The sequence below is a fragment of the Bos grunniens genome, chromosome 18 (genome assembly GCF_055505025.1).
Source record: "Bos grunniens cultivar Pamir isolate PY7600 chromosome 18, Bosgru_T2T1.0, whole genome shotgun sequence".
Taxonomy (NCBI): domain Eukaryota; kingdom Metazoa; phylum Chordata; class Mammalia; order Artiodactyla; family Bovidae; genus Bos; species Bos grunniens.
The window spans coordinates 63,103,419-63,217,849 of NC_141182.1; the positions used below are offsets into that span (position 1 = coordinate 63,103,419).

The window sequence follows — 114,431 nt, forward strand, 5'->3', positions numbered from 1 at the left end:
TGTTGAGGTATGTTCCTTCTATTCCTGCTTTCTGGAGAGTTTTTATCATAAATGGATGTTGAATTTTGTCAAAGGCTTTCTCTGCATCTATTGAGATAATCATATGGTTTTTATTTTTCAATTTGTTAATGTGGTGTATTACATTGATTGATTTGTGGATATTGAAGAATCCTTGCATCCCTGGGATAAAGCCCACTTGATCATGGTGTATGATCTTTTTAATGTGTTGTTGGATTCTGATTGCTAGAATTTTGTTAAGGATTTTTGCATCTATGTTCATCAGTGATATTGGCCTGTAGTTTTCTTTTTTTGTGGGATCTTTGTCAGGTTTTGGTATTAGGGTGATAAATGGCTTTATTTTATTTTAAACTGAATAATTTGAAGACTCAACTTGCAAATTGTTATGCTTTACTGGAATTTTTGAAAAAGTAGGATGATCATGGTAACCTACCCAGTAAGTGCAATTGATTAGAATAACTTCCCCCAAAAGGTTAGATAGTTAAAATAGAGTGTTAGAATAGCCAGGGATTACTAAGAGCTGGTGGGATTTTTGAGGATGATCCTATAATTCTTGGACTCCACTCTTAACTTCAGAGCTGCGGGGCTACTTTGGAGGAGGAGAAGGAGTGCCCATGGAGGAACCCCTTTAAAAAGAGGTCTAGCTCTTCAATTTATAACACTCTGTGTGCTCAAAGGATGGGGCCAGATCAGGGTCAGCATGATCTGGTTTACATCAAATTCCTCATAGATACTGGTCTCGGCGGAGAGGTGCATGGGGCTCAGGGGAGTGGGAGTGAGCAGTCTCTCAGAGAGGGTCCTGTGGTTCAAGTGGGCGAATATCATACCCTCTGCTGATGGGTCCTGAGAGGAAGGAGATGTGAATGATGAAGTGAAATGTGATCTTCGAAGGCTTGGGCATTGGGCATTGGAGGGGCTCAGGCTATGGCAAGGGTTTGGGCGGGAGGACTCACCTCTCCATTCACTGTTCTATCTTATTTGGGCTGTCCCTCCATGATGACAGCATGTGCAAATGGAAGAGAATCAAGGCTCTTGGGGTGGGGGCGATTCTTCTAGACCTCCATATCTTTGGTGGGGACATCAAAGCCAAAAAAATGCATGGGTGTGCCCCAGGTTGCTGAGTCTGTCTACTCCAACCTAATTAAACGAAAAAAAAAAAAAAAAAAGAAAAGCATTCCATATATAAGACCAGTCAGTGACAGACTCTGTCAGGAATCTGTGGAAACCCATGGAGCCCATCCTACATCTTCTATTATGGACCATCCTCTAATGTGAATCAGCAGATTCCCAAGATCATAAAGTGGAGAAGAACAGATGCCTGTGGTCGAAGGGAAGAACAGGGCTTGGAATGTCCCAGCTGGCCCAGGGATTAAGGGTCAACCTTCCAGTGCAGAGAATGTGGGTTCTATCCTGGGTGGGAGAACTGAGATCCCACATGCCTTGAAGCAACTATCCTCAATATTGCAACTGCTGAGCCCGTGAGCTCTGGAGCCTTGAACTGCACCGCAGCACCACAGTGAGGATCCCCCATGCTGCAGCTGAGACCTGATGCAGCTAAGAATAAATTAACACATATTTTCATAAAAAGAATAGGGTTCCATGGCTCTCTGGAAGATATTCATTCAGGGATTGCAACAATGGAAATCAGTTTTTAACCTACAGGAAGTGAAAACGCCATTCTCTGCTATGAGCCTGCCTCCCCCTGTGTCACATGATGCTGTGCTTCCCTCCTACAAACTTATGATTTTGTGTAGAACACCAGTGACAGTTTGACTAAAGCCCGAAGTGTGCCACAAGATCAGCACTGCAATGAGAAGCCCGTCCACTGCCAGGAGAGAAAGCCCCACAGTAAGGGGTACCCAGCACAGGGAAAAGTTCAGAAATAACTTTAAAAATGGAGTGTCCTCGCTCTGTGAAAAATACCGTTGGTAGCTTGATAGAGATTGCATTGAATCTATAGATTGCTTTGGGTGGTATACTCATTTTCACTATATTGATTCTTCCGACCCATGAACATGGTATATTTCTCCATCCATTAGTGTCCTTTTTGATTCCTTTCACCAGTGTTTTATAGTTTTCTATATATAAGTCTTTAGTTTCTTTAGGTAGATATATTCCTAAGTATTTTATTCTTTTCGTTGCAATGGTGAATGGAATCGTTTCCTTAATTTCTCTATTTTCTCATTGTTAGTGTATAAGAATGCAAGGGATTTCTGTGTGTTGATTTTATATCCTGTAACTTTAATATATTCAGTGATTAGCTCTAGGAATTTTCTGGTGGCATCTTTAGTGTTTTCTATGTAGAGGATCTTGTCATCTGCAAACAGTGAGAGTTTTACATCATATTTTCCAATTTGGATTCCTTTTTTTTCTTTTTCTGCTCTGATTTCTGTGGCCAAAACTTCCAAAACTATGTTGAATAGTAGTGGTGAAAGTGGGCACCCTTGTTTTGTTCCTGACTTTAGGGGAAATGCTTTCACTTTTTCACCATTGAGGATAATGTTTGCTGTGGGTTTGTCATATATAGCTTTTATTATGTTGAGGTATGTTGCTTCTATTCCTGCTTTCTGGAGAGTTTTTATCATAAATGGATGTTGAATTTTGTCAAAGGCTTCCTCTGCATCTATTGAGATAATCATATGGCTTTTATTTTTCAATTTGTTAATGTGGTGTATTACATTGATTGATTTGCAGATATTGAAGAATCCTTGCATCCCTGGGATAAAGCCCACTTGGTCATTGTGTATGATGTTTTTAATGTGTTCTTGGATTCTGATTGCTAGAATTTTGTTAAGGATTTTTGCATCTATGTTCATCAGTGATATTGGCCTGTAGTTTTCCTTTTTTTTTTTTTTTTTGTGGCATCTTTGTCAGGTTTTGGTATTAGGGTGATGGTGGCCTTATAGAATGAGTTTGGAAGTTTACGTACCTCTGCATTTTTCTGGAGGGTTTTGAGTAGGATATGTGTTAGCGCTTCTCTAAAATTTTGGTAGAATTCACCTGTGAAGCCGTCTGGACCTGGGCTTTTGTTTGCTGGAAGATTTCTGATTACAGTTTCAATTTCTGTGCTTGTGATGTGTCTGTTAAGATTTGCTATTTCTTTGTGGTTCAGTTTTGGAAAGTTGTACTTTTCTAAGAATTTGTGCATTTATTCCACGTTGTCCATTTTATTGGCATATAATTGCTGATAGTAGTCTCTTATGATCCTTTGTATTTCTGTGTTGTCTGTTGTGATGTCTCCATTTTCATTTCTAATTTTATTGATTTGATTTTTCTCCCTTGGTTTATTGATGAGTCTGGCTAATGGTTTGTCAATGTTATTTATCCTTTCAAAGAACCAGCTTTTAGCTTTGTTGATTTTTACTATGGTCTCTTTTGCATTTATTTCTGCCCTAATTTTTAAGATTTCTTTCCTTCTACTAACCCTGGGGTTCTTCATTTCTTCCTTTTCTAGTTGCTTTAGGTGTAGAGTTAGGTTACTTATTTGACTTTTTTCTTGTTTCTTGAGGTATGCCTGTATTGCTATGAACTTTCCCCTTAGCACTGCTTTTACCATGTCCCACAGGTTTTGGGTTGTTGTGTTTTCATTTTCATTCATTTCTATGCATATTTTGATTTCTGTTTTTTGATCTCTTCTGTGATTTTTTGTTATTCAGCAGCATGTTGTTCAGAATGGGAGAAAATAATAGCAAATGAAGCAACTGACAAACAACTAATCTCAAAAATATACAAGCAACTCCTACAGCTCAATGCCAGAAAAATAAACGACCCAATCAGAAAATGGGCCAAAGAACTAAATAGACATTTCTCCAAAGAAGACATACAGATGGCTAACAAACACATGAAAAGATGCTCGACATTACTCATTATCAGAGAAATGCAAATCAAAACCACAATGAGGTACCATTTCACGACAGTCAGAATGCCTGCGATCCAAAAGTCTATAATCAATAAATGCTGGAGAGGGTGTGGAGAAAAGGAAACCCTCTTACACTGTTGGTGGGAATGCAAACTAGTATAGCCACTATGGAGAACAATGTGGAGATTCCTTGAAACACTGGAAATAGAACTGCCTTATGATCCAGCAATCCCACTGCTGGGCATACACACCGAGGAAACCAGAATTGAAAGAAACATGTGTACCCCAATGTTCATCACAGCACTGTTTATAATAGCCAGGACATGGAAGCAACCTATATGTCCATCAGCAGATGAATGGGTAAGAAAGCTGTGGTACATATACACAATGGAGTATTACTCAGCCATTAAAAAGAATACATTTGAATCAGTTCTAATGAGGTGGATGAAACTGGAGGTTTTTATACAGAGTGAAGTAAGCCAGAAAGAAAAACACCAATACAGTATACCAATGCATATCTATGGAATTTAGAAAGATGGTAACGATAACCCTGTATGTGAGACAGCAAAAGAGACACAGATATATAGAACAGTCTTTTGGACTCTGTGGGAGATGGAGAGGGTGGGATGATTTGGGAGAATGGCATTGAAACATGTATAATATCATATAAGAAAAGAATCACCAGTCCAAGGTCAATGCATGATACTGGTTGCTTGGGGCTGGTGCATTGGGATGACCCAGAGGGATGGTACAGGGAGGGAGCAGGGAGGGGGGTTCATGATGGGAACACGTGTACACCTGTGGCGGATTCATGTTGATGTATGGCAAAACCAATACAATATTTTAAAGTAATTAACCTCCAACTAAATAAATAAATTTATATTAAAAAAGAAATTGCAAAAAAATTTAATAAAAATGGAATATCATTTAAAAAATAAATAATTTTTATAAAATGGATTTTATTTAATATCTTTTTTAAAAGAAAGAATATATGTATATGAATAACTGAATCACTCTGTTGTATAACAGGAATTAACAACATCTGAAATCAACTAGACTTCAACAAAGATAAATAAGATAAAATACATTTTAAAATCAACCAGATGTGCCGATCTCTTGAAATAAACGCAACCTACTAACTACTGCTGGGGACCATCAGAAAACATGGCATTGACCCAGCAGAAGAGATTATGGAATGGAAATTGCCAGACTCTCATTTAATCTTTGACCACCTCTTTCTTTTTTTTTTTTTTAACCCATTTTTAAGAAAGTTTTATTTTATTTTTAAACTTTACATAATTGTATTAGTTTTGCCAAATATCAAAATGAATCTGCCACAGGTATACATGTGTTCCCTATGCTGAACCCTCCTCCCTCCTCCCTCCCCATATCACCCCTCTGGAGGGCGTGTTTAGTGCTGCCCTGCCCACCCCCAGGGGCTAGAAGGGACTCCTTAGTGGGAGGGATGGAGGGACCACTCCCCCCTCTTTGTGCAGAAGGACGTGTTAAACCAAGAGGCTGAGCAACTTCAGGGTGTCAACATCCGTCTTGATCACCCAGGGGCCAGACTGCAAGGGCGTCTGGTACCACAGTGTGCTGCTAACACAGCAAGGGAGCTCTGACATGAAAGCAGGAAACCAACCCCTTAACCAACCATCGTTGGCTGCCTGAGCGGGGAATTTCCCGGGTCCCTGCTCTGGTACATTTTTCTCCATTGGTCGTTCTTTCACGTTCTTGCTCCTTCAGTCTGTCACCGGCTGTGTCTTCTCCTTAGCACATGGCAGGGGCTCTGTTCTCTTTTCCCTTCCGTGCTCACACCTCCTCTCTCTCTGGTTTGTTCCCTCTCCTGAGTTTGTGAGTGTCTCTGCAGCCTGTCATTCTCTCCCGGGACTGATGCTGGACTGGACACCAGACCATCTGTGACACAGAGAGCAGAAGGGACTTGTCTGGCCACACTCATCTGTGATGATGATGTCCACAGGGTCGCTGGGAGCTGACCACTCATAGGGGGACTGGCTGAGAGAGCCAGAGCATCTGTAGGTGCCCGGTCTTGCCAAAGTCATGGGGCCAATGGAGAAGTCAGCTGGGGCATGCCCACGAGTGAGCATCTCTCCAGGTCTCTGGAAATGCCCTGTGCTGCTTTCCTGGTGCAGGGTAAACTTGTCAAACAACAGCGGTGAGTGACAGCGGAGGGTCACATTCTCTCCCACCTCCATGAGGGGCCGTGGGTGGGCTGAGATGGAGGGTTTTGTGAACACACCTAGGAGCAAAGAGGTTGTGAGCTTCAGTGAGTCACCCCACCTTGGCCATTCCCCTGACATCTGAAGGTGTAAAACTCCTCCCCATTTGCCAGAGGAGCCAGTTACCCTTCCTTTGTGTTTTGTTGCATTCTCTTTAGCCTTGTTCTCGGGCTCTGGCTCATGTTTTTCCTTCTGGCTCATGTTTCTCTTTGCTCAAGATCTCCAGCCTCCTCTGTCCTCATTCTAAGCTCTTTAGCTGTTGGACCTGCTCTGGGGTTCATGCATACTTACTCAGTCACTTCAGTTGAGTCTGTGCAACTCCATGGACTGTAGTCAGCCAGGCTCCTCTGCCCATGGGATTCTCCAGTTGAGAATACTGGAGTGGGTTGCCATGCTCTCAGCTTCATCCCATCCCTAATATGTGTGGTGGGGGCTGGGGTGGGTCTATGGATGCATACCCTGGCTCCCTTCACATTCATCTAGAATGTGGGTGCTGAGTGCAGGACGTTGGGATGGAGGTGGAGAAAAGGGAACATTTCCCACCTGTTACCCCACCTCATGCCTCTGAGACATTCCTGGGACTCCTCCCTGGGGCTCCAACTCCTTCAAGTGGGATTATAGCTCCCTACTGGGTGGCAGGTGCTGGATCAGGGTCATGCCCCATCCTCCCTGCGGATAGGCAGTGGCAGCATCCTGTCTAACTCATGCCTAGGGAGGCTCCTCCTTCCTGCACTGGGGCACCCCATCCCTCTATTCAACACCCTGAGTTTAAACGCTCAGAGTGGGTTCTCTTTCCCTGGTTCAGTGGTGCCTGGGAATCCTGAGGAAGTCTTGGGCTGCACTGGGACGTGGACCTAGGGAAGGGTTGCCTGCAGGCACGGCTGTACTGGGCTGGGCTGGACCCCTCCTACCTGAGACCACAATCTGCAGGGGGTCAACTGGGTGCAGACCAGTAGGTTTCAGAACATGTGTAGGACCCGGCATGTTCTCTGGTCACCGGGCCAAGGGTGAAGTTATTGAAATGATGTCCTTGGAACTCAGGCAAACACCTTTTCCCATCTGTTTTGAACAGTCTGAATCTCTTAAGTGGGGAATGGGAGTGACACTGAAGAGTCACAGTCTGTCCTAAGGGAACCACGGGGCTTGGCCAGGCGGACAAAGACAGCTTCTCATATTTACCTAGGAGAGAAGGAGACACAGGCTTTGAGTAGAAAATGGGAACACTCAGCTCTCCCCACAGCCCTCGTGGGTGGGCTTCCCCTTTAATTCTTCGAACTCTTCTCCCCTAATGTGCATCACCCTGATGCTCAAGGACACCTGGGGCTTGGGGACAGACAGAGACACAGTCAATCCAGGAGAGACATCATGGAAACTCTCAGGACATGAATCACTTCTTGGGTTGACAAAATAATGAAAACCTATCTCTCAAAACACAAAAAAATTGGGATTTCTGGGCAGTCCAGTGGTTAGGACTTGGCACTTTCTCTGCCAAGGGCCCGACTTGAAACCCTGATCAGGGATCTAAGATCCCGCAAGCTGCACGATGAAGGCAAAATAAAACCCCACAGAAAAGTTGATCTATGGAGAAGAAGCAAAAGGACTTCCCGGTTGCATTTGTTGTAGCTCAAAATGGTAAAGAATCTTCCTGCAAGGCAGGAGACCAGGGTTCAGTCCCTGAGATGGCAAGATCCCCTGGTTAAGGAAATGGCAACCACCTCCATATTCTTGCCTGGAGAATCCCATGGACAGAGGAGCCTGGTGAGCTACAGTCCATGGAGTTGAAAGGAGTCGGACACGACCCACTAACACTACCACAACTAAGCAGTGAAAAAGCCACTTGATTAAAAAGAAGGAAGTAAACCTTGAACCTCGCTCCTTTGTTAGCTAACCTACATCAAATGTGTGACAAGGTCCAAGTGGCCCTGCCTGGTGACCAGACCCTTCCCTGGGGTCAGGTCTAGTGGGCAGTCCTGCAGATCCTGTTGTTAAGGGCCAGTTGGAGATGCCAGGAGCCAGCTTGTAGGGGAGGGTCTGTGGGCTTCAGCCTCTTGCTCCCCACTCATGATAGAAATGGCACTCAGTGGGCCTAGCTCCCAGCTCCCAGACTTCACACTGTGCCTTCAGGTCCAGAGTCTAGAGGTGGGGTAACCTCTGGGGAGAGTGAAGATGAGTATCATTGCCAATAGGAGGACCGGGGATCCACAGGGTAGATGGCTCTCGCTGTGCTGACAGGGTGTCTCACCCCGGCCCTCAGTGTAATCTGCATCAGCCCCAACTGCTTTGCTCAACAGAGAAATAAGGGATGGGGAGGACTCACCCACAGCTGCCCAGATCCTCACACAGAATCCTAGAAGGTAAAGCATGTCAGAGAAGGCTTGTCCTGATGGACCCCACACTCCTTGCACCTTCATCCAGGGATTCTGGTTAGTGGTGTGAAGACCTTCTGATTTCCACAATAACCCTCTCCTACTGTGTCTTTCTGGATTCACCGAGACTCAGGAGGCTGAGGAGTGTGGGGCACATGGCTCTGCTTCTGTGAGACAGGAGGCAGAACTGAACAAAGCTGACAGAGTCACAGGATGTGGAAGGTGGGTGGTGCTGTTGGTACAGTCAGCCTGGGTCATGTCACATGGGAAGATGGCCGGCCTCTTCTCATGCCAGGTATGGAAGTCTGACCTGAGCCACATCATGGAGCACACCTCATGACCCAATCGTCACCTTGTTTCCCTAAATATTGTAAAACTAAGAGGATTCAGACAGATCTTGCTGCCTTTAGGAAGTAGAAACGGTGATTCAGTGTATACCATGCAGGATGCTTTTCCCAAGCTCATGATAAATCTCATTAACCTTAACTCTTCAAAAAAGAGAAATCATGTGTTCCCACCTCGTTTGTCAGGCTCACTGCAGGTGGCCAATTAAAAACTCATTAATAGAGACTTTTATTCTGCATTCTTATGAGAGGACCAGACATGCATATTATGGCTTTTTGAAAATACGAAAAACTTCTATATTGTAATGTTTGTGATTAAGAAACTGTGTTAATTTTAGGTGTACAACAAAGTGAATCAATTATACAGATACATGCCTCTATTGCTTTTCAAATTATTTTCCCACTTAGGTAGTTACAGAATATTAAGTAGAATTCTCTGTTTATACAGTAGGTCCTTGTTGGTCATCCATTTTTTTTTATCTTAAAAATTGTTTTTAATTTATTTTTGGTTGTGCTGGGTCTTCATTGCTGCACTGGGTTTTTGCTACTTGCAGTGAGTGGTAGTTACTTTCCAGCTGTGGTGTGCGGGCTGCTTCTTGCAGTGGCTTCTCTTGTGGAGCACAGGCTCTAGGGTGCGTGGGCTTCAGTGGTTGCAGCAGGTGGTCAGTAGTTGAGCTCACAGGCTCCCAGAAATCCCACTGCTGGGCATACACACTGAGGAAACCAGAAGGGAAAGAGACACGTGTACCCCCGTGTTCATCGCAGCACTGTTTATAATAGCCAGGACATGGAAGCAACCTAGATGTCCATCAGCAGATGAATGGATAAGGAAGCTGTGGTACATATACACAATGGAGTATTACTCAGCCATTAAAAAGAATACAATTGAATCAGTTCTAATGAGGTGGATGAAACTGGAGCCTGTTATACAGAGTGAAGTAAGCCAGAAAGAAAAACACCAATACAGTACACTATTGCACATATATGGAATTTAGAAAGATGGTAACGATAACCCTGTATGTGAGACCGCAAAAGAGACACAGATGTGTAGAACAGTCTTTTGGACTCTGTGGGAGAGGGAGAGGGTGGGATGATTTGGGAGAATGGCATTGAAACATGTATAATATCATATAAGAAACGAATCACCAGTCCAGGCTCAATGCAGGATACAGGATGCTTGGGGCTGGTGCACTGTGATGACCCAGAGGGCTGGTACGGTAGAGAGGTGGGAGGGGGGTTCAGGATGGGGAACACGTGTACACCCATGGCAGATTCAGGTTGATGTATGGCAAAACCAACACATATTTTAAAGTAACACTTTTGAATCAGTTCTAATGAGGTGGATGAAACTGGAGCCTATTATACAGAGTGAAGTAAGCCAGAAGGAAAAACACCAATACAGTATACTAACGCATATATATGGAATTTAGAAAGATGGTAATGATAATCTTGTATACGAGACAGCAAAAGAGACACTGATGTATAGAACAGTCTTATGGACTCTGTGGGAGAGGGAGAGGGTGGGAAGATTTGGGAGAATGGCATTGAAACATGTGAAATGTCATGTATGAAACGAGATGCCAGTCCAGGTTCAATGCACGATGCTGGATGCTTGGGGCTGGTGCACTGGGATGACCCAGAGGGATGGTATGGGGAGGGAGGAGGGAGGAGGGTTCAGGATGGGGAACACATGTATACCTGTGGTGGATTCATTTTGATATTTGGCAAAACTAATACAATTATGTAAGGTTTAAAAATAAAATAAAATTAATTAAAAAAAAATAAAGTAACTGGTCATCCATTTTTAATATAGCCGTGTGTATATGTGAGTCCCAAACTTCCAATCCAATCTTCCCCTGACACAATTCCCCCTGGTAGCCGTAAGTTCATTCTCTGTGAGTCTGTTTTGTAAATAAGTTCATTTTTTTTAATGTCACAAGTAAGCGATATCATGTGATATTTGTCTTTCTCTGACTCTTCATCTGAAATTATTTCCTAACTGTGAGTGGAAACTTTGCACACAGACACTCTCTCTGTCTCTCTCTCTCCCTCCCTTTCCAATCCAAGGACCACAATGTACACAAAGATAATGTGTGTAAAGATGACTGTGGTGGTTTTTTGGGAGGGGGATTTGTTCTGCCTGAAAAGCCTTGCTTCCTAGGTACTCAGATGAACACAAAATATGTCAAGTAGGGACTTCCAAGCTCCAGAATGCTGGAGTGAGGGGCGTGTCCACAACAATCAACTCCAAACTGGGGCAAAATGGCCCAGCTGTTTCAGGACTCCAAGGGCAGACATACACCCAGTTCAGCTGTTGTTCATAGACAGGAAAGAACCTCAGTAAGGGCAGAGACTCCACACCATTTTGCTGGGGGTGGGGGTTGTTAAGATTAGTGATGCTCCCTAAGTAATAAATCTGGTCTCCTCTTGATTATTATCTATGTAATGGAGTAACAGTACAGTCACCCTTCTTAAAATTTCCTCTTATTTACTTAATATCATGTTTCAGAATTGATGTGTATTCTTGGTCCTTTCAGTTTGTGCATTTTTACTGCCATGTAATGTTCCATTGCAGATGTAGAAACCACAAATTTTTAAAAATTAAGACAAATTATTGAAGTATAGTTCATTTCTGCAGTACAGCAAATGGATTCAGCTTGACATGTATATTCTTTTCCATTATGACTTATGGCAAGATACCTAATAGAATTCCCTGTGCCATACTGTAGGACCTCATTCTTTATCCATTCTATGTATAAATAGATTTCATCTGCTAATCCCAAGCTCCCAGTCCTTCCCTCCTTGGCAACCACAAGCCTATTCTCTGTCTCTGAGTCTGTTCCTGTTTCATTGATATGTTCCTTTTAGATTTCACATATGGGTGATATCACCTGAAAATTGTCTTTCTCTTTCTGTCTTCTTCACTTAATATGTTAATCTCCAGGTCCATCCATGCTGCTGCAAAAGGCATAATTTCATTTTTAAAATGCCTGAGTAGTATTCCATTGTGTGTGTGTGTAGGCACATACAACATCTTCTTTACTCATTCATCTGTCGATGGACATTTAGGTTGTTTCCATGTCTTGGGTATTATAAGTTGTGCTGCTATGAACATAGGGGTGCATGAATCTTTTCAAGGTATAGTTTTTTTTCCAAATATATGCTCTGGATTGGAATTGTTGGATCATGTGGAAATTCTGTTTTTGGTTTTTTGAGGAACTTCCATAATGTTTTCCACAGTGGCTGCACCAGTTTCCACTCCTCCAACAGTGTAAGAGGGTTTCCCTCTTCTCCACACCCTCTCAGCATCTGTTATTCATCAACTGTCTAATGATGGCCATTCTGATTGGTATGAGGTGGTACCTCCTTGCAGTGTCGATTTGCCTTTCTCTACTAATGAGCAATGCTGAGCATCTTTTCATATGCCTATTGGCAATCTGTATATCTTCTTTAAACCACACATACCAATTGTGAGTGTGACGTCTATGGATTTTGTCTACAATGAATGACACCTCTGCCAATGTCTCATGAATGTGCTTTGAGTCCAACCTCACGTTGCTTGTCATTGGGCAGAATGATGAGGTCTTTGGGCAAGGAATAGTGACCTTATTTGGAAAGCCAGCAGACCAAAAAGATGGTGAACTCGTGCCCCAAAGAATCATCTTATCTGAGTTAGATGGGCTTTTTTTTGAAGGGGTGGGATGGTCCAACAGTGTTTACTGAATGTAAAATAACCCTATGGGGAAGAATTTTCCAAGGAGAGGAGAGAAAAATACAGGTTAAATACCCACCTGTGAACTCATACTTTCACACTTACACACACACACACACACACACACACACACACACACTAAAAGGGGAAGAGGTGTAGCTGGTTGTTGCAGTGTTCTAATTAACTAATTAATGGCTGTGCTGGGTCTTCATCACTGTGCACTGGCTTTCTCTAGTTGCAGGAAGGGGGGCAGCTCTTTGCTGTGGTGCAGAGTCTCTCATCGCTGTGGCTTCTCTTGTTGTGGAGCACCCACTATAGGCACATGGACTTGTGGCCCACGGGCTTACTTGCCCCATGGGATGTGGAATAGTCCCATTCTGGGGATTGAACCAGTGTCCCCTACTTGGGCAGGCAGATTCCCAACCACTGGACCACCAGAGAATTCCTGTCCAAGCTTCCCCCCCCTTAATTTATTTATTTTTAATTAAAGGACAATTACAATACTGGGATGACTTCTGCCATACATCAACATGGATCAGCTATAGCTATACTTACGTCCCCACCACTGTGGAAAACTTTTAATGCTGGAATCCTTTGTTTTCGAAGCTGTCCATGCACATCTGGTCGTAATATCCCTTTAAGTCCCCAACAAGACAAAAGTTTCTGTCTGTTATGTAACTTTTTATTTCTATACGAATGGGAAAGTGTTATACCTTTCAAGTTCAGAGCCTTGAAAATAGTCTTAGTCCCTCAGTCATGTCCGATTCTTTGTGACCCTAAGGATTGTAGGCCACCAGGCTCCTTGTCCATGGAATTCTCCAGGCAGGAATATTAGAGTGTGTTGCCATTTGCTTCTCCAGCCTTGAGAATGGGTTCTCCTATATTACAAGCTCTAGGCAACATTCTTTTACCAAAGAGTCAGCATGACTAAGCACAGACAGCAGAGCGCAAGGGTTAGAGCTGAAGGAACAGATGCAATGGGAAGTCAGGTCCAGAGATGTGTGGCTGTCCCTTTGAATGGATAAATGTTATCGACTCCGCAACTACTGCAATCACTTGTCCTCCCACCAGTAACATTGTGCTTGTGCTTGGTCGCTCAGTCGTGCCTGACTCTCTGTGATCCCATGGGCTGCAGCCCGCCAGGCTCCTCTGTCAATGGGGATTCTCCAGGCAAGAATGCTGGGGTGGGTTGCCATTTCCTTCCATGGGGGATCTTCCTCAACCGAGGGCTTGAGTTCAGGTCGCCCACGTTGCAGGCGGATTCTTTATCATCTGAGTCAACAGGGAAGCCCACCAGTAACATAATGAGATTCAATATTTCCTCCCACATAACATTGCTATTGTTTTCCACTTACTTTTAACGTGGGCGTGGTGGGATTTTGGCATCATGCTTTCACTATCAGTGTAGCATAACACTAATGTGGAATTTATATCTTAAATTTTAAAATTGAAGTATGAATAGCATGCTAGCTTTCTAATTAAACTAAAAATTGATATGCAACAAACAACAAAGATTTACTGCATAGCACAGGGAACTGTGGTCAATATCTTGTAATAACCAAAATGGAAAATAATCTGAAAAAAACTGTGTGTGTATATGTATAACTGAATCACCTTACTGTGCACCTGGAACATTGTAAGTCAGTTACACTTCAATAAAATGCATATATTATGAAATTTAAAGATGTAACTAGCAAAATAAATTAATTTTAAAATGAAATGAAAGAAAGTAAAGTTTTCCAGTCGTGTCTGACTCTTTGAGACCCCATGTACTCTAGCCTGGCAGGCTCCTCCATCTATGGGATTTTCCAAGCAAGAATACTGGTATGCCTTGCCATTTCCTTCTCCAAATAGTGCAAGCAAACTACAGCATACTCCCTGATGTTCTATGTGCTTACTTGTACCTTCCAACTCTGCATACAGTGTATTCACATGGGCATCTTGAAACTGCCCAATACTGGCTCAGCCCAGATGGTGGTTTGTGAAAGGTCCCTGGAAGGAAGTCAGAGGCTGAGTCCTAGGACCTCTCCACCCCTCAGTCCCCAGCTCAGCTCAGGAGCCCTTCCAGGTTTCACCAGCATCACTCTAGAATCCCAGTAACCCCACCTCACCCACCACCAAGTTTCCAGGGCTCAAGTGAGACATGGGTTCTGGGAGCCCCAGGAGGACTTACCTGCAGGGTTCGGGGTCCTCTGGCCCAGACTCAGCCTTGGAAGGGAGATTTCCCACTGGAACCTTCGGCTGATTATCTCCCAATCAGGGTCCCCAGTTCCTCCAGCTGCCCAAGCACTGAAACAGGTTGAGTGCTGAAGAACTGATGCTTTCGGACTGTGGTGCTGGAGAGGATTCTTCTTCTTCTTCTTCTTCTTTTTTAATTAGTTTATTTATTTTCAGTTCAGTTCAGTTCAATTGCTCAGTCATGTCTGACTCTTTGTGACCTCATGAATCACAGCACGCCAGGTCTCCCTGTCCATCACCAACTCCCGGAGTCTACCCAAACCCATGCCCATTGTAGTCAGTGATGCCATCTAACCATCTCATCCTCTGTTATCCCCTTCTCCTCCTGCCTTCAATCTTTCCCAGAATCAGGGTCCTTTCAAATGAGTCAGCTCTTCGCATCAGGTGGCCAAAGTATTGGAGTTTCAGCTTCAACATCAAGCCTTCCAATGAACACCGAGGGCTGATCTCCTTTAGGGTGGACTGGTTGCATCTCCTTGCAGTCCAAGGGACTCTCAAGAGTCTTCTGCAACACCACAGTTCAAAAGCATCAATTCTTTGGCGCTTAACTTTCTTTATAGTCCAGCTCTCACATCCACACATGACCACTGGAAGAACCATAGCCTTGACTAGATGGACCTTTGTTGACTAAGTAATGTCTCTGCTTTTGAATATGCTGTCTAGGCTGGTCATAAGTTTCCTTCCAAGGAGTAAGCGTCTTTTAATTTCATGGCTGCAGTCACCATCTACAGTGATTTTGGAGCCCAGAAAAATAAAGTCTGACACTGTTTCCACTATCTGCTTATCTATTTGCCATGAAGTGATGGGACCGGATGCCATGATCTTAGTTTTCTGAATGTTGAGCTTTAAGTCAATATTTTCACTCTCCTCTTTCACTTTCATCAAGAGGCTCTTTAGTTCTTCTTCAATTTTGGCCATAAGGGTAGTGTTATCTGCATATCTGAGGTTATTGATATTTCTCCCAGAAATCTTGATTCCAGCTTGTTCTTCCTCCAGCCCAGTGTTTCTCATGATGTACTCTGTATATAAGTTAAATAAGCAGGGTGACAATATACAGCCTTGACATACTCCTTTTCCTATTTGGAACCAGTCTGTTGTTCCATGTCCAGTTCTAACTGTTGCTTCTTGACCCGCACACAGGTTTCTCAAGAGGTAGGTCAGGTGGTCTCATATTCCCATCTCTTTCAGAATTTTCCACAGTTTATTGTGATCCACACAGTCAAAGGCTTTGGCGTAGTCAATAAAGCAGATGTTTTTTCCTGGAAGTCTCTTGCTTTTTCAATGATCCAGAAGATGTTGGCAGTTTGATCTCTGTTTCCTCTGCTTTTTCTAAAACCAGCTTGAACATCTGGAAATTCACAGTTCATGCATTGCTGAAGCCTGACTTGGAGAATTTTGAGCATTACTTTACTAGTGGATGAGATGAGTGCAATAGTAGTTTGAGCATTCTTTGGCATTGCCTTTCTTTGGGATTGGAATGAAAACTGAACTTTTCGAGTCCTGTGGCCACTGCTGAGTTTTCCAGATTTGCTGGCATATTGAGTGCAGCACTTTCACAGTGTCATCTTTTAGGATTTGAAATAGCTCAACTGGAATCCCATTGCCGGAGCCAGCCGGCAAAGTCGATCAGGTCCCGAGAACGTGCACGGCGTGGCTGAGAAAGAAAACTACAGCAAAAGAAATTCTACAACAAAGATGGGGTCGAGAGGTTCAGACACGTCTCCACAAAGGGAAGCAGTCTGACCACGACTTTATTCAGCATCTCATATTTATACAGGAGAGCGTGAGAAAGACAAGACAGTTAACTTTTTTCTTGGTTGACCTATACATCTTACAAAAAGTCACAAGAAATCTTGAGAGCATGGGAATGGCACCCTGTTATTATTTCTTACACCAGATAACATTTCCCTGTGCATGAGAAGTTTGCCCAGAACTCCAGGTGTCTGCAGTAGATAGTTGCCTAATCTCTGGGGTGGTGGGACAGAGAGCTATGTTTGCAAGCAAACCCTCAAGGACTGAGGCAGCTCCCAGAGCTGTGTCCTTCAGACAAAGGACCCCGTTCTCACGGGCAGCTCCCCGCATTCCATCACCTCCACTAGCTTTGTTGATAGTGATGCTTCCTAGGGCCCACTTGACTTCACATTCCAGCATGTCTGGCTCTAGGTGAGTATGAGTGATCACACCAGCATGATTTTCTGGGTCGTGAAGATCTTTTTTTTCTACAGTTCTTCTGTGTATTCTTGCCACCTCTTCTTAATATCTTCTGCTTCTGTTAGGTCCATACCATTTCTGTCCTTTTTCGAGCCCATCTTTGCATGAAATGTTCCCTTGGCCTTTCTAATTTTCTTGAAGAGATATCTAGTCTTTCCCATTCTGTTGTTTTCCTCTATTTCATTGCATTGATTGCTAAGGAAGGCTTTCTTATCTCTCCTTGCTATTCTTAGGAACTCTGCATTGGAAGCTAATTACTTTACAATATTGTGGTGGTTTTTGCAAAAAATTGACATGCATCAGCCATGGGCGCACATGTATTCCCCATCTGGAACCTTCCTCTCACCTCCCTCCCCATCCCATCCCCCAGAGTCATCCCAGTGCACCAGCCCTGAGCACCCTGTCTCATGCATCAAACCTGGACTGGTGATCCACTTCACGTATGATAATATACACGTTTCAACATTACCCTCTCAAAGCATCCCACCCTCACCCTCTCCCACAGAGTCCAAAAGACTGTTCTTTACATCTGTGTCTCTTGCTGTCTCACATATAGGGTCATCATTACTGTCTTTCTAAATTCCATGTTTGTGTGTTAGTACACTGTATTGGTGTTTTAGTTTCTGACTTACTTCACTCTGTATAATAGGCTCCAGTTTCATCCATCTCATTAGAACTGATTCAACTGCATTCTTTTTAATGGCTGAGTAATATTCCTTGGTGATGGACACGGGGGGCCTGGAGTGAGGCAATTCATGGGGTCGCAGAGTCGGACACGACTGAGCGACTGAACTGAACTGAATAATATTGTTAGTTTCTGCCATACATCAACATGGATCAGCCATAGCTATACTTACATCCCCTCCACTGGGAAATCTTTTAATCCTGGAATCCTCTGTTCTTGAAGCTGTCCATGCATGCCTGGTCATAATGTCCCTTTAAGCCCCTGACAAGACAAAAGGTTCTGTCTGTTCTGCCACTTTTTATCTCTATATGAATGGGAAAGTGTTATACCTTTCAAGTCAGAGCCTTGAGAATAGTTTAGTCCATCAGTCGTGTCTGACTCTTTGTGATGGGCTGCAACCCGCCAGGTTCCTCTGTCCATGGGGCTTCTCCAGGCAAGAATGCTGGGGTGGGTTGCCATTTCGTTCTCCAGGAGATCTTTCTGTGCTGCAGGCAGATTCTTTATCATCTGAGTCCCCAGGAAAGCCCACCAGTAACATAATTCGAGTCAATATTTCCTCCCACAATTAACATTGCCATTATTTTCCGTTTACTTTTAATGTACATAACATAAAACATTACTTTTAGTGTAGCATAACACTGATGTGGAATATACCATAAATTTAAAAATAGAAGTACAAATACAATGCTAGATTTCTAATTAAAAAAAAAAAGATATGCAACAAGCAACAAAGATTTACTGTATAGCATGGGGAACTATAGTCAATATCTTGCAATAACCTAAAATGGAAAGTAATCTGCAAAATAATGTATGCATACTTGTATAACTGAAAATCACCTTGCTGTGCACCTGAAACATTGTAAGTCAACTACACTTCAATAAAATATAAATATTATGAGATTAAAAAATGGAACCAGTAAAACAAATAAATTTTAAAATAAAATGAAAGAAAATGAAGTCACTCAGTAATGTCCAACTCTTTGCAACCGTATGGACTGTAGGCTGGCAGGCTCCAATATTCATGGGATTTTCCAGGCAAGAATACTGGAATGCATTGCCATTTCTTTCTTCAAATAGTGCAGGCCAACTGCAGTATAATCTCTGATTGTCTGCGTACTCATTCTCACATTCCATCTGTGCATATGGTGTATCACATGGGCACCCTGAACTGCCCAAGAGATTCTCAGCCCAGATGGTGAGTTTGTGGAAGGTCCCTGGAAGGGAGTCAGAGGCTGAGTCCAAGGACCTCCCCACCCCTCACTCCCCAGGTCAGCTCAGGAGCCCTTCCAGGTTTCACCAGCATCACTCTAGAATCCCAGTGCCCCCACCTCCTCCTCCACCGATTTCCTGGGACCGAAGTGAGACATGGGGACCCAGGAGCCGTGGGAAGACTCACCTGCAGGGCTTGGGGTCCTCTGGCCCAGACTCAGCCCTGAAAGTGAGAGATTTGCCACCAAAAGCTTGGGCTGATTCTCTCCCCGTCAGGATCCCTGGCTCCTCCAGTGCTCAAGCACTGAGGTTCCCATGAACTGGGGGTGGAGTGGGCATCCCGTGCCCTCATGCGGTTCCCTCCCTGCCCATCACATCTGGACGAGGAGGAGAAGCTCAGAGAGGATAAAAGTCATGTCTGCAGCTCTGGCCTCCCAGCTGCCCCCGCCCTGTGCAGATGAAGAGACCATGGGGCCTTAGAGGACAAACAGGATGTGGTCCCTGGGGGGCCACTGCGGCCCCTCAGGGTTCCCACAGCTGTGGACCTGCAGCAACAGGGCTGCCCCTCCATGGACCTGGCGCCGATGTCTCCAGGCAGGGCTCAGGAGGCATCTCAGCCCAGACCTGAGGTCTCAGCTCCTTTTCTGCCCAGTCTGACTGCCTGCTCTAGAGGGTGGGACCCAGGTTCTCGCCCTGAGTCAGTCCCGGACAGTCTGGCTCCAAATACAACTCAGAACTTTATTTTCCCAGTCCCCTCCAGAAATGGAATTTACTTCTCATCTTCAGTCAGCTCACAAATTATTGCAGAGCACCTACTCTGTACCAGGCATTGATGCTACACAACAGAAATACACCCATGACCCAGGTAAACCCATCTTCTGTAGGTGCTCGAAGAACTCAGGTTCTGCAGAATGAGGGCATCAAATGCTAATAATCAATTATTTTTAAAATAGAAGAAACAAGAAAATAACTGTGTTCCATGTCTACACTGTAAACATTTTAAAAAATGAAGCTCCTGAACTGTGGTCCAAGCACTTCATGGCAAAAAAAGAAAAAAAAAATATTAGGGAAAAAGTGGAAACAGTGACAGATTTTCTTTTCTTGGGCTCCAAAATTACTGTGGACAGTGACAGCAGCCATGAAATTAAAAGACCCTTCTCCTTTGATGAAAAGCTGTGACAAACCTAGACACTGTATTAGAAAGTGCTGTGCCAACACAGTTCCTTATAGTCAAAGCTATGGTGTGTCTAGTAGGCATATATGGATGTAAGAGTTGGACATAAAGAAGGCTGAGCACTGAGGAACACGTTTTTAGACTGTAATGCTGGGGAAGACTTTTGAGAATCTCATGAACAGCAAGGAGACCAAACCGATCAATCCTAAAGGAAATCAACCCTGAGAATATTCATTGGTAGGACTGATGCTAAAGCTGAAGCTGCAATAATTTGACCACATGATGCAAAGAACTGACTATTGGAAAAGACCCTGATGTTGGGAAAGATTGAGGGCAAGAGGAGAAGAGGGTGACAGAGGATGAGATGGTTGGATGACATCAAGACCCAATGGACTTGAGTTTGAGCAAACTGTGGGAGATAGTGAAGGACAGAGAAGCCTGGCATGCTGCAGTCCATGGGGTTGCAAAAGTCACACATGACTTAGTGACCGAACAATGACAACAACGTCTACACTACTTGAGAGAATAGCTGCTTGAGGAGCTGGAGAGCCATGGGTAGGAGCAGGTACATTCTAGACAGAAAAGAACATTCCATAGAACCCTGGGACACAGGGGCTTACTGAAGGGGACAGGGGGAATTGATGTGGTCATGTACAGTGCTGTCCACTGTTCAAGGGTGATGATTTTATTTTTAAGAAAAAATGGAAGATATAAGCAAGAAACTGTATGATAAGAAAACTTTATGAAGGTCATATTATATTAGATGCTGTAGAGAAAAGGGAAATGACAGTATAAATTTAATTTTTTTAATTAAAAATAAATAATTTTGACCTTCAATTATTCTGATATGGGTGTGTCAACCAGCATTCTAAATGATTTATGTGGATTTTTCTTATGAAAATTGCCCCTTAATAAGGCAAAAACCCATTAACAAGTGATGGAAATGATGGTGTCTACCTTTGTGTCTACTTTCGATTGGGAGTACAAAAGGAACTTGTTGAGTCTGAGTGTTCTCAGAAGAGCTGATATGAGAGAGCACACAAATGTTAAATGGCCCATTTTCCGTGTGTGTGTGTGTGGTGTAATTGTACCAGTATCGTTTGGAAGAAAAGGTGCGAGCTGAGGTTGGGGGTGGGGGTCAACTCTGGAGGACCATGAACAGGATTGAATTTAGATAGAAGAGTTTGGAGTTTGCCCTGAAGATGTGGGCACCATGGAGGGATTTGGGGGGCAGAAAGCAGATTCTGAAATGTGAGTTAGAAAGATGAAATGTGGAGGGTGAACTGGAGATGGGAGTGTGGGTCTGGAGCTCAGAACCCAGGGAGGTTGTGGCTGGAATCCAGGTGTGGCTGTGGGTGGACTCTGTAGATGGAGAAGACAGCAGGGGCCAGGGGGACCCCGGGGGCTGAATTCTTTTACTGTGTGATTGAATATGAGATGTAAGAGTGGAGGTGTTGAGTGTGACCTTCAGTGATGCCCTTAGAGAACTGGTGAACCAAGGGGTGGACAAGCGAGGAGGCCTGGAGAGTTTTGCAAAGTACACTCTGCTCCCACAAGAAAGCACAACTCTTCCTCTTGGGCCCAGAGGGCAGCCTTTATTTCTCCCAGTGACAGGCCAATGTCTGTAAAAAGCAAATTGTGTCTCTGTCCCCTTGAGGGGAAGCATGTGAGTCATTTCTGTCTCTTCAAAGCATCCTTTGATGCTGCATGTTGCTCTCCTCTTCAACCAACAAAGACTCCAGGGTCAGACAAGAATGGACCTTGTCAGAGCTCCTGATCAAGGACAGATGCATATATTAATACATATGATATACTTCCATGAAGCAAAATTTAAGAAAGACAGGAAATAGCCTGCTAAAGTCATCAACTGCCTCAGGAAGTGGTATTGCAACCACTGAAATCTATTGATCTATCTATGTGTCTGTCTACATATCATCATGGAGAATGAAATGCCAACCACTCCAGTATTCTTGCTTGGAGAATCCCATGGACAGAGGACCCTATAAGGTTTCAGTCCAAAGGGTCACAAAGAGGTGGATATGACTGAGCAACTAAGCACATGTATCGTCTATCTATCCAGTTTCACAGAGTTATAATTGACATAGAGCTGTGTGGTATCCAAGGTAATGACCTGACTTACATATATTATGAAATGAATGCACGTTCAGATATATCACACAGCAGTGTGGTATATGCTCTCTCACAGTAGCAACACAGAAGCCCCAGCATGTCTTCACTTCTAGCGATCCTGACATTTCTCTTGGTAAAACAGTTCTTGGGTGATTTAGTTCTAAGCCAGGGGAAAGATCACATGCACAACCTCAGGGAGCAACTAAGGCTCCATGGAGCTTGATTTTCACCCCATTTGCCAGCTCAGTTCATGCTGGGGTCCTCATGGTGTTATGCTCTTCAGCCCTCCTCTTCGTTGAGCCAAGCCATATTGTGCCAACAGTTGATAATTTAAAAGGCATAAGATTCTCAAATCATTTGCTTCAGTGAAAAGAAGCAAAAAAGAAAAAAATGTACAAGTATTGATAGATTAACACAACACATGCAAAGCCTCCCTGGGGCAAGTGTTGTCTCTGCAGCCTTTCAGTGATCTGGAGTGGAATGTCCAGTAAAATTCTCTGTGATGACTGGACTTTTTAAACATCTGCTCTGAACAACACCATAGCACCTGGGCACATGATGCTACTGAGCACTTGAAATGTGGTGGATGTGAGTGAGGAACTGAATGCTTTACTTCATATACATGTAGAGTCATTGTACAGCGTGGCTGGGTAACTACTTTATTGGCCACTGAGGATCCAGACTGAAGGAGATTTTGTTATCATGTTTCTACCCCTGGAACCCAGCACCCTCAGGGCACATGGCTGGGAAAGGTTGAGGGGGCTTCCCCAATGGCTCAGTGATAACGAATCTGCCTGCCAACGCAAGAGACATGAGAGACATGGGTTCAATCCCTGGGTCAAGAAGATCCCCTCGAGAAGGTAATGGCAACCCACTCCAGTATCCTTGCCTAGAGAATCCCATGGACAGAGGAGTCTAACGAGCTACACATCATCCATGGCTTTGCAAAGAGTCAGATATGACTGAATTGCCTTAGCACGTACACACACAGCCTCACATGGCTAGTGCCACCACACTGGATATCTCAAACAGAATATACTTCATCTTTTTAAAGGCCATCTAGCATTGATTTTATTATTCTTCATGGAAAGCATTTTATTTTAAATATAACACTGCACATGTCAATCTTAAACTTCCAATCTATCGCTCCCCCAACCCTTCCCGTCTGTAACTCTAAGATTGTTCTCTAAGTCTACAAGTCTGTTTCTGTCTTGTAAATATGTTCATCCTTGTAAAACATTACTGAATAGACATTTTATTTTTTGGTTTTGTTTTTTTTCCACTGAATAATTTTTTTTAATTAATTTTATTTTATTTTTAAACCTTACATAATTGTATTAGTTTTGCCAAATATCAAAATGAATCCACCACAGGTATACATGTGTTCCCCATCCTGAACCCTCCTCCCTCCTCCCTCCCCATACCATCCCTCTGGGTCGCCCCAGTGCACTAGCCCCAAGCATCCAGTATCGTGCATTGAACCTGGACTGGCATCTCGTTTCATACATGATATTTTACATGTTTCAATGCCATTCTCCCAAATCTTCCCACCCTCTCCCTCTCCCACAAAGTCCATAAGACTGTTCTATACGTCAGTGTCTCTTTTGCTGTCTCGTATACAGGGTTATCGTTACCATCTTTCTAAATTCCATATATATGCGTTAGCATACTGTATTGGTGTTTTTCCTTCTGGCTTACTTCACTCTGTATAATAGGCTCCAGTTTCATCCACCTCATTAGAACTGATTCAAATGTATTCTTTTTAATGGCTGAGTAATACTCCATTGTGTATATGTACCACAGCTTTCTTATCCATTCATCTGCTGATGGACATCTAGGTTGCTTCCAGATCCTGGCTATTATAAACAGTGCTGCGATGAACATTGGGGTACACGTGTCTCTTTCCCTTCTGGTTTCCTCAGTGTGTATGCCCAGCAGTGGGATTGCTGGATCATAAGGCAGTTCTATTTCCAGTTTTTTAAGGAATCTCCACACTGTTCTCCATAGTGGCTGTACTAGTTTGCATTCCCACCAACAGTGTAAGAGGGTTCCCTTTTCTCCACACCCTCTCCAGCATTTATTATTTGTAGACTTTTGGATCGCAGCCATTCTGACTGGTGTGGAATGGTACCTCATAGTGGTTTTGATTTGCATTTCTCTGATAATGAGTGATGTTGAGCATCTTTTCATGTGTTTGTTAGCCATCTGTATGTCTTCTTTGGAGAAATGTCTGTTTAGATCTTTGGCCCATTTTTTGATTGGGTCATTTATTTTTCTGGAGTTGAGCTGTAGGAGTTGTTTGTATATTTTTGAGATTAGTTGTTTGTCAGTTGCTTCATTTGCTATTATTTTCTCCCATTCTGAAGGCTGTCTTTTCACCTTGCTAATAGTTTCCATGTTCATGGATTGGAAGAATCAATATAGTGAAAATGAGTATACTACCCAAAGCAATTTATAGATTCAATGCAATCCCTATCAAGCTACCAACAGTATTCTTCACAGAGCTAGAACAAATAATTTCACAATTTGTATGGAAATACAAAAAACCTCGAATAGCCAAAGCGATCTTGAGAAAGAAAAATGGAACTGGAGGAATCAACCTACCTGACTTCAGGCTCTACTACAAAGCCACAGTTATCAAGACAGTATGGTACTGGCACAAAGACAGAAATATAGATCAATGGAACAAAATAGAAAGCCCAGAGATAAATCCACGCACATATGGACACCTTATCTTTGACAAAGGAGGCAAGAATATACAATGGATTAAAGACAATCTCTTTAACAAGTGGTGCTGGGAAATCTGGTCAACCACTTGTAAAAGAATGAAACTAGAACACTTTCTAACACCATATACAAAAATAAATTCAAAATGGATTAAAGATCTCAATGTAAGACCAGAAACTATAAAACTCCTAGAGGAGAACATAGGCAAAACACTCTCTGACATACATCACAGCAGGATCCTCTATGACCCACCTCCCAGAATTTTGGAAATAAAAGCAAAAATAAACAAATGGGACCTAATTAAACTTAAAAGCTTCTGCACATCAAAGGAAACTATTAGCAAGGTGAAAAGACAGCCTCCACTGAATAATTTGAAGAATCAACTGGCAATTTTTTTATGCTTTATTGGAACTTTAGAAAAAGTAGGATGATCATAGTAACCTACCAGATGTGTGATTGATTATACCTTCTCCCCAAATGGTGAGATAGATAACATGTAGTCCTAGAATAGCCAGGAGATTACTAAGAGGTTGTGGGATTTTTGAAGACGATCCTATAATTCTTGGACTGCACTGTTACCTCAAAGTTGCTGGGCTGCTTTGGAGGAGAAGGAGTGTCCACGGAGGAACCCCTTAAAAAAGAGATCTAAGTCCTCAATTTGTAACACTCTATGTGCTCACAGCCTGGGACCAGGTCAGGGCTCAGCATGGTCTTGGTTTACATTGAATTATTCATAGATAATGGGCTCAGTGAAGGGATGCATGTGGCTCAGGGGAGCGGGAGTGAACAGTCTCTTGGAGACGGTCCCGTGGTTCAGGTGGGCGTATATCACGTCTTCTGCTGCAGGATCCTGAGAGGAAGGAGGTGTGAATGATGGACTGAGACGTGATCTTCGAAGGCTGGGGCATTGGGCATTGGAAGGGCTTAGGCTATGGCAAGGGTTTGGCCTGGGAGGATTCACCTCACTGTTTACTGTTCGGTCTTCATTGGGCTCTCCTTCCATGATGGCAACATCTGCGAATGGAAGAGAGTCAAGGCTCTTTGGGGTGGAGGCAGTTATTCCAGACCTCCGTATCTTTGATGGGGATATCAAAGCCAGAAAAAGGCAGGGGTATACCCCAGGTGTAGAGACTGTCTACTACACACACACACACACACACACACACACACACACACACACATACACACAAACAACCATATACAAGCCCAGCCATTCACGGACTGTCTCATGAACCTGTGCAAACCCATGGGCCCATCCTATGTCTTCTGTTATGGACCATCCTTTTCTGTGTAACAGCAGATTCCCAAGATCATGTAGGGAATAAGAACAGATGGCTGTGGTTGAAGAGAAGAACAGGGCTTGGAATGTCCCTGGTGGCCCGGGGATTAAGACACCCACCCCCCCCCCCCCATCCAGTGCAGGGGCCACAGGCTCTATCCCTGGTGGGAGAACTATGATCCCACCTGCCTTGGAGCAACTAAGCCCCACGTGCTGCACCTGCTGAGCCCACAAGCTCTGCAGCCTTGAACTGCACCCCAGCTCCACAATGAGGATCCCCCATGCTGCAGCCAAGACCTGATGCAGCCAAGAATAAATCAACACATATTTTCATAAAAAGAACAGGGTTCCATAGGTCTCTGGAAGATGTTCCATCAGGGATCTCAACACCAGAAATCAGTTTTTAACCTACAGGAAGTGAAAATGCCATTCTTTGCTGTGAACCCACCTCCCTTTGGGTCAGATGATGCTGAGCTCACCACCTTCAGACTTACGATTTTGGGTAGAAAACCAGTGACAGACAAGAGCAGCGAGGATGATGCTGGTAGAGGTGAAGGCTATGATGAGCCCAAGGCCAATGTACCACGTGCTGGAGTGTTCTAGAGGAAGCGGTGCTTCTACCAACAAGCAAGTGGAAGAAAATCTGATTATTTGTTGAGTAGGCTGTGCCCCTACACACTGGATTTATTGTATCCTTGTGTCAAACTGTCAGCATCTGTCAACCTGATCAGTTATGGTCTCCACTTCCCAGGAGGTACCAAAACATCCAAGAGAGATGCTAGCAGTGGATAAAGTAAAGAGGCTGTGCAAGACCAGCTGAGGTCTGAATCAAGGTCTCCTGGGCATCGAAGCAATTATTGTCTGCTGCCCCGTATGACAAGGCATGGCATTTTTGCATGAATGGAGACCACGTTAATGCACAATACATTTCCCCTCCATCCACATAGACCTGGAATGGAATCCTCAAGAAGACATGACACTTATATATCTGAACTGTGGAATGTTTAGTTCATAAAACACTAACAGAGGAATAACACATATTTAAGGTGCTCCCTAAAATTCTCCCCTTGTCCTCCCACATCCATCTCCAAAGATCCTGGTGGAGGGAAGGTAAGCATCTCCCTTAAGCATGGGATCAGGTCACTCTGACCCACTTCTCCAGTTTAGAAATTTCCAGTCACAGAGCATGAGAAGCTCAATGCCCCCTGTGGGTCTCCTGCAGACCATAGTCTCAAATGCTAACTTAACAGGGACGTTGAGGAGCCCAAAGTCACAGAGCTGGGAGGTGGCAGAGCCAACACTCACACAGGAACCCTCTGTCTTCTCAGAAATTTGCTGAGATAGGAGACCGTCTTGCTTACCTTCTGTGGTATGTGGATCTGTGGTTGATTGGCAAGTACTTGTAGTGGATCCTAGGAGAAAAAAGACAGGGGTGAATAAGTAACCTTCCTCATACTGACTGAATGAGGAATATTCTTTCTGGAAGGTTGACCTCCTGGCTGTCCTTGACTCTGTCATCCCTCAGAGCACTACTGATGGGATGAGGGGAGACCTTCTGGCTCCTCCCCGTGAATGCGTTGAGTAGACCCTCCATCCTGGAGATGTGATGGTGGAAGGATGTGGGATGGATATGTCTGGTGGTGAAAGACAGCTGTAAGCTAGAGACATTCTCTCTGCTCCAGGAATGAATGTCTATGCTCCTTAATTGGGAAATCACCTGTATGTCAGAGCTGCTTCTGGGAAAAGACTAAGAGCAAGGAGCCAATGCAATCTCTGATCTTCCCAAATCAGCCCATCCTCTCCTCCTCCTGGGTCTACCCTGACCTTTTTCTTTATTGCCTGGATAGACATGATTCTGATGTGGAGCATCCATACTGGAGGTGGAAGAGGATTGAGATCCCATCTACCATCTCTCTTCCTCTCTGGTTCTCATTGCCTCCATTTCTCCAGAAGTCCTAACGTTCCCCTGACACCAGCACAGAGCCCTAGAGATAGAGCTCAGTGATAGAGTAAGATGTTATGGAAAAACCCAAATGGACTTCTTGGCCAACGCAATGTGATTTAGTGCATCGTGAAGCATGGGAATCTTCTTGGGGTTCTGGAAACAAGAACATTGGAGTGGGTTGCCATTTCCTCCTGTAGGGGACTACATGTTGTTCAAACTCTTCACTATGACCCGTCAGTCTTGGTGGCCCTGCACGACATGGCTGATAGCTTCGTTGAGTTACGCAAGCCCCTTCACCAGGACAAGGCTGTGGTACATGAAGTGGAGATAGTGAAGGACAGAGGAGTCTGTTGTGCTGCAGTCCAGGGGGTCGCTAAGAATTGGACACAGCTTAACGACAGCAAGCTGGAACAGCAACAAGAAAGCATGGGCCAGGAAGAGGTTCTTCACCTGTGACAGACAGGAACAGTGGGTCGCTGGAGTCTGACCACGAGTAGGGAGAGTGAGTGAAGGAGCCGTAGCACCTGTAGACACCGCTGTGGGCTGGGGTCCCAGGACCAAGACGGAACTCTGCCTGGAGTGCTCCATGGGGGCTCCACCCTCCAGCAAGTGGGCACCCAAGGTTCTGCCCCTCTCTGAGCAGATGGAACTGGTCAAAGGCACTTTTGGAGCTGCAGACCAAGGTCACATTCTCTTCTGACCTCACACACGGGGCCCCCCTGGGCTGAGAGAGAGGGTTTCTTGTACAGACCTGGAAGGAGGAGACCTTGATCTTAGAGCACAAAGTAACTCTAGTCCTAAGTATAGGACTAAAGCCAGAAGTGTGCAACAAGAGAAGCACTGCAGTGAGAAGGCCGCCCACTGGCAGGAGAGAAAGACCCACAGTAACAGATACCCAGTACAGGGAAAAATTCAAACATAACTTTAAATATGGGTGTCGTTTAAAATCCTTTTTAAAAAAAATAAATAATTTTTAAAATGGAGTGTCATTTAATATCCTTTTTTAATGATCTGTTTCCAGAACTGAGATTTTTTTAATTTTTTTAATATAAATTCATTTATTTTAATTGGAGGCTAATTACTTTACAATATTGTATTGGTTTTGCCATACATCAACATGAATCCGCCATAGGTGTACACGTGTTCCCCATCCTGAGCCTCCCTCGCACCTCCCTCCCCATACCATCCCTCTGGTCATCCCAGTGCACCAGCCCTGTATCCTATATCATGTATCATGAGCATCCTGTATCATGCATTGAACATGGACTGGCGATTCATTTCTTATATGATATTATACATGTTTCAATGCCATTCTCCCAAATCATCCCACCCTCGCCCTCTCCCACAGAGTCCAAAAGACTGTCTATACATCTGTGTCTCTTTTGCTGTCTCGTATACACGGTTATTGTTACCCTCTTTCTAAATTCCATAGATATGCATTAGTATACTGTATTGGTGTTTTTCTTTCTGGCTTACTTCACTCTGTATAATAGGCTCCAGTTTCGTCCACCTCATTAGAACTGATTCAATTGTATTCTTTTTAATGGCTGAGTAATACTCCATCGTGTATATGTACCACAGCTTTCTTATCCATTCATCTGCTGATGGACATCTAGGTTGCTTCCATGTCCTGGCTATTATAAACAGTGCTGTGATGAACACTGTGGCACACGTGTCTCTTTCAATTCTGGTTTCCTCGGTGTGTATGCCCAGCAGTGGGATTGCTGGGTCATAAGGCAGTTCTATTTCCAGTTTTTAAAGGAATCTCCACACTGTTCTCACTAAAGTCAGGAACAAGACAAGGGTGCCCACTTTCAACACTACTATTCAACATAGTTTTGGAAGTTTTGGCCACAGCAATCAGAGCAGAAAGAGAAATAAAAGAATGCAAATTGGAAAAGAAGAAGTAAAACTCACTGTTTGCAGATGACATGATCCTCTACATAGAAAACCCTAAAGACTCCACCAGCAAATTTCTAGAGCCAATCAAGAAATATAATAAAGTTTAAGGATATAATATCAACACCCAGAAATCCTTTCCATTCCTATACAATAATAATGAGAAAATAGAAAGAGAAGTTAAGGAAACAATTCCATTCACCATTGCAATGAAAAGAATAAAATACTTAGGAATATATCTACCTAAAGAAACAAAAGACCTATATATAGAAAACTATAAAACACTGGTGAAAGAAATCAAAGAGGACACAAATAGATGGAGAAATATACTGTGGGCATGGATTGGAAGAATCAATATAGTGAAAATGAGTATACTACCCAAAGCAATCTATATATTCAATGCAATTCTATCGAGCTATCAAGGGTATTTTTCACAGAGCTAGAACAAATAATTTCACAATTTGTATGGAAATACAAAAAACCTCGAATAGTCAAAGCAATCATGAGAAAGAAGAATGGAACTGGAGGAATCACCCTGCCTGACTTCAGAATCTACTACAAAGCCACAGTCATCAAGACAGTATGGTACTGGCACAAAGATAGAAATATAGATCAATGGAACAAAATAGAAAGCCCAGAGATAAATCCACACTCCTATGCACACCTTATCTTTTTTTTTTTTAATACAAGTATATAGTTTGCAATTAATACAAGTTACAGAACGCAAAAGTCTTATTAAATTGTAAATTTTCTATGGCTATAACAAAAGGATTTGGGACACAGGCCTGTATAAAATATGACTGACTGTAGCGAAAGAAATAGGTACTATGACGACTGGTCCTTATGAAATGTCCGGTCCAAGTTCCAAGTTCTTCTGTGCTCTGATGCTTGCAGCAAGTTTCCAAGTGGCCCATTGTTCAGGCCCACTCTGTTTACTGGGGACGATCTTAGGAGGAGGTGGGGCTAATCCATGGTCAAGCCACTCAAGAAGTCGTTTGTAATAGTAATGTTCCATCATAGTGTCAGTGACCTTCCATATCACACACAGTGTTGTTAATATCATCTGAGCAGTCAGATAACCACATACCATGGGGTCCCCAATCAACAATAGTATGATTAGCCACAAACATTGATTTTCTTGATTTGGTTTGACATTTGTCCCAAGGAATGGGAGTATAAGTAAAGTTTTTATAAGTAAACCCTTTGCATAAAGTTCTTTGTTCTTTCCCTAACTCTTTCCCTAAAGTTTCAATAGTATAAACATGGTTTACAGACAAAGAAAGGGCAGTAAATAATCCAAGCAGTGTCTGAAAGTCTTCTTTTGGAGGCAGGACGAAAGCCCAAATTTGTTGGCTGACGTTTATGCACAGTTTTGCTGGGCCCATGCACAAGGGAAGGACTTCATAGCCTAGAGAAATATTAATTAGTTTTCTTTCCTTCCCAGGGTGTGAAGGCCCTTTCATGTACTAGGGAGAAAGCATATGTATAGAGTCATTAGTTGAAATGATTGGTCCTCTCTTCGTCCATTCGACCACCTGTAATAGAGGGGGGTTGGGTGTTAGTCCGAGCTTGAGCAGGGGGAGGTACAGGCCAAAAGACTGAGCATTGCCAGGAGAATGTATTCAGGACTCGGAGGCAACCCCTGTTGAGAGACCAAATTTTCAGCTTGATTAGTAGGGCTTTTATTTGTCTCCAAGTGAGGAGATCATCGGGGTGCACACCTTATCTTTGACAAGGGAGGCAAGAATATACAGTGGAGAAAAGACAATCTCTTTAACAAGTGGTGCTGGGAAAACTGGTCAATCACTTGTAAAAGAATGAAACTAGAGCACTTTCTAACACCATACACAAAAATAAACTCAAAATGAATTAAAGATCTAAACGTAAGACCAGAAACTATAAAACTCCTAGAGGAGAACATAGGCAAAACACTCTTCGACATAAATCACAGCAGGATCCTCTATGACCCACCTTTCAGAATATTGGAAATAAAAGCAAAAATAAACAAATGGGACCTAATTAAAATTAAAAGCTTCTGCACAACAAAGGAAACTATAAGCTAGGTGAAAAGACAGCCTTCAGAATGGGAGAAAATAATAGCAAATGAAGCAACTGACAAAGAATTAATCTCAAAAACAGACAAGCAGCTCCTGCAGCTCAATTCCAGAAAAATAAAGGACCCAATCAAAAAGTGGGCCAAAGAACAAAATAGACATTTCTCCAAAGAAGACATACAGATGGCTAACAAACACATGAAAAGATGCTCAACATCACTCATTATCAGAGAAATGCAAATCAAAACCACAATGGGGAACCATTTCATACAGTCAGAATGGCTGCTGCCGGGGAGCCAGAGTGAGGAACTCCGCCCGTGGCAAAGGTCATGAGGAAGGAGGCTTGGCATAAGCAAAGGCGGGATCGAGCCTGAGGAGTCCCCCTGGAAATTCTCGAGCATCTACCCCCAAAACCAGAGTCTGCCTACTTTACTACCTTGTGCTCTCACCTACACCTCTGACTTTACGAGGGGCTGTCCCCCACCATCTCTTTTGGAGAAGGAGTTAACTTAGAGCTCCAGTTAATAATAATTCCTGGGCATGATAGGAGTGTTTCAACCTACAAACTCCTCTGAAGGTTCTCTAGCCTGCCTGACAGGCTTGTCCGGCCATATGTGATTGTTCACAGCCTCCCAACCGTGATAGGCATGAGATGCTTTAAACCTTCTAAAAACAGGTTTTTAGAGAAGTTAGAAAACTATTAGTATAAGTATAGTGGGCTGATTAGAAATTGTATCAGTGAAGGGTTTTTCATTTGTTGAGCCAATGTTTGCTGCTAAGTCTCCACATCCCCTGCCCTTATACACATTAATGAATATATAGAAGAAATAAGTATTAACCTTTGATATTAATCACGTTAGACCTTAGGCTAAGCAAATTCTTTCCTTAATTATAACCCACTACACCCTCACCCTATAGGAATGTAATTTTATCTGGTACCTTCAGAAGGTGGCGTCTGTTTTAAAAATAATCACCCCTGGAGAAATAAGTGTTCTGGTTGACTGGCCGCTGTCACAAGGAGAGGGTCACAAATCGTCAGCAGGCCCCCTGGCCAGAAGATGATGTAACACCCCTAAGACCTCTGTATACATTTGTATGAAGCACCTGACTTTAATAAAAATCAGGACAGTTTACCCCGTGTGACTTTTGTATAACATCTCAGTGTATAAAAACAGACCCTGGAAAAACAAAAAATGGGATCAGTTCCTCGAAAGACTGGTCTCCCCATGTCGTTCTTTCTCTCACCTTCTGGCTGAATCCCCATCTGGAACGTGGAGGCTCGTCAAGCCTACTAATTATGCCTGGGGTTCTAAGATCTGACCGGGGAGGTCTTAGTGTCTCCTCTCCTTCAGGAGAATGGAAGGATGCCTGCGGCCTGTGTAGGTGACATAAATTCCTTATTTTGGGATTTTATTAGCTTTCCACGTAAACCAAGTTATTCAGCCTCTTTTCTCCACTGAATTTTCTCACTGAGCTATCCCTATTTAACCACTCTTTATATCTTTAATAAACGCTTAATTGACCTATTGTTTCCTGATCTCTGAAGCCGTCTCCCCTTCGAATTTCCCTGGGTCCACCAGGGCTGGACCCCGGCAAGGCTGCTATCCCAAAGTCTACAAGCAATAAATGCTGGAGAGGGTGTGGAGAAAAGGGAAACCTCTTATACTGTTGGTGGGAATGCAAACTAGTAATATCCTTTTTTTTAAAAAAAAAATATGTATATGAATAGCTGAATCATTCTGTTGTACAACAGGAATTAACAACATCTTAAATCAACTAAACTTCAACAAAAATAAGTAAGAAAAAATAGATTTAAAAAATCAGCCAGAATGGGCTGTTCTTGAAAAACAACCTACTAACTACAGCTGGGACCATCAGAAAACATGGTATTGACCCAGAAGCAGACATTATGGAGTGGAAATTGCCAGAATCTCACAGGGTCTTTGACCACCTCATTCTTAAGGGAGTGTTCAGTGCTGTCCTGCACGATCCCAGGGGCTGGACATGACTCCTTAGTGGGAGGGTTGGGGGGACCACCCCCCCCCCCACTTTGTGCAGAAGGATGCATTAAACCACAAGGCTGAGCAACTTCAGGGTGTCAACCTCCATCTCGATCACCCAGGGGCCAGACTGCAAGGGCGTCTGGTACCACAGTGTGCTGCTGACAGAGCAAGGGAGCTCTGACATGAAAGCAGGAAACCAACCCCTTAACCAACCATCATTGGCTGCCTGAGTGGGGAATTTCCCGGGTCCCTGCTCTGGTACATTTTTCTCCGTTGGTCATTCTTTCACATTCTTGCTCCTTCACTCTCTCACCAGCTGTGTCTTCTCCTTAGCACATGGCAGGGGCTCTGTTCTCTTTACCCTTCTGCTTTCACACCTCCTCTCTCTCTGGTTTGTTCCCTCTCCCGAGTGTGAGTGTATCTGCATGCCTGTCATTCTCTCCCGGTACCGATGCTGGACTAGACACCAGTCCATCTGTGACACAGAGAGCAGAAGGGACTGGTCTGGCCACACTCACCTGTGATGATGATGTCCACAGGATCGCTGGGAGCTCACCACTTATAGGGGGAGTGTCTGAGAGAGCCGTAGCATCTGTAGGTGCCTGCACTCGCCAAAGTCATGGGGCCAATGACGAAGTCAGCTGGGGCATGCCCACAAGTGAGCATCTCTCCATGTCTCTGGAAATGTCCTGTGCTGTTTTCTTGGTGAAGGATAAATTTGTCCAACAGCTGTGAATGACAGCATAGGGTCACATTCTCTCCTGCACGCATGAGGGGGCTGATGTGGGCTGAGATGTAGGGTTTTGTGAACACACCTAGGAGCAAAGAGCTTGTGAGCTTCAGTGAGTCACCCCACCTCAGCGTTTCCCCTGACATCTGAAGGTGTGAAAAATGTCCCTGTGAACCATCAAAGTCAATTACCCTTCCTGTGTGTTTTGTTGCATTTTCTTTAGCCTTGTTCTCAGGTTCTGGCTCATGCTTTTCTGTTTCTCTTTGCTCAAGACCTCCAGCCTCTTTTATATTTATTGTAAACTGTTTAGCTGTTGAAGCTGCTCTCAGCTTCATGCATGCATACTCAGACACTTCAGTCCTGTCCAACTCTCTGCAACCCCATGAACCATAGCCTGCCAGGCTCCTCTGTCCATAGGATTCTCCAGGCGAGAATACTGGACTGGGTTGCCATGCTCTCAGCTTCATCCTGTCCCTAATATGTGTGGTGGGGAGCTGGGTGGTTCTGACGATGCATTTTCTGTCTCTGTTCACACTCATCTAGAATGTGGGTGATGACTGGCAGGAGATTGGAAAGGAGGTGGAGAAAAAAGGGAACATTTCCCCATCTGTGACCCCATCTCATGCCTCTGGAGACATTCCTGGGACTCCTCCCTGGGGCTCCAGCTCCTTTATATGGGATTACAGCTCCCTACTGGGTGGCAGGTGCTGGATCAGGGTCGTTCCCCATCCTCCCTGGTGGCAGGCAGTAGCAGCATCCTGTCTAACTAATGCCTAGGGAGACTCCTCCTTTCTTTGCTGGAGGACCCCATCTATTCAACACCCTGAGTTTAAACTCTCAGAGTGGGTTCTCTTTCCTGGTTCATTCCTGGCTGGAAATCCTGAGTAAATCTTGGACCACATAAGGAACTTGGACCTAGGATGTGATTGCCTGCATAGATGGCTGTCCCAGGCTGGGCTGGACCCCTCCTACCTGTGACCACAATCTGCAGGGGGTCACTGCTTCTGGAAAACACAGGGAGAGACCTGGACAATCCGGAACATGTGTAGGACCCTGCATGTTCTCTGGTCACCGGGCCAAGGGTGAAGGTGTTGAAATGATGTCCCTGGAGCTCGGGCAAACTTGTCCCATCTGTTTTGAACAGTCTGAATCTCTTAAGTGGAGAACGGAAGTGACACTGAAGAGTCACAGTCTGTCCTAAGGGAACCATGGGGCTTGGCCAGGCTGACAAAGAGAGGTTGTCATATTTACCTAGGAGAGAAGGAGGCACAGGTTTTGAGAGGAAAACAGGAATGGTCCCCTCTCCCCACTGGTCTTGTTAGAGTGCTTCCCCTTCAATTCTTCCAAGGCACCAACCCTAAAATGTATCACTCTGATATTCAAGGACACCTGGGGCTTGGGGACAGACAGAGACACAGTAAACCCAGGACAGACATCACGGAGATTCTAAGAGTATGTTTCTCAGCAGTGATTCTTATCAGAAGAATAACTCCTTGGGTTGACAAAATGTTTTTTGTTGTTGTTGTTTTTTTTTTTTGTTTGTTTTGTTTTGTTTTGTTGATAAAATGTTGAAAACTCACTCAGAACACAAAACACTGGGGATTCCTGGGTGGTCCGGTCATTAGGACTCAGCACTTTCTCTGCTAAGGGCCCAGGTTGAGTCCCTAATCATGGAACTGAGATCCTGCATGCTGTGCGATGCAAGCAAAAGAAAACACCACAAAAAAACTGACACACGGAAAAGAAATGAGAGTGCTTCCCTGTTGGATTTTCTGTAGCTCAAACGGTAAAGAAATTTCCTGCAAGGCAGGAGAGCAGGTTCAGTCCCCAGGTAGGGAAGATCCCCTGAAGAAGCAAATGGCAACCCCGTCCAGTATTCTTGCCTGGAGAATCCCATGGACAGAGGAGCCTGGTGAGCTACAGTCCGTGGGGTCACAAAGAGTCGGACACGACTGAGTGACTAACAGTGACACAGGTAACAAGTGATAGAGCCACTTGACTGAAAAGAAGGAAATAAAGCTTGAACGTGGCTCCTTTGTTAGCTAACCTACATCAAATGTGTGACAAGGTCCAGGTGGCCCTGCCTGATGAGCAGATCCTTCCCTGGGGTCAGGTCTAGAGGGCGGTCCTGCAGATCCTGTTGTTAAGGGCCAGTTGGAGATGCCAGGAGCCAGCTTGTAGGGGAGGGTCTGTGGGGTGGAGCCGCTTGCTCCCCTCTCATGATAGAAATGGCACCCAGTGGGCCTAGCTCCCAGCTCCCAGACTTCACAATGTGCCTTCAGGTCCAGAGTCCAGAGGTGGGCTAACCTCTGGGGAGAGTGAAGATGAGTATCAAGGCCAATAGGAAGACCTGGGATCCACAGGGCACATGGCTCTCACTGCATCGACAGGGGACTCACCCCAGCCCCCAGTGTCATCTGCATCAGCCCCAACTACTCTGCTCAATAGAGAAATAAGGGATGGGGAGGACTCACCCACAGCTGCCCAGATCCTGAGACTGACACAGAACCCTAGAAGAAAACCACATCAGAGATGGCTTGTCCCGATGGACCCCACACTCCTTGCACCTTCATGCAGGGAACCTGGTCAGTGATTCGAGGATCCCCCGATTTCCACCATAACCCTCTCCAACCGTGTCTTTCTGGATTCACTGAGACTCAGGAGGCTGAGGAGTGTGGGGCACATGGCTCGGCTTCTGTGAGACAGGAGGCAGAACTGAGCGGAAGGTGGGCGGTGTTGGTACATTTCGCCTGGCTCATGTCACATGGGAAGATGACCAGCCTCTTCTCATGCCAGGGATGGAAGTCTGACTTGAGCCGCATCACGGAGCACACCTCATGATCCAAACATCACTTTTTGTTTCCCTAAACACTGTTAACCTAAGAAGATTCAAACAGATCTTAACCGCCTTTAGGAAGTAGAAATGGTGATTCAGTGTATACCATGCAGGATGCTTTGCCCAAGCTCTTGATAAATCTCATTAACCTTAACTCTTTGCAGAAGAGAAATCACATGTTCCCTCCTCGTATGTCAGGCTCTGTGCAGGTTGCCAATTAAAAACTCATTAATAGAGACTTTTATTCTGCATTCTTATGAGAGGACCAGACTTGCAAATTACGGTTCTCTGAAAATATTTAAAAATTCTACATCGTAATATGTGTGTTTAAGAAACTAACTGTGTTAATTTCAGGTGTACAACAAAGTGACTCAGTTATACATGTACATACATCTATTGCTTTTCAAGTTCTTTTCCCACTTAGGGAGTTACAGAATATTAAGTAGAATTCTCTGTTTTATACAGTAGGTTCTTGTGGTCATGCATTTTAAATATAGCCGTGTGTATATGTAAGTCCCAAACTTCCAATCTAACCTCCTCCTGACACTATCTCCCTTGGTAACATTAAGTTCATTCTTTGTGAGTCTGTGTTGTAAATAAGTTCATGTTTTTAGATGTCACAAATAAATGATATCATGTGATATTTGTCTTTCTCTGACTCTTCTTCATCTGAAATTATTTCGTGACTGTGAGTGGAAACTTTGCACACACAACACTCTCTCTATCTCTATTTCTTCCTCCCTTTCCAATCCAAGGACCACACATGTGCACAAAGATAATGTGTGTAAAGATGACTGTGGTGTTTTTTTGGGAGGGGGATTTGTTCTGCCTTCAAAGGTGGACAACCTTGCTTACTAGATACTCATGAACACAAAATATGTCAAGTAGAGACTTCCAAGCTCCAGAATGCTTGAGTGAGGGGTGTGTCCACAGCAATCAACTCCAAACTGGGGCAAAATTGCCCAGCTGTTTCAGGACTCCAAGGGCAGACATACATCCAGTTCAGCTGTTGTTCATAGACAGGAAAGAACCTCAGTAAGGGCAGCGATTCCACACAATTTTACTGGGGGTGGGGGTTGTTAAGATTAGTGATGCTCCCTAAGTAATAAATCTGGTCTCCTCTTGATCATTATGTATGTAATGGAGTAACAGTACAGTCAACTTTCTTAAAATTTCCTCTTATTTACTTAATATCATGTTTCAGAATTGATCTGTATTCTTTGTCATTTCAGTTTGTGCATTTTTACTGCCATGTAATGTTTCATTGCAGATATAGATACCACAAATTTTAAAAAATTAAAAAAAATTATTGAAGTATAGTTCATTTCTGCTGTATAACAAATTGATTCAGCTTGACATATATATTTTTTCCATTGTGATTTATGGCAAGATACTGAATAAAATTCCCTGTGCCATACTGTAGACCTCATTCTTTATCCATTCTATGTATAAATAGATTTCATCTGCTAATCCCAAGATCACAGTTCTTCCCTCCTTGGCGACCACAAGCCTATTCTCTATGAGTTTGTTCCTGTTTCATTGATATGTTCCTTTTAGATTCCACACATGGGTGATATCACAGAAAATTGTCTTTCTCTTTCTGTCTACTTCACTTAATATTTTAATCTCCAGGTTCACCCATGCTGCTGCAAATGGTATGATTTCATTTTTTTAATGTCTGAGTGGTATTCCATTCTCTGTCTGTATAAGCATATACATCTTCTTTATCCATTCATCTGTTGATGGACAATTAGGCTGTTCCCATGTCTTGGATATTGTAAGTTTTGTTGCTATAGACATAGGAGTGTATGAATCTTTTCAAGGTATAGTTTTTTTTTTTCTTCCAGATATATGCTAGGGATTGGAATTGTTGGATCATATGGAAACTCTGTTTTTACTTTTTTTGAGGAACTTCCATACTGTTTTCTACAGTGGCTGCACCAGTTTCCACTCCTCCAACAGTGTAAGAGGGATTCCCTCTTCTCCACACTCTGTCCAGCATGTTATTCATCAACTGTCTAATGATGGCCATTCTGATCGGTGTGAGGTGGTGCCTCCTTGCAGTGTCGATTTGCCTTTCTCTGCTAATGAGCAATGCTGAGCATCTTTTCATATGCCTGTTGGCCATCTGCATATCTTCTTTTAAACCACAGATATCAATTGTGAGAGTGACGTCTATGGATTTTGTCTAAAATGAACGACGTCTCTGCTAATGTCTCATGAACGTGCTCTGAGTCCAACCTCACATTGTTTGTCAAGGGACAGAGTGATGAGGTCCTCAGGAAAAGAATAGTGACTTTATTTGGAAAGCCAGCAGACCAAGGAGATTGTGAACTTGTGCCCCAAAGAATCATCTTACCTGAGTTAGATGGGCTTTTTTGGGAGTGAGAGGGATGTTCCAACAGTGTTTACTGAATGTAAAATAACCCTAGCCCATGGGGAAGAAAATTCCAGAAAAGAGAACAATACCGATTAAACACCCATGTGTGAACTCACACTTTCACACTTATACACACACACACACACACACACACTAAAAGAGGAGGAGGTGTTGCTGGTTGTTGCAGTGTTTTAATTAACTAGTTAATGGCTGTGCTGGGTCTTTGTCACTGTGCACAGGCTTTCTCTAGTTGTGGGAAGAGGGGCTGCTCTTTGCTGTGTGCAGGGTCTCTTTTCGCTGCGGTTTCTCTTGTTGTGGAGCGCCCATTCTAGGCACATGAGCTTGAGGCCCACAGGCTTAACAGCCCTGAGGCATGTGGAATCTTCTCGGTCTTGGGATCGGGCCTGTGTCCCCCACATGGGCAGGCAGATTTCCAAGCACTGGACCACCAGGGAAGCCCTGTTGCAAGCTTTTTCCCCCCCTAATTTATTTATGTTTAATTAAGGGCAATTATAATACTGTGATGGTTTCTGCCATGCATCAACATGGATCAGCCATAGCTATACTTACGTCCCCACCACTGTGGAAAACTTTTAATGCTGGAATCCTTTGTTCTTGAAGCTGTCCATGCAGGTCTGGTCATAATGTCCCTTTAAGCCCCTAACAAGACAAAAGGTTCTGTCCGTTCTGTCACTTTTTATCTCTATACGAATGGGAAAGTGTTACACCTTTTAAGTTCAGAGCCTTGAGAATAGTCTGACTCTTTCTGATCCCATGGGCTGTGACCTGCCAGGCTCCTCTGTCCATGGGGGTTCTCCAGGCAAGAATGCTGGGGTGGGTTGCTATTTCCATTTTCAGGAGATCTTCCCAACCAAGGGATTGAGTCAGGTTTCCTGTATTGCAGGCAGATTCTTTATCATCTGTGTCACTAGGAAAGCCCACCAGTAAAATAATGGGATTCAATATTTCCTCCCACAGTTAACATTGCCATTGTTTTCCATTTACTTTTATCATGGGCATGGTGGGATTTTGGCATCATGCTTTCACTCTCAGTGTAGCATAACACTGACATGGAATATACCATAAACTTAAAAATAGAAGTATGAATACAATGCTAGATTTCTAATTTTTTAAAAACTGTATGCAACAAGCAAAAAAGATTTACTGTATAGCATGGAGAACTATAGTCAATATCTTGTAATAACCTAAAATGGAAAATAATCTGAAAAATAATGTATGGTGCTTGTATAACTGAAAATCACATTGCTGTGCAACTGAAACATTGTAAGTCAACTATACTTCAATAAAATATGTGTATGATGAGATTAAAAAATGGAACCAGTAAATAAATAAATTTTAAAACAAGATGAAAGAAAATGAAGTCACTCAGCCGTGTCTGACTCTATGCAACCCTATGGACTGTAGGCTGGCAGGCTCCAATGTTCATGGGATTTTGCATGCAAGAACACTGGAATGCATTGCCATTTCCTTCTCCAAATAATGCAGGCCAACTGCAGCATACTCCCTGATGGTCTGTGTACTCACTCTCACATTCCAACTCTGCATACAGTGTATTCACATGGGCACCCTGAGCTGCCCAAAAGAGTCTCAGCCCAGATGGTGGGTTTGTGGAAGGTCCCTGGAAGGAAATCAGAGGCTGAGTCCCAGGACTTCCCCACCCCTCACTCCGCAGCTCAGCTCATGAGCCCTTCCAGGTTTCACCAGCATCACTCTAGAATCCCAGTGCCCTGCCTTGCCCCCACCAAGTTCCTGGGAATCAAGTGAGAGGACTCACCTGCAGGGTTCGGGGTCGTCTGGCCCAGACTCAGCCCTCAAATGAAAGATTTGCCGCCAAAAGCTTGGGCTAATTGTCTCCCATCAGGATCCCTGGCCCCTCACGCTGTCTGAACCCTGAGGTTCCCATGAACTGGGGGCAGGGTGGGTGTCCCGTGCCCTCCTGTGGTGCCCTCCCTGCTCTGCACAACTGGCCGAGGAGGAAAAGCTCAGAGAAGATGGAAGACATGTCTGCAGCTCTGAGTGCCCAGCTGCCCCCCTCCCTGCTCTGTACAGATGAGGAGACCACGGGGCCCTAGAGGACAAACAGGATGTGGTCCCTGGGGGGCTGCTGCCGCCCCTCAGGACTCCCACGGCCACAGACTCACAACAGGGTGTGGCCCCTCTCTGGACCCAGTGCCGATGTCTCCAGACAGGGCTCAGGAGGCATCTCACCCAGACATGAGGTCTCAGCTCTTTGTCTTTCTGCCTGGTCTAATCCCCTGCTCCAGAGGGTGGGACCCAGTTTCTCATTCTGAATCAGCCCTGGACAGTTTGGCTCCAAATAGGACTCAGAACTTTATTTTCCCTGTCCCCTCCAGAAATGGAATTTACCTCTCATCTTGGGTCGTTTCATAAATTATTGCAGAGCACCTACTATGTACCAGGCATTGGTGCCACACAGCAGAAATACACCCAGGACCTAGGTTAACCCATCTTCTGTAGTTGGTTGAAGAACTTAGATTCTGCAGAATACAGGCATCAAATGCTAACATTCAATTATTTTTTTAAAAGAAGATATATAAGAATAACTGGGGTGCATGTCTACACTGTGAACATTCAGAAAAAGGAAGATTATGATATCTGGTCCCTGCACCTAAAGGCCAAAAACAAATAAGGATAATTAGGGGAAAAAAATGGAAACAGTGATAGTAGCAACACAGGAGCCCCAGAATGTCTTCACTTTAAGCAATCTTGACATTTCTTGGTAAAAGAGTTCTTGGGTGGTTTAGTTCTAAGCCAGGAGATACTTCACACACACAGAGCTCAATGAGCAACTAAGGCTCCGTGGAGCTTGATTTTCACCCCATTGGCCAGCTCAGTTCACACTGGGATCCTCATGGTGTTATCCTCTTCAGGCCCCCGCTTGGTTTAGCCAAGCCACATTGTGCCAACAGTTGATAACTTAAAAGGCACAAGATTCTCAAATCCTTGGCTTTGGTGAAAAGAAGCAAAAAAGACAAAACATGCAAATATTGATGGATTAACATAACATGTGCAAAGCCTCCCTGGGGCAAGTGTTCTCTCTGTAGCCCTCAGTGATCTGGAGTGGAATGTCCAGTAGAATTCTCTCTGATTATGGGAATTTTAAAACATCTGCTCTGTCCAGCACCATGGCACCTGGCCACATGATGCTCCTGAGCACTTGAAATGTGGTGGGTGTGACTAAAGAACTTAATGGTTTACTTCATATACACGTAGAGTCATTGTCTGTAACGCATGGCTGGGTAAGTACTTTATTGGCCAGTGCGGATCCAGACAGAGGGGGATCTTGTTGTCCTGCTTGTACCCCTGGAATCCCAGCACTCTCAGTGCACACAGCTGGGAAAAAGTTGAGGGGCCTTCCCCGATGGCTCAGTGGTAAAGAATCCTCCTGCCAATGCAAGAGACATGAGAGACGTAGGTTCGATCCCTGGGTCAAGAAGGTCCCCTAGAGAAGGGAATGGCAACCCACTCCAGGATTCTTACTGGGAGAATCCCATGCACAGAGGAGCCTAGCGAGCTACACAACGTCATGGGTTCGCAAAGAGTCGGACATGACTGATCGACTTAGCATGAAGACACACACAGCCTCCTGTGGCAAGTGGCACCACACTGGATATCTCAAACAGAATATACTTCATCTTTTATTTGGACAACTTGCATTGCTTTTGTTATTGTTTCATGGACAGCATTTTGTTTTAAATATAGCAGTCTGCACATGTCAATCTTAAACTTCCAGTCTATCTCTCCCCCTCATCTTTCCCCTCTGTAACTCTGTTTGTTCTGTAAGTCTACAAATCTGTTTCTGTCTTGTAAACAAGTTTATTTTTGTAAACTATTACTGAACACAGGTTTTTTTTTAATTGGCTTTTTTTAAATTTTAAACTGAATAATTTGAAGACTCAACTTCTAAATTTTTATGCTTTACTGGAATTTTCAAAAAAGTAGGATAATTATGGTAACCTACCCTGTATGTGCAATTGATTAGAATAAATTCTCCCAAAAGGTTAGATAGTTAAAATAGAGTATTAGAAAGGCCAGGAATTACTAAGAGGTGGTGGGATTTTTGAAGTCGATCCTATAATTCTTGGACTCCACTCTTAACTTCAGAGCTGCTGGGCTGCTTTGGAGGATGAGAAGGAGTGCCCTTTAAAAAGAGGGCACATCCTTTAAAAAGAGATGTAGCTCTTCAATTTATAACACTCTGTGTGCTCAAAGGATGGGGCCAGGTCAGGGTCAGCATGGTCTTGGTTTACATCGAATTCCTCATAGATACTGGTCTTGGCGAAGAGGTGCAAGAGGCCCAGGGGAGTGGGAGTGAACACTGTCTGAGAGAGGGTCCTGTGATCCAAGTGGGTGAATATCACATCCTCTGCTTATGGGTCCTGAAGGAAGGAGATGTGAATGATGGAATGAAATGTGATCTTCGAAGGCTGGGGCATTGGGCATTGGAGGGGCTCGGGCTATGGCAAGGGTTTAGTCTGGGAGGACTCACCTCACCATTCACTGTTCTGTCTTCTTTGGGCTCTCCTTCCATGATGGCAACATATGAGAATGGAAGAGAGTCAAGACTCTTGGGATGGGGGTGATTCTTGTAGACCTCTATATCTTTGTCTGGACATCAAAGCCGAAAAAAGCAGGGTTGTGCCCCAGGTTGCTGAGTCTGTCTACTCCACTAAATTAAAAAAAAAAAAGTCAACATCCCATATACAAGCCCAGCCACTGACGGACTCTGTCAGGAATCTGTGGAAATCCACGGAGCCCATCCTACATCTCCTGTTATGGACCATTCTCTAATGTGTATCAGCAGATTCCCAAGATCATAGATTGGAGAAGAACAGATTGCTGTGGTTGGAGGGAAGAACAGGCCTTAGAATGTCCCTGGTGGCCCAGGGATTAAGGGTCAACCTTCCAGTGCAGAGAGTGTGCATTCTATCCTGGGTGTGAGAACTGAGATCCCACATGCCTTGAAGCAACTATCCTCAATGCTGCAACTGCTGAGCCCACGAGCTCTGGAGCCTTGAACGGCACCCCAGCACAGCAGTGAGGATCCCTCATGCTGCAGCTGAGACCTGATGCAGCTAAGAATAAATTAACACATATTTTCATAAAAAGAACAGGGTTCCATAGTTCTCTGGAAGATATTCATTCAGGGATTACAACAATGGAAATCAGTTTTTAACCTACAGGAAGTGAAACGCCATTCTCTGCTATGAGCCCACCTCCCCCTGTGTCAGATTACGCTGTGCTTCCCTCCTCAGACTTATGATTTTGCGTAGAACACCAGTGAGAGTTTGGCTCTTCATACTTACTTTATGGGTAACCAGTGACAGACAAGAACAGTGAGGAAGATGCTGGTATAGATGAAGGCTACGGAGAGCCTAAGGAGAAGGTGCAGCTGGCTGGAGTGGCCTTAAGGAAGCTGTGATTCTGCCAACAAGCCAACGGAAGAAGGTCTGGTTATTCGTTGCATACACCCTGCCCCTACACACAGGAGTTATTGTATCCTTGTGTCAAAGTGTGTCAGCATCTCTCAACCTGATCATTATGGTCTCCACCTCCCAGGAGGTACCAGAGCATCCAGGAGAGATGTTAGCAGTGGATGAAGTAAGGAGGCCATGCAAGACCAGCAGCAGTCTGAAACCAGGTCCCCCTGGTTCCCATGCAGTTTTTCTCTGCTGCCCCATATGACAAGGCATGGTGTTTTTGCATGAATGGGGACTGCTTTAATCCTGCATATATTTCCCCCTCCATCCACATATACCTGGAATGGAATCCTCAAGAAGACACGACACTTCTATTTCTGAACTGTGGAATGTTTAGTTCATAAAATACTAACAGAGGAATAGCACATATTGAAGGTGCTCCCTAAAACTCTCCCCGTGTCCCCCCCCATCCTTCCCCAAAAATACTGGTGGAGGGAGGGTAAGCATCTCCCTTAAGCATGGGGTCAAGTCACTCTGTGTCACTCTGTTCAATTTAGAAATTCCCAGTCCCAGAGAATGAGAAACTCAATACCCCCTCTGGTTCTCATACAGACTATGATCTCAAATGCTGACATGACAGGGACGTTGCGGAGCCCAAAGCCACAGAAATGGGAGGTAGTAGAACCAACACTCACACAGGGACCCTTTTCTTCTCAGAAATTTGCTGAGCAGGAAACCGTCTTGCTTACCTTCAGTGGTGTGTGGATCCATGGTTGATGGGCATGTCCTTGTAGTGGATCCTAGGGGAAAAAAGCCAGAAGGGGTGAACAGTAACCTTCCTCGCCGCCCCTCCCCCCCCATAGGAGGCCTCTTGTTTCTGGAAGGTTGGCCTCCTGCCTGTCCTTGACTCTGTCATCTCTCAGAGCACTGATGGGGGAAAGGAGATCTGGCCCCTCCTCGTCAATGCATTGAGTAGACCTTCCATCCCAGAGAAGAGATGGTGGAAGGAGGCGTGAAGGATATGCCTGGTGATGAAAGACAGCTATAAGCAAGAGACATCCTCTCTGCACCAGGAATGAGTATCTATGCTCCTTAATTGGAAAATCACCTGTATGCCATAGGTGCTATTGGGAAACATTAAGAGCAAGGGGCCAATGCAATTTTCATCCTCCCAAATGAGCCCACCCACTCCTCCTCCTGGGTCCACCCTGAACCTTTTCTTTATTTGCCTGGATAGACAGGACTCTGATGTGGAGCATCCATACAGGAGGTGCAAGAGGGTTGAGATGCCATCTACCATCTCTCTTCCTCTCTGGTTCTCATCGCCTCCATTTCTCCAGAAGCCCTAAGGTCCCCTGATGCCAGCATGGATCCCTTGAGGTAGAGCTCAGTGATACAGTAAGATGTTGTGGGAAAAGTCAAACTGCCTTTTGGGCCACCACAATGTGATTTAGTGTATTGTAAAGCATGGGACTCTTCATGGGGTTCTGGAGGCAAGAATACTGCACAACAAAACTGACCACATTTTGTCAGAACTCTTCACTATGACCCGTCAGGCTTGGGTGGCCCTGCTCGACATGGCTCATAGCTTCATTGAGTTGCACAAGCCCCTTCACCATGACAAAGTTGCGATCCATGAGGGGGAAAAGTGAAGGACAGAGAAGTTTGTCGTGCAGGACAGAGGAGTCTGTTGTGCTGCAGTCAATGGGGTCACAAAGAGTGAGACACATCTTAGCGACTGAACAGGAACAACAAAGCATGGGCCAGGAAGAGGTTCCTCACCTGTGACAGACAGGAATAGTTGGTCGCTGAAGTCTGACCACGAGTAGGGAGAGTGAGTGAAGGAGCCATAGCACCTGTAGACCCCGCTGTGTGCTGGGGTCCCAGGACCCAGAGGGAACTCTGCCTGGAGTGCTCCATGGGAGCCCCACCCTCCAGCGAGCAGTCGCCCAAGTTCGTCCCACTCCCTGGGCAGATGAAACTGGTTAAAGGCGCTTTCAGAGCTGCAGACCAAGGTCACATTCTCCCCTGACCTCACCACCGGCCCCTCTGGGCTGAGAGAGAGGGTTTTTGGACAGACCTAGAAGAAGGAGAGGCACTTTCGTGAGACAGTCTCTTCCCGAATCCCATGTCCTTCACCCCTGAACTGAGAATTCACACGCTTGGTTCTTCTCAACTGTCTCTCTCTCTCTTGCTCTCACTCTGTAACGCTCCGCTATCTCTCTCCTACTTTCTCTCTCTAGGTCTCTGAAATTGCCTCCCTCCTAATAGTTTTCCTTCTTGTATTTTTTTTTTTAACTCTCTCTACTTCTCCTTGGATTGGTTGATTTGATCTGTCTTCTTTGATTCTGAGGTGCTCATTCTCTATCTCGTCTCTATCTTTCAGCATTATTCATCTATCTATTCTACTATCTGTTTATATCTCCATCCACCGTTCTATCTACCCATCTTATTATCTATCTATATATCCATCCATCGTTCCACCATCTATCTACCTTTCTATGTATGTATCTATCTACCTATTTTATCATCTATGTATATGTTCCTACATCATTTTACCTATCTATCTATCATCTATTTCCACTTTCATGACTTCCTCTGCTTCTCTGTCTCTCTGGGTCTCTTTTGTTATCCCTATTATCCACCCCACATCACCATCTTTCTCAATCTTTACACCCATCCACCCTTACAAGTCTCTTATTTTTAGGGCTTCTCTGTCCCATGCTTTTTTTTTAAATTTTATTTTATTTTTAATCTTTACAATATTGTATTAGTTTTGCCAAATATTGAAATGAATCCACCACAGGTATACCTGTGTTCCCCATCCTGAACCCTCCTCCCTTCTCCCTCCCCATACCCTCCCTCTGGGTCGTCCCAGTGCACCAGCCCCAAGCATCCAGTATCTTGCATCGAACCTGGACTGGCGACTCATTTCATACATGATATTATACATGTTTCACTGCTATCCTCCCAAATCTCCCCACCCTCTCCCTCTCCCACAGAGTCCATAAGACTGATCTATACATCAGTGTCTCTTTTGCTGTCTCGTACACAGGGTTATTGTTAGCATCTTTCTAAATTCCATATATATGCGTTAGTATACTGTATTGGTGTTTTTCCTTCTGGCTTACTTCACTCTGTATAATAGGTTCCAGTTTCATCCATCTCATTAGAACTGATTCAAATGTATTCTTTTTAATGGCTGAGTAATACTCCATTGTGTATATGTACCACAGCTTTCTTATCCATTCATCTGCTGATGGGTATCTAGGTTGCTTCCATTGCCTGGCTATTATAAACAGTGCTGCGATGAACATTGGGGTACACGTGTCTCTTTCCTTTCTAGTTTCCTCAGTGTGTATGCCCAGTAGTGGGATTGCTGGATCATAAGGCATTTCTATTTCTAGTTTTTTAGGGAATCTCCACACTGTTCTCCATAGTGGCTTTACTAGTTTGCATTCCCACCAACAGTGTAAGAGAGTTCCCTTTTCTCCACACCCTCTCCAGTATTTATTGCTTGTAGACTTATGGATCGCAGCCATTCTGACTGGCGTGAAATGGTACCTCATAGTGGTTTTGATTTGCATTTCTCTGATAATGAGTGATGTTGAGCATCTTTTCATGTGTTTATTAGCCATCTGTATGTCTTCTAAATTGAAAGCATTTCCTCTAAAGTCAGGAACAAGACAAGGGTGCCCACTTTCACCATTACTATTCAACATAGTTTTGGAAGTTTTGGCCACAGCAATCAGAGCAGAAAAAGAAATAAAAGGAATCCAAATTGGAAAAGAAGAAGTAAAACTCTCACTGTTTGCAGATGACATGATCCTCTACATAGAAAACCCTAAAGACTCCACCAGAAAATTACTAGAACTAATCAATGATTATAGTAAAGTTGCAGGATATCAAATCAACACACAGAAATCCCTTGCATTCCTATACACTAATAATGAGAAAACTGAAAGAGAAATTAAGGAAACAATTCCATTCACCATTGCAACGGAAAGAATAAAATACTTAGGAATATATCTACCTAAAGAAACTAAAGACCTATATATAGAAAACTGTAAAACACTGGTGAAAGAAATCAAAGAGGACACTAATAGATGGAAAAATATACCATGTTCATGGATTGGAAGAATCAATATAGTGAAAATGAGTATACTACCCAAAGCAATTTATAGATTCAATGCAATCCCTATCAAGCTACCAATGGTATTCTTCACAGAGCTAGAACAAATAATTTCACAATTTATATGGAAATACAAAAAACCTCGAATAGCCAAAGCAATCTTGAGAAAGAAGAATGGAACTGGAGGAATCAACCTACCTGACTTCAGGCTCTACTACAAAGCCACAGTTGTCAAGACAGTATGGTACTGGCACAAAGACAGAAATATTGATCAATGGAACAAAATAGAAAGCCCAGAGATAAATCCACACACATATGGACACATTATCTTTGACAAAGGAGGCAAGAATATACAATGGATTAAAGACAATCTCTTTAACAAGTGGTGCTGGGAAAACTGGTCAACCATTTGTAAAAGAATGAAACTAGAACACTTTCTAACACCATACACAAAAATAAACTCAAAATGGATTAAAGATCTCATCGTAAGACCAGAAACTATAAAACTCCTAGAGGAGAACATAGGCAAAACACTCTCCGACATACATCACAGCAGGATCCTCTATGACCCACCTCCCAGAATATTGGAAATAAAAGCAAAAATAAACAAATGGGACCTAATTAAAATTAAAAGCTGCACAACAAAGGAAACTATTAGCAAGGTGAAAAGGCAGCCTTCAGAATGGGAGAAAATAATAGCAAATGAAGCAACTGACAAACAACTAATCTCAAAAATATACAAGCAACTCCTACAGCTCAACTCCAGAAAAATAAATGACCCAATCAAAAAATGGGCCAAAGAACCATCCCTTCTTTCTCATTAATTCTCTATCCCTTTTTCTATTTACCTTTATTTTTTCATGTTTCTCCCACAGCCCCCAGTCCCTCTGGCTTATTTTCTGTGTGTGCGCACAGCAACTGTGTTTCTGCCTCTGCTTTTCATTGACTCTGTTTTCTCTCTGATTCCATCTCTCTGTGGGCTTTGACCTCCATAATCTTACAACGTTTGGTGTGACCTTGCACGTGGGCTTGAAAATACAGCATGAGAACTCATGAAACACACAACATACAGGAGCTGGCGTTTGGCTCCGTCACCAGGGACCTTGGTGTCCTGGGGCACAGTGTGGCTCAACCACCTGGAACAAAGCCACATCTGAGTGAACACAGTATCTGTGCCTCACCCGGGGCATGGGGACACAGGGCTCCTGGGGAAACAGCCTGAGACAGACCAACCTGGTAGACCAACCCATGAAGTCCTGGGTAGATACATGGTGTATCCTTGGGTTCTTTGAGTAAAGAAGAGAGTGTAGAGTTAAAATGGAAACCAGGCTCCTAAACTGTTTCTGGTCTCTGAGCAAAGTCAGGGTGGAAAGGCACCCTCTCTGCTACCTTTCTGTCTGTGTCTCTTACTTCACTCTTTATCTCCATCTCTGAGTTCCTCTCTCTCAGCCCCTGCCTCTGTCTTCTCTGTCATAACAGGTGGTCTATACTTGCTTCTCCTCTATCTTTGCCTCTCGGATGCAACTCTCACCGAGTCAGTTTCTCTCCATGAAAAGCACCCTTCTCTCATCTCCCACACCACCACCTGGGGCTTCCACGTCCTGGTACATCCAGTCTGTATGCCAGCTCTTGACATTCTCACCTGTGATCACCATGTCCAGAGGGTCACTGAGGGGCTGACCACTCAGAGTGGGAGAGATCGAAAGCACAGAAACATCTTCAGGAAAACCTCCTCGTCTCAAGGTCACCTGCTTACCAACCTTAGTTCCACATGCGGTTTCATTTCCCTTGGAATGGGACGTAGCAATCGTAGATTTGGGATTTTAGGATGCGGGCATCACGGGGCACCATCATTCTGCCCACTGTGGGACCCAATCTCCTCTGTTAAATATACTTTTATTTAGAATGCCTGGAGCACTTCCTGTCGTTCTGACTGGACCCTGACTCACACTCCCACCGGAAATCTCTGGGGTCTGGGGGACTCAGACAATGGGTGGCCTCTCTGGAAGAGAGCTCTCTGGCTTGTGATCACAATCTCCAGGGTTCACTGGGTTTTGATCACGCAGGGGGGAGATGACTGTAGTGACCATGACACCTGTAGGTCCCCACGTGTGCTTCGGTCATGGGGTCCATGACGAAGTCCTTCCAGAATATGATGCCCTGGAGCTCAGGGACAACAGTTCTGTCACCCTTGTGCAGCCTGAAGCTGTCAAATCCGAGAGGGGAGTGACACCAGAGAGTCACATGCTGTCTTTGAGGAATCACAGGGCTTGGACAGGCTGACAGGGAGGGCTTGTAGTGATCACCTGGGGGGAAGAATGCATGGTTTACAGTAGAAAATGGGGAACCCCTTCCTCTCACTGGGCTCAGATGACCCACCCTTTCCCATATCTTTAAGGCTCCTTTTCAAACCAGGGGAACCCATGCTCCATGGAGATTCCCACACCACAGAGGCATAGCACACCCTACATGAAAAACATCTGCTGAGAATTTTGAGCGTCTGTATGTGCTCAGCCATGTCTGTGACCCCATGGACTGTAGCCCACCAGGCTCCTCTGTGCATGGGGATTCTCCAGGCAAGAATACTGAAGTGGGTTGCCATTTCCTTCTCCAGAGGATCTTCCAACCCCAAGATTGGACCCACATCTTCTGCAGCACCTGCAGTGCAGGCAGGTTATTCACCACTGAGCTACCCGGGAAGCCTGAGAATTTTGAGTGTCAACTAACAGATTCTTCCTGGATGTTGATAATGTAAAATTTGTTTTATAAAACAAGACGGAGTAGACACCCAATGGAAAAACAACCTGTGTGAGTGAAATGATGTCAGCTCACATGAGAAACACAGGACATGATGGAGCCTGTGCTAGATTAGAACCTTCTGGAATCTCAGGGGGCAGGACATAGATTCTCCCCTTATTCTGAATGGAGGGCAGCAGCAGTTCTCTGCAATGCCTATCCATGGAACTGCTGGAGAGCTTGAGTCATCACCTTGTCCTCCAAGGGTCTGTGGTTCCTGGCTCTGCTGCCTTCCCTCAGTCTACAGATAACAGCAGTCCCTCACAGTCACCCCAGCTGTGAGCATCACAGTCTCCTGTAGGTGCCCATAGGGCTTGGCTCAGCAGAAGGAAGAGTATCTGGGGGAGGGTCTCTGGGCCAGAACTGGGGGCTAGATTTCCCTGAAAGTGTTAGTCAACCAGTCGTGTCTGACTTCTTGTGACCCCATAGGCTATAGCCCACCAGACTCCTGTATCCATGGAATTGTCTAGGCAAGAATACTGGAGTGGCTTGCCATTTCCTTCTCCAGGGGATCTTCCTGACTCAGGTATCAAGCCCAGGTCTCCCTCACTGCAAGCAGACTCTTTACCATCAAAGCCACCTTGGGCTCCCATTTTCTACTTCCAAAAGACCACCCTCATATGGTTATGACTTCCCATGGTTGACCCATCACCCTACCTTCTGTACCATCTCCCTTCTTATTACAAGAGAGTCTTACTTGAGGAGGATGGCAACCACAGTTTGGGGGAAAGACTCACCCTCTTGTGCCCAGATGCTCTGGATCAAGAAGAAACCTGGAAAGAAAGACTCATGATGGATGATCCATCTCATGTCAGACCTGGCCTTCTACTCCCCCAGCCTGTTCTATGGGCCTTGTCAGCAAGGATGTTGCTCGGCCTTGATGATCCCAACCATCAAGGTCCACTTTGCCCCTGTGGAGGCAGGGCTCTCTGTTAAGGTGGACCCAGTGCTCCAGGTCAATATTTGCACCAGGCTTCATTCTGTTCCAGGACTCAACAAGACATGTCAGGCTGACGATGGCAGACAGCATGGCGCTGCTCCTAATGATCAGGAGGCAGCAGCTCTGCAGATCTGAAGAGTACACAGGATGTTATGATGACACCCAAACTAACATCGTGTGCAAGCTGACCACAGGGCGGAAAGGTGACTCACACAGGCTCTTCGTACCTTAAAAAAGGCAGTGTGTGGGGGTCATGGCTGAAGGAGGAATTGGGCTTCCTGGAAAATGTTAAGTCCAGTGCTGTCTCTTCAGATTGTTTAACAAACTTGAACCACAACCTCTGACCCAACCCACCTTTGGCCACGTTTTCAAGTTTACCAAAAATGTATGCCTCAATATCTAATCTGTGACGACCTTGAGGCACTGAATTATTTTCTGTTTTCATTCTTGATATGATTTTCATAGAATTTCTTATTTCATTCCTATATTAAAAAATTTCCAAGCATTATATTTTATCTTTAATGTTCAACCATCTCTATGACATCCACAGTAAAAATGTCTTTATTTAAAATGCTAATTTCATGATTTTTTAAAATTTATGGATTTTCCTATATTGTATTTTCTTTTCCCTGTATGTGTGCACTGCCAATTTCCTTGAACATGTAACAATTTGTAAAAATTTATGAATAGTTGGCTTACCATATTATATTAGCTACAGGTGTATTACATAGTGATTCAGTATTTTCATAGATTACACACAGTACAAAATATTATAAAATATTGACTATATTCCCTGTGCCAGACATTATAGCCCTGTGACTTATTTATTTTATAAATAATTGCTGTTGGTATTTCTTAATCCAGTCTACATACTTTGCTGCCCCTCACACCTACCCCTCTCCCCTCTGGTAACCACTAGTTTCTTCTTTGAATCTGTGAGCCTGATTCTCTTTTGTTATATTTGTTCATCTATTTTTATTTTCTTAATACTTATTCTTGTTTATCTGGCTGTGTCAGATCTGAGATACGTGGTATCCTTTTAGTTGTAGCTTGTGGGATCTAGTTCTCTGACCAGGGATTGAACCTGGACCCCCTGGCATTGCGAACCCAGAGTCTTAGTCACTGGACCATCACGGAAATCACTATTTTGATTTTTAGATTCCACATAGAAATGAAAATATACAGCATTTCTCTTTCCCTGTCTGACTTATTTCACTAAGCATAATGACCTCCAAGTCAATCCATGTTCTCAACAGTCAGGATTTTGGTCTTTTTAGAAAGCTGAGGGGGCTTTTCTGGTGGCACAGTGGTAAACAATCTGCCTATCATTGCAAGAGACCTGATAGACCTGAGTTCGATGGGTAGAGAAGATCCCCTGGAGAAAGGAATGGAAACTGATTCCAGTATTTTTGCCTGGAGAATCCCATGCACACAGGAGCCTGGGCGGCTACAGACCACGGGTCGAAAAAATGACCGAGTTGACTTAGCATGCATGTATTCAGCCTATTATGGTTAGTGGCACCATACTGGCTATCTCAGAGTATACTTCATCTTTTTGTTTTGCCAACTAACATTATTATTTTTCCATGGAAAGCATTTTATTTTAAATATAACGGTGTGCACATGTTAATCCCAAACTCCCAAACTATCTGTCCCGCCACTCCTCCCCTCTGGTAACTCTAAGTTTGTTCTCTAAGTCTACAAGTCTGTTTCAGTCTTGTAAATAAGTTTACCCTTGTAAAATGTTACTGAATAGAGGGGTTTACTTTTATTCATTTTATTTTATTTTAAACTGAATAATTTGAAGAGTCAACTGGCAAACTTTTTATGCTTTATTGGAATTGTAGAAAAAGTAGGGTGACCATGATAAGCTACCTAGTATGAGTGATTGATTATAGCATCTCCCCAAAAGGTGAGATAGTTACAATAGAGTCCCAGAATAGCCAGGAGATCATTAAGAGGTGGTGGGATTTTTGAAGACGATACTGTAATTCTTGGACTCCACTCCTCACCTCAGAGCTGCTGGGCTGCTTTGGAGGAGAAGGAACCCCTTTAACAAGAGATCTAGGTCCTTGATTTGTAAGACTCTGTGTGCTCAGAGGATGGGGCCAATTCAGGGCTCAGCATGGTCTTGGTTTGCATCGAATTCCTCATAAATAATGGGCTCAGTGGAGGGGTGCACGGGCCTCAGGGGAGTGGGAGTGAACCGTCTCTCAGAGAGGGTCCCGAGGTCCAAGTGGGCGTATATCACATCTTCTACTGCAGAGTCCTGAGAGGAGAGAGGTGAGAATGATGGACTGAGATGTGATTTTCAAAGGCTGGGATATTGGGCGTTGGAAGGGCTCAGACTATGACAAGGGTTTGGGCTGGGAGGACTCACCTCGCCATTCACTGTTCTGTCTTCCATGGGCTCTCCTTCCATGATGGCAACGTCTGCAAATGGAAGAGAGTCAAGGCTCTTCAGGGTGGAGGCAGTTATTCCAGGCCTCCATAACTTTGATAGTTACATCAAAGCCAAAAAAAGGCAGGGGTGTGCCCCAGGTTGCTGAGCCTGTCTACTCCACTAAATGAAAACAAAACAAAACAAAACATTCCATAAACAAGCCCAGCCATTCACAGTCTGTCTCAGGATTCTGTGCAAACCCATGGACCCATCCTACGTCTTCTGTTATGGACCATCCTCTTCTACATATCAGCAGATTCCCAAGACCATGTAGGGGAGAAAAATGGATGGTTGTACTGGAAGGGAAGAACAGGGCTTGAAATGTCCCTGGTGGCCCAGGAATTAAGCGTCAACCTTCCAGTTCAGGGAGCGTAGGTTCTATCCCTGGTGGGAGAATTGAGATCCCAAATGCCTTGAAGCAAGTATCCTCAATGATGCAACTGCTGAGCCCGTGAGCTCTGGAGCCTTGAACTGCACCCCAGCACCACAATGAGGATCCCCCATGCTGCAGCCAAGACCTGATGCAGCCAAGAATAAATCAACACATAGTTTCATAAAAAATAACAGGGTTCCATGGGCCTCTGGAAGATGTTCCATCAGGGATTACAACAACGGAAATCAGTTTTTAACCTACAGGAAGTGAACATGCCATTCTCTGCTATGAGCCCACTCCCCCTGGGTCAGATGATGCTGAGCTCACCACCTTCAGACTTACGGTTTTGGGTAGAAAACCAGTGACAGACAAGAGCAGCGAGGATAATGCTGGTAGAGGTGAAGGCTATGATGAGCCCAAGGAAAATGTACCATGTGCTGGAGTGTGCTTGAGGAAGCTGTGCTTCTGCCAACAAGCCAAGAGAAGAAGGTCTGGTTATTCGTTGCATACACCCTGCCCCTACACACAGGAGTTATTGTTTCCTTGTGTCAAAGTGCGTCAGCATCTGTCAACCTGATCAGTTATGGCCTCCACTTCCCAGGAGGTACCAAAGCATCCAGGAGAGATGCTAGCAGTGGATGAAGTAAGGAGGCCACGCAAGACCAGCTGAGGTCTGAAACAAGGCCTCCCAGGCACCAATGCAGTTTTTCTCTGCTGCCCCATATGACAAGGCCTTGTGTTTTTGAATGAATGTGACCCTTTAATCCACAATACATTTTGCCCTCCATCCACATAGATCTCGAATGGAAACTCATGAAGTTATGACACTTTTATTTCTGACCTGTGGAATGCTTAGTTCACAAAAACTAAGAGGAATAACACATATATAACGTGCTCCCTAAAATTCTCTGCTTGCCCCGCCATCCATCCCCAAAGATCCTGGTGGAGGGAGGGTTAGCATCTCCCTTAAGCATGGGGTTAGGTCACTCTGATCCACTTTCTTCAATTTAGAAATTCCCAGTCACAGAGCATGAGAAGCTCAATGTCCCCTCTGGTTCTAGGCAGACCACAGTCTTAAATCCTGACATGACAGGGACATTGAGGAGCCCAAAGTCACAGAGCTGGGAGGTGGCAAGCCAACACTCACACAGGACCCCTCTGTCTTCTCATAAATTTGCTGAGATAGGAGACCATCTTGTTTACCTTCTGAGGTGTGTGGTTCCACGGTTGATGGGCAAGTACTTGTAGTGGATCCTTGGGGAAAAAAAGAGAGAAGGGATGAACAGTAACCTTCCTCATACTAACTGAAGGAGGAATGTTGTTTCTGGAAGGTTGACCTCCTGCCTGCCTTTGACTCTGTCATCCCTCAGAGCACTGACGGTGGAGGGGAGAGCTTCTGGTCCCTCCCTGTGAATGAGTTGAGTAGACCCTCCATCCTGGAGAAGGGATGGTGGAAGGAGGCAGGAAAGATATGCCTGGTGGTGAAAGACAGCTGTAAGCAAGAGACACTCTCTGCTCCAGGAGTGAGTATTTATGCTCCTTAATTGGGAAATCACCTGTATGTCAGAGATGCTTCTGGGAAAACTTTAAGAGCAAGTGGCCAATGCAATCTCTGATCTTCCCGAATGAGCCCAGCCTCTCCTCCTCCTGGGTCTACTCTGACCCTTTTCCTTATTTGCATGGATAGACACGACTCTGATGTGGAGCATCCATACAGGAGGTGAAAGAGGGTCGAGATGCCATATACGATCTGTGTTCCTCTCTGGTTCTCATTGCCTCCATTTCTCCAGAAGCCCAAAGGTTCCCCTAACACCAGCATGGAGCCCTTGATATAGAGCTCATCATACAGTAACATGTTATGCAAAAACCCAAATGGACTTTTTGCCCAGTACAATCTCATTTTCTATATTGTAAAGCACGGGACTCTTCATGGGTTCTCCAGGCAAGAATACTGGAATGGGTTGCCACTTTTAACTCCAGGGGACCACATTTTGTCAGGACTCTTCACTATGATCCTTCAGGCTTGGGTGACCCTGCATGACTGGCTCATAGCTTCAGTAAGGTACGAAAGGCCCCTTCACCACTTAAGGCTGTGATCCATGTGGAAGAGATAGTGAAGGACAGAGGAGTCTGTCGTGCTGCAGTCCACAAGGTGGCAAAGGGTTGGACAACATAGCGACTGAACAGGAACAACAAAGCATGGGCCAGGAAAAGGTTTCTCACCTGTGACAGACAGGAACAGTGGGTCGCTGGAGTCTGACCACAAGTAGGGAGAGCCAGTGAAAGAGCCATAGCACCTGTAGATCCCGCTGTGGGCCGGGATCCCAGGACCCAGAGGGAACTCTGCCTGGAGGGCTCCGCGGTGGCCCCGCCCTCCAGCGAGCAGTCGCCCAAGGTCCTCACCCTCCATGAGCAGATGGAACTGGTCAAAGGCTCTCTCGGAGCTGCAGACCAAGGTCACGTTCTCTCCTGACCTCACCACGGGGCCCCCCTGGGCTGAGAGAGAGGGTTTCTTGGACCGACCTGGAAGGAGGACAAGGAGGACAAGGAGGACCTTGACCTTAGAGCACAAAATAACTCTAGTCCTAAGTATAGTACTAACCGGAAGTGTGCAACAAGAGAAGCACTGCAATGAGAAGGCCGCCTACCGCCAGGAGAGAAAGCCCCACTAAGGGAGACCCAGCACAGGGAAAAATAGAGAAATAACTTTAAAAATGGAGTGTCATTTAATATCCTTTTTAAAAGAAAGAATATATGTATATGAATAACTGAATCACTCTGTTGTACAAAAGGAATTAACAACATCTGAAATCAACTAAACTTCAACAAACATAAATAAGATAAAATAAATTTTAAAAATCAACCAGATGTGCGGTTCTCTTGAAATAAACGGAACCTGCTAACTACTGCTGGAGACCATCAGAAAACATGGCATTGACCCAGAAGAAGAGATAATGGAGTGAAAATTGCCAGAATCTCACAGGATCTTGGACCACCTCTTTCTGAGGGCATGTTCAGCACTGCCCTGCCCACCCCCAGGGGCTGGAAGGGACTCCTTAGCGGGGAGGGTTGGAGGGATATCTCCCCATCTCTTTCTGCAGAAGGACAGTTAAGCCACGAGGCTGAGCAACTTCAGGGTGTTGACATTCAACTCGATCACACAAGGGCCAGACTGCAAGGGCATCTGGTACCACAGTGTGCTGCTGACAGAGGAAGGGAGCTCTGACATGAAAGCAGGAAATCAACCCCTCAACCAACCATCATTGGCTGCCTGAGCCGGGGAATTGCCCGGGTCCCTGCCCTGGTACATTTTTCTCTGTTGGTCGTCTATCACGTTCTTGCTCCTTCACTCTGTCACCGGCTGTGTCTTCTCCTTAGCACACGGCACAGTCCCTGTTCTCTTTTCCCTTTCGTGTTCACACCTCCTCTCTCTGGTTTGTTCCCTCTCTCGAGTTTGTGAGTGTCGCCACACACCTGTCATTCTCTCCCGGGACTGATGCTGGACTGGACACCAGACCTTCTGTGACACAGAGAGCAGAAGGGACTGGTCTGGCCACACTCACCTGTGATGATAATGTCCACAGGGTCGCTGGGGGCTGACCACTCATAGGGGGAGCTGCTGAGTGAGCTGTAGCATCTGTAGGTGCCCGCACTTGCCAAAGTCATAGGGCCAATGACAAAGTCAGCTGCGGCATGCCCACTAGTGAGCATCTCTCCACGTCTCTGGAAATGCCCTGTGCTGCTTTCCTGGTGCAGGATAAACTTGTCACACACCACCGGTGAGTGACAGCGGAGGGTCACATTCTCTCCCACCTGCACGAGGGGTCCTGGGTGGGCTGAGATGGAGGGTTTTGTGAACACACCTAGAAGCAAAGAGGTTGTGAGCTTCAGTGAGTCACCCCACCTTGGCCATTCCCCTGACATCTGAAGGTGTAAAACTCCTCCCCATTTGCCAGAGGAGCCAGTTACCCTTCTTGTGTGTTTTGTTGCATTCTCTTTAGCCTTGTACTCAGGCTCTGGCTCATGTTTTTCCTTCTGTCTCATGTATCTCTTTGCTCAAGACCTCCAGCCTCCTCGTGCTCATTCTAAGCTCTTTAGCTGTTGGACCTGCTCCTGGGTTCATGCATGCATACTCAGTCACTTCAGTTGAGTCCAACTCTGTGCAACTCCATGGACTGTAGCCAGCCAGGCTCCTCTGCCCATGGGATTCTCCAGTTGAGAATACTGAGTGGGTTGCCATGCTCTCAGCTTCATCCCATCCCTAATATGCGTGGTGGGGGCTGGGGTGGGTCTGCGGATGATACCCTGGCTCCTTTCACACTCATCTAGAATGTGGGCGATGACTGCAGGACGTTGGGGTGGAGGTGGAGAAAAGAGAACATTTCCCCACCTGTGACCCCACCTCATGTCTCTGGAGACATTCCTGGGACTCCTCCCTGGGGCTTCAGCTCCTTCATATGGGATTACAGCTCTCTACTGGGTGGCAGGTGCTGGATCAGGGTCGTGCCCCATCCTCCCTGCTGGCAGGCAGTGGCAGCATCCTGTCTAACTCATGCCTAGGGAGGCTCCTCCTTCCTGAGCTGGGGCACCCCATCCCTCTATTCGACACCCTGAGTTTAAACTCTCAGAGTGGGTTCTCTTTCCTGGTTCGGTCCTGGCTGGGAATCCTGAGGAAGTTTTCGGCTGCACTGGGACGTGGACCTAGGGAAGGGTTGCCTGCAGGCACGCCTGTACCCGGCTGGGCTGCACCCCTCCTACCTGTGACCACAAGCTGCAGGGGATCACTGCGTGCAGACCAGTAGGTTCCAGAACACGTGTAGGACCCGGCATGTTCTCTGGTCACAGGGCCAAGGGTGAAGTTGTTGAAATAATATCCCTGGAACTGAGGCAAACCCCTTCTCCCATCTGTTTTGAACAGTATGAATCTCTTAAGTGGAGAACGGGAGTGACACCGAAGAGTCACAGTCTGTCCTAAGGGAACCACGGGGCTTGGCCAGGCGGACAAAGACAGCTTCACATATTCACCTAGGAGAGAAGGAGACACAGGCTTTGAGAAGAAAATGGGAACAGTCAGCTCTCCCCACTGCTCTCGTGGGTGGGCTTCCCCTTTAATTCTTTGAACTCTCCTCCCCTAAAATGCAGCACCCTGATGCTCAAGGACACCTGGGGCTTGGGGACAGACAGAGACACAGTCAATCCAGGATGGACATCATGGAAATTCTCAGGACATGAATCACTCTTTGGGTTGACAAAATGTTGAAAACCTTTCTCTCAAAACACAAAACACCTGGGGATTCCTGGGCAGTCCAGTGGTTAGGACTTGGCACTTTCTCTGCCAAGGGCCCAAGTTGATCCCTGATCAGGGAACTAAGATCTCGGATCTCGCAAGCTGCATGATGAAGGCAAATAAAACACCACAGAAAAACTGATGCATGGACAAGAAGCAAAAGGAATTCCCTGTTGCATTTGTTGTAGCTCAAAACGGTAAAGAATCTTCCTGCAAAGAAGGAGACCAGGGTTCAGTCCCTGAGATGGCAAGATCCCCTGGACAAGGAAATGGCAACCACCTCCATATTCTTGCCTGGAGAATTTCATGGACAGAGGAGCCTGGTGAGCTACAGTCCGTGGGGTAGAAAGGAGTCAGACTCGACCGACTAACACTAAAACAACTAAGCAGTGAAAAAGCCACTTGACTAAAAAGAAGGAAGTAAACCTTGAACCTCACTCCTTTGTTAGCTAACCTACAATCACACATAAAATGTGGGACAAGGTCAAGGTGGCCCTGCCTGATGACCAGACCCTTCCCTGGGGTCAGGACTAGCAGGCGGTCCTGCAGACCCTGTTGTTAAGGGCTGGTTGGAGGTGCCAGGAGCCAGCTTGTAGGGGAGGGTCTGTGGGATGCAGCCTCTTGCTCCCCTCTCATGATAGAAATGGCACACAGTGGGCTTAGCTTCCAGCTCCCAGACTTCACACTGTGCCTTCAGGTCCAGAGTCCAGAGCTGGGCTAACCTCTGGGGAGAGTGAAGATGAGTATCAAGGCCAATAGGAGGACCTGGGATCCACAGGGCATGCAGCTCTCACTGTACTGACAGGTGTCTCACCCCAGCCCCCAGTGTCATCTGCATCAGCCCCAAATGCTCTGTTGAACAGAGAAATAAGGGATGGGGAGGACTCACCTACAGTTGCCCAGATCCTCAGACTCACACAGAATCCTAGAAAGAAAAGCATGTCAGAGATTGCTTGTCCTGATGGACCCCATGCTCCCTGCACCCTCATCCAGAGAACCTGGTCAGTGGTGTGAGGACCTCCCAATTTCAACCATAACCCTCTCTGACCGTGTCTTTCTGGACTCACCGAGACTCAGGAGGCTGAAGAGTGTGGGGCGCATGGCTCTGCTTCTTTGAGACAGGAGGCACAACTGAGCAAAGCTGACAGAGTCACAGGATGCGGAAGCGGGCGGTGTTGATACAGTCTGCCTGGGTCATGTCACATGGGAAGATAGCCAGCCTCTTCTCACTCCAGGGATGGAACTCTGACTTGAGCCGCATCATGGAGCACGGCTCATGACCCAATCATCAATTTTTGTTTCCCTAAACACTGTAAACCTAAGAGGATTCAGACAGATCTTGCTGCCTTAGGAAGTAGAAACGGTGCTTCAGTGTATACCATGCAGGATGCTTTTCCCAAGCTCATGATAAATCTCATTAACCTTAACTCTTCAAAGAAGAGAAATCACATGTTCCCACCTCATATGTCAGGCTCAGTGCAGGTTGCCAATTAAAGACTCATTAATAGAGACTTTTATTCTGCATTCTTATGAAAGGACCAGACATGCATATTATGGCTCTTTGAAAATATGAAAAAATTCTATATTGTAATATATGTGATTAAGAAACTAACTGTGTTAGTTTCAGATGTACAACAAAGTGAATCAGTGATACATATACATGCATCTATTGCTTTTCAAATTCTTTTCCCACTTAGGTAGTTATAGAATATTAAGTAGAAAATCTGTTTTATACAGGAGGTCCCTGTGGTTATGCATTTTTAATATAGCCGTGTGTATATGTAAGACCCAAACTTCCAATCTAACCTCCCCCTAACACTATCCCCCCTGGTAACTGTAAGTTCATTCTCTGTGAGTCTGTTTTGTAAATAAGTTCATTTTTTTAGATGTCACAAATAAATGATATCATGTGATATTTGTCTTTCTCTGACTCTTCCTCATCTGAAATTATTTCATGACTCTGAGTGGAAACTTCGCACACACAACACTCTCTCTGTCTCTCTCTCTTCCTCCCTTTCCAATCCAAGGACCACACATGTACACAAAGATAACGTATGTAAAGGTGACTGTGGTGTTTTTATGGGAGGGGGCTTTGTTCTGCCTGAAAAGGTGGACCACCTTGCTTCCTAGATACTCAGATGAACACAAAATATGTCAAGTAGGGACTTCCACACTCCAGAATGCTTGAGTGAGGGGCATGTCCAGAACAATCAACTCCAAAGTGGGACAAAATGGCCCAGCTGTTTCAGGACTCCAAGGGCAGACACACAGCCAGTTCAGCTGTTGTTCATAGACAGGAAAGAGCCTCAGCAATTCCACACCATTTTACTGGGGGTGGGGGTCGTTAAGATTAGTGATGCTTTGTAAGTAATAAATCTGGTCTCCTCTTGATCATTATGTATGTAATGGAGTAACAGTACAATCGCACTTCTTAAAATTTCCTTTTATTTACTTAATATCGTTTTTCAGAATTGACCTGCATTATTTGTCCTTTCTGTTTGTGCATTATTACTGCCATGTAATGTTTCATTGCAGATACAGATAACACAAATTTTTAAAAACTAAAACAAATTATTGAAGTATAGTCCATTTCTGCTGTACAGCAAATTGATTCAGCTTGACATATATATTCTTTTCCAATATGATTTATGCCAAGATGCTGAATAAAATTCCCTGTGGCATACTGTAGGACCTCATTATTTATCCATTCTATGTATAAATAGATTTCATCTGCTAATCCCAAGCTCCCAGTGCTTCCTTCCTTGGCAACTACAAGCCTGTTCTCTATGTCTGTGAGTCTGTTCCTGTTTCATTGATATGTTCCTTTTAGGTTCCACATATGGGTGATATCACAGAAAATTGTCTTTCTCTTTCTGTCTACTTCACTTAATATGTTAATCTCCACGTTCTTCCATGCTGCTGTAAATGGCATGATTTCATTTTTTAAATGTCTGAGTGGTATTCATTTAAATGTCTGAGACAATTAGACAATTAGGCTGTTTCCATGTCTTGGCTATTGTAAGTTTTGCTGCTATGAACATAGGGGTGCATGAATCATTTCAAGGTATAGTTTTTTCCAGATATATGCTCGGGATTGGAATTGTTGGATCATATGGAAACTCTGTTTTTACTTTTTTTTGAGGAACTTCCATACTGTTTTCTACAGTGGCTGCACCAGTTTCCAGTCCCCTCAACAGTGTAAGAGGGTTTCCCTCTTCTCCACACCCTCTCCAGCATGTTATTCATCAACTGTCTAATGATGGCTATTCTGATCGGTTTGAGGTGGTACCTCCTTGCAGTGTCGATTTGCCTTTCTCTACTAATGAGCAATGCTGAGCATCTTTTCATATGCCTGTTGGCCATCTGTGTATCTTCTTTTAAACCACAGATATCAATTGTGAGAGTGACGTCTATGGATTTTGTCTAAAATGAATGACGCCTCTGCTAATCTCATGAATGTGTTCTGAGTCCAACCTCAGATTGTTTGTCAAGGGACAGAGTGATGAGGTCCTCAGGAAAGGAATAGTGACTTTATTTGGAAAGCCAGCAGACCAATGAGATTGTGAACTTGTGCCCCAAAGAATCATCTTACCTGAGTTAGATGGGCTTTTTTGGGAGTGAGAGGGATGGTCAAACAGTGTTTACTGAATGTAAAATAACCCTAGCCCATGGGGAAGAAAATTCCAAGGAGAAGAGAGAACAATACAGATTAAATACCCACACATGAACTCACACTTTCACACTTACACACACACACATACACTAAAAGAGGAGGCGGTGTGGCTGGTTGTTGCACTGTTTTAATTAACTAATTAATGGCTGTGCTGGGTCATCAATCTGCGCACAGGCTTTCTCTATTTGCAGGAAGTGGGGCTGCTCTTTGCTGTGTGCAGGGTCTCTCATCACCGTGGCTTCTCTAGTTGTGGAGCACCCGCTCTAGGCATGTGGGCTTGTGGCCCACGGGCTGAACTGCCCTGAGGCATGTGGAATCTTCCCATTCCCGGGATCGGGCCCGTGTCCCCACATAGGCAGGCAGATTCTCAACCAGTGGACCACCAGGGAAGTCCTGTTGCAAGCTTTGTTTCCCCTTAATTAATTAATTTTTAAATTTAAATTTATTTCTTTTAATTAGAGGCTAATTACTTTACAATATTGTACTGGTTTTGCCATACATTAACATGAATCTGCCACGGGTGTACACGTGTTCCCAATCCTAAACCCCCCTCCCACCTCCCTCCCCATACCACCCCTCTGCGTCATCCCAGTGCACCAGCCCCAAGCATTCTGTATCCTGCATCAAACCTGGACTGGCGATTCATTTCTTACATGATATTACACATGTTTCACTGCCATTCTCCCAAATCATCCCACCCTCCCTCTCCCACGGAGTCCAAAAGGCTGTTCTATACATCTGAGTCTCTTGCTGTCTCGCATACAGGGTTATCGTTACCATCTTTCTAAATTCCATATATATGCGTTATTGTACTGTATTGGTGTTTTTCCTTCTGGCTCACTTCACTCTGTATAATCGGCTCCAGGGCAATTACAGTACTGTGACGGCTCCTGCCATACATCAACATGGATCAGCCATAGCTATACTTATGTCCCCTCCACTGTGGAAAATTTTAATGCTGCAGTCCTTTGTTCTAGAAGCTGTCCATGCAGGTCTAGTCGTAATAGCCCTTTAAGCCCCCAACAAGATAGAAGTTTCTGTCTGTTATGTGACTTTTAATCTGTATATGAATGGGAAAATGTTATACCTTTCAACATTTTCAGAGCCTTGAGAATAGTCTTAGTCCCTCAGTCATGACGATTCTTTGCGACCCTAAGGATTGTAGGCCACCAGGCTCCTTGTCCATGGAATTCTCTAGGCAGGAATATTAGAGTGTGCTGCCATTTACTTCTCCAGCCTTGAGAATGGGTTCTCCTATATTACAAGCTTTAGGCAACATTCGTTTACCAAAGAGTCAGCATGACTAAGCACAGACAGCAGAGTGCAAGGGTTAGAGCTGAAGGAACAGATGCAATGGGAAGTCAGGTCCAGAGATGTGTGGCTCTCCCTTTGAATGGATAAATGTGATCGGCTCCGCAACTACTGCAATCACTTGTCCTCCCACCAGTAACATTGTGCTTGTGCTTGGTCGCTCAGTCGTGTCTGACTCTCTGTGATCCCATGGGCTGCAGCCCGCCAGGCTCCTCTGTTAGTAGGGATTCTCCAGGCAAGAATACTGGGGTGGGTTGCCATTTCCTTCCATGGGGGATCTTCCTCAACCGAGGGCTTGAGTTCAGGTCGCCCACGTTGCAGGCGGATTCTTTATCATCTGAGTCAACAGGGAAGCCCACCAGTAACATAAAGCGATTCAATATTTCCTCCCACATAACATTGCCATTGCTTTCCACTTACTTTTAACGTGGACGTGGTGGGATTTTGGCATCATGCTTTTCACTATCAGTGTAGCATAACACTAATGTGGAATATATATACCTTAAATTTTAAAACTGAAGTGTGAATAAAATGCTAGCTTTCTAATTAAACTAAAAATTGATATGCAACAAACAACAAAGATTTACTGCATAGCACAGGGAACTGTGGTCAATATCTTGTAATAACCAAAATGGAAAATAATCTGAAAAAAACTGTGTGTATATGTATAACTGAATCACCTTACTGTGCACCTGGAACATTGTAAGTCAGTTATACTTCAATAAAATGCATATATTATGAAATTTAAAGATGTAACTAGCAAAATAGATAAATTTTAAAATGAAATGAAAGAAAGTAAAGTTTTCCAGTCGTGTCTGACTCTTTGAGACCCCATGTACTCTAGCCTGGCAGGCTCCTCCATCCATGGGATTTTCCAAGCAAGAATACTGGTATGCCTTGCCATTTCCTTCTCCAAGTAGGGCAAGCAAACTACAGCATACTCCCTGATGTTCTGTGTACTCACTTGTACATTGCAACTCTGCATACAGTGTATTCACATGGGCAATTTGAAACTGCCCAAAACAGGCTCAGCCCGGATGGTGGTTTGTGAAAGGTCCCTGGAAGGAAGTCAGAGGCTGAGTCCTAGGACCTCTCCACCTCTCAGTCCCCAGCTCAGCTCAGGAACCCTTCCATGTTTCACCAGCATCACTCTAGAATCCCAGTGCCCCCACCTCACCTGCCACCAAGTTCCCGGGACTCAAGTGAGACATGGGTCCTGGGAGCCCCAGGAGGACTCACCTGCAGGGTTCGGGGTCCTCTGGCCCAGACTCAGCCCTGGAAGTGAGATTTCCCACTGAAAGCTTGGGCTGATTCTCTCCCAGTCAGGACCCCTGGTCCCTCCAGCTGCCCAAGCACTGAAAAAGGCTGAGTGCTGAAGAATTGCTGCTTTTGGACTGTGGTGCCAGAGAGGATTTTTTTTTTAACTTAAATTTATTTATTTTAATTAGAGGCTAATTACTTTACAATATTGTATTGGTTTTGCCACACATCAACATGAATCCATCATGGGTGTACACATGTTCCCACTCCTGAACCCCCCTCCCAACTCCCTCCCCATACCATTTGAATCAGTTCTAATGAGGTGGATGAAACTGGAGCTGATTATACAGAGTGAAGTAAGCCAGAAAGATTCATTTTTTAAAAATTAATTTATTTATTTTCAGTTCAGTTCAGTTGCTCAGTCGTGTCTGACTCTTTGCGGCCACATGAATCACAGCACGCCAGGCCTCTCTGTCCATCGCCAACTCCTGGAGTCTATCCAAACCCATGTCCATTGAGTCAGTGATGCCATCCAACCATCTCATCCTCTGTTGTCCCCTTCTCCTCCTGCCTTCAATCTTTCCCAGCATCAGGGTCCTTTCAAATGAGTCAGCTCTTTGCATCAGGTGGCCAAAGTATTGGAGTTTCAGCTTCAACATCAGGCCTTCCAATGAACACTGAGGGCTGATCTCCTTTAGGATGGACTGGGGGGATATCCTTGCAGTCCAAGGCACTCTCAAGAGTGTTCTGCAACTCCACAGTTCAAAAGCATCAATTCCTCAGTGCTCAGCTTTATTTATAGTCCAACTCTCACATGCATATATGACCACTGGAAAAACCATAGCCTTGACTAGATGGACCTTTGTTGACTAAGTAATGTCTCTGCTTTTTAATATGCTGTCTAGGCTGGTCATAAGTTTCCTTCCAAGGAGTAAGCGTCTTTTAATTTCATGGCTGCAGTCACCATCTACAGTGATTTTGGAGCCCAGAAAAATAAAGTCTGACGCTGTTTCCACTATTTCCTTATCTATTTGCCATGAAGTGATGGGACTGGATGCCATGATCTTAGTTTTCTGAATGTTGAGATTTAAGCCAACATTTTCACTCTCCTCTTTCACTTTCATCAAGAGGCTCTTTAGTTCTTCTTTCCTTTCTGCCATTAAGGGTGGTGTCATCTGCGTATCTGAGGTTATTGATATTTCTCCCAGCAATTTTGATTCCAGCTTGTGCTTCCTCCAGCCCAGCGTTTCTCATGATATACTCTTCATATAAGTTAAATAAGCAGGGTGACAATATACAGCCTTGACATACTCCTTTTCCTATTTGGAACAAGTCTGTTGTTCCATGTCCAGTTCTAACTGTTGCTTCCTGACCTGCACACAGGTTTCTCAAGAGGCAAGTCAGGTGGTCTGATATTCCCATCTCTTTCAGAATTTTCCACAGTTTATTGTGATCCACACAGTCAAAGGCTTTGGCATAGTCAATAAAGCAGAAGTAGATGTTTTTCTGGAACTCTCTTGCTTTTTCTATGATCCAGAAGATGTTGGCAATTTGATCTGTGGTTCCTCTGCCTTTTCTAAAACCAGCTTGAACATCTGGAAGTTCATGGTTCACGTATTGCTGAAGCCTGGCTTGGAGAATTTTGAGCATTACTTTACTAATGTATGAGATGAGTGCAATTGTGTGGTAGTTTGAGCATTCTTTGGCATTGCCTTTCTTTGGGATTGGAATGAAAACTGACCTTTTCGAGTCCTGTGGCCACTGCTGAGTTTTCCAGATTTGCTGGCATATTGAGTGCAGCACTTTCACAGCATCATCTTTCAGGATTTGGAATAGCTCAACTGGAATGCCATCACCTCCAGTAGCTTTGTTCGTAGTGAAGCTTCCTAAGGCCCACTTGACTTCACATTCCAGGATGTCTGGCTCTAGGTGAGTGTGAGTGATCACACCAGCGTGATTTTCTGGGTCATGAAGATCTTCTTTTTTACAGTTCTTCTGTGTATTCTTGCCATCTCTTCTTAATATCTTCTGCTTCTATTAGGTCCATACCATTTCTTCCTTTATTGAGCCCATCTTTGCATGAAATGATCTCTAGTCTTTCCCATTCTATTGTTTTCCTCTATTTCATTGCACTGATTACTGAGGAAGGCTTTCTTATCTCTCCTTGCTATTCTTAGGAACTCTGCATTGGAGGTTAATTACTTTACAATATTGTAGTGGTTTTTGCCAAAAATCGACATGAATCAGCCATGGGCATACATGTATTCCCCATCCAGAACCCTCCTCTCACCTCCCTCCCCATCCCATTTCCCAGAGTCATCCCAGTGCACCAGCCCTGAGCACCTTGCCTCATACATCAAACCTGGACTGGTGATCCGCTTCACATATGATAATACACGTTTCAACGTTACCTTCTCAAATCATCCCACCCTCACCCTGTCCCACAGAGTCCAAAAGACTGTTCTTTACATCTGTGTCGCTTTGCTGTCTCTTATATAGGGTCATCATTACCGTCTTTCTAAATTCCATATTTGTGTGTTAGTACACTGTATTGGTGTTTTACTTTCTGACTTACTTCACTCTGTATAATAGGCTCCAGTCTCATCCATCTCATTAGAACTGATTCAAATGCATTCTTTTTAATGGCTGAGTAATATTCCTTGGTGATGGACATTGGGGCCCGGCGTGCTGCAATTCATGGGGTTGCAAAGAGTCGGACACCACTAAGCGGCTGAACTGAACTGAATAATATTGTTAGTTTCTGCCATACATCAACATGGATTAGCCATAGCTATACTTATGTCCCCTCCACTGGGAAATCTTTTAATCCTGGAATCCTCTGTTCTCGAAGCTGTTCATGCAGGTCTGGTTATAATGTCTCTTTAAGCCCCTGAAAAGACAAAAGGCTCTGTCTGTTCTGCCACTTTTTATCTCTATATGAATGGGAAAGTGTTATACCTTTCAAGTTCAGAGCCTTGAGAATAGTTTAGTCCCTCAGTCGTGTCTGACTCTTTGTGATCCCATGGGCTGTGACCCGCCAGGCTCCTCTGTCCATGGGGGTTCTCCAGGCAAGAACGCTGGGGTGGGTTGCCACTTCCTTCTCCAGGAGATCTTCCTGCATTGCAGGCAGATTCTTTATCATCTGAGTCACCAGGAATTCCCACCAGTAACATAATGCAATTCAATATTTCATCCCACAATTAATATTGCCATTGTTTTCCATTTACTTTTATCATGGACATGATGGGATTTTGGCATCATGCTTTCACTCTAAGTGTAGCATAACACTGACGTGGAATATACCATAAATTTAAAAATAGAAGAATGAATACAATGCTAGATTTCAAATTGAAAAAAAAAAAAAGGTATGCAACAAGCAAAAAAGATTTACTGCATACCATGGAGAACTATAGTCAATATCTTGTAATAACCTAAAATGGAAAATAATCTGAAAAATAATGTATGCATATTTGTATAACTTAAAATCACCTTGCTATGCACTTGCAACATTGTAAGTCAACTGCACTTCAATAAAATATAAATATTATGAGAATAAAAATGGAACCAGTAAAATAAATAAATTTTAAAATAAAATGAAAGAAAATGAATTCAGTCAGTCATGTCTGACTCTTTGCAATGCTATGGAGTGTAGACTGGAAAGCTCCAATGTTCATGGGATTTTCCAGGCAGGAATACTTGAAAGCATTGCCATTACCTTCTCCAAATAGTGCAGGCCAACTGCAGCATACTCCCTAATGGTCTGTGTACTCACTCTCACATTCCTACTCTGCATATGGTGTATTCACATGGGCACCCTGAGCTGCCCAAAAGAGTCTCAGCCCAGATGGTGAGTTTGTGGAAGGTCCCTGGAAGGAAGTCAGAGGCTGAGTCCCAGAACTTCCCCACTCCTCACTCCCCAGCTCAGCTCAGGAGCCCATCCAGGTTTCACCAGCATCACTCTAGAATCCCAGTGCCCCCACCTCATCCCCCACTGATTTCCTGGGACTGAAGTGAGACATGGGGACCCAGGAGCCTTGGGAAGGCTCACCTGCAGGGTTTGCGGCCCTCTGGCACAGACTCAGCCCTGGAAGTGAGAGATTTGCCACCAAAATCTTGGGCTGATTCTCTCCTATAAGGATCCCTGGCCCCTCCAGAAGCCTGAGCCCTGAGGTTCCCGTGAACTGGGGGCCAGGTGGGCGTCCCGTGCCCTCCTGTGGTCCCCTCCCTGCAGTCCACATCTGACCGAGGAGGGGAACCTCAGAGAGGATGGAAGGCATGTCTGAAGCTCTGAGTGTCCAGCCGCCCCCGCCCCCATCCTGTACAGATGATGTGGGGCCTTAGCGGACAAACAGGAAGTGGTCCCTGGGGGGCTGCCACCACCCCTTGGGTTTCCCACGGCCATGGCCCCGCAGCAAAGGGGCGACCCCTCTGTGGACATGGCGCCAATGTCTCCAGGCAGGGCTCAGGAGGCATCTCAGCCCGGACCTGAGGTCTCAGCTCTTTCTTTTTCTGCCCAGTCTGACCGCCTGCTCTAGAGTGTGGGACCCAGCTTCTCGTCCTGAGTCAGCCCCGGACAGTCTGGCTCCAAATAGGACTCAGAACTTTATTTTCCCAGTCCCCTCCAGAAATGGAATTTACTTCTTGTCTTTGGTCAGTTCGTAAATTATTGCATAGCACCTACTCTGTACCACACATTGGTGCCACACAGCAGAAATACACCCATGACCCAGGGAAACCCATCTTCTGTAGGTTCTTGAAGAACTAAGATTCTGCTCAATGTGGGCATCAAATGCTAACAATCATTTTTTAAAAAGAAGAAACAAGAGAATAACTGGGTTCCATGTCTACATTCTAAACATCTTAAAAATTAAGCTCCTGAACTCCGGTCCAAGCACTTCATGGCAAAAAAGGAAAAAAAAAATATTAGGGAAAAAGTGGAAACAGTGAGAGATTTTCTTTTCTTGGGCTCCAAAACTACTGTGGATAGTGACAGCAGCCATGAAATTAAAAGACCCTTCTCCTATGATGAAAAGCTGTGACAAACCTAGACACCATATTAGAAAGTGCTGTGCCAACACAGTTCCTTATAGTCAAAGCTATGGTTTTTCTAGTAGGCATATATGGATGTGAGAGTTGGATATAAAGAAGGCTGAACACAGAAGAACACATTTTTAGACTGTAATGCTGGGGAAGACTTTTGAGACTCTCATGAACAGCAAGGAGATCAAACCTATCAATCCTAAAGGAAATCAATCCCGAGAATATTCATTGGTAGGACTGATGCTAAAGCTGAAGCTGCAATAGTTTGACCACATGATGCAAAGAACTGACTATTGGAAAAGACCCTGATGCTGGGAAAGAATGAGGGCAAGAGGAGAAGAGGGCGACAGAGGATGAGATGGTTGGATGACATCAAGACCCAATGGACTTGAGTTTGAGCAAACTCTGGGAGACAGTGAAGGACAGAGAAGCCTGGCATGCTGCAGTCGATTGGGTTGCAAAAGTCACACATGACTTAGTGACCGAACAACGACAACAACGTCTACACTGTACTTGAGAGAATGGCTGCTTGAGGAGGTGGAGAGCCATGGGTAGGAGCAGGTACATTCTAGAGAGAAAAGAACATTCCATAGAACCCTGGGACACAGGGGCTTACTCAAGGGGGACAAGGGGATTTGATGATGGTCATGTACAGTACTGTCCACTGTTGAAGGATGATATTTTATTTTTAAGAAAAAATGGAAGATATAAGCAAGAAACTGTATGATAAGAAAACTTTATGAAGGTCATATTATATTAGCTGCTGTAGAGAAAAGGGAAATGAGACTATAAATTTAATTTCTTTAATTAAAAATAAATAATTTGACCTTCAATTATTCTGATATGGGTGTGTCAACCAGTATTCTAAATGATTTATGTGGATTTTTCTTATGAAAATTGCCCCTTAATAAGGCAAAAACCCATTAACAAGTGATGGAAATGATAGTGTCTACCTTTGTGTCTACTTTCAATTGGGAGTACAAAAGGAACTTGTTGAGTCTGAGTGTTCTCAGAAGAGTTGATATGAGAGAGCACACAAATGTTAAATGGCCCATTTTCCGTGTGTGTGTGTGTGGTGTAATTGTACCAGTATCATTTGGAGGGAAGAAAAGGTGAGAGCTGAGGTTGGGGGCGGGGAGTCAACTCTGGAGGACCATGAACAGGATTGAATTTGGATAGAAGAGTTTGGAGTTTGACCTGAAGATGTGGGCACCATGGAAGGATTGGGGGCAGAAAGCAGCTTCTGAAATGTGAGTTAGAAAGATGAAATGTGGAGGGTGAACTGGAGATGGGAGTGTGGGTCTGGAACTCAGAACCCAGGCAGGTTGTGGCTGGGATCCAGGTGTGGCTGTGGGTGGACTCTGTAGATGGAGAAAACATCAGGGGCCAGGGCGACCCTGGAGGCTGAACTCTTTTACTGTGTGATTGAATACAAGATGTAAAAGTCGAGGTGTTGAGTGTTACCTTCAGCGATGCCCTCAGAGACCTGGTGAACTGAGGGGTGGGCAAGCGAGGAGGGCTGGAGAGTTTTGTACACTCTGCTCCCACAAGAAAGCACAACTCTTCCTCTTGGGCCCAGAGGGCAGGCTTTACTTCTCCCAGTGACAGGCCAGTATCTGTAAAAAGCAGATTTTGTCTCTGTCCCCTTGAGGGGAAGCATGTGAGTCATTTTTGTCTCTTCAAAGCATCCTTTGATGCTGCATGTTGCTCTCCTCTTCAACCAACAAAGACTCCAGGGTCAGACAAGAATGGTCCTTGTCAGAGCTCCTGACCAAGGACAGACGCATATATTAACAGGATATGATGACAGGACTTTTTTAAGATCTGCTCTGTACAGCACCATAGCACCTGGCCGCAGGACGCTACTGAGCACTTGAAATGTGGTGGGTGTGACTGAAGAATTGAATGCTTTACTTCATATATGTGTAGAGTCATTGTACCACGTGCCTGGGGAACTACTTTATCCGCCACTGCGGATCCAGACTGAGGGGGATCTTGTTGTCATGTTTCTACCCCTGGAACCCAGCACCCTCAGTGCACACGGCTGGGAAAGGTTGAGGGGGCTTCCCCAATGGCTCAGTGATAACGAATCTGCCTGCCAATGCAAGAGACATGAGAGACATGGGTTCAGTCCCTGGGTCAAGAAGATCCCCTCGAGAAGGGAATGGCAACCCACTCCAGTATCCTTGCCTAGAGAATCCCATGGACAGAGGAGCCTAGCAAGCTACACACCATCCATGGGTTCACAAAGAGTTGGACATGACTGAATCGCCTTAGCACGCACACACGCAGCTTCACGTGGGTAGTACATGTGATATTCACACTGGATATCTCAAACAGGATATACTTCATCTTTTTAAAGGCCATCTAGCATTTTTTTTTAATTTTTATTTTATTTTTAAACTTTACATAATTGTATTAGTTTTGCCAAATATCGAAATGAATCCGCCACAGGTATACATGTGTTCCCCATCCTGAACCCTCCTCCCTCCTCCCTCCCCATACCATCCCTCTGGGTCGTCCCAGTGCACTAGCCCCAAGCATCCAGTATCATGCATCGAACCTGGACTGGCATCTCGTTTCATACATGATATTTTACATGTTTCAATGCCATTCTCCCAAATCTTTCCACCCTCTCCCTCTCCCATAGAGTCCATAAGACTGTTCTATACATCAGTGTCTCTTTTGCTATCTCGTACACAGGGTTATTACCATCTTTCTAAATTCCATATATATGCATTATTATACTGTATTGGTGTTTTTCTTTCTGGCTTACTTCACTCTGTATAATAGGCTCCAGTTTCATCTAGCATTGATTTTATTATTCCTCATGGAAAGCATTTTATTTTAAATACAGCAGTATGCACATGTCAATCTTAAACTTCCAATCTATCTCTCCCCCCACCCTTCCCCTCCGTAACTCTAAGATTGTTCTCTAAGTCTACAAGTCTGTTTCTGTCTTGTATTACTGAATAGACATTTTATTTTTTTTAACTGAATAATTTGAAGAATCAGCTGGCAAATTTTTTATGCTTTATTGGAATTTTAGAAAAAGTAGGATGATCATAGTAACCTACCCAGATGGGTGATTGATTATACCTTCTCCCCAAATGGTGAGATAGATAAAATGTAGTCCTAAAATAGCCAGGAGATTACTAAGAGGTTGCGGGATTTTTTAAGACAATCCTATAATTCTTGGACTGCACTGTTACCTCAGAGTTGCTGGGCTGCTTTGGAGGAGGAGGAGTGTCCATGGAGGAACCCCTTAAAAAAGAGATCTAAGTCCTCAATTTGTAACACTCTATGTGCTCACAGCCTGGGGCCAGGTCAGGGCTCAGCATGGTCTTGGTTTACATTGAATTCTTCATAGATAATGGGCTCTGTGAAGGGGTGCATGTGACTCAGGGGAGCAGGAGTGAACAGTCTCTCGGAGAGGGTCCTGAGGTTCAAGTGGGCGTATATCACATCTTCTGCTGCAGGATCCTGAGAGAAAGGAGGTGTAAATGATCGACTGAGATGTGATCTTCGAAGGCTGGGGCATTGGGCATTGGAAGGGCTCAGGCTATGGCAAGGGTTTGGCCTGGGAGGACTCACCTCGCCGTTCACTGTTTGGCCTTCATTGGGCTCTCCTTCCATGTTGGCAACATCTGCGAATGGAAGAGAGTCAAGGCTCTTCAGGGTGGAGGCAGTTATTTCAGACCTCCGTATCTTTGATGGGGATATCAAAGCCAGAAAAAGGCAGGGGTATACCCCAGGTGTAGAGACTGTCTACTACACACACACACACACACACACACAACCATATACAAGCCCAGCCATTCACGGACTGTCTCATGAACCTGTGCAAACCCATGGACCCATCCTATGTCTTCTGTTATGGACCATCCTTTTCTGTGTAACAGCAGATTCCCAAGATCATGTAGGGAATAAGAACAGATGGCTGTGGTTGAAGGGAAGAACAGGGTTTGGAATGTCCCTGGTGGCCCGGGGATTAAGACCCCCACCCCCCATCCAGTGCAGGGGCCGCGGGCTCTATCCCTGGTGGGAGAACTATGATCCCACCTGCCTTGAAGCAACTAAGCCCCACGTGCTTCACCTGCTGAGCCCACGAGCTCTGCAGCCTTGAACTGCACCCCAGCTCCACAATGAGGATCCCCCATGCTGCAGCCAAGACCTGATGCAGCCAAGAATAAATCAACACATATTTTCATAAAAAGAACAGAGTTCCATGGGTCTCTGGAAGATGTTCCATCTGGGATCTCAACACCAGAAATCAGTTTTTAACCTACAGGAAGTGAAAACTCCATTCTCTCCTATGAGTCCACCTCCCACTGGGTCAGATGATGCTGAGCTCACCACCTTCAGACTTACGATTTTGGGTAGAAAACCAGTAACAGACAAGAGCAGCGAGGATGATGCTGGTAGAGGTGAAGGCTATGACAAGCCCAAGGAAAATGTACCATGTGCTGGAGTGTTTTTGAGGAAGCAGTGATTCTACCAACAAGCAAAAGGAAGAAAATCTGGTTATTTGTTGAGTAGGCTGTGTGCCTACACACTGGATTTATTGTATCCTTGTGTCAAACTGTCAGCATCTGTCAACCTGATCAGTTATGGTCTCCACTTTCCAGGAGGTACCAAAGCATCCAGGAGAGATGCTAGCAGTGGATAAAGTAAAGAGGCTGTGCAAGACCAGCTGAGGTCTGAATCAAGGTCTCCTGGGCATCGAAGCAGTTATTGTCTGCTGCCCCGTATGACAAGCCATGGCATTTTTGCAAGAATGGAGACCATGTTAATCCACAATACATTTCCCCTTCATCCACATAGACCTGTAATGGAATCCTCAAGAAGACACGACACTTATATATCTGAACTGTGGAATGTTTAGTTCATAAAACACTAACATAGAAATAACACATATTTAAGGTGCTCCCTAAAATTCTCCCCTTTTTGCCCCACATTCATTTCCAAAGATCCTGGTGGAGGGAAGGTAAGCATCTCCCTTAAGCATGGGATCAGGTCACTCTGACTCACTTTGTCCAGTTTAGAAATTCCCAGTCACAGAGCATGAGAAGCTCAATGCCCCCTGTGGGTCTCCTGCAGACCATGGTCTCAAATGCTAACTTAACAGGGACGTTGAGGAGCCCAAAGTCACAGAGCTGGGAGGTGGCAGAGCCAACACTCACACAGGAACCCTCTGTCTTCTCAGAAATTTGCTGAGATAGGAGACCATCTTGCTTACCTTCTGTGGTATGTGGATCCATGGTTGATGGGCAAGTACTTGTAGTGGATCCTAGGAGAAAAAAGACAGGGGTGAACAAGTAACCTTCCTCATACTGACTGAATGAGGACTATTCTTTCTGGAAGGTTGACCTCCTGGCTGTCCTTGACTCTGTCATCCCTCAGAGCATTACTGATGGGATGAGGGGAGACCTTCTGGCTCCTCCCTGTGAATGCATTGAGTAGACCCTCCATCCTGGAGATGTGATGGTAGAAGGATGTGGAAGGATATGCCTGGTGGTGAAAGACAGCTGTATGCTAGAGACATTCTCTCTGCTCCAGGAATGAATGTCTATGCTCCTTAATTGGGAAATCACCTGTATGTCAGAGCTGCTTCAGAGAAAAGACTAAGAGCAAGGAGCCAATGCAATCTCTGATCTTCCCAAATCAGCCCAGCCTCTCCTCCCCCTGGGTCTACCCTGACCTTTTTCTTTATTGCCTGGATAGACAGGATTCCGATGTGGAGCATCCATACTGGAGGTGGAAGAGGATTGAGATCCCATCTACCATCTCTCTTCCTCTCTGGTTCTCATTGCCTCCATTTCTCCAGAAGCCCTAACATTCCCCTAACACCAGCACAGAGCCTAGAGGTAGAGCTCAGTGATAGAGTAAGATGTTATGGAAAAACCCAAATGGACTTCTTGGCCAACGCAATGTGATTTAGTGCATTGTGAAGCATGGGAATCTTATTGGGGTTCTGGAGACAAGAATATTGAAGTGGGTTGCCATTTCCTCTTCTAGAGGAATACGTGTTGTCTAAACTCTTCACTATGACCCGTCAGTCTTGGTGGCCCTGCACGACATGGCTGATAGCTTCATTGAGTTACACAAGCCCCTTCACCAGGACAAGGCTGTGATACATGAAGTGGAGATAGTGAAGGACAGAGGAGTCTGTTGTGCTGCAGTCCAGGGGGTCGCAAAGAATTGGACACAGCTTAGTGCCAGCAAGCTGGAACAGCAACAAGAAAGCATGGGCCAGGAAGAGGTTCCTCACCTGTGACAGACAGGAACAGTGGGTCGCTGGAGTCTGACCACGAGTAGGGAGAGTGAGTGAAGGAGCCGTAGCACCTGTAGACACCGCTGTGGGCTGGGGTTCCAGGACCCAGAGGGAACTCTGCCTGGAGTGCTCCATGGGGGCTCTGCCCTCCAGCAAGTGGGCACTCAAGGTTCTCCCCATCCCTGAGCAGATGGAACTGGTCAAAGGTGCTTTTGGAGCTGCAGACCAAGGTCACGTTCTCTCCTGACCTCACCACGGGGCCCCCCTGGGCTGAGAGAGAGGGTTTCTTGGACAGACCTGGAAGGAGGAGACCCTCATCTTAGAGCACAAAGTAACTCTAGTCCTAAGTATAGGACTAAAGCCGGAAGTGTGCAACAAGAGAAGCACTGCAGTGAGAAGGCCGCCCACTGGCAGGAGAGAAAGACCCACAGTAACAGATACCCAGCACAGGCAAAAATTCAAACATAACTCTAAATACGGGTGTCATTTAAAATCCTTTTAAAAAAAATAAATAATTTTTAAAATGGAGTGTCATTTAATATCCTTTTTTTTATAATCTGTTTCCAGAACTGATATTTTAAAAAATTTTTTAATATAAATTCATTTATTTTAATTGGAGGCTAATTACTTTACAATATTGTATTGGTTTTGCCATACATCAACATTAATCTGCCATGGGTGTACAAGTGTTCCCCATCTTGAGCCCCCCTCCCACCTCCCTACCCATACCATCCCTCTGGTCATCCCAGTGCACCAGCCCTGTATCCTATATCATGTATCATGAGCATCCTGTATCATGCATTGAACCTGGACTGGCGATTCGTTTCTTATATGATATTATACATGTTTCAATGCCATTCTCCCAAATCATCCCACCCTCGCCCTCTCCCACAGAGTCCAAAAGACTGTCTATACATCTGTGTCTCTCTTGCTGTCTCACATACAGAGTTATCGTTACCATCTTTCTAAATTCCATAGATATGCATTAGCATACTGTATTTGTGTTTTTCTTTCTGGCTTATTTCACTCTGTATAATAGGCTCCAGTTTCATCCACCTCATTAGAACTGATTCAAATTTATTCTTTTTAATGGCTTAGTAATACTCCATTGTGTATATGTACCACAGCTTTCTTATCCATTCACCTGCTGATGGACATCTAGGTTGCTTCCATGTCCTAGCTATTATAAACAGTGCTGCGATGAACACTGGGGCACACGTGTCTCTTTCAATTCTGGTTTCCTCACTGTGTATGCCCAGCAGTGGGATTGCTGGGTTGTATGGCATTTCTATTTCCAGTTTTTTAAGGAATCTTCACACTGTTCTCACTAAAGTCAGGACCAAGACAAGGGTGCCCACTTTCAGCACTACTATTCAGCATAGCTTTGGAAGTTTTGGCCACAGCAATCAGAGCAGAAAAAGAAAAAAAAGGAATCCAAATTGGAAAAGAAGTAAGACTCTCACTGTTTCCAGATGACATGATCCTCTACATTGAAAACCCTAAAGACTCCACCAGAAAATTACCTGAGCCAATCAAGGAATACAGTAAAGTTGCAGGATATAAAATCAACACACAGAAATCCCTTGCATTCTTATACACTAATAATGAGAAAATAGAAAGAGAAGTTAAGGAAACAATTCCATTCACCATTGCAATGAAAAGAATAAAATCCTTAGGAATATACCTACCTAAAGAAACAAAAGACCTATATATAGAAAACTATAAAACACTGGTGAAAGAAATCAAAGAGGACACAAATAGATGGAGAAATATATCTGTGGTCATGGATCGGAAGAATCAATACAGTGAAAATGAGTATACTACCCAAAGCAATCTATAGATTCAATGCATTCCTATCGAGCAATCAAGGGTATTTTTCTTTTTTTTTTTTTAATTTTATTTTATTTTTAAACTTTACATAATTGTATTAGTTTTGCCAAATATCAAAATGAATCCACCACAGGTATACATGTGTTCCCCATCCTGAACCCTCCTCCCTCCTCCCTCCCCATACCACAGAGCTAAAACAAATAATTTCACAATTTGTATGGAAATACAAAAAACCTTGAATAGCCAAAGCAATCATGAGAAAGAAGAATTGAACTGGAGGGATCACCCTGGCTCACTTCAGGATCTACTACAAAGCCACAGTTATCAAGACAGTATGGTACTGGCACAAAGACAGAAATATAGACCAATGGAACAAAATAGCCCAGAGATAAATCCACACACCTATGCACACCTTATCTTTGACAAGGGAGGCAAGAATATACAATGGAGAAAAGACAATCTCTTTAACAAGTGGTGCTGGGAAAAATGGTCAACCACTTGTAAAAGAATGAAACTAGAACACTTTCTAACACCATACACAAAAATAAACTCAAAATGAATTAAAGATCTAAACGTAAGACCAGAAACTATAAAACTCCTGGAGGAGAACATAGGCAAAACACTCTCCGACATAAATCACAGCAGGATCCTCTATGACCCATCTTCCAGAATATTGGAAATAAAAGCAAAAATAAACAAATGGGACCTAATTAAAATTAAAAGCTTCTGCACAACAAAGGAAACTATAAGCAAGGTGAAAAGACAGCCTTCAGAATGGGAGAAAATAATAGCAAATGAAGCAACTGACAAAGAATTAATCTCAAAAACAGACAAACAGCTCCTGCAGATCAATTCCAGAAAAATAAAGGACCCAATCAAAAAATGGGCCAAAAAGAACTAAACAGACATTTCTCCAAAGAAGACATACAGATGGCTAACAAACACATGAAAAGATGCTCAACATCACTCATTATCAGAGAAATGCAAATCAAAACCACAATGAGGAACCATTTCATACAGTCAGAATGGCTGCTATCCAAAAGTCTACAAACAATAAATGCTGGACAGGGTGGGGAGAAAAGGGAAACCTCTTACACTGTTGGTGGGAATGAACACTAGTAATATCCTTTTTAAAAAAAATATATATATGTATATGAATAGCTGAATCATTCTGTTGTACAACAGGAATTAACAACATCTTAAATCAACTAAACTTCAAGAAAAATAAATAAGAAAAAATAGATTTAAAAAATCAACCAAATTGGGCTGCTCTTGAAATACCATGTTTTCTGATGGTCCCAGCAGTAGTTAGTATGTAACCTGGGACCATCAGAAAACATGGTATTGACCCAGAAGCAGACATTATGGAGTGGAAATTGCCAGAATCTCACAGGATCTTTGACCACCTCATTCTTAAGGGAGTGTTCAGTGCTGTCCTGCACAACCCCAGGGGCTGGACATGACTCCTTAGTGGGAGGGTTGGAGGGACCACTCCCCCCTCTTTGTGCAGAAGGATGCATTAAACCACAAGGCTGAGCAACTTCAGGGTGTCAACCTCCATCTCGATCACCCAGGGGCCAGACTGCAAGGGTGTCTGGTACCACAGTGTGCTGCTGACAGAGCAAGGGAGCTCTGATATGAAAGTGGGAAACCAACCCCTTAACCAACCATGGTTGGCTGCCTGAATGGGGAATTGCCTGTGTCCCTGCTCTTGTACATTTTTCTCCATTGATCATTCTTTCACATTCTTGCTCCTTCACTCTCTCACCAGCTGTGTCTTCTCCTTAGCACATGGCAGGGGCTCTGTTCTCTTTTCCCTTCCGCTTTCACACCTCCTCTCTCTCTGGTTTGTTCCATCTCCCGAGTGTGAGTGTATCTGCATGCCTGTCATTCTCTCCCGGTACCGATGCTGGACTAGACACCAGTCCATCTGTGACACAGAGAGCAGAAGGGACTGGTCTGGCCACACTCACCTGTGATGACGATGTCCACAGGATCACTGGGAGCTGACCACTCATAGGGGGAGTGGCTGAGAGAGCCGTAGCATCTGTAGGTGCCTGCACTCGCCAAAGTCATGGGGCCAATGACGAAGTCAGCTGGGGCATGCCCACGAGTGAGCATCTCTCCACGTCTCTGGAAATGCCCTGTGCTGTTTTCTTGGTGCAGGATAAATTTGTCCAACAGCGGTGAGTGACAGCGGAGCGTCACATTCTCTCCTGCACGCACGAGGGGGCTGGGGTGGGCTGAGATGGAGGGTTTTGTGGACACACCTAGGAGCAAAGAGCTTGTGAGCTTCAGTGAGTCACCACACCTCAGCGCTCCCCCTGACATCTGAAGGTGTGAAAAATGTCCCCGTGAACCATCAAAGTCAATTACCCTTCCTGTGTGTTTTGTTGCATTTTCTTTAGCCTTGTTCTCGGGCTGTGGCTCATGCTTTTCTCTTTCTCTTTGCTCAAGACCTCCAGCCTCTTTTGTGTTTATTCTACACTGTTTAGCTGTTGGATCTGCTCTCAGCTTTATGCATGCATACTCAGACACTTCAGTCCTGTCCAACTCTCTGCAACCCCATGAACCATAGCCTGCCAGGCTCCTCTGTCCACAGGATTCTCCAGGCGAGAATACTGGACTGGGTTGCCATGCTCTCAGCTTCATCCTGTCCCTAATATGTGTGGTGGGGAGCTGGGTCATTCTGACGATGCATTCCCTGGCTCTGTTCACACTCATCTAGAATGTGGCTGATGACTGGCAGGAGATTGGAAAGGAGGTGGAGAAAAAAGGGAACATTTCCCCATCTGTGACCCCACCTCATGCCTCTGGAGACATTCCTGGGACTCCTCCCTGGGGCTCCAGCTCCTTCATATGGGATTACAGCTCCCTATTGGGTGGCAGGTGTTGGATCAGGGTCGTTCCCCATCCTCCCTGGTGGCAGGCAGTAGCAGCATCCTGTCTAACTAATGCCTAGGGAGGCTCCTCCTTCCTTTGCCGGAGCACCCCATCTATTCAACACCCTGAGTTTAAACTCTCAGAGTGGGTTCTCATTCCTGGTTCATTCCTGGCTGGAAATCCTGAGTAAATCTTCGACCACGTAAGGAACTTGGACCTAGGATGGGATTGCCTGCATAGACGGCTGTCCAGGGCTGGGCTGGACCCCTCCTACCTGTGACCACAATCTGCAGGGGGTCACTGCTTCTGGAAAACACAGGGAGAGACCTGGATAATCCGGAACATGTGTAGGACCCGGCATGTTCTCTGGTCACCGGGCCAAGGGTGAAGGTGTTGAAATGATTTCCATGGAGCTCGGGCAAACTGGTCCCATCTGTTTTGAACAGTCTGAATCTCTTAAGTGGAGAACGGAAGTGACACTGAAGAGTCACAGTCTGTCCTAAGGGAACCATGGGGCTTGGCCAGGCTGACAAAGAGGGCTTGTCATATTCACCTAGGAGAGAAGGAGGCACAGGTTTTGAGAGGAAAATAGGAATGGTTCCCTCTCCCCCACTGGTCTTGTTGGAGTGCTTCCCCTTCAATTCTTCCAAGGCACCAACCCTAACGTGCATCACCCTGATACTCAAGGACACCCAGGGCTCGGGGACAGACAGAGACACAGTCAACCCAGGACAGACATCACAGAGATTCTAAGAATATGATTCTCAGCAGTGATTCTTATCAGGAGAAGAACTCCTTGGGTTGACAAAATGTTGAAAACTCTCTCAGAACAGAAAACACTAGGATTCCTGGGTGGTCTGGTCATTAGGACTCAGCACTTTCTCTGCCAAGGGCCTGGGTTGAATCCCTAATCATGGAACTGAGATCCTGCATGCTGTGTGATGCAGGCAAAAGAAAACACCACAAAAAAACTGACACATGGAAAAAAGGGAGAGGGCTTCCCTGTTGGATTTGTTGTAGCTCAAACGGTAAAGAAACTTCCTACAAGGCAGGAGAGCAGGGTTCAGTCCCCAGGTAGGGAAGACCCCCTAGAGAAGCAAATGGCAATCCCATCCAGTATTCTTGCCCGGAGAATCCCATGGACAGAGGAGCCTGGTGAGCTACAGTCCGTGGGGTCGCAAAGAGTTGGACATGACTGAGCGACTAACAGTAACACAGGTAACAAGTGAAAAAGCCACTTGACTGAAAAGAAGGAAATAAAGCTTGAACGTGGCTCCTTTGTTAGCTAACCTACATCAAATGTGTGACAAGATCCAGGTGGCCCTGCCTGATGAGCAGACCCTTCCCTGGGGTCCAGTCCAGTGGGCGTCCTGCAGATCCTGTTGTTAAGGGCCGGTTGGTGATGCCATGAGCCACCTTGTAGGGGAGGGTCTGTGAGGTACAGCCACTTGCTCCCCTCTCATGATAGAAATGGCACTCAGTGGGCCTAGGTCCCAGCTCCCAGACTTCACACTGTGCCTTCAGGTCCAGAGTCCAGAGCTGGGCTAATCTCTGGGGAGAGTGAAGATGACTATCAAGGCCAATAGGAGGACCAGGGATCCACAGGGCACACGGCTCTCACTGTACTCACAGGGGTCTCACCCTGATCCCCCAGTGTCATCTGCCTCAGCCCCAACTGCCCTTCTCAACAGAGAAATAAGGGATGGGGAGGACTCACCCACAGCTGCCCAGATCCTGAGACTTACACAGAACCCTAGGAAAAAAAACTACATCAGAGATGGCTTGTCTCCATAGACCCCATGCTCTTTGCTCCCTCATGCAGGGAATCTGGTCAGTGATGCAAGGACCCCCCGATTTCCACCATAACCCTCTCCAACCGTGTCTTTCTGGACTCACCGAGACTCAGGAGGCTGAGGAGTGTGGGGCACATGGCTCTGCTTCTGTGAGACAGGAGGCAGAACTGAGCAAAGCTGACAGAGTCACAGGATGCGGAAGACGGGCGGTGTTGTCGGTACAGTCAGCCTGGCTCATGTCACATGGGAAGATGGCCAGCCTCTTCTCATGCCACGGATGGAACTCTGACTTGAGCCGCATCACGGAGCACACCTCATGACCCGAGCATCACTTTTTGTTTCCCTGAACACTGTAAACCTAAGAGGATTCAGACAGATCTCGCTGCCTTTAGGAAGTAGAAACGGCGATTCAGTGTATACCATGCAGGATGCTTTTCCCAAGCCATTTATAAATCTCATTAACCTCAACTCTTTGCAGAAGAGAAATCACATGTTCCCACCTCGTGTGTCAGGCTCAGTGCAGGTTGCCAATTAAAGACTCATTAATAGAGACTTTTATTCTGCATTCTTATGAGAGGACCAGACTTGCAAATTATGGTTCCTTGAAAATACTTAAATATTCTACATTGTAATATGTGTGATTAAGAAACTAACTGTGTTAGTTTCAGGTATACAACAAAGTGACTCAGTTATACATGTACATGCATCTATTGCTTTTCAAGTTCTTTTCCCACTTAGGTAGTTACAGAATATTAAGTAGAATTCTCTGTTTTATGCAGTAGGTCCTTGTGGTCATGCATTTTTAATATAGCCGTGTGTATATGTCAGTCCCAAACTTCCAATCTAAGCTCCCCCTGACACTATCCCACCGAGTAACAGTAAGTTCATTCTCTGTGAGTCTGTTTTGTAAATAAGCTCATTTTTTTAGATGTCACAAGTAAACAATATCATGTGATATTTGTCTTTCTCTGACTCTTCCTCATCTGAAATTATTTCGTGACTGTGAGTGGAAACTTTGCACACACAACACTCTCTCTGTCTCGCTCCCTTCCTCCCTTTCCAATCCAAGGGCCACACATGTACACAAGATAACGTGTGTAAAGATGACTGTGGCGTTTTTTTGGGAGGGGGATTTATTCTGCCTGAAAAGGTGGACAATCTTGCTTACTAGATACTCAGATGAACACAAAATATGTCAAGTAGAGATTTCCAAGCTCCAGAATGCTTGAGTGAGGGGTGTGTCCACAGCAATCAACTCCTAACTGGGACAAAATGGCCCAGCTGTTTCAGGACTCCAAGGGCAGACATACACCCAGTACAGCTGTTGTTCATAGACAGGAAAGAGCCTCAGTAAGGGCAGCGATTCCACACCATTTTGCTGGTGGTGGGGGTCATTAAGATTAGTGATGCTTCGTAAGTAATAAATCTGGTCTCCTCTTGATCATTGTGTATGTAATGGAGTAACAGTACAGTCACCCTTCTTAAAATTTCCTCTTATTTACTTAATATCATGTTACAGAATTGATCTGTGTTCTTTGTCATTTCAGTTTGTGCATTTTTACTGCCATGTAATGTTTCATTGCAGATATAGAAACCACATATTTTTAAAAATTTTTTAAAAATTATTGAAGTATAGTTCATTTCTGCTGTACAGCAAATTGATTCAGCTTGACATATATATTCTTTTCCATTATGATTTATGCCAAGATACTGAATAAAATTCCCTGTGCCATACTGTAGGACCACATTCTTTATCCATTCTATGTATAAATAGATTTCATCTGCTAATTCCAAGCTCCAGTCCTTCCCTCCTTGGAAACCACAAGCCTGTTCTCTGTGTCTGTGAGTCTGTTCCTGTTGCATTGATATATTCCTTTTCGATTCCACATATAGGTGATATCACAGAAAATTGTCTTTCTCTTTCTGTCTACTTCACTTAATATGTTAAACTCCAGGTTCATCCATGCTTCTGCAAATGGCATGATTTCATTTTTTTAATGTCTGAGTGGTATTCCATTCTCTGTGTGTATAAGCATATACATCTTCTTTATCCATTCATCTGTCGATGGACAATTAGGCTGTTCCCATGTCTTGGCTATTGTAAGTTTTGCTGCTATGAACATAGGGGTGCATGAATCTTTTCAAGGTATAGGTTTTTTTCGAGATATATGCTCAGGACTTTAATTGTTGGATCATATGGAAACTCTGCTTTACTTATTTTGAGGAACTTTCATACTGTTTTCTACAGTGGCTGCACCAGTTTCCACTCCCCCAACAGTGTAAGAGGGTTTCCCTCTCCTCCATACCCTCTCCAGCATGTTATTCATCAACCGTCTAATGATGGCCATTCTGATCGGTATGAGGTGGTACCTCCTTGCAGTGTCGATTTGCCTTTCTCTACTAATGAGCAATGCTGAGCATCTTTTCATATGTCTGTTGGCCATCTGCGTATCTTCTTTTAAAAAACAGATATCAATTGTGAGAGCGACGTCTACGGATTTTGTCTAAAATGAACGACACCTCTGCTAATGTCTCATGAATGAGCTCTGAGTCCAACCTCACGATGTTTGTCAAGGGACAGAGTAATGAGGTGTTCAGGAAAGGAATAGTGACTTTATTTGGAAAGCCAGCAGACCAATGAGATCATGAACTTGTGCCCCAAAGAATCATCTTACCTGAGTTAGGTGGGCTTTTTGAGGAGTGAGAGGGATGGTCAAACAGTGTTTACTGAATGTGAAATAACCCTAGCCCGTGGGGAAGAAAATTCCAAGGAGAAGAGAGAACAATACAGATTAAATATCCACACGTGAACTCACACTTACACACACACCCTAAAAGAGGAGGAGGTGTGGCTGGTTGTTGCAGTGTTTTAATTAACTAATTAATGGCTGTGCTGGGTCATCAATCTGCGCACAGGCTTTCTCTATTTGCAGGAAGTGGGGCTGCTCTTTGCTGTGTGCAGGGTCTCTCATCACCGTGGCTTCTCTTGTTGTGGAGCACCTGCTCTAGGCATGTGGGCTTGTGGCCCACGGGCTGAACTGCTCCAAGGCATGTGGAATCTTCCCATTCCCAGGATCGGGCCCGTGTCCCCCACATAGGCAGGCAGATTCCCAATCAGTGGACCACCAGGGAAGTCCTGTTGCAAGCTTTGTTTCCCCTTAATTAATTAATTAAATTTAAATTTATTTAATTAGAGGCTAATTAGTTTACAATATTGTATTGGTTTTGCTATACATCAAAATGAATTCGCCACAGCTGTACACATGTTCCCAATACTGAGCCACCCTCCCATCTCCCTCCCCATACCATCCCTCTGGGTCATCCCAGTGCACCAGCCCCAAGCATCCTGTATCCTGCATCAAACCTGGACTGGTGATTCATTTCTTATATGATATTATACGTGTTTCAATGCCATTCTCCCAAATCGTCCCACCCTCACCCTCTCACACAGAGTCCAAAAGACCGTTCTATACATCTGTGTCTCTTTTGCTGTCTCGCATACAGGGTTATCGTTACCATCTTTCTAAATTCCATATATATGCGTTAGTATACTGTATTGGTGTTTTTCCTTCTGGCTTACTTCACTCTGTATAATCGGCTCCAGGACAATTACAGTACTGTGATGGCTTCTGCCATACATCAACATGGATCAGCCATAGCTATACTTATGTCCCTTCCACTGCGGAAATCTTTTAGTTCTGGAATCCTTTGTTCTTGAAGCTGTCCTGCATGGACAAGCCCCTGACAAGACAAAAGGTTCTGTCTGTTCTGCCACTTTTATCTCTATATGAATGGGAAAGTGTCATACGTTTTAAGTTCAGAGCCTTGAGAATAGTTTAGGCCCTCAGTCGTGTTTGACTCTTTGTGATCCCATGGGCTGCAACCTGCCAGGCTCCTCTGTCCATGGGGGTTCTCCAGGCAAGAATGCTGGGGTGGGTTGCCATTTCCTTCTCTGGGAGATCTTCCCAACTGAGGGGTTGACTCAGGTCTCCTGCGTTGCAGGCAGATTCTTTATCCTCTGAGTCACCAGGAATGCCCACCAGTAACATAATGCGATTCAGTATTTCCTCCCTCAATTAACATTGCCATTGTTTTCTATTTACTTTAACTTGGACATGGTGGGATTTGGGCATCATGCTTTCACTATAAGTGTAGCATAACACTGATGTGGAATATACCATAAATTTAAAAATAGAAGTATGAATACAATGCTAGATTTTTAATTTTTAAAAAAGATATGCAACAAGCAACAAAGATTTACTGTATAGCATGGGGAACTATAGTCAATATCTTGTAATAACATAAAATGGAAAATAATCTGAAAAATAATGTATGCATATTTCTATAACTGAAATTCACCTTGCTGTGCGCCTGAAACATTGTAAGTCAACTACTTCAATAAAATATGTATACAATGAGATTAAAAATAGAATCAGTGAAATAAATAAATTTTAAAATAAAATGAAGATAATAAAGTCACTCAGTCGTGTCTGACTCTTTGTAACCCTATGGACTGTAGGCTGGCAGGCTCCAATGTTCATTGTATTTTCCAGGCAAGAATACTGGAATGCATTGCCATTTCCTTCTCCAAATAGTGCAGGCCAACTGCAGCATACTCCCTGATGGTCTGTGTACTCACTCACACATTCCAACTCTGCATACGGTGTATTCACATGGAAACCCTGAGCTGCCCAAAAGAGTCTCAGCCCAGATGGTGAGTTTGTGAAAGGTCCCTGGAAGGAAGTCAGAGGCTGAGTCCAAGGACTTCCTCACCCGTCACTCCCCAGCTCAGCTCAGGAGCCCTTCCAGGTTTCACCAGCATCACTCTAGAATCCCAGTGCCCTGACCTTGCCCTCCACCAAGTTCCTGGGACTCAAGTGAGATATGGGTCCCAGGAGACACGGGAGAACACACCTGCATGGTTCAGGGTCCCTTGGCCCAGATTCAGCCCTGGAAGTGAGAGATTTGCCACCAAAAGCTTGGGCTGATTCTCTTAAATAAGGATCCCTGGCCCCTCCAGCTGCCCGAGCCCTGTGGTTCCCGTGAACTGGGGGCAGGGTGGGTGTCCTGTGCCCTCCTGCGGTCCCCTCCCTGCCCTGCACATCTGGCCAAGGAGGAGAAGCTCAGAGAGGATGGAAGGCATGTCTGCAGCTCTGAGCACCCAGCTGCTCCTGTCCCTGCCCTGTACAGGTGAGGAGACCATGGGGCCCTAGAGGACAAACAGGATATGGTTCCTGGGGGCCTGCTGCCACCCCTTGGGGTTCCCACAGCCGTGGACTCACAGCAGGGGGTGGCCCCTCCGTGGACCCAGTGCCAATGTCTCCAGGCAGGGCTCAGGAGGAATCTCAGCCCAGACCTGAGGTCTCAGGTCTTTCTCTTTCTGCCCAGTCTGACCGCCTGCTCTAGAGGGTGGGACCCAGCTTCTCGTCCTGAGTCAGCGTGGACAGTCTGGCTCCAACTAGGACTCATAAGTTTATTTTCCTAGTCCCCTCCAGAAGTGGAATTTACTTCTCGTCTTCGGTCAGTTCATAAATTATTTTTTTTTTTGGAAATTTTATTTTATTTCATTCTTTTTTTCCCACTTACTTAGATTTTATTTGATTTTTTCCACACTGTTTCATCGTCTTCTGGACATAGATATGTGAATATCGTGTTAGATTTATAATTAGGTATTTCATTTTTTGTTGCTATTGTAAATGGTGTTTTTTAAAATTTCAGTTCTAAATACCTGGAACAAACACAATATTTTTTTTCAACTTTACAATATTGTATTGGTTTTGCCATACATCAGCATGAATCCGCCATGGGTATACACATGTTCCCCATCCTGAACCCCCCTCTCATACCTCCCTCCCCATACCATCCCTCTGGGTCATCCCAGTGCACCAGTCCCAAGCATCCTGTATCATGCATCAAATCTGGACTGGCAATTTGTTTCTTATATGATATTATACATGTTTCAATGCCATTCTCCCAAATCATCCCACCCTCGCCCTCTGCCACAGAGTCCAAAAGACTGTTCTACACATCTGTGTCTCTTTTGCTGTCTCACATAGAGGGTTATTGTTACCATCTTTCTAAATTCCATATATATGCGTTAGTATACTGTATTGGTGTTTTTCTTTTTGACTTACTTCACTCTGTATAAGAGGTTCCAGTGTCATCCATCTCATTAGAACTGATTCAAATGTATTCTTTTTAATGTCTGAATAATACTACATTGTGTATATGTACCACAGCTTTCTTATCCATTCGTCTGCTGATGGACATCTAGGTTGCTTCCATGTCCTGGCTATTATAAACAGTGCTGTGATGAACATTTGGGTACACGTGTCTCTTTCAATTTTGGTTTCCTCAGTGTGTATTCCCAGCAGTGGGATTGCTGGGTCGTATGGCATTTCTATTTCCAGTTTTTTAAGGAATCTCCACACTGTTCTGCATAGTGGCTATACTAGCTTGCATTCCCACCAACAGTGTAAGAGGGTTCCCTTTTCTCCACACACTCTCCAGCAGTTATTGCTTGTAGACTTTTGGAAAGCAGCCATTCTGATATGGAATTTACTTCTCATCTTCGGTCAGTTCATAAATTATTGCACCTACTGTGTACCAGGCATTGGTGCCACACAGCAGAAATACACCCATGACCCAGGTAAACCCATCTTCTATAGTTGGTTGAAGAATTCAGATTCTGCAGAATGGGGCATCAAATACTACCATTGAAAGATTTTTTTAAAAGAAGATATATGAGAATAACAGGGGTTCAGGTCTACACTGTGAACATTCAGAAAAATGAAGATCATGACGTTTGGTCCCCTCACCTAAAGGCAAGAAAGAAAACAATGGATAATTAGGGGAAAATGGAAACAGTGACAGTAGCAACACAGGGAGCCCCAGACTATCTTCACTTTAAGTGATCTTGACATTTCTTGGTAAAAGAGTTCTTGGGCAGTTTAGTTCTAAGCCAGGAGAGACATCACACACAGAGAGCTCAATGAGCAGCTAAGGCTCCTTGGAGCTTGATTTTCACCCCATTTGCCACTCAGTTCACACTGGCGTCCTCATGGTGTTATCCTGTTCAGCCCTCCACTTGGTTAAACCAACCCACATTGTGTCAATAGGTGATAACTTAAAAGGCCCAAGATTCTCAAATCCTTGGCTTTGGTGAAGAGAAGCAAAAAAGACAAAACATGCAAATATCGATGGATTAACACAACATATGCAAAGCCTCCCTGGGGCAAGTGTTCTCTCTGCAGCCCTCAGTGATCTGGAGTAGAATCCTCTGTGATGATGGGACTTTTTAAACATCTGCTCTGTCCAGCACCATGGCACCTGGCCACATGATGCTCCTGAGCACTTGAAATGTGGTGGGTGTGACTGAAGAACTGAATGCTTTACTTCCTATACGTGTACAGTCATTGTCTGTACCACGTGGCTGCGTAAGTACTTTATTGGCCAGTGCAGATCCAGACTGAGGGGGATGTTGTTGTCCTGTTTGTATCCTTGGAACCCCAGCACCCTCAGTGCACATGGCTGTGAAAAGGTTGAGGGGCCTTCCCCGATGGCTCTGGGGTAAAGAATCTGCCTGTCAGTGCAAGAGACATGAGAGACATGGGTTCAATCCCTGGGTCAAGAAGATTCCCTCGAGAAGGGAATGGCAACCCACTCCAGGATTCTTGCCTGGAGAATCCCAGGCACAGAGGAGTCTAGCGAGCTACACAACCTCATGGGTTTGAAAAGAATTGGACATGACTAAATCGACTTAGCATGCAGACACACAGCCTCATGTGGCAAGTGGCCCCACAATGGATGTCTTAAACAGAATATACTTCATCTTTTTATTTGGCCAACTTGCATTGCTTTTGTTATTGTTTCATGGAAAGGATTTTGTTTAAAATATAGCAGTGTGCACATGTCAATCTTAGACTTCCAATCTATCTCTCTCCTCATCCATCCCCTCTGTAACTCTAAGTTTGTTCTCTAAGTCTACAAGTCTGTTTCTGTCTTGTAAACAAGTTCATTTTGTAAAATTTTGGCTTTCTTTTATTTTAAACTGAATAATTTGAAGACTTAACTTGCAAATTTTTATGCTTTACTGGAATTTTCGAAAAAGTAGGATGATCATGGTTAGCTACCCAGTATGTGCAATTGATTAGAATAACTTCTCCCAAAAGGTTACATAGTTAAAACAGAGTATTAGAACAGCCTGGGGATTACTAAGAGGTGTGGGATTTTTGGAGATGATCCTATAATTGTTTTACTCCACTGTTCTCCTCAGAGATGTGGGGCTGCTTTGGAGGAGGAGTGCCCATGGAGGAACCCCTTTAAAAAGAGATCTAGCTCTTTATAACACTCTCAAAGGATGTGCTCAAAGGATGGGGCCAAGTCAGGGTCAGCATGGTCTTGGTTTATATCAAATTCCTCATAGATACTGGTCTCAGCGAAGAGCTGCACGAGGCTCAGGAGTGAACACTGTCTCAAAGAGAGTCCTGTGGTTCAAGTGGGTGAATATTACATCCTCTGCTGATGGGTACTGGAAGGATGAAGATGTGAATGATGGAATGAAATGTGACCTTCAAAGGCTGGGGCATTGAGCATTGGAGGGGCTCGGGCTATGGCAAGGGTTTGGGCAGGAGGACTCAGCTTGCCATTCACTGTTCTGTCTTCTTTGGGCTCTCCTTCCATGATGGCAAAATCTGTGAATGGAAGAGAGTCAAGGCTCTTGGGGTGGGGGCTATTCTTCTAGACCTCCATATCTTTGGTGGGTCATCAAAGCCAAAATAAGCAGGGGTGTGCCCCAGGTTGCTGAGTCTGTCTACTCCACTAAATTAAAAAGGAAAAATCCCATATATGAGCCCAGCCACTGACAGATTCTCTCAGGAAACTGTTGAAACCCAAGAAGTCCATCCTACATCTTCTGTTATGGACCATTCTCTAAAGCATATCAGCAGATTCCCAAGATCATCAAGGGGAGAAGAACAGATTGCTGTGGTTGAAGGGACGAACAGGCCTTGGAATGTTCCTGGTGGCCAAGGGATTAAGAGTCAACCTTCTAGTGCAGAGAGTGTGGGTTCTATCCTGGGTGGGAGAACTGAGATCCCACATGCCTTGAAGCAACTATCCTCAATGCTGCAACAGCTGAGCCCGCGAGCTCTGGAGCCTTGAACTGTACCCCAGCACAGCAGTGAGAATCCCCCATGCTGCAGCTGAGAGCTGATGCAGCTAAGAATAAATTAACACATATTTTCATGAAAAAAAAAAAACAGGGTTCCATAGTTGTCTGGAAGATATTCATTCAGGGAGTAAAACAATGGAAATCAGTTTTTAACCTACAGAAAATGAAAATGCCATTCTCTGCTATGAACCCACCTCCGATAACTGGGTCAGATGACGCTGTGCTTCCTTCCTTCAAACTTACGTTTTTGTGTAGAACACCAGTGAGAGTTTGGCTCTTCATACTTACTTTATGGGTAACCAGTGACAGACAAGAACAGTGAGGAAGATGTTGGTATAGATGAAGGCTACAGAGAGCCTAAGGAGAAGGTGCAGCTGGCTGGAGTGGCCTTGAGGAAGCCGCGTTTCTGCCAACAATCAAACAGAAGAAGATCTGGTTATTCATTGAATACACCCTGCCCCTGCACACAGGAGTTATTGTATCCTTGTGTCAAAGTGTGTCAGCAGTTTTCAACCTGATTAGTATAGTCTCCACTTCCCAGGAGGTACCAAAGCATCCAGGAGAGATGTTAGCAGTGGATGAACAAAGAGGCCATGGAAGACCAGCAGAGGTCAGAAACCAGGTCCCCCAGGCATTGATGCAGTTTTTCTCTGCTGCCCCATATGACAAGGCATGGTGACTTTGCATGAATCGGGACCACTTTAATCCTCCATATATTTCCCCCTCCATCCACATATACCTGGAATGGAATCCTCAAGAAGACACGACACTTTTATTTCTGTCTGTGGAATGTTTCATTCATAAAACACTAACAGAGGAATAGCACATAATTAAGGTGCTCCCTAAAAATTTCAGCTTGTCCGCTTGCTTCATTCCTTAAGATCTTGGTGGAGGGAGGGGAAGAATCTCCCTTAAGTATGGGGTCAAGTCACTCAGTCTCGCTTTGTTCAATTTAGAAATTCCCAGTTCCAGAGAATGAGGAACTCAATGCCCACTCTGGTTCTAATATAGACCATGGTCTCAAATGCTGGCATGACAGGGATGTTGAGTCCAAAGTCACAGAACTGGGAGGTAGTAGAACCAACAGAACCCCCTATCTTCTAAGAAATTTGCTGAGATAGGAGACCGTTTTGCTTACCTTCTGTGATGTGTGGATCCACGGTTGATGGGCAAGTACTTGTAGTGAATCCTAGAGAAAAAAGCCAGAAGGAGTGAACAGTAACCTTCCTTGCCCCACCAAAGGAGGACTCTTGTTTCTGGAAGGTTGACCTCCTGCATTTCTCTGACTCTGTCATTCTCTGACTCTGTCATCTCTCAGAGCACTGATGGGGGAGGGGAGAGCTTCTGGTCCCTCACTGCGAATGCATTGAGTAGACCCTCCATCCCGTAGAAGAGATGGTGGAAGGAGGTGGGAAGGATATGCCTGGCGATGAAAGGCAGCTGTAAGCAAGAGACATCCTCTCTGCTCCAGAGGATCAATGCTCCTTAATTGGAAAATCACCTGTATGTCAGAGGTGCTACTGGGAAAACACTAAGAACAAGGGGCCAATGCAATCCTGATCCTCCCGAATGAGCCCAGCCTCTCCTCCTCCTGGGTCTAACCTAACCCTTTTCTTTATTTGCCTGGATAGACAGGACTCTGATGTGGAGCATCCATACAGAAAGTGGAGGAGGGTTGAGATGCTATCTACCATCTCTCTTCCTCTCTGGTTCTCATTGCCTCCGTTTCTCCAGAAGCCCTAAGGTCCCCTGATGCCAGCACGGAGACCTTGACATAGAGCTCAGTGATACAGTAAGATATGGAAAAAGCAAACTGCATTTTGGGCCACCGCACTGTGATTTAGTGTATTGTAAAGCATGGGACTCTTCATGGGTTCTCCAGGCAAGAATACTGGAATGGGTTGACATTTCCTCCTCCAGGAGACCATGTATTGTCAGGACTCTTCACTATGACCCGTCAGGCTTGGGTGGCCCTGCATGACTGGCTCACAGCTTCATTGAGATATGAAGGCCCCTTCACCACTACAAGGCTGTGATCCATGTGGAGGAGAGAGTGAAGGACAGAGGAGTCTGTCATGCTGCAGTCCACAGGGTAGCAACATAGCGACTGAACAGGAAAAACAAAGCAGGGGTCAGGAAGAGGTTCCTCACCTGTGACAGACAGGAACAGTGGGTCACTGGAGTCTGACCATGAGTAGGGAGAGCAAGTGAAGGAGCCGTAGCACCTGTAGACCCCGCTGTGGGCTGGGGTCCCAGGACCCAGAGGGAACTCTGCCTGGAGGGCTCCGCGGGGGCCCCGCCCCACAGTGAGCAGGGCCCAAGGTTCTGCCCCTCCCTGAGCAGATGGAACTGGTCAAAGGCGCTCTTGGAGCTGCAGACCAAGGTCATGTTCTCTCCTGACCTCACCACGGGGTCCCCCTGGGCTGAGAGAGAGGGTTTCTTGGACAGACCTGGAAGGAGGAGACCTTCATCATAGAGCACAAAGTAACTCTAGTCCTAATATAGGACTAAAGCCCAAAGTGCCATAAGAGAAGCTCTGTAATGAGAAGGCCACCAACCGCCAGGAGAGAAAGCCCCACAGTAAGGGATAGCCAGCACAGTGAAAACTTCAGAAATAACTTTAAAAATGGAGTGTCATTGAAAATCCTTTTTTAAAAAAAAATAAATTTTAAAATGGGTTGTTATTTAATATCCTTTTTTAAAGAAAGAATATATGTATATGAATAACTGAATCACTCTGTTATACAACAGGAATTAACATCTGAATTAAGCTAGACTTCAACAAACGTAATAAGATAAAATAAACTTTAAAAATCAACCAGACATGCCGTTCTCTTGAGATAAACAGACTACTAACTAAATAAATAGACTGCTGCTGCTGCTAAGTCATTTCAGTCCTGTCCAACTCTGTGCGACCCCATAGCTGGCAGCCCATCAGGCTCCCCTGTCCCTGGGATTCTCCAGGCAAGAACACTGGAGTGGGTTGCCATTTCCTCCTCCAATGCATGAAAGTGAAAAGTGAAATAAACGGACTAAATAAACAGATAAACAGATAAACTAAACAGACTAAATAAACAGATAAACTAAATAAACTAAATAAACAGATTAAATAAACAGACTACTAACCACTGCTGGGGACCATCAAAAACATGGCATTGACCCAGAAGAGATTATGGAGTGAAAATTGCCAGAATCTCATTCGATCTTTGACCACCTCTTTCTTGAGGGCATGTTCAGCGCTGCCCTGTGCATCCCCAGGGGCTGGAAGGGACTCTTTAGCAGGGATAGTTAGAGGGACCATTCCCCGCCTCTTTCTGCAGAAGGACGCGTTAAACCCTGAGGCTGAGCAACGTCAGGGTGTCAACCTTCATCTCGATCACCCAGGGGCTGGACAGCAAGGGCGTGTGATACCACAGTGTGCTGCTGAAAAGAGGAAGAGAATTATGACATGAAAGCAGGAAACCAACCCCTTAACCAACCATCGTTGGCTGCCTGAGCAGGGAATTGCCCAGGTTCCTGCTCTGGTACATTTTTCTCCGTTGGTCGTTCTTTCATGTTCTTGCTCCTTCACTCTGTCACCGGCTGTGTCTTCTCCTTAGCACATGGCACGGACTCTGTTCTCTTTTCCCTTCTGTGTTCACACCTCCTCTCTCTGGTTTGTTCCCTATCCCGAGGTGTGAGCATCTCTGCACGCCTGTCATTCTCTCCCAGTACTGATGCTGGACTGAACACCAGACCTTCTGTGACACAGAGAGCAGAAGGGACGTATGGCCACACTCACCTGTGATCACGATGTCCACAGGGTCGCTGGGGGCTGACCACTCATAGGGAGAGAGTCTGAGAGAGCTGTAGCATCTGTAGGTGCCCACACTTGCCAAAGTCATGGGGCCAATGACGAAGTCAGCTGGGACATCCCACCAGTGAGCATCTCTCCACATCTCTGGAATAGCCTTGTGCTGTTTTCTTGGTGCAGGATAAACTTGTCAAACAACACAAGTGAGTGACAGCGGAGGGTCACATTCTCTCCCCCTGCACAAGGGGCCCTGGGTGGGCTGAGATGGAGGGTTTTGTGAACACACCTAGGAGCAAAGAGGTTGTGAGCTTCAGTGAGTCAACCCAACTTAGCCCTTCCCCTGACATCTGAAGATGTAAAACTCCTCCCTATTTTCCAGCGGAGCCAGTTACCCTTCCTGTGTGTTTTGTTGTATTCTCTTTAGCCTTGTTCTCAGGCTCTGGCTCACACTTTTCTTTCTGACTCATGTTTCACTTTGCTCAAGACCTCCAGCCTCCTCTGTGCTCATTCTAAGCTCTTTAGCTGTTGGATCCGCTCTCGGGTTCGTGTGTGCATACTCAGTCACTTCAGTTGGGTCAGACTCTGTGCATCCATGGACTGTAGCCAGCCAGGCTCCTCTGCCCATGGGATTCTCCAGTTGAGAATACTGGAGTGGGTTGCCATGCTCTCAGCTTCATCCCATCCCTAATATGCGTGGTGTGGGCTGGGGTGGGTCTGAGGATGCATACCCTGGCTCCCTTCACACTCATCTAGAATGTGGGTGATAACTGCAGGACGTTGAGGTGGAGGTGGAGAAAAGGGAACATTTCCCCACCTGTGATCCCACCTCATGCCTCTGAGACATTCCTGGGACTCCTCCCTGGGGCTCCAGATCCTTCAAATGGGATTACAGCTCCCTACTGGGTAGCAAGTGCTGTTCAGGGTCATGCCCCATCCTCCCTGCTGGCAGGCAGTGGCAGCATCCTGTCTAACTCATGCCTAGGGAGTCTCCTCCTTCCTGTGTTGGGGCACCCCATCCCTCTATTCAACACCCTGAGTTTAAACTCTCAGAGTGGGTTCTCTTTCCCTGGGTGGCTGGGAATCCTGAGGAAGTCTTGGGCTGCACTGGCAAGTGGACCTAGGGTAGGATTGTCTGCAGGCACAGATATACTGGGCTGGGCTGGACCTCTCCTACCTGTGACCACAATTTGCAGGGATTCACTGGGTGCAGACCATGGGCTCCAGAACACATACCAGGACCTGGCATGTTCTCTGGTCACCAGCTCAAGGGTGAAGTTGTTGAAATAATGTCCCTGGAGCTCAGGCAAACACCTTTCCCCATCTATTTTGAACAGTGTGAATCTCTGAAGTGGAGAATGGAAGTGACACCAAAGAGTCACAGTCTGTCCTAAGAGAACCACGGGGCTCGGTCAGGCAGACAAAGACAGCTTCTCATATCTACCTAGAAGAGAAAGAGACACAGGCTTTGAGAAGAAAATAGGAATGGTCAGCTCTCCCCACTGCCCTCGTGGGTGGGCTCTGCCTTTAATTCTTCGAATTCTCCTCCCCTAAAGTGCATCACCCTGATGCTCAAGGACACCTGGGGCTTGGGGACAGACAGACACAGTAAATTCAGGACAGACATCATGGAAATTCTCAGGACATGGGTTGACAAAATGTTGAAACCTTTCTCTCAACACAAAAAAACGGGATTCCTGGGCGGTCCAGTGGTTAGGACTTGGCACTTTCTCTGCCAAGAGCCCCAGTTGAAACCCTGATCAGGGAACTAAGATCCCGGAAGTTGCACAATGAAGACAAAATAAAACACCACAGAAAAATTGATGCATGGACAAGAAGCGAAACGACTTCCCTGTTGCATTTGTTGTAGCTCAAAATGGTAAAGAATCTTCCTGCAAGGCAGGAGACCAGGGTTCAGTCCCTCAGTTGGCAAGATCCCCTGGACAAGGAAATGGCAACCACCTCCATATTCTTGCCTGGAGAATCCCATGAACAGAGGAGCCTGGTGAGCTACAGTCCGTGGGGTAGAAAGGAGTCAGACACGACTGACTAACACTAACACAACTAAGCAGTGAAAAAGCCACTTGACTGAAAAGAAGGAAGTAAACCTTGAACCTCACTCCTTTGTTAGCTAACCTACAATCACACATAAAATGTGAGACAAGGTCCAGGTGGCCCTGCCTGATGACCGGACCCTTCGCTGGGGTCAGGTCTAGCGGGTGGTCCTGCAGATCCTGTTGTTAAGGGCCAGTTGGAGATGCCAGGAGCCAGCTTGTAGGGGAGGGTCTGTGGGCTGCAGTCTCTTGCTCCCCTCTCATGAGAGAAATGGCACTCAGTGGGCCTACCTCCAGCTCCCAGACTTCACACTGTGCCTTCAGGTCCAAGTCCAAACCTGGGCTAACCTCTGGGGAGAGTGAAGATGAGTATCAATGCCAATAGGAGGACCTGGGATCCACAGGGCACACGGCTCTCACTGTACTGACAGGGGTCTCACGCCAGCCCCCAGGGTCATCTGCATCAGCTCCAACTGCTCTGCTCAACAGAGAAATAAGGGATGGGAGGGCTCACCCACAGCTGCCCAGATCCTCAGACTTACACAGAATCCTAGAAGGATAAGCATGTCAGAGATGGCTTGTCCTGATGGACCCCATGCTCTTTGCACCCTCATGCAGGGAACCTGGTCAGTGATGCAAGGACCCCCCCGATTTCCACCATAACCCTCTCCAACCGTGTCTTTCTGGACTCACCGAGACTCAGGAGGCTGAGGAGTGTGGGGCACATGGCTCTGCTTCTGTGAGACAGGAGGCAGAACTGAGCAAAGCTGACAGAGTCACAGGATGCGGAAGGCGGGTGGTGCTGTTGGTACAGTCAGCCTGGTTCATGTCACGTGGGATGATGGCCAGCCTCTTCTCATGCCAGGCATGGAAATCTGACCTGAGCCACATCACTGAGCATGCCTCATGACCCAAGCATGACATTTGTTTCCCTAAACACTGTAAACCTTAGAGATTCGAACAGGTCTTGCTGCCTTTAGGAAGTAGAAACAGTGCTTCAGTGTATACCATGCAGGATGCTTTTCCCAAGCTCATGATAAATCTCATTAACCTTAATTCTTTAAAGAAGAGAAATCACATGTTCCCACCTCATACGTTAGGCTCAGTGCAGATTGCCAATTAAAGACTCATTAATAGAGACTTTTATTCTGCATTCTTATGGAGGACTAGACATGCATATTATGGCTCTTCGAAAATATTAAAATATTCTACATTGATTAAAAAAATTAACTCTGTTAGTTTCAGATGTACAACAAAGTGATTCAGTTATACATATACATGCATCTATTGCTTTTCAAATTCTTTTGCCACTTAGGTAGTTACAAAATATGAAGTATTCTCTGTTTTATACAGCTTGTCATCCGTTTTTAGTATAGGCGTGTATATATGTGAGTCCCAAACTTCCAATCTAACCTGCTCCTGATACTATCCCCCCTGGTAACCGTAAGTTCATTGTCTGTGAGTCTGTTTTGTAAATAAGTTCATTTTTTCAGACGTCACAAGTAAGCAATATCATGTGCTATTTTTCTTTCTCTGACTCTTCTTCATCTGAAATTATTTTATAACTGTGAGTGGAAACTTTGCACACAGACACTCTCTTTGTCTCTCTCTCTTCGTCCCTTTCCAATCCAAGGACCACACATGTACACAAAGATAATGTGTGTAAAGATGACTGTCGTGTTTTTTAGGGAGGGGGATTTGTTCTGCCTGAAAAGGTGGACCACATTGCTTACTAGATACTCAAATGAACAGAAAAATGTCAAGTAGAGACTTCCAAGCTCCAGAATGCTTGAGTGAGGGGCGTGTCCACATCAATCAACTCCAAACTGGGGCAAAATGGCCCAGCTGTTTCAGGACTCCAAGGGCAGACATACACCCAGTTCAGTGGTTGTTCATAGACAGGAAAGAACCTCAGTAAGGGCAGAGATTCCACACGGTTTTCCTGGGGGTGGGGGTCGTTAACATTAGTGATGCTCCCTAAGTAATAAATCTGGTTGCCTTCTGATCATATTGTGTCTAGTGGGAGTAACAGCACAGTCTCCCTTCTTAAAATTTCCTCTTGTTTACTTAATATCATGTTTCAGAATTGATCTGTATTCTTTGTCATTTCAGTTTGTGCATTTTTACTGCCATGTAATGTTTCATTGCAGATATAGAAACCACAATTTTTAAAAAATTAAAAAAATTTATTGAAGTATAATTCATTTGTGCTGTACAGCAAATTGATTCAAGTTGACATATATATTCTTTTTCATTATGATTTATGGCAAGATACTGAATAGAATTCCCTGTGCCATACTGTAGGACCTCATTCTTTATCCATTCTATGTACAAATAGATTTCATCTGCTAAACCCAAGCACCAAGTCCTTCCCTCCTTGGCAACCACAAGCCTGTTCTCTATGTCTGTGAGTTTGTTCTTTTTTCATTGATATGTTCCTTTTAGATTCCACATATGGGTGATATTACAGAAAATTGTCTTTCTCTTTCTGTCAACTTCACTTAATATGTTAATCTGCATGTTCATCCCTGCTGCTGCAAATGGCATGATTTCATTTTTTAGATGTCTGAGTGGTATTCCATTCTCTGTGTGTATAAGCATATACATCTTCTTTATCCATTCATCTCTCGATGGACAATTAGGCTGTTACCATGTTTGGCTACTGTAAGTTAGGCTGCTATGAACATAGGGGTGCATGAATCTTCTCAAGGTATAGTTTTTTTTGAGATATATGCTCAGGACTGGAATTGTTGGATCATATGGAAACTCTGTTTTTACTTTTTTTGAGGAACTTCCACACTGTTTTCTACAGTGGCTGCACCAGTTTCCACTCCCCCAACAGTGTAAGAGTGTTTCCCTCTTCTCCACACCCTCTCCAGCATGTTATTCATCAACTGTCTAATGATGGCCATTCTGATCGGTATGAGGTGGTACCTCCTTGCAGTGTCGATTTGCCTTTCTCTACTAATGAGCAATGCTGAGCATCTTTTCATATGCCTGTTGGTCATCTGCGTATCCCATGCACAGAGGAGCTTAGCAAGCTACACAGTGTCATGGGTTCGCAAAGAGTTGGACATGACTGAGTTGACTTAGCACACAGACACGCAGCCTCATGTGGCAAGTGGCACCACACTGGATATCTCAAACAGAATATACTTCCTCTTTCTATTTGGCCAATTCGCATTGCTTTTGTTATTGTTTCATGGGAAGCATTTTGTTTTAAATATAGCAGTGTGCACATGTCACCTTTAATCTTCCAATCTATCTCTCCCCTCATCCTTTCTCTCTGTAACTCGAAGTTTGTTCTCCAAGTCTACAAGTCTGTTTCTGTCTTGTAAACAAGTTCATCCTTGTAAACTATTACTGAACACAGGATTCTTTTTTTGAATGGCTTCTTTTATTTTGAACTGAATAATTTGAAGACTCAACTTGCAAATTTTTATGCTTTACTGGAATTTTCAAAAAAGTAGGATGATCCTGGTAACCTACCCTGTATATGGGATTGATTAGAATAACTTCCCCCAAAAGGTTAGATAGTTAAAATAGAGTGTTAGAATAGCCAGGGATTACTAAGAGCTGGTGGGATTTTTGAAGATGCTCCTATAATTCCTGGACTCCATTCTTAACTTCAGAGCTGCTGGGCTGCCTTGGAGGAGGAGAAGGAGTGCCCACGGAGCAACCCCTTTAAAAAGTGTTGTAGCTCTTCAATTTATAACACTCTGTGTGCTCAAAGATGGGGCCAGGTCAGGGTCAGCATGATCTTGGTTTACATCGAATTCCTCATAGATACTGGTCTCCGCAAAGAGGTGCATGAGGCTCAATGGAGTGGGATTGAACACTCTCTCAGAGAGAGTCCTGTAGTTAAACTGGACGAATATCACATCCTCTGCTGATGGGTCCTGAGAGGAAGGAGATGTGAATGATGGAATGAAACGTGATCTTCAAAGGCTGGAGCATTGGGCACATTGGAGGGGCTCGGGCTATTGCAAGGGTTTGGGCTGGGAAGATCCACCTCGCCGTTCACTATTCTGTCTTCCTTGGACTCTCCTCCCCTGATGGCAACATCTCTGAATGAAAAAGAGTCAAGGCTTTTGGCGGGGGGAGACGGGGGCGGCGATTCTTCTAGATCTTGATATCTTTGGTGGGGACATCAAAGCCAAAAAAAGCAGGGGCATACCCCAGGTTGCTGAGTTTGTCTACTCCACTAAATTAAAAAAAAAAAAAAAACGCAAACATTCCATATATAAGCCCAGCCACTGACGGACTCTCTCAGGAATCTGTGCAAACCCATGGAGCCCATCCTTCATCTTCTATTATGGACCATCCTCTAACGCGTATCAGTAGATTCCCAAGATCATAAAGGGGAGAACAGATGGCTGTGGTTGAAAGGAAGAACAGGGCTTGGAATGTCTCTGGTGGCCTAGGGATTAAGGGTCAACTTACGACTTCAGGGAGCATGGGTTCTATCCCTGGTGGGAGAACTGAGATCTCACATGCCTTGAAGAAACTATCCTCAATCCTGCAACTGCTGATCCCACGATCTCTGGAGACTTGAACTGCACCCAGCACTGCAATGAGGATCCCCCATGCTGCAGCTGAGACCTAATGCAGCTAAGAATAAATTAACACATTTTCATAAAAAGAACAGGGTTCCATGGGTCTCTGGAAGAGATTCATTTAGGGATTACAACAAAGGAAATCATCTTTTAACCTACCAGAAGTGAAAATGCCATTCTCTGCTATAAGCCCACCTCCCCCTGGGTCAGATAGTGCTGTGCTTCCCTCCTTCAGACTTATGATTTTGCGTAGAACATGTGTAACAGTTTGGCTCTTCATACTTACTTTTTGGGTAACCAGTGACAGACAAGAACAGCGAGGAAGATGCTGGTATAGACGAAGGCTATGGAGAGCCTAAGGAGAAGGTGCAACTGGCTGGAGTGGCCTTGAGGAAGCCATGCTTCTGCCAGCAAGCCAAGGGAAGAAGGTCTGGTTATTCATTGCATACACCCTGCCCCTACACACAGGAGTTATTGGATCCTTGTGTCAAAGTGTGTCAGCATCCCTCAATCTGATTAGTATGGTCTCCACTTCCCAGGAGGTACCAAAGCATCCAGGAGAGATACTAGCAGTGGATGAAGTAAAGAGGACATGCAAGACCAGCAGCAGTCTGAAACCAGGTCCCCCAGGCACCGATGCAGTTTTTCCTCTGCTGCCCCGTATAATAAGGCATGGTGTTTTTGGGTGAATGGAGACCTCTTTAGTCCACAATACATTTCCCCCTCCATCCACATAGACCTGGAATGGAATCCTCAAAAAGACACAACACTTCTATTTCTGAACTGTGGAATGTTTAGTTCATAAAACACTAACAGAGGAATAGCACATATTAAAGGTGCTCCCTAAAATTATCCCCTTGTCCCCCCAATCCTTCCCCAAAGATACTGGTGGAGGGAGGGTAAGCATGGGGTCAGGTCACTCTGTCTCACTGTGTTCAATTTAGAAATTCCCAGTCCCAGAGAATCAGAAACTCAGTGCCCCCTCTGGTTCTAATACAGGCCATGATCTCAAATGCTGACATGACAGGGATGTTGAGGAGCCCAAAGTCACAGAACTGGGAGGTGGTAGAACCAACACTCACACAGGAACCCTCTGTCTTCTAAGAAATTTGCTGAGATAGGAGACCATCTTGCTTACCTTCTGTGGTGTGTGGATCCATGGTTGATGGACAAGTACTTGTAGTGGATCCTAGGGGAAAAAAGCCAGAAGGGGTGAACAAGTAACCTTCCTCATACTTGACTGAAGGTGGACTGCTCTTTCTGGAAGGTTGACCTCCAGTCTGTCCTTGAGTCTGTCATCCGTCAGAGCACTGATGGGGCAGGGGAGGGCATCTGGTACCTCCTGGGGAATGCATTGAGTAGACTCTCCACCCTGGAGAAGAGATGGTGGAAGGAGGCAGGAAAGATATGCCTGGCAATGAAAGACAGCTGTAATCAAGAGACATTCTGTCTGCTCCAGGAATGAGTATCTATGCTCCTTAATTGGAAAATCATTTGTATGTCAGGGGTCCTTCTGGGAAAACATTAAGAGCAAAGGGCTGATGCAATCTCTGATCCTCCCAAATGAGCCCAGCCTCTCCTCCTCCTGGGTCTACCCTGACCCTTTTCTTTATTTGCTTGGATAGAAAGGACTCTGATGTGGAGCATCCATACACGGGGTGGAAGAGGGTTTTGATGCCATCTACCATTTCTCTTCCTCTCTGGTTCTCATCTCCTCTATTTCTCCAGAAGCCCTAAGGTCCCCTGATGCCAGCACGGAGACCTTGAGATAGAGCTCAGTGATACAGTAAGATATTATGGAAAAAGCCAAACAGCCTTTTTGGCCACCACAATGTGATTTAGTGTACTGTAAAAGATGGGACTCTTCATGGGGTTCTGGAGGCAAGAATACTGCAGTGATTTGCCATTTCCTCCCCCAGGGGACCATGTTTTGTCAGAACTCTTGACTATGACCCATCAGGCTCGGGTGGCCCTGCTCGAATGGCTCATGGTTTCATTGAGTTACACAAGCCCCCTCACCACAACAAAGTTGCGATCCTTGAAGGGGAGAATGTGAAGGACAGAGGAGTCTGTCGTGCTGCAGTCCACAGGGTCGTGAAGAGTTAGACACAGCTTAGCCACTGAACAGGAACAACAAAGCATGGGCCAGGAAGAGGTTGCTCACCTGTGACAGGAACAGTGGGTCGCTGGAGTTTGACCACGAGTAGGGAGAGCGAGTGAAGGAGCCGTAGAACCTGTAGACCCCGCTGTGGGCTGGAGTCCCAGGACCCAGGGGGAACTCTGCCTGGAGTGCTCCATGGGGGATCCGCCCTCCAGCCAGCGGGCGCCCAAGGTTCTACCCCTCCCTGAGGAGATGGAACTGGTCAAAGGCGCTCTCGAAGCTGCAGACCAAGGTCACGTTCTCCCATGACCTCACCACGGTCCCCCCTGTGCTGAGAGAGAGGGTTTCTTGGACAGACCTGGAAGGAGGAGAGGCAGTTTCATGAGACAGGCTCTTCCCAAATTCCATGTCCTTCACCCCTGAACTGAGAATTCACACTCGCAGTTCTTCTCAACCCTCTCTCTCTTGCGCTCACTCTCTAATTCTCCCCTATCTCTCTCCTACTTTCTCTCTCTAGGTCTCTGAAATTGCCTCCCTCCTAAATTTTTTCCTTCTTGTATTTTTTTTAAAAACACTCTGTACTTCTTGGATTGGTTGATTTGATCTGTCTTCTTTCATTCTGAGGTGATCATTCTCTATCTCATCTTTATCTTTCAGCATTATTCATCTATCTATTCTACTATCTGTCTATATCTCCATTCACAATTCTATCTACCCATCTTATCATCTATCTATATATCCATCCATCGTTCCACCATCTATCTACCTTCCTATGTATCTATCTACCTATTTTATCATACATGTATATATTCATCCATCATTTTATCTACCTATCTATCATCTATTTCCACTTCCATGACTTCCTCTGCTTCTCTATCTCTCTGGGTCTCTTTTGTAATCCCTATCACCCACCCCACATCACCATCTTTCTCGATCTTTGTGCCCACCCCCCTTCCCAGGTCTCTGATTTTTAGGGCTTCTCTGTCCCCTCCCTTCTTTCTCATTAATTCTCTATCCCTTTTTCTACTTACCATTATTTTTTTCATGTTTCTCCCACCGGCCCCAGTCCCTCTGGCTTATTTTATATGTGTGTGCACAGCAACTGTGTTTCTGCCTCTGCTTTTCGTTGACTCTGTTTTCTCTCTGATTCCATCTCTGTGGGCTTTGACTGCCATAATCTTACAACGTTTGGTGTGAAGTTGCACGGGAGCCTGAGCATACAGCATGAGAACCCATGAAACACACAACATACAGGATCTGGCGTTTGGCTCCGTCACCAGGGACCTTGGTGTCCTGGGGCACAGTGTGGCTCAACCACCCGGAACGAAGCCACATCTGAGTGAACACAGTATCTGTGCATCACCCGGGGCATGAGGACCAGGGCTCCTGGGGAAACAGCCTGAGACAGATCAACCTGGTCATGAAGTCCTGGGTAGATACATGTGTATCCTTGGGTTCTTTGAGTAGAGAAGAGAGTGTAGAGTTAAAATGGAAACCAGGCTCCTAAACTGTTTCTGGTCTCTGAGCAAAGTCAGGGTGGAAGGGCACCCTCTCTGCTACCTGCCTTTCTGTCTGTGTCTCTCACTTCACTCTTTATCTCCATCTCTATCTCTGAGTTCCTCTGTCTCTGCCCCTGCATCTGTCTTTTCTGTCATAACATGTGGTCTGTACTTGTTTCTCCTCTTTCTTTGTCTCTTGGATGCAACTCTCACCAAGTCGGTTTCTCTCCTTAAAAAGCACCCTTCTCTCATCTCCCATACCACCACCTGGGGCTTCCACATCCTGGTACATCCAGTCTGTATGCCAGCTCTTGACATTCTCACCTGTGATCACCGTGTCCAGAGTGTCACTGAGGGGCTGACCACTCAGAGTGGGAGAGATCGAAAGCACAGAAACATCTGCAGGAAAACCTCCTCATCTCAAGGTCACCTGCTTACCAACCTTAGTTCCACATGCGGTTTCATTTCCCTTGGAATGGGATGTAGCAATCATAGATTTTGGGTTTTAGGATGCGGGCAAGATGGGGCACCATCATTCTGCCCACTGCAGGACCCAATTTCCTCTATTAAATAGCTTTTTATCTAGAATGCCTGGAGCACTTCCTGTCGTTTTGACTGGACCCTGACTCACACTCCCACCGAAAATCTCTGGGGTCCGGGAGACTGGGACAATGGGTGGCCTCTCTGGACAAGAGCTCTCTGACCAGTACCACAATCTCCAGAGTACACTGGGTTTTGATCACGCAGAGGGGAGGTGACTGTAGTGACCATGACATCTGTAGGTCCCCACATGTGCTTCAGTCATGGGGTCCATGAGGAAGTCCTTCCAGAATATGATGCCCTGGAGCTCAGGGACAACAGTTCTGTCACCTTTGTGCAGCCTGAAGCTGTCAAATCCATGAAGGGAGAGACACCAGAGAGACATGTGCTGTCCTTGAGAAATCACAGGACTTGGACAGGCTGAGAGGGAGGGCTTGTAGTGATCACCTGGGGAAAAGAATGCATGGTTTACAGTAGAAAATGGGGAACGCCTTCCTCTCACTGGGCTCAGATGACCCACCCCTTTCCCACATCTCTAAGGCTCCTTTTCAAACCAGGGGAACTCATGCTCCATGGAGACTCCCACACCACAGAGGCATAGCACACCCTACACAAAAAACATCTGCTGAGAATTTTGAGTGTGTGTGTGTGCTCAGCCATATCTGACTCTTGTGACCCAATGGACTATAGCCCGCCAGACTCCTCTGTCCATGGGGATTCTCCAGGCAAGAATACTGAAGTGGGTTGCCATTTCCTTCTCCAGGGGATCTTCCAACCCCAGGATTGAACCCACATCTTCTGCAGCCCCTGCATTGCAGGCAGGTTCTTCACCACCGAGCTATCCACAAAGCCCGAGAATTTTGAGTGTCAACTAACAGATTCTTCCTGGATGTTGATAATGTAAAATTTGTTTTCTAAAACAAGACAGAGTAGACACCCAATGGAAGAACAACCTGTGTGAGTGAAATGATGTCAGCTCACATGAGAAACACAGGACATGATGGAGCCTGTGGTAGAACCTTCTGGAATCTCAGGGGGCAGGGCATAGGTTCTCCTCTTCTTCTGAATGGGGGGCAGCAGCAGTTCTCTGCAATATCTATCCATGGAACTGCTGGAGAGCTTGAGTCATCACCTTGTCCTCCAAGGGTCTGTGGTCCCTGGCCCTGCTGCCTTCCCTCAGTCTACAGATAACACCAGTCCCTCGCAGTCACCCCATCTCTGAGCATCACAGTCTCCTGTAGGTGCCCATAGGGCCTGGCTCAGCAGAGGGAAGAGTATCTGGGGGAGGGTCTCTGGGCCAGAACTGGGGGCTAGGTTTCCCTGAAAGTGTTAGTCAACCAGTCGTGTCTGACTCTTTGTGACCCCATGGGCTATAGCCCACCAGACTCCTGTATCCATGGAATTGTCCAGGCAAGAATACTGGAGTGGCTTGCCATTTCCTTCTCTAGGGGATCTTCCGAAACCCAGGGATCAAACCCAGGTCTCCCTCACTGCAAGCAGACTCTCTACCATCAAAGCCACCCTGGGCTCCCATTTTCTACTTCCAAAAGACCACCCTCATATGGTTATGACTTCCCATGGTTGACACATCACCCTACCTTCTGCGCCATCTTCCCTCTAATTACAGGAGAGACTTACTTGAGGAGGATGGCAACCACGGTTTGGGGGAAAGACTTACTCTCTTGTGCCCAGATGCTCTGGATCAAGAAGAATCCTGGAAGAAAGACTCATGATGGATGATCCATCTCATGTCAGACCTGGCCTTCTACTCCCCCAGCGTGTTCTATGGGCCTCGTTGGCAAGGATGTTGCTCCGCCTTGATGAACCCAACCATCAAGGTCCACTTTGCCCCTGTGGAGGACAGGGCTCTCTGTTAAGGTGGACACAGCCCTCCTGGTCAATATTTGCACCAGGCTTTATTCCCTTCCAGGACTCACCAAGACATATCAGGCTAACGATGGCAGACAGCATGACGCTGCTCTTACTGAGCAGGAGGCAGCAGCTCTGCAGATCCGAAGAGTACACAGGATGTTATGATGACACCCAAACTAACATCGTGTGCAAGCTGACCACAGGATGGAAAGATGACTCACACAGGCTCTTCTTACCTTAAAAAAGGCAGAGTGTGGGGGCCCTGGCTGAGGGAGGAATTGGGCTTCCTGGAAAATGTTAAGGCCAGTGCTGTCTCCTCAGATTGTTTAACAAACTTGAACCACAACCTCTGACCCAACCCACCTTTGGCTACGTTTTCAAGTTTACCAAAAATGTATGCCGCAATATCTAATCTGTGATGACTTTGAGGCACTGAATTATTTTCTATTTTCATTCTTGATATGATTTTCATAGAATTTCTTATTTCATTCCTATATTAAAAAATTTCCAAGCATTATATTTTATCTTTATTTTTTTTTATTTTTAAACTTTACAATATTGTATTAGTTTTGCCAAATATCGAAATGAATCCGCCACAGGTATACCCACCTTCCCCATCCTGAACCCTCCTCCCTCCCCCCCCCCCCTCCCTCTGGGTCGTCCCAGTGCACCAGCCCCAAGCATCCAGTATCGTGCATCAAACCTGGACAATTCCATTCACCATTGCAACAGAAAGAATAAAATACTTAGGAATATATCTACCTAAAGAAACTAAAGACCTATACATAGAAAACTATAAAACACTGGTGAAAGAAATCAAAGAGGACACTAATAGATGGAGAAATATACCATGGTCATGCATTGGAAGAATCAATATAGTGAAAATGAGTATACTACCCAAAGCAATTTATAGATTCAATGCAATCCCTATCAAGCTACCAACGGTATTCTTCACAGAGCTAGAACAAATAATTTCACAATTTGTATCGAAATACAAAAAACTTTGAATAGCCAAAGCTATCTTGAGAAAGAAGAATGGAACTGGAGGAATCAACCTACCTGACTTCAGGCTCTATTACAAAGCCACAGTTATCAAGACAGTATGGTACTGGCACAAAGACAGAAATATTGATCAATGGAACAAAATAGAAAGCCCAGAGATAAATCCACGCACATATGGACACCTTATCTTTGACAAAGGAAGCAAGAATATACAATGGATTAAAGACAATGTCTTTAACAAGTGGTGCTGGGAAATCTGGTCAACCACTTGTAAAAGAATGAAACTAGAACACTTTCTAACACCATAAGCATTATATTTTATCTTTAATGTTCAACCATCTCTATGACATCCACAGTAAAAATGGCTTTATTGAAAATGCTAATTTCATGATTTTTAAAAATTTATGCATTTTCCTATATTGTATTTTCTTTTCCCTGTATGTATGCACTGCCAAGTTCCTTGAACATGTAACAATTTTTAAAAATTTATGAATAGTTGGCTTACAATATTATATTAGCTACAGGTGTATACATAGTGATTCAGCATTTTCATAGATTACACAGAGTACAAAATATTATAAAATATTGACTATATTCCCTGTTCCAGACATAGCCCTGTGACTTAATTATTTTATAAATGGTTGTTGGTATTTCTTTTTTTTTTTCTTTTTAAATAATGTTTAATAAGCAAATACCTAAATCCCCAATATTCAGGGTACATTTCTTTGACTAGGAAAGTGTCATTTTTAAGAATTGGAAGTTTCCATTCAAATCTTCCTTTATCCTGTTGACTTTTCTCTCCCTAGTGATTCTCCAGGCTTGTGGTGTCTTGTTTTTTAAGTATGGGGCAAGTGTGGCTGGTTTTTCTGTTCCCCTCTTATTCCCTTCTGCACTTCTCTTTTCACTGCCTCCTCTCATTTCCAAAAGAACAAAAGTGTGCATTTTTTTCCTCCAGTGGTTTCCAGTTGCAAATGAAAGTATCTAAATTAAATCGCATCCACCTTTTTAGGAGTGCAGAGAGGAACTACCCCGCCAAGCATTTGAAGCACGCTATCTATGCTTGATCCAAAAAAAAGTTTTACAGGAAATTACAAAGAATGTAGGGGATAATTGCCCATGTTTCCACTACCCAATGACAAATACTATTTGGAGTATTTCTGCAGAGGCCCTTTCTTCCTTTTCCTTTCTGTTTTCTGGGGTCTGAGTTTATGAGTATAGGGATAATTGCCCATGTTTCCACTACCCAATGACAAACACTATTTGGAGTATTTCTGCAGAGGCCCTTTCTTCCTCTTCCTTTCTGGTTTCTGGGCTCTGAGTTTATGAGTATAGGGGTAATTGCCCATGTTTCCACTACCCAATGACAAATGCTATTTGGAGTATTTCTGCAGAGGCCCTTTCTTCCTCTTCTTTTCTGGTTTCTGGGCTCTGAGTTTTTTTTTTTTTAATTTTATTTTATTTTTAAACTTTACATAATTGTATTAGTTTTGCCAAATATCAAAATGAATCCACCACAGGTATACATGTGTTCCCCATCCTGAACCCTCCTCCCTCCTCCCTCCCCATACCATCCCTCTGGGTCGTCCCAGTGCACTAGCCCCAAGCATCCAGTATCGTGCATTGAACCTGGACTGGCATCTCGTTTCATACATGATATTTTACATGTTTCAATGCCATTCTCCCAAATCTTCCCACCCTCTCCCTCTCCCACAAAGTCCATAAGACTGTTCTATACGTCAGTGTCTCTTTTGCTGTCTCGTATACAGGGTTATCGTTACCATCTTTCTAAATTCCATATATATGCGTTAGTATACTGTATTGGTGTTTTTCCTTCTGGCTTACTTCACTCTGTATAATAGGCTCCAGTTTCATCCACCTCATTAGAACTGATTCAAATGTATTCTTTTTAATGGCTGAGTAATACTCCATTGTGTATATGTACCACAGCTTCCTTATCCGTTCATCTGCTGATGGACATCTAGGTTGCTTCCATGTCCTGGCTATTATAAACAGTGCTGCGATGAACATTGGGGTACACGTGTCTCTTTCCCTTCTGGTTTCCTCAGTGTGTATGCCCAGCAGTGGGATTGCTGGATCATAAGGCAGTTTTATTTCCAGTTTTTTAAGGAATCTCCACACTGTTCTCCATAGTGGCTGTACTAGTTTGCATTCCCAATGGTTGTTGGTATTTCTTAATCCAGTCTACATACTTTGCTGCCCCTCACACCCAGCCCTCTCCCCTCTGGTAACCACTAGTTTCTTCTTTGAGTCTGTGAGCCTGATTCTCCTTTGTTATATTTGTTCATCTA

The 114,431-nt window shown here is 44.9% G+C and overlaps 4 protein-coding genes and 3 pseudogenes across 16 annotated transcripts; all 7 read right to left on the minus strand.

Moving 5' to 3' along the window:
• Positions 1-5,112: 5,112 nt before the first annotated feature.
• Positions 5,113-6,449, minus strand: LOC147354669 (putative killer cell immunoglobulin-like receptor-like protein KIR3DX1). Its single transcript, XM_086354581.1, has one exon. The coding sequence runs from the start codon at positions 6,316-6,318 to the stop codon at positions 5,752-5,754; it is 567 nt and encodes a 188-aa protein (XP_086210707.1). The 5' UTR covers positions 6,319-6,449; the 3' UTR covers positions 5,113-5,751.
• Positions 6,450-25,502: 19,053 nt separating this feature from the next.
• Positions 25,503-36,412, minus strand: LOC147354670 (killer cell immunoglobulin-like receptor 2DS2; annotated as a pseudogene). Its single transcript, XR_015146527.1, has 6 exons — positions 34,612-36,412; positions 28,588-28,888; positions 27,554-27,604; positions 26,687-26,809; positions 25,875-25,927; positions 25,503-25,763 (listed from the first exon to the last, which is right to left on the minus strand). The product of XR_015146527.1 is annotated as a killer cell immunoglobulin-like receptor 2DS2 (transcript).
• Positions 36,413-45,278: 8,866 nt separating this feature from the next.
• On the minus strand, positions 45,279-53,814 carry LOC147354671 (killer cell immunoglobulin-like receptor 2DL4; annotated as a pseudogene).
• Positions 53,815-55,187: 1,373 nt separating this feature from the next.
• Positions 55,188-62,627, minus strand: LOC147354672 (putative killer cell immunoglobulin-like receptor-like protein KIR3DX1). Of its 2 annotated transcripts, XM_086354584.1 has the most exons (9): positions 62,540-62,627; positions 62,362-62,397; positions 60,944-61,210; positions 59,749-60,048; positions 58,409-58,708; positions 57,389-57,439; positions 56,528-56,650; positions 55,750-55,802; positions 55,188-55,638 (listed from the first exon to the last, which is right to left on the minus strand). In XM_086354584.1, exons 1-9 carry the CDS (start codon positions 62,571-62,573, stop codon positions 55,483-55,485), a joined length of 1,320 nt encoding a protein of 439 aa, XP_086210710.1. In that variant the 5' UTR covers positions 62,574-62,627; the 3' UTR covers positions 55,188-55,482. The 2 variants fall into 2 exon arrangements, with proteins under 2 accessions (XP_086210710.1, XP_086210709.1); XM_086354583.1 differs by lacking the exon at positions 62,540-62,627 and having other exon boundaries at positions 62,362-62,461.
• Positions 62,628-75,122: 12,495 nt separating this feature from the next.
• On the minus strand, positions 75,123-85,689 carry LOC147354673 (putative killer cell immunoglobulin-like receptor like protein KIR3DP1). Of its 3 annotated transcripts, XM_086354586.1 has the most exons (9): positions 85,640-85,689; positions 85,461-85,496; positions 84,018-84,296; positions 82,834-83,130; positions 79,028-79,327; positions 77,996-78,046; positions 77,128-77,250; positions 76,351-76,403; positions 75,123-76,239 (listed from the first exon to the last, which is right to left on the minus strand). In XM_086354586.1, exons 1-9 carry the CDS (start codon positions 85,671-85,673, stop codon positions 76,084-76,086), a joined length of 1,329 nt encoding a protein of 442 aa, XP_086210712.1. In that variant the 5' UTR covers positions 85,674-85,689; the 3' UTR covers positions 75,123-76,083. The 3 variants fall into 3 exon arrangements, with proteins under 3 accessions (XP_086210712.1, XP_086210711.1, XP_086210713.1); XM_086354585.1 differs by lacking the exons at positions 84,018-84,296; positions 85,461-85,496; positions 85,640-85,689 and having other exon boundaries at positions 82,834-83,891; XM_086354587.1 differs by lacking the exons at positions 79,028-79,327; positions 84,018-84,296; positions 85,461-85,496; positions 85,640-85,689 and having other exon boundaries at positions 82,834-83,529.
• A 6,029-nt stretch (positions 85,690-91,718) lies between these two features.
• Positions 91,719-100,125, minus strand: LOC147354674 (putative killer cell immunoglobulin-like receptor-like protein KIR3DX1; annotated as a pseudogene). Its single transcript, XR_015144971.1, has 6 exons — positions 100,002-100,125; positions 99,676-99,942; positions 98,490-98,787; positions 95,847-95,897; positions 94,997-95,114; positions 91,719-92,354 (listed from the first exon to the last, which is right to left on the minus strand). The product of XR_015144971.1 is annotated as a putative killer cell immunoglobulin-like receptor-like protein KIR3DX1 (transcript).
• Positions 100,126-102,717: 2,592 nt separating this feature from the next.
• LOC147354675 (uncharacterized) lies at positions 102,718-111,309 on the minus strand. 8 transcript variants are annotated; one of them, XM_086354591.1, is made up of 8 exons: positions 111,186-111,309; positions 110,927-111,099; positions 109,033-109,695; positions 107,273-107,567; positions 106,247-106,297; positions 105,395-105,463; positions 104,996-105,163; positions 102,718-104,451 (listed from the first exon to the last, which is right to left on the minus strand). In XM_086354591.1, the coding sequence occupies exons 4-7, from the start codon at positions 107,404-107,406 to the stop codon at positions 105,016-105,018; spliced, it is 402 nt and encodes a 133-aa protein (XP_086210717.1). In that variant the 5' UTR covers positions 107,407-107,567; positions 109,033-109,695; positions 110,927-111,099; positions 111,186-111,309; the 3' UTR covers positions 102,718-104,451; positions 104,996-105,015. The 8 variants fall into 8 exon arrangements, 6 of the variants coding, with proteins under 6 accessions (XP_086210717.1, XP_086210719.1, XP_086210714.1 ...); XR_015146528.1 differs by having other exon boundaries at positions 103,931-104,619; positions 106,247-106,480; XM_086354594.1 differs by having other exon boundaries at positions 103,931-104,619; positions 110,927-110,962; positions 111,186-111,273.
• Between the last annotated feature and the right edge of the window lie 3,122 nt (positions 111,310-114,431).

Coding starts and splice junctions, on each gene's coding strand:
- LOC147354675 (XM_086354591.1), bottom strand. CDS start 107,406: ATGGAGCACTCCAGGCAGAGTTCCCCCTGGGTCCTGGGACTCCAGCCC. Junction 106,298..107,272: donor ACCCACTGTTCCTGTCACAG/GTGAGCAACCTC, acceptor TTTTTCCCCTAG/GATCCACTACAAGTACTTGT. Junction 105,464..106,246: donor GGATCCACACACCACAGAAG/GTAAGCAAGATG, acceptor CCTTCTCCTTAG/GCTCTCCATAGCCTTCGTCT.
- LOC147354672 (XM_086354583.1), bottom strand. CDS start 62,461: ATGAGGGTGCAGGGAGCATGGGGTCCATCAGGACAAGCAATCTCTGAC. Junction 57,440..58,408: donor ACTGTTCCTGTCTGTCACAG/GTGAGAAACCTT, acceptor TTTTTCCCCAAG/GATCCACTACAAGTACTTGC. Junction 56,651..57,388: donor GGAACCACACACCTCAGAAG/GTAAACAAGATG, acceptor GCTTGTTGGCAG/AAGCACAGCTTCCTCAAGCA.
- LOC147354669 (XM_086354581.1), bottom strand. CDS start 6,318: ATGAGCCAGAAGGAAAAACATGAGCCAGAGCCCGAGAACAAGGCTAAA.
- LOC147354673 (XM_086354585.1), bottom strand. CDS start 83,584: ATGAGTGTGAACAGAGCCAGGGAATGCATCGTCAGAATGACCCAGCTC. Junction 79,328..82,833: donor TGTGGACATCGTCATCACAG/GTGAGTGTGGCC, acceptor TCCTCCTTCCAG/GTCTGTCCAAGAAACCCTCT. Junction 77,251..77,995: donor GGATCCACATACCACAGAAG/GTAAGCAAGATG, acceptor GCTTGTTGGTAG/AATCACTGCTTCCTCAAAAA.